This window comes from Vanacampus margaritifer, chromosome 15, assembly GCF_051991255.1.
Source record: "Vanacampus margaritifer isolate UIUO_Vmar chromosome 15, RoL_Vmar_1.0, whole genome shotgun sequence".
Lineage (NCBI taxonomy): Eukaryota > Metazoa > Chordata > Actinopteri > Syngnathiformes > Syngnathidae > Vanacampus > Vanacampus margaritifer.
Genome location: NC_135446.1, coordinates 8,029,109 through 8,172,923, shown reverse-complemented (window position 1 = coordinate 8,172,923; position 143,815 = coordinate 8,029,109). Strand labels below are relative to the sequence as shown.

At 42.6% G+C, this 143,815-nt stretch overlaps 6 protein-coding genes and 2 long non-coding RNA genes across 19 annotated transcripts in view; 3 read left to right on the top strand and 5 right to left on the bottom strand.

Moving 5' to 3' along the window:
* Nucleotides 1-22,808: 22,808 nt before the first annotated feature.
* Nucleotides 22,809-33,201, bottom strand: vax2 (ventral anterior homeobox 2). Of its 2 annotated transcripts, XM_077545214.1 has the most exons (4): nucleotides 33,068-33,201; nucleotides 32,432-32,760; nucleotides 30,056-30,243; nucleotides 22,809-24,133 (listed from the first exon to the last, which is right to left on the bottom strand). In XM_077545214.1, exons 2-4 carry the CDS (start codon nucleotides 32,652-32,654, stop codon nucleotides 23,663-23,665), a joined length of 882 nt encoding a protein of 293 aa, XP_077401340.1. In that variant the 5' UTR covers nucleotides 32,655-32,760; nucleotides 33,068-33,201; the 3' UTR covers nucleotides 22,809-23,662. The 2 variants fall into 2 exon arrangements, with proteins under 2 accessions (XP_077401340.1, XP_077401338.1); XM_077545212.1 differs by having other exon boundaries at nucleotides 32,432-33,139.
* LOC144035486 (uncharacterized) lies at nucleotides 32,547-34,456 on the top strand. Its single transcript, XR_013288449.1, has 3 exons — nucleotides 32,547-33,003; nucleotides 33,111-33,270; nucleotides 34,228-34,456. It is a non-coding gene; the product is annotated as an uncharacterized LOC144035486 (long non-coding RNA).
* Nucleotides 34,457-35,309: 853 nt separating this feature from the next.
* adisspb (adipose secreted signaling protein b) lies at nucleotides 35,310-45,458 on the bottom strand. 3 transcript variants are annotated; one of them, XM_077545648.1, is made up of 6 exons: nucleotides 45,312-45,458; nucleotides 42,155-42,268; nucleotides 39,961-40,103; nucleotides 39,608-39,746; nucleotides 37,445-37,570; nucleotides 35,310-36,385 (listed from the first exon to the last, which is right to left on the bottom strand). In XM_077545648.1, the coding sequence occupies exons 2-6, from the start codon at nucleotides 42,192-42,194 to the stop codon at nucleotides 36,285-36,287; spliced, it is 549 nt and encodes a 182-aa protein (XP_077401774.1). In that variant the 5' UTR covers nucleotides 42,195-42,268; nucleotides 45,312-45,458; the 3' UTR covers nucleotides 35,310-36,284. The 3 variants fall into 3 exon arrangements, with proteins under 3 accessions (XP_077401774.1, XP_077401773.1, XP_077401775.1); XM_077545647.1 differs by lacking the exon at nucleotides 45,312-45,458 and adding an exon at nucleotides 43,536-43,670; XM_077545649.1 differs by lacking the exon at nucleotides 45,312-45,458 and adding an exon at nucleotides 43,585-43,658.
* Nucleotides 45,459-45,693: 235 nt separating this feature from the next.
* rin1b (Ras and Rab interactor 1b) lies at nucleotides 45,694-64,546 on the bottom strand. Of its 2 annotated transcripts, none has more exons than XM_077545643.1 (12): nucleotides 64,277-64,546; nucleotides 56,823-56,966; nucleotides 56,168-56,282; nucleotides 56,023-56,095; nucleotides 55,398-55,489; nucleotides 55,139-55,305; nucleotides 54,650-54,934; nucleotides 53,491-54,031; nucleotides 51,849-52,157; nucleotides 50,962-51,096; nucleotides 50,722-50,891; nucleotides 45,694-48,633 (listed from the first exon to the last, which is right to left on the bottom strand). In XM_077545643.1, exons 2-12 carry the CDS (start codon nucleotides 56,964-56,966, stop codon nucleotides 48,310-48,312), a joined length of 2,355 nt encoding a protein of 784 aa, XP_077401769.1. In that variant the 5' UTR covers nucleotides 64,277-64,546; the 3' UTR covers nucleotides 45,694-48,309. The 2 variants fall into 2 exon arrangements, with proteins under 2 accessions (XP_077401769.1, XP_077401770.1); XM_077545644.1 differs by having other exon boundaries at nucleotides 50,962-51,093.
* A 3,094-nt stretch (nucleotides 64,547-67,640) lies between these two features.
* Nucleotides 67,641-94,301, bottom strand: sema3aa (sema domain, immunoglobulin domain (Ig), short basic domain, secreted, (semaphorin) 3Aa). 2 transcript variants are annotated; one of them, XM_077543914.1, is made up of 17 exons: nucleotides 93,750-94,301; nucleotides 81,168-81,328; nucleotides 80,252-80,314; nucleotides 76,167-76,286; nucleotides 75,960-76,050; nucleotides 75,768-75,887; nucleotides 74,600-74,742; nucleotides 74,323-74,437; nucleotides 74,172-74,241; nucleotides 72,730-72,874; nucleotides 72,354-72,573; nucleotides 72,194-72,285; nucleotides 71,481-71,522; nucleotides 70,703-70,860; nucleotides 69,951-70,018; nucleotides 69,716-69,879; nucleotides 67,641-69,631 (listed from the first exon to the last, which is right to left on the bottom strand). In XM_077543914.1, exons 1-17 carry the CDS (start codon nucleotides 93,853-93,855, stop codon nucleotides 68,993-68,995), a joined length of 2,517 nt encoding a protein of 838 aa, XP_077400040.1. In that variant the 5' UTR covers nucleotides 93,856-94,301; the 3' UTR covers nucleotides 67,641-68,992. The 2 variants fall into 2 exon arrangements, with proteins under 2 accessions (XP_077400040.1, XP_077400039.1); XM_077543913.1 differs by having other exon boundaries at nucleotides 74,172-74,437.
* A 39,234-nt stretch (nucleotides 94,302-133,535) lies between these two features.
* On the bottom strand, nucleotides 133,536-141,608 carry tspan11 (tetraspanin 11). Of its 6 annotated transcripts, none has more exons than XM_077543915.1 (10): nucleotides 141,487-141,591; nucleotides 140,204-140,322; nucleotides 140,016-140,129; nucleotides 139,458-139,649; nucleotides 137,822-137,896; nucleotides 137,630-137,734; nucleotides 136,968-137,126; nucleotides 136,799-136,885; nucleotides 136,183-136,265; nucleotides 133,536-135,335 (listed from the first exon to the last, which is right to left on the bottom strand). In XM_077543915.1, exons 3-9 carry the CDS (start codon nucleotides 140,100-140,102, stop codon nucleotides 136,188-136,190), a joined length of 783 nt encoding a protein of 260 aa, XP_077400041.1. In that variant the 5' UTR covers nucleotides 140,103-140,129; nucleotides 140,204-140,322; nucleotides 141,487-141,591; the 3' UTR covers nucleotides 133,536-135,335; nucleotides 136,183-136,187. The 6 variants fall into 6 exon arrangements, with proteins under 6 accessions (XP_077400041.1, XP_077400045.1, XP_077400043.1 ...); XM_077543919.1 differs by having other exon boundaries at nucleotides 140,016-140,126; XM_077543917.1 differs by lacking the exon at nucleotides 140,204-140,322 and having other exon boundaries at nucleotides 141,487-141,608.
* LOC144034838 (uncharacterized) lies at nucleotides 141,286-142,264 on the top strand. Its single transcript, XR_013288290.1, has 2 exons — nucleotides 141,286-141,466; nucleotides 141,790-142,264. It is a non-coding gene; the product is annotated as an uncharacterized LOC144034838 (long non-coding RNA).
* A 998-nt stretch (nucleotides 142,265-143,262) lies between these two features.
* prmt8b (protein arginine methyltransferase 8b) overlaps nucleotides 143,263-143,815 on the top strand; it is an 8,714-nt gene continuing 8,161 nt past the window's right edge. For both annotated transcript variants that reach the window (XM_077544280.1, XM_077544281.1), the window contains exon 1: nucleotides 143,263-143,610. In XM_077544280.1, the coding sequence (XP_077400406.1) occupies nucleotides 143,542-143,610 (69 nt within the window). In that variant the 5' untranslated portion in view covers nucleotides 143,263-143,541. The remainder of the gene's footprint in view (nucleotides 143,611-143,815) is intronic.

Here is a 143,815-nt window from a genome sequence, read left to right as displayed (position 1 = left end):
GCAGCGCCACCTGTCGCTGGAGGACAACAGCGCTCTTACGTGTCACGTCATAAACTGTTTTCACAACCTCGAAATTTTCTGATATTGTGTCTGTGTCACCTGTAATATCATACTGGAACTGCCGTGTAAAGAATTAATGTTGGGAAAAAAATTGGACCCTGCTTCAGAAATTCTTTTTAGTGAACAAGGTAAAGGAAGAGTCTTTCAAAATTATTCATCGTTGTTATCCTGTGAAATCCTTTTTTGTTAAATTTGGTTATGATATGGATCTGAACTGCTCCTTCTGTGACTCCCAATCAGAGACTCTTGTGCATCTTTTTTTGGAAATGTACATATGCTCGCAAGCTATGGCAAGACATTTGCAAATTAAAATTTGTACAATATCTTTTGTAAGTTTAAGCTTTCCTTACCAAATGTTTTTTTTGAAGGGGGGGGGGCTATGACAATTCATTTGAAAATGAATATTATTTTATTCATCTTTTAATTTATCTTGCATATTTTTTTTAATATTCATAAATCTAAATGTGTCGAAACCTATTTTTTTTTCTGTTTTTGAAAGAGATAGATCTATATTTACAGTCCATCTTTACTTCCAAAAATAAGAAGGCTATTAAGACCTTAATTTTGTGTTCTCATTTAGGTGTTTTTAATATTTCTTAGTTTAAGACCCCTGGCATTTTAATTGTTTCCTTTTTTCATTTTCCCCCTTTTACTTTACTGTTATTGTGGGTTTGTAGTGTACTGTGATGATGATTATTGTTTGCTTAATGTTTGCCATGTTTGGCTTTTGATTTCAATTTGTTAAATAAAGTAATACATTTTTTGGGGGGTAATTTGATTTGTGATGATTATTTTGATTTCAAAATGTGAATGAATGTCGTTTGACTACTGTAAAAAACAAAAAAACTCGAAATTTGTATTATTCGTTCAAATGTGGTATAGCACGTTTCTTAATGCCTTTGATTTCGCTTAAAATTGACAATCTATCTATCCATCCATCTATCTATCTATCTATCTATCTATCTATCTATCTATCTATCTATCTATCTATCTATCTATCTATCTATCTATCTATCTATCTATCTATCTAGCTAGCTAGCTAGCTATCTAGCTAGCTATCTATCTAATCTAATCTAATCTAATAATATTATTAAACACCAACAATTATTCTTCCATAAAGCAAACTTAAAGTGGGCAATTTTTATTTTATTTTATTTATTTATTCATTTATTTATTTTTGTGCTCAAGGTGGGTCACATTTTATTTTTTTTAAACAATCAAAATGGGCCAGAGGTCATTACGTATTAAAAATAAAATAAAACAAACGGTAACATTTTATTTGTATAATTGTTTGTCTTGTAAAAATAAGCAATCATTTGGCCAAGCAGTCCTGCAATTCTGCACAATACAGAACAGCTCGCTAGAAAACGCTCTTCTCTCTCTTAAAACAGTTTAGCTATGTATGATGTGTCAAAACTAAATTCTGTTCTCATAGTAAATGCATCATCCCTTTTGCATTGTGCAAAAGCTCGGATGTTTTGTCACTATGGCAGAGGTCTAGCTAACCGAAGGCAATGAACTGAGAAAACAAACGGAAAAAAAGACTTCATAGTTAGAGGTAAGAGCAGTCTCCTCGGTTTGACGTTACACGCTGAACTCATATTGCCAAGGAAATGTTTATTTTATTTTTATTCTCACACATAAAGTAACTTCCACACATTACTGTAGAGAACACTGGGGGAAAAAACATATACAGTATTTTGTACATGTATAACACAAAGTCACAAATAAAACAAAAAAGAAAAGAAAAATGATATCAAGCCTACAGTGCTGTGAATCAAGTTTCACATCTACAGCAAGACTTACACTGGTCGCTACCGTCACCCTACCTCTCCCGGCTGCCAGCCACCCCCATCCTCCTCGTGCTGGTCTCTGTTTGGTCAGGTCATACATTTTCATTCACACACAAGTTCCAATTTCATCTGACTGTAATGAAATGATCAAATCCACCAAGGAATTCATACATAGTGTTCTAGAGTTCATAGCATTAGGTTCTTGACTCATTTTGATAATTGAACAGAATATTGTACATAAATCATGCTGACTAGGTTTGGAGAGAACGAACAAACATTAGATTGAGAATCATCATCATATTTATTTGGAAAATGTGCTGAATATGGGCTCATTGTGCCAACTGTTTTTGCAAAGATGCACCGAGACACTCCAGACATTTGCAAATGGATGACATGAGTGAGAGATGAACTTTGGGTAAAATTCTGAAAACATTTTCAGAATGTCATTTCTCTTTCAAAAAAACAAATCAATGGAGGAAACCTCAAAGTTAATTTACCATTGATTTCAGTGAATAAAATTTTTTTAAACATAATTTTAGTTAACCAATTTGAGGAATGAAAACAGCTAAATAATGCAAATCTTGCAAAAGTAGTAGTACTGTAGTGCAAAACCGTGTCAGCAGAGTATAAAATACAGATGAGAGTAAAAAGTAAGGGATTTTTAAATAATGGACTAGGAAAGAACATTTTCTGCAAAATTTCATACCACAAGCTTAAAAAAGATCCCCTTATTAAAAACAAACAAACATAGCCTATATAGAGAGGAGTACACAGAAAAGGGCATGGGGTAAAAAAAAAAATCCACCAATAGAAACTCAAACACACAACTATCTTTTAAAATGAAACAAATTGCCATTTTTAGTGACATGTTTAAAAAAAAAACACTCTACACAATAGTGTACTATGATAAATAATAGAATGTAAATAATTAAACCGTTTATATACCAAGATTTTATGACATTGTGCTTCTACTTCTTCTGGTGTGTGCACATTAGCCAGCAGGGGGCAGTATAATGCTTAACGCAGAAAACACATGAAAAAGTCAGTCAGCAGCAGTAATATTTTCTTCACAGAGGATAAATAATATATATGCTTGTGAGTGGTACTATATTGTCTGTGTACATGTGTTGCTGCATCATGTGCGTTGAAATCCTAGTAGAGGATGTATGGTTGAAAAGTCCCCTCGTGTCAGCTGCAGCTCACCTGTCAATACTTTGTTTTGAGAATCATCAACAGTTGTATCCTCTGCCACAATAACCGGTCCGCAACAACAGCAAGCATTATTTTCTTTGGTGAAATAACTCTCAACACAATCAATCGACTTGCCACTGATGCCTGAAAATAAAGAGAATTGCTGAACAAAATCATGTTGATGTCGTGCAGGTTACCACAGGTTGAAGCTAAATTATATTTTAAATGCTAAAACATGTTTACCATTTTACCCCTAGAAAAACAAAACCTCAAAAACGATAGCAAAGCCCATGCTTAGTTCTTGATTAGGATGTTAAATTATTTAATTCAGTGATTCTCATATAATGTCCCCAAACAATTTAGGAACTACAAATGTATATTTGATCAAACATCTATGCCAGCTATGTAGCGACAGGCAGAATATGCCACCAGATGACACGAAACCCATGGATCCACTTTGTGTGACATTGTATTTCTAAAATGTAAAATATTTGCCTTGGCTCAACAAAATTATGTCCAGCGAGAGAGTGGGTGTAAACATACTTATAAAAAGGTGAACATTCTTCAAATGATCAATTGAAAGAGTCCACATTAAAGCACTGCAGTAGCAATTTTTCCCTTCTCATGAATTGAACAAAAGTGGAAAAGTCACTTAAATATTTGCTTGCCATAATTTTCAACGATTTGATTTCAAATTCAACTTTCTGTGGTGTTATCTTGTTTTTATTTTATTTTATTTTATTTTATGGCAAGTTGGCTTGTCTAATGAATGTGGGTCATTTCAAAATTGGAGTACCTTTTTTCTCTCTAAATCCTCTCTTCGGTTTTCAGCTGTAATAGTGTGTGTCACTTAAACCAACTCTATCCTACGCCTCATATTAATTTTCTCAAAACAAATTTGCCTTTTAGTATATAGCTAAGTTTGGTCTTGACCAGTTGGCATAGTGGTAAAGCTAACATAGCTATAAAAAAAACTCTCTAATGTTCACATTTATTAGCAACTCTCGTACTGTAAGTAGAGACAAATTAAATTAGTATTTAATTAAAAATTCCCACTTTTTTTTTCATTGTAAAGGAATTCTTAAGATATATTTTTGAAACTTTTTTGTAGGGTCACTCAAAACATCTCGTGTGAGTTGAGCTGCCATCCACCAGCAGAAGGATTTCATCCGTCTTGGTGATGTCAGCATCCATGAATCATATCTCGCTTCTGCGTGAGTCACGCACGCAAGCGCGCGCGCGCCCAGTGTGTGGACTCACAAGCCCAACAGAGCCATTACTCATTACTTGATTCCGAAAGCTGACACCTCGGTGGAAGAAAACAATAAAAAATGAATGCTAGAAAGTGGCAAGGCAGGGCCTTTCATAGATGGCGCTAAATAAAGTGAATATGTAATGTGAAACGGTGTGAAGACGCCAAAATGGCGTCTGAGTCAAAGGTGAGAATAATGCTTTTATACAATGGCGGGAAAGCAAGCGAGGATTTATTTATGCGCGCCTCAGCACACATGTACGGCATCTCTGTGGAGGTGCGAAAACAAAAGGCGACCTGCTGCATCTTCAAATACCTCCAGGATGAATTGTGTCAATCACGGGAGGGCTCTTCTTACCTCGGGTGAGAGCTAAAATGCGTCTTGGCCGCCGTCCTTCTGCTGGGCCGAGCTTTAACAGGCTGACACCTCCGGAGAGAAGAATGCTGTTTTTTTAATGGCCCCGTCCTTTAAGTCGCACTCAGATCCGCTTTAAAGGAGGATAACGATAGTGGACGTTAGCCACGTCCCATTGCCTTTCCTTTCTTTGCTCTTACATGCAACAAGTTGCTTCTGAATACGCTTCTCGGAGTGTGAATGCATTTCTCAGTTGCCACTGGGGCTGAACAATTAATCAAATTCGAATTACCATGACAGTGTGGTAGCACGTTTGTGTGTGTGGGTGTGTGGTGGGGGAAGGGGGGGGGGGGGGTACTAATTCAATTGTGCTTGGCCATAGGCTTTATTTTATATCTTATTTGTTTGTCTTGGTAAGTTCAGTGTTGAAGAATTGCAGTCCTCATGTTTTTACATCATTGCTTATTGAAACGTGAAAGGTTGAGGTGATAAAGCCACCTTTTTTGCATTATTCCTGAAGTCTGATTTATGACGTAATATTTTAAGGTATATGCCACTCTGTTTAGCATATTTTGTGACGTTTTCGTAGTGAATGGTTAAAGGACTGCAAGTCAAAGTGCTATGTACGTTAATTGACAAATTGAAGTAAATGAATGAAGATGAAGATGAATTCATGCATCGTTTGCCTTTATTGTTGCGTAAGCCTAATAACTACACTCATGTATAAATCTGATATTGTTGATTGTAATACAGATTAATTAATTGCTTGTGTATATTTAAAAAAATCATGGGAACAGAAACTTGAAAAATAATTGCATATGAAATCACTTTCATATTATTTTTTTCAAATTATTCAACCCACTTTTATTCTAATTGTTCTTTCTTTTGGTCAAGATTGAAAACAAGAGGTACAGAAGTACTCACTTACATATAAGATACTTGTGTAAAAAAGTACTCAGTACTGAAGTAAAAGTAAAAAAGCACAGACTGTGAAATGTACTTAAGTACAACATAAATAAATAATTTACTTTCAATTATATGTTACTCCTATTTTGACTGAGTTAGTGCAACAAGGAAGAAAAAGTCTTTGTGACAATGAGCAATGAAAATTGAAAGATTACACCTTAGTTAGTTTTTTTTCTTTTAATGAGGCAAAAAATGTTCCGTTTTTTAGGCTTTAGGCATTTGCCACAAAGTACACAGAGCTGAAATTTCTACATGAGTATCTGCCCTTTGTTGCTTTCCACCACTGCATTGTTGCTATTAGCCACCCAACCACTTCCTGATTTGAGAACATTTTGAAAGAATAACCCAGAATGGGAGAGCAAAAAAAGCCATCAGAAGGCACCAAAACAAACATAAACGTCTTCACTAGCATCCGAGATGATTCTGGCCGGCCAAGCATGGCACGGGCGGCAAATACAAACCTACAATACAAAAGGACAAATACGTGCCTGGCACACAAAAAGCTTCCCTGTTGAAGGCGTGGCACCATCACGCCGACGTGAATGGCCGCTGTTTTCTAAACACACCAAAACAGACAAATAGCAACGCACACAAGAGCCATTGAGTGCAGGGAAGGAGGGCCCTTCCACAATGACCTGAGAGGAAACGCTCTGAAAGGGGGGAGCGGTCGGGGGGCCCCTTTCACAGGTAAGGACCCCTGCAAGGCATCTTATTGTGCACACGGGGGCGAAATGGAAGACGGCGCGCACAAAGGCCGCAATTGACACGCAAAAGGTGTCGGGCAAAGACAGGTTGGCCATTCTCTCCTGATGGCCGCTAATTACCGCCAAAGGGAGGAAGGGACGGGAAGCTCCTTCATTAGAGCAGCAGCTGGGCCGTGTGACACTCTCATGTGGGGACGAGTGTGGCGCTTTTGTCCCGCGTGTGTGTGTGTGAACATCTTGGACGGATTTGGGTTTGGACAGCAGTGGACCGTCATATTCGATTTGGCGTATTTGGCGGAGCCGTATCCATCGAATCTGCCCAGGACCATCACACTGCTAAGTAGGATGAATTGTATTTCATAATTCCTAAATGAGAACTCAATTGCAAAATCCACCGCTATTATTTGTAACCCTGGCCCAGATGATGTCGAGTACGTGCAACACTTTTGTGCAGTTGTGATTTGTATGAAAATGGGTGGCGAGTGAAAACAGACAGGCAAGCTCTTCATCCTGTCTCACTGCATCATCTCGTCTGTCCCGCGCGTGCATCTCCTCCACCTTGCGTTTGGCCGCAAGCGACGCCGGCTTCCGGCGGCACGCCCTGTCACGCCGGGCCGTCCGTAGGTGCCAACATATGACAAAACACGAGGTGCCACGCCATCACACCTGGTCGGCCAAGACGTCTGTGGGCCCTCAACCGTCTCCAAACATGCACGCACACCCACAAGAGAGACAATGTTATCGTTTTGGTTTCCTGTGATTGGGTGGCGACTGGCCCAAAGTCAGCTGGCTCCAGATACTTGTTTGTCTTGATGTGCCCAGTGATTGGCTTTAATATTACTAGGACTACTTTGGGGGCAAACAAAAATTGGTCTAAATATTGGAGCCCTCCCTTCTTAAAGGGATACTTGACTCATTGAGCCATTTTCAACAGTAAGAAGATACTCTTTTGTCTATAATTAATGTGCTAACTTTTCATGAACAATACCTTTAATAACTAATTGAGCTACTTGCGGTCGACTGAAAATGACATAATGTGCTGAGGAAGCAGGTAACAACCGATCATGGCTCAGTTTGCTGACCAAACCCAGAAAACAGGTGAGCCATGATTGGTTGTTAGCTACTTCCTTATTACAGGTGATGTCATCTTCAGTCAACTGCAAGTGGAAAAATATGTATTTTTAAAGGTATTAATTGTACATGAAAAATAATGACGTTATCACATGAATTCTGGACAAAATATTAACATTTTATTGCTGAAAACGGCTCATTGAGTCAAGTATCCCTTTAAGCCTGACTAGTTAATGAGCTCAACCAGAGACCATGATCTTAATGTGTGTGGTCTTTGTGAGATTTGGTTTAAACCAAATGAGTTTTGAGCGCTAAATGAGGCATCTCCCTCACATTTTGTGAATAGGCATTGCACCTCGAGCGGGGTTCACACCCATCGCCTCCAGTGCGGCAGCTCAACATTTGCCACTCAGCTAAAGTTCTGGGCCACCGTCACAGCCAGTGCACAGGTTTGCCAGCCACGGTAAATGTTGCAGTGCACTCCGCCTCCACAACGACAAACGGACAATTTCAAACCCGCCCGGACGCCCAGAAAGAATGTAATATAAAGTGAATATCTCCCAGTAAAACAGCCTAATTCTTCTCAAAATCAAGCTAGCAATAGCAATGGCAAACACCATGTAAAGTGAAACAGCCAGTTAATCAAAGCACATTCACAAAGTTCTTTACCATTCTTTGTGAAAAGTACGAATAATTCTCTGTCCTTTACTTTGCTGAAGATGCGTGAACACACATCGCTTCGCGGACAGGGCTGGAAAAAGCACAGTAGCGGTGTGCCTTCAGGAGGAGAATTTTTGCAGCATTTTTGCCTGCAGGCCAGACGAAGTAATGAGTCATTTTTAATTGAGGTATGAAAATCACCAAATAATGTCACTTTTAAACCTATAGGTAGTTTGGCTTTCTGAAATGAAAGAAATAATTAAAATAAATAGAAAAGGCCAAACGGTTTCAACTTTCATTTCAGCCTGGGGCAGGCAGTGCCTACCTTGCCTATAATGACCGCATGTCACTTCTTAGCACCCTTCCTTTCTTGCTGACATAGTGCTACTGTATCTATATGTTCTATCTCAAAAGATATCTTCACAATACATGGGTCTTTTGGTGACTAAGAGCTGAAAAGGACCCCAGAGATTCTAGACTGTACTCCGGGAAGCCCTGCCCGCAAAAATGAGAAAGGCTACCATAATAAAAATGTCAGTCTTGACTGATGACTTATGTTCATACTCTAGCATTAGATCTGTCTTACTGCCACTTGTCCTCTCCCGCTTGGAGAGGGAGCTACGTAGCCATGACTTCATCTGAGGCTGCGGCTGTGAGGCTTCTGCACTGACCGACCGAGACACAAGATCTTTAGTGGACCGCTTTCCTGGAAATGTTGCCGCAGAGGATTCTGCACCAAGAACCACGTGCGGTGCTTCATCTCGGGTGCCATTGTCACTCTACTTTATCAAATGTAGGCCTATTAAGCCCTTTATGGCAGGGGTGAGCACACTCTGTCCTCGAGGGCCGGAGTCCTGCAGGTTTTGGATGTTTCCCTTCTCCAACACAGCTGATATATGATCAGCTCATCAGCAAGCTCTTAACGATCCTGTTGAGTGGAATCTGTTGAGTGGAATCAGCTTGTGTTGGAAGAGGGAAAGCTCCAAAACCTGCAGGATTCCGGCCCTCAAGGACCGAGTTTGCCCACCCCTGCTCTATGTGATTACGGGCTATTTCTGGGAGGCACCGGTGTCCCCAGGCACAGACAGAGGCACATGTGGCTAGTAACACAAGTGACACCACGATGCCGTCTGGTGTTAAAGCACGTGACCATCCAGATCTTTGAAGGCGTGAAAAAAACTCACCTGCTCCAGCTCAGCAATGGCTGTGTGATTGGATTAACTGGGCCTTAAACAGCTGACATGAAGGCTACCCCATCAAGGGTCATCGGGAGGCCACCGGGGTCGGCTAGATGATAGACGTCAATCGTGTCGTTTAGCTTGACGGCGGCGGACGGGATCCGTATTCTCAGGAAGTGGCGGAGGAGGATGCCGGAGAGAGACGAGAGATGCTTTTTGACAGCGCCGCCTCGCAGACACGGCTGGCCCCCCGTTGACTCCACTGTACCCGCCCGCCATTCACACACTCATACACTACTTGGGAATCCTCCTGGCCCCACACTATTCTTACATTATCCACTACTCCAGCAAATATTTGATCATTATTGTTCAACTCTCTTTATGTTACCTGTAGTTCCTTGAAAGTAAGTCTTATATAACTGTCAGCTTTCATTTATGTTGCACTATGTTTGCTGAAACTGACTGAATGGTGTGCGATATGCTAACCACAAGGTCAGTTCCGTTCTATTCTAAACTACTAAGATGAGGGTTACTTGGCTATTATAGTTGACAATGTTAAGTGAAATAGTTATTTTTAAATCAAGTTGACAGCTAACCGCATATTACACACAAAATGACGGAGCACAGTAGCAGATGACATTTCTGGGTTTGGCAGTTTTGTTACATAGAAACAATTTTTTGTGTTCTCTGAAATATTAAACACACTTTTTTTTTTAAATGCAAAGTATAAAAAAAATATATGAAAGTGTTATCCACACTTTAGATGTCAGAAGAGTTTCTGTGGGAGACGGACAAAATGGCTGAATATTTAACGTTGACGACCGCTGGTCTAGATGAATGGAGTTCTGGCTGGTTAGTTGGTTTTGTTTCTTTGTGCTCTATTCAATCTACATATGTTTTTACATTTCTCATTTGGATAGCCAAAGCTTGTTGGAGATATATATTTGAGAGTACATTCAGTATAAAGGATACGCATATTTTTTTCAAATATATGTAAAACAAGAATATTTCGACTGTCTTTATGTAAAAAAAAGAAAAGAAAATCCATTCTCACATTTATTGCTGGGTTTTGTACCTCAGTCAGCTCTGTAGGTGTCACTCTAACTCTGCCGCCTGCCACCTGTTGCCTCCATTCCGGACTGCAAAGACAGACCCAATCTAAGCAAATCATGTACACACAAAAAAGAAATCAATAAATAAAAAATAATGCATTTTGTCCTTGTTGGCTGGTTGGTTGGCTTGTCTGCGAGTAAAGATGGCACGCACACACACACACACACACACACACACACACACACACACACACACACACACACACACACACACACACACACACACACGGGTAAAGAGCTTCCTTCCTCTTGCAAGCTCACACAATAAGTCACCATTTGACATGCTAAGAAAGGCTTTACTTAATTTGCATGACATGACATGTCTAAAAGCGAAATTGTAGAGTATCTTCATTTCCAAGCATTTCTCTTGGCTCCACTACTTCCACTTGATGAATGTGGGTGTTAAAGTTTTCTGTCCAATCGGATTTCACCGTGTGTGTGTGTTGCCATGTCAAAATCATCAGAAATTTCAATGTATACGTAAAACAGACATCATTATATTGACTATATTCTGAATTGCTCCAGATGATGCACATTGTACCGTTGCATTCGGTTACACACGATTGCATTATATCAGTGGCAGTTTGAGCTTAAAAGGCGCCTTGTGCAACCCCCCCCAAACAGTGATGTTTCCTTCAAATACAGCATGCATGTAAATGAACATGCTGTTACAGGATGAATACAGGAATATGATCATGAAACAATCAGTAATACAGAGGGTTCATGTAAATGCACAGTTACTGTTAAACTTTCAGTACAGCTACACGCTACCACAAAAACTTTTTCCAAGAATTGACTTGGATATCATTTCACCGTATTTGAACTAAAAAAAAGTCGACAACATTGCGAATTGTAATTGCCAACAATGAAAGATGTCATACTTCCTTGACATCGTTAACCTCTCGCTTAATTAGCAAAATCCTCATATTGTATGTCTTTACAAGAGGTACAGTGTACACACATCAATGATTTACATGGAGGGTCGGAGTGGGACTCTTTTTTAGTCCTGGACTTTCATGACAGACCCACTTAAGGTTTTCATGAAAATAATACTTTTGCCCTAATCTACAGTACAATAGATTAGCATTCACTCCAACAGACACTCACATTGTTTGATCCAAAATCAAATGTGTTTACAAGTTCACCATCAGTGTTATTTGAACAAGTAGGAGATGACCAATAGTTGAAATGGACAAAAGGACCAATAGGCGATATAGAATAAGACACTTGACGCTCAACAAGGTAGATTTACATTTCAAATGATAAATCAGCAAAATTAAGGCAGCTTACTTGGCACTTCCTGTTACATTAGCACTGTTATTTCAAACTTATTCACACCAATTCAGACTGAAGCTAACTGAGATAGCACGGAGGCTTTCTCAACATGCTAACTTGGAGTTCCATGTGTTATTTTGTACAGATAGGTTGTATTTAAAATGGTCTTGGTATTAAATTATTGCTACTTTTGGTATTAAATTATTGGAAATGAATGACTCTTGACCACTCGGATCTCAAACATTCTTTTCTCTTCATTTTATGCACTTTTCATCTCGCTCCCTCCTCATCATCATCCTCCCTGTGCAGCTGCTGGGGCCCCGCCATTAGCCGTGACATGCGGAGGTGCTGATTCTGAAAAGGTGGTGACCCTCGCAGTGGGTTTCGCCAGGGCTTAGTCGCGCAACTCTCACATCTCGGTCCTTCCGAAGTGCCCGGCCGACACAAATTCATACTCCGCGATGGCAGCCCCTCCCTCGTTGCCACCGTGTGTGCGTTTATGAGCGTGCGTGCGTCTGATGTGCACACTGAGAATTACTGGTTAATTGGACTGCTGCGCAGCTGTGGGCTTGGGAAAGACCCTCTGCCTGCACGCCGGGTTCGCTCCGACCTCTTATCAGGGCTTTGGGAACGGGTACATGCCTGGAAGACTCGAAGCAGTTAACTGTGAGTTTACTGACAGTATCTAAGCAAGTCCAAGTAAGATCTGTGCTAATTTCCGTTAGCAGGCCTATAGTGCTTAGCATTATACGTTAGCTTTAAGTTAGAGGATGTTGTATGGTTTGGTTGAACATTTTGGTGTTTAATGCACAGGTAGTTGGAGTTTGAGTCAAGCTTGCTGCTAGTTGCATCACACCAGCTAGCTAGCAACAAACATTGACTGGCTAGCTAGTGCAGCTAAACATGTTTGCCGAGTCGCCCCAACAGTCAGTAATCATCACCTCCATGGCGGCGATTGGCGGCGAATAAGCTACACTTCTGAAAAGCATCGTCCTCATTAAGGGATGACAAAGTAATTAACAGAAGATGGAGAAGTCATGCTAGTTGCTAAGATAAGCTAAGAATTGACACGTAGCCTAATGGTTTGATGCTTGAGGGAGTGGTTAGGGGCTTGCAGATGAAAGCCTTTTCTGGTTAACATTTATCTGGTGTATTGTAAAAAACATTTTGCTGCCAACTGATATTTTTTGGATGGCCAAGGCCAAGGCAGATTTGTAAACTTAATGAGAAACGAGCCAGGTTGCATCGAGGCACCTTTCCCTACCCTCCAAGTACTTTTGGGTCATCAGGAAAAGAAAAGTCCAAAGCAGAAAGGAGAACTGGTGTGAGTCTGGAAATGCATCCTCCGTGCGTTGTAAACAGGGGTTGACTATATTTGTAAACAGCCTGCATCCACTTCTTTGGAGCGTTTCTTTTCATTCTCCTCGCTGACTTCCTCGCCTGTGCGCCCAACAGCCCCCCCACCTCCCTTCTCGCCGCTCGCTGTAGTTGGCAACTTTTCAGGGCTGGCCTTTGTTGCGCGGACAAAGGGGGCCGCTGCCCTCTCACAGGCTATGTTACAGGCTGTCACATGAGGCGGACACTCTGGGACAGCCCTGCGTTATCTACTGTGACAACTCCGATTACTTCCACAGCCTCCCATCTGATCAGCACATCCAATTCAATTAGTGCCAATTAGTCCTGGTCTGCCCCCCTCCGCCCCCTCCCCCCTCTCTGCGCCTGCTGCGCCTCCCCTGAAAAGAGTTTTGAAGCAACTCGCTGGTGCCTCTCCTGCCTCCCCCCTCCAATTACCCTCACACACACACACAATGAGTCATTCACACATTCTCTGGGACCGGATTCAAAGTGACACATCACACAAAATTCACAGTTTCTTGCACATGAGCCCTCCCAGGTCCGATCCGGCGACGACACACGGACGCACAATATGCTCGAGGGGAAACACGCAATAGCGACAGCTATCGATAGTCTACCGCAACCTTTATTGATACAGCCAATGTGATGAATTTACACTACAATAGTGATCGGAGCTGGCCAAGATGCACAACGCTAAAGTAAAGAGTCAAGATGTTTCTGACCAAGAGAGATAAATTGGATCTCCCACCTGCGACTTTTAACAAAATCCAACTATTCCCGCCCCCTTAGCCCGATCAGTGGCCTTGATGGTATTCTCTAAGGTTGATTGCACCACAGATGCCGAATGCTTACGGAGCGTCCCGACTCAAAACGCGAGCCCTGCGTCTTTGCCTCGGTCACCGACCTTTCATTTGCTCGCTGGCCAATCGGGAGTTGAGTTGACAAACAACCCAATGAAGACCTTGAGAAGCAGACCAGTGAATAGTGTGCACCGATGGCAGCTTTCTCAGTTCCCCTCCCGCGTCCACCCTCCCTCATGTTGTGGGTCTGCACACCTGGCCTTGGCAAATGAGGGCGAGCTGAAAGAAAAGGGGGGCAGGGGCGGGGAGGGGGGGGGGTGTTTGCCGCGGTGTTTCAGCATTCCGACGGAGCAAAAAGTTAATGATGGCTCTTTTGTGCCCTGAGAACGCCGGTGGCAGCACAAGTGTTACAGGGAATCACTGCCTGTGCCAGTGAGCAGCGACAAAAGGGGGCCAGCCACGAGCTGCGCCGAGTTTCCAGCATCTTGATATCGCTTACATCAGGGGTGTCAAAATTGTTTTCTTTTTGAAAGTTGAATGTCTCGTTACATCGGAGATAGATGTAACAAGAAAATCATACCAACAGTCAAATAGCGGTGTTAGTGTGATGGTCCGGGGCTGCTTTGTTACTTCACGACCTGGACAAATTGCTCTGATTGATGGAAGCAGAAAGTCCTGAAGGTGCAGCCATCAGCTTTTGATTTCAAACTGAAGCACATTTGGGTTATGCAGCAGGACAAGAAGCACACTAGCAAGAAATCTTCTGTCTTCAAAAAACAGAATGACAACTTGGGAGTAGCTTAGTCAGTCAGTCTTGAATCCAACTGAAATGTGCTTTAAAAAAAAACAATGTTGCTGATTTTGAATTGGAATAGTTAGGCTTTTTCTCACCACATCATTTTAACCCCCCCCCCATCATAAAAGCCACCCAAACACGCCCTCCTTCACTACAGGCCTTAATGCGTGCTGACAGCTTCCCTCCGTAATTGCTGATCACACCCAGATGGACGCTTGCTTCATTTGAGCCTGGCCAGCTCACAGGAAAAGGGGGCAGAGGGGGTGCCGGCGGGATGGTGGTGTGGGGGGTGGGGGGCGTCAATATGTGTGATTTGTTGGTTATAGATACAAGCGCAGTAAACACCCCGGCCCAGCTCGGCCCAGCTTTTGTTCACACGTCAGTTGAAAAACAGAGAGGCCTCCTTTTCGCGCCCCCTCCCCGAACCAGCATCCCCACTTCTGCACGGCACTCTGTAGCGCCCTCTGTGTGTGTGAGTGTGCGTGGGTGCATATGTGTGTGTGTGCGTGTGTGTGTGTGTGTGTGTGTGTGAGCGAGCCAAGGGCGGGACCAGGAAGTGATTGTGTGTTGTGGGCCTTTTTTCCTTTTTGAAGGCAAAGAAGAGCGTGAAGATGCTAAGGTTAGAGGTTAGCATCCCGTTTGTTTTGTGTGTGGTCGATTTTTTTTGGGTGACGGACTGACCCCCACCCCGCCAGCTACTAATGAGGCCAACCTACTGTGACCCTGAATGAAGGAGAAATGAAAAGCCTAGAAGTGCAACATTCTTTTTTTCTGATAGTTTTCATTTGCCTCCCTGTTTAATTTTTTTTGTCGCTTACGGTGGGTTTTGCTCCCGGATTTGACTTAAGCAAGTGACACCTTCTAAACACACTTGCCACTTGTAAAAATCGGCAATATGAAAAACTTGTTTCATAGCGTGTTAACCCATCTATAGCGTTTCCCATTTTATGTTAGCATCAAGCTAGCAGACTTATGTTAGGCCAATGCTAATTGCAGTAATGCAGTGTTGAAAGTACAGTTGAGCCCCGTGGATTATTAGCGTTTTATACAAATTATTCAGGGGTTTGAAAAAATAAAATCACATTTCCCCCAATAGATTTTAATGGGCATCAATCATATGTAAATGTTGGCTATTCTAGGCCAGCAGCTTGTTTTTTTTTTTCATGAGGTTGACCACATACGTCTGTTGCCATACCGGCAAATAAATGAAAATAAGTGGTCACGAAAAGAAAGATGTTTAGGCAATCTTTGCCTATTTCAGCCGATGCCATGGAAACATAGTCAGACATTTAAAAAATAATAATAAAAGGCTGTTGATAGTGTGACGGAGAAAAACAATCAGTGGGATGGAAATCTGCTTCGAAATTCATTCATGACTGATGAGTGTCTTCGATGCATTCCAGTGGAAGAAAACACAATCGTTTACCCGCACAAGGACATTATTGATGTTGGATACAATAGTTAAAGTATCTCTTTTTTTTTCTCCACTGTGAATGCTAATGTTCAGACAAAACTGCCAAAGGCACACTATCAATGTGTTATTTAAAAAGTTTGAGATGCCTGCGCTTCACGTTACATTTGAATATTTAAAAAAATCATTGGGACGTTGAGAAAACTGCAAATCAAGACTTTTGCAGACTTGCTGTATTATATCACAGCAGACGTGTGATGAGCTTCTACGGGGGAAAAAAAAGAGACCGGCCAGCCTTGAATCGGCTAAATTGGCAGCTCCGGGTCCTGAAAAGCAGGAGGCGAGGACCAGTTGCATTGTGCAGAAGGGCAAAAACACAATGTGCAATATTGTGTGCACGCGGAACATTCATTCGGCGCTTTGAAAGCTCAACAAATTGGAAAGTGCCACAAAAAGCGGCCGCCGTGGGTCAGGCCACAATTTTCACTCTAAATACCTGTTTGTGTCGACACGCGCCGGGCCTTGACAAACACGATTCTGCCGTGTGCACATTGGCCTGAAAGTGCATCTTTTCAAATATTTTCATCAAGCAGGAAAATGCAAGGTTGCCGCGGCGGCGCGACTCCACAAACCCTACAAAGGCCAACTGTTCAATAAAATGATGAAAGCTGCATTAGTAAATATTTGAATAGAAATGCTTTCTATTCACCGAGCCTCGTTTTTTCAAGCTGGAAGGCGCTTTGGGTCACAGGAATGCAGCCGGGAGTCTTTTTTTTTTCCAGCCGGCTCTTGTGAATGCTGTCAAAACAAACCGAAATCACCGCGATGGGCGGGGACGGCTCAAAGCCAATGCTGAGCTGACCACACCTACCGAGGTCACCTGGCAATTAACCTTTGACCTGGCCGCTTGAAATCCCTTGCGAATGTACAAATGCTCACAAAAAAGATCGAACCTGCCCAGATCAACTTTGCCAGCGAGTACCTGGACAACACTGAAACTTTTTGGAAGTCCCTTCTGTGGACAGATGAGTCCAAAATTGAACTGTTTGGTCACAACTAAAACAGTCATGTTTGGTGAAAAGTCAACACTGCATACCAGCAAAAGAACCTTCACCCTAGAGTGAAGCATGGGGGTGAGAATGTTAAATTCTGGGCTGGTTTTTCACCCTCACGACCTGGACAACACATAATCCAGGGAATCATGAATTCAGAGGAATATTGTGAAATCCTGGATCATAACCCGAAGCCGTGCTTTGTGAAGTTACAGCCTGGTAGAAGATGGATCATGCAACATGACAATAATCCAAAGCATTCCAGCAATGACTGAAGAACAACAAGATTTATGTTCTGGATGTACCCAGTTAAAATCCTGACTTAAATTCTTTCAAAATATTGTGGCGGGACCTGAAGCAGGCAGTTTATGCTAGACCCCCATCCAACCTCTCTCAACTGGCTGCATTTTGCAAGGAAGAGTGGCAAAAATTCCCCCAAAGCAGATATGAAAGACTGATAAGTCACTAAAGAAAGTGTTTGGATGAAGTTCTCATTGCAAAAGGAGGTGCAATGATTAAGTCAGAGGTTCACATACTTTTGCACCCATGAAATCTTGAGTTTTTCTTAAATCAACAACTTTTGTTCAATAATGAATGACAATATTATCATTATTTTTGTTCAAGTCAGCACTGTATATATACAGTATGTCTGATCAGGAACTTCAGCACTTTTCCAACAAGCCTCCCAAAAACATGTTCCTTAATTTGGAGTTTCCTGCCCTTTTCTCCGCCTTCGCAATCCAACTAATCCAAAGCCTTGACCCTTGCGCACCTCCTTGAATGTCACATGACCATGCAGGTGTGGAGGGGTCTCTGCCCCAGCTGACCCCCAATTAGTGACCCTAATTAGTAGAGGCCTTCAGCACCCACCCGCTGGGAGGCTGAGCTGCTTTGGAGAAAGGGAGAGGACAGAGGGAAGCAGGGAGGTTGTGGGGGTTGGCGGGGTGGTAGTTGCATTCCGAAAGGGTTGCTGGTATTTCGAGCTGACCTGAACGTTGCGCTCTAATGTGGGGAACACACTTACCGATTTTTAACATCTTGGGCCCGACCAATCCAGATTTTTTTTTTTAAAACGATGCTAATTCCAATATTTGGTAGAATAAAATTTCAATAACTGACGAACCAGATGATAAAAAAAACATGCATTTTCTGAACCGCTCATCCTCCATCCATTATGGAACCCATGTAAGAATGGGGAACTTTTGACCTGGGGCATTATGGGATGCCGTCAACTTGCCGATGTTACACTACATATGTTTTATTCTCCTTTCTCAGGGACAAGTCACATTTTGATTATGTGGACAACTCGCATGTTCTTATCAAACAGCCAACAATGGAAGAAGGAGAGCGATTTGCCTTTTCCTCACTATTTTTGAGTTGAGGTCAGTAACTTGTAATCAGGGTTGGGGAATCCAGAAAGTAAAAACCCTGCCACAGATTGGCTTTAGTGCTTCAACTCGTCTCCACATGTTGAGTAGAAGCACCTGTGGCTAAAGCCAAACTATTTCAGGGGTTTTACTTTCTGGACCTGGATTCCCCAACCTTGCTTGTAATCTAATTTAGCTACCTTTAAAATTGAGTAATCAATCAAGTAACTCAATTACTTTTTTAAGTTACGTTTTTTTCAAGCAGGAAAAATCACAGGATGATCGGTCAGCATAATCATGAGGCGACAGCTGAAAATCTGCCCTTTGCTGACGACTTTGCTCACACATTGAGCCCAAACAATAAAAATAATAATAATAATAAATCAGGTGTGTATACACAAATGCAACACCCCCCCACCAAAAAAAAAATCTAATAAATGTGTGCGTGTGTTCACCTTTACCCGCTTTTCTTCAAAACGCTGTTCTCGGCGCACCTGATGGGACTCGCCACTGTTGCCATGACAATGTTGTGATGCGTTTGACTGAGGCCAAGCTACACAACAGGCCACCCATCTGGTCCCCTTTCTGCTGGCCGTCCGTCCTCGCTCAAATAGACGTGCCAATCACCGTAATTGGCACCCTGCCGCTCAATTGTCCCACTCTGTGCGAGTGCCTCACGCTGACGTCTGGGCTCAGGATGTGCACGTTTGGGTCTTCAGGTGTGTGCGTGTTTCTCCTACAAACACTGTGTATCATCTGCTGAAGTTTAGACAAATATATATTTTACCATTTGGCCTCAAGAATAATGTGCTCACCTTAATAAGTGTGAGGGAGCTCTTTGCTAGTTGGTCCGAAGACTAAAAGTTTTCTCTGCTTGAGAGGCTGCGAAAAAAAAAATGCTGCTCTTTTTCTGACACTTCAACTCACAAAGACAAGTGACTTTATGCTTTGGAAACAAAAATACAAAACCAAAGTGAAATCTATTTGAAAGGACTGAAACGATAATAAAAAAGTGTGCGTGTGCGTGTGCGTGCGTGCGTGCGTGCGTGCGTGCGTGCGTGCGTGCGTGCGTGTGTGTGTGTGTGTGTGCGTGCGTGCGTGCGTGTGTGTGTGTGTGTATACAATATAATTGAAATTTGAATGTAAAAACTCAATGTGTCTGTCCAATTTCAAAAAGTAATTTCCATGTCATGTGTCACATGTGTTGCCTAACGGCCCAAATATGAAATATCTACACTCGTGTTTGATTGAGGGCGGAGGACGCATGACACCGTAGACAGGAGGCAAATGACGTAGACATATATTTATAGGAATAAAATTGTACAACATGAGGGCTGATTGCCAATAGAAAGGTCAGCCCAGAAAACACAAAAAATCCTCTTGAAATAAGTGCAAAATGTTAGAGACATACAACTGTAAAGCATATTTAGAAAGTTTTTTTTGTCTGTTTTCTTTTCTCTTCCAAGCACACAGAAAGACTGACTTATATATATATAATGATGTATATATATATGTATAGACATTTGTAGCTATGTACAAAAAGAAGTAAGTGGTGCCCAAACAAAAGAAGTGATGAGCGTGCAGGGCAGAGGGGAAGCCAACCGAGCAGAAGGAATCCAAAGCACTTGAAGAAGCGTCCCACAGTAAGTAGGAGGGGCCTTCAGGGACACCCGTCAACATTACACCACGCAAACGCTCTCATTCACACCACTGAAACCCTTTCACACATCAAACCACAACACGGACATATAATACATTTCAAATATGCATTTCCCTCTGTCATATGTAAGTCAGTATTTTACTACTGACAGAGAAAGACACTTCCGTATGCGCGTATGAGAGCATTTCAGTAGTGCTTGTGAGCTTTTGAGTAGTGTGTGAGAGTTTCATTTGTGTATAAGAGTGAACAAAATGCAGTTTTGTGAAATAAAAAAGAAAAGAAAAACAACACTTTTTGATGGCATTTCAGTCAAATGTGAGGGTTTCGCTTGGGTATATTAAAAACAGAAAGTTACTTTAAAAAAATTATGTGAGACCATTTCAATATTGTAGTGTGAGAGAGTTTCAGTACTGTGTGTGTGTGTGAGTGTGTGAGACAGAAATAAACCTAAAGTAGACATTTGTAACATGGAGAAATGGCATGTGAAGGCTGAGTGAAAAAAACATTGGAATGATGTGGAATGATTTGGAATGATAAAATGTTGAAGTTGGAAGGGTTTCAATCGTAAGTAATGTTGAGGGAGGAGTGAATAATGCAGAATACGGTTTGTCCTAATTTGAGATTTTTTTGGTGGTGAAAAATTGGGAATTTTTGGTATGTGTAAATTTTTTGACTGTTGAAAAGCGTTCCCAATGTGTGTGAATGGTTTCAATTTCAAAAGGTAAACATGTTGTGCCAAATGTGCCTTTGGGAATAAATGCTTTTTGGGTAAAATTGGGCTTAAATAGGAATGAACGGTCAATTGTTTGATAAAAAATGTAGAATTTTGGAAAAACTGTGAATGTTTGGAATGGGAAAACTACTGGCCCCCATTGCGTACGTTTTTCAAATATGTTGAATTTGGAATGATGTGAATCGGATGAATTATGTTGAAGGAGATGCATGTCAAACAAGTGGGAGGCATAAAAAATGAGAATAATTACACCCCTGACACCGCCTCCTATGCAACACACACACACAGACACACACCATTTTCTTCCAGCGCGAAGTGAGGGTGAATGTTGTCGCGTTGAGTGCATGAGGGCGCCTGAGCTTCCTGCGCTCCATCACTGCGCTCAATATTTGATGGCGCCACATGGGAATAATTATGGACAATATGACGGTGTTGAAACAGCGGCCCGATAAATCCTTTTTTTTTTTTTTTTTTTTAAACATCACCATATACAGAGGTCACCGTTTTCTTTTAGCCCTGCAGATGTTGCTTTGGAGAGAAAAAAAGTGCGTGTGAGGGGAGATATCCATGAAAGAGCGGAGGGTGCTGGATTAGATAAAGAAATAAGCAACTCAACTTGAGTTGCGCTCACTGAAGGCTTTCCCGGTGAAGCCAGTGGGCTCGGCATGAAAAAAAAACTGCATTTGACTGGAGACAACGAGGCTTTTGTAGGCAAGCCTGTCACTCCCACGGAGGTTCACCAAGTTGCAAACATAAAGTGCTTTTTGAAGGAGGGCAACAAGTTGGAAATGGTTTGACGGTCATTTGAACAGGAACTCACAAGAACAAAAACACCCATTGAAATATTTGTTTTTTTCCTTACTGTATGAAATGTCAGTGGGACATTTACAAATCGCAAATTAGAACCCGAAGTGTTCCATTTTGAGCGCGCCGAAATTTATGGATGCCATTAGTTGGCACTGCAGTCTACATGCTTTCAATATTACAAAGATAAAAAAATGTATCCAGTGAATACACACCAATTGGCAGGTTTTTTTTCTTCTGAAACCTATCCTCAGCTATTGAAAACGTACACATTTTCAAAGTTTCTGGGTATTTTTGTGTTGGGTTTGTAAGGCCCTGAGATGTCACAAGGCTGCAGGTGCCAAAAGGCCTGCTCATACCAAGCAAATACAGTGGAGCCCGGCAATTCGTGGGGCATGCTGACTAAACAAAATGTGGGGATTATTACATTTTAGCGTACACGCACAACCAATACATACTGTATATAGATCAGGGATGTTCTATACCACTTTTTTTTTTGGGGGGGGGGGGGGGGGGACCAGTACTGATACCAAATAAAGATACCAATAGTATATAAATCCCCCCCCCCAACCCCTAAAAAAAAAAGACAGATCATTTTCTATATAATCCAAAACAGCATTTTCCCTTCAAATTGCATGAAATTAATGGCAAATTGATATTCTTCTCATTTCTAATTTTTATTTTCTGATGTTAAAATGGCCACAAGAGGGTGGCTGGTATCGGCCACAGTCGCAAGTACCGATACTTTAAAATAAGGATGGTATCGTCACAGATACTTGGTATCAGTTCTCGCCCATCCCTAATATATATATACACACCCCAAAAAAAAAAAAAAAAAAGAAAGTAAACTGTATGAATAGGTGCCAAACGGCGATTATGCAGGGGTCCACTGTAGTTGGTGTCAAGGAAGTAAGTTGAAGAGATATATGTGGACTGTTGTAAGACCTTGCAAATCGGAGAGGAGCTAAGTTTAGCCTGGGCTGTTACACTTCTCGTGTCTTTTTAAGAAAACTATCAGAACTAGAGCTAGCACAGTATTAATTCACGCACAAAACAAGCAAATCAAGAACCACAAACAAATTTAAATAACATATTTAAATGCTACACTTGTTTTTTTTTTCCGAGCATAGGCCGTGTTTGGAAACCACGCACGCATTCCCTATTCACTATATAGGAATTTTTCAATTACAGACAGGTAACTTGACTCATCAGTGAAATGGAAATTAGTTTTATTTTGTCATCGCTGCTGCATAATTCCGACATAGCAGATCAAGCAACGTCAGTTTGTGGAACTCCTGTTATAAATATTCAATAAATAACATGCTATTGTTTGAAGTGGAGTGTACAAGTACAAGTATTTGGCAAAATGAATACAGTACAAAGCCCTATATGTCTCTGATGGGATGTGGCTCCCTCTAGTGGTCTGCAAAAGCATCTCTGAATTAAACGTTCACTTTTATGGAATCTAGTACATTTATTAATAAGTATGGTTCAGTTTTAGTTAACGTTTACATTTGCATTTCATCTTTCACAATAAAGTTACATTTTATGTGCGACATATTTAATTGAATCGTTATTTAAATACAGTTTTTATGTAATATTTTTGAGAAATTTTGTGGTTTAAAATAATAATTTTTTTGGACGGAAACTCACAAATTTTAATCTTGCTCATTTGTTTTGTTTTTCAGTTGCAAGTTATTAAACTGACGTAATTTCCCCTCATTTCAAAAGGGCAAGCGAAAGTTTGGCAAAGATTTTTGGATGGGTGCAGGGGGCCGCAGAACCCCCCCCCCCCCCCCAACCCCACTTGATCACGCCACTGCGCTTACTGCACATTTGAACCCTGCAAAATGGCAAAGTCACTATAGTGAATAGGGAGTCATTTCCAACACAGCCTCAGTATTTCTTCTAGATTTTCACAGCACCAAAACCACTTAATGCTGTTCTGGCTCTCATTCTACACTCACCTCTCACACACACACACACATTGGACAAAAGCATATAAAACCAGCAGGGAGAGTCTATGACATGAGTCACATTATAGCCTTCATCTCTCGGAAGTCATTTTAAGAAACCGTTTTCTTGCCTCCGAGATCCGACTCTTTCCGGTCCATCCTCATATACGGCTCGAAGGCCGAGGAGCCGCAGCCGTAGGCAGAGGTCAGCTCGTGATGCGCGCCGCCCAGCAGAGGCACGGAGAAGCAGAGGGAGCGCGGAATAGCCGGCCGAGGGGACGGCGGAGTGCCGGCCAACGTGTGCAGGGGCAGCCCGAAGGTGGCCGCGGGGTGGGAGCCGGGAGGGGAGGCGCAGGCCCCTCCGCCGGCCCCGGGGCTGCTCAGCAGAGAGCCGTTGGCGGGAGGAGCCAGGAGGGGTGTCGGGGTAGGCGGCGCAGGGCCCGACAAGAGGCGCCCCTGCTCCAGGAGACGCAGGATGTTGCAGGTGGCCAAAGACTCGGAAGAAGAGGATGCGCGCTTGTCCAAATCCTTGCTGGTGTCCTTCTTCTGTTTGGTCCGACGGTTTTGGAACCACACCTTCACCTGCAGTGGCCAGCACACAAACAAACGTCAACAATTTCATGCCGGTCCTTGTGACCCCTTCCTGGCATCTTCGATCACCAGCTCCTGTACAAGCTCTTGGTGAACCCTGCTTGGTGCACGCATGCAAACATCACGGAATGTCCATGGACATTTTCATGAACTAAAACATTTGTTGCTCATTCAGTCTTTCAGCGCCATGTTAAAGAACAGCAAAATGTGCACAAAGTGTGAAAACATCCAACAGTTGGACTTCAACAATCATAAGTGCATAAATATGGATATGTACTCTATGTACAGTATTTATGGTCGCATGCTTGCTAACCCATCCAGCATTCAGGATGTTTGCGCAAGGTGTACTATTTTGCAACAACAAAGTGTTGAGCGAGATTATACTGTTGGCCAAAATGCAAGGCGAGATTGTACTTCAGGCAAACCACTTGAAACTTTAAAGAACAACAATTTTATGTAGGACAATGTGGAAGTAATGCGTCTGCTAATTAGAAAAAGTCAAAGTACATTAGCCTAATACTAATAAATCATGCAATATATATATATATATATATATATATATATATATATATACATATATAATTTTAAAAATAATTAAAAAATAATAATAATTAGCAGCTTTGTAATTAATATTGATTAATCACGTTTTAATCATATAACATAAATAATGTTATGTGGTCCTAAAAAGACCAAGCTCAATTTGCATAATATGTTAGCATTACGCTAGTGGACTTTTGTTAGATGAATTGATATGATTGAGTTGATTTATTTGAATAACTGCGCTCTGAAATATCCATTGTTTAAATGTCTTTTGTTTTATGTGTCAGTTTTACAGTAAGCGCCTTGAAGCAAGCATGCTATTTGGAGAACTGATCTAGCATGAAAATGAGAACAGGCGCAAGGGAACATATAAAATAAAAGTAAAATACGTTGTATTGATATACACGTTTCAAAGCTAACTGTTTTTAAAAATGAAATTATTTGTCAATTTTAAACTTAAATACAACTGAACTGTACTCAGGTGGTGATTCTTTAGCGTACCACCAGATGGAGCATCCGCATCCATTTAGAAACTCACTGGGACAGATTGATGGTGAAATGTAATCGGCAAACTTTTCCCGCCATTCTAATACAGCGTGTAGTGCATCGTGCAGAGGGCACGGTGATGGCATGAAAAGAAAAGTGGATCCCGAGCGAATGGCACGCCGATCCCTGGCCCCAAGAAGACGTTTACGTGAGACGGTATCAGTGCGCAGTGAGGGCGGAGTCATCGCTCACTTGGGCAAGTGAGCTTATGAGTCAGCTGGCGGCCATGATGCCAATAATGGGATCGCGCAGTGGCTCGGAGAAAAAAAAACAAAGCCAGGGAAAAGTCTAACACCCAAGGTTCCATGAAAAGCTCTTACTACGCATCCGGGCGGGGCCTATGCTACTATCCATGGCGAGGGATTTGATTGGAGGGAAATTGATGAGAGGAGAAGAAAGCAAATCTGCCTTTGGTACATCTACACTATTGCACGTAAATCCTTTTTAATGGGATCCAGGGTTCAGCGCTGGGCCACAGATTACCGAGGGGATGTGGATCTGGCGTGACCTGCATTTTGCCCCGGGCAGGCCTCGCCCCATGCGCCCCGCCTCCCGATGCACTCGCAACTTTGCCTCTACAGCTGCAAAAAATCTGCATAGAAATCACTGGTGGGAAGTAACTAAGGAAACATATTTTGTTACTGTGCTTAAGGACATTTTTAAGGGGACTTCTATTTTATTAGAGTTTTGTTTTTTTGTGCTTGTGTGCAAAAATCTTAACGTTAGCATTATGCTAACCCCAAGCCTAAGCTAACCCTCACCTTCACAGATTCAAAAGCAGCATCTAAATTGTTTGAGCGGAGCGAAAGAAAAGGGAGCGACCTCACGGGGGTTAAAATCAAGGGCAGTGTTACACGAGCGGGTCAGTCGGGCAGAGGTCAACCAATCAGGTGTCACGGAAACGCACAGCTGCAAAAAAAAAAGAAAGAAAGTGTAAGCCAGATCAAGACAGCGAAATCCACGACGACAGCAATTGTGTCGACGGTTAGAAAGTCTAACAAGAAGATCTTTCTCACTATCTCTCCCGGAAGCCCCGATCCCAGTCAGGTGACGTTCCACTGTGCAGTGTGTATGTGAATAACAAACTCTCTCTGATTTCTCTAATTCTATATCTTTCGACATCACTCCATAACATTCCACATTTTTCATTCAGGTTTTCAGCCTTCACACTACAAATTTAGAGTTTTTCAATGATTTTGTACTTTTTTTTAATTATATATATATAACGGCACATTTTTCAGAATAAAATACATATTCTTACAAAAATATAGTTGTGTTTTTGAAATTGCTTTACTGGAATATGACCAATGTCCTAAATTATCATCAGAAATGATGACTTCAACTTCCAAGTAAATTGGAAGTTGATGACGTTGTATGCCGACAAAAGAGGTATTGTCTCGCTCTTGTCAAGATTTCAACTGAATTTAATAATTTAATAATTCTTATGGCATTTAGGAAAACACATGGTTGTTATGTTTGAATAGGTGCTAGTATAATGATTATGTAAAATTCTCGAATGGACTGAAAACGTTTTTCCTTTCTCCAAACTCAACACAACATTCCCTCTCACCGCCGCTGTCGGCATTTTCACACATAGAATGAAATTGTCCATATGTAAAATAGCTTGGACAGCTCACACGTGTAAAATACTGCATGCATACTCACAAATTGCTCAACTATACAGCTAGGTGTCACGCTTAGGGCATGGACAGCTAAAACTTAAAATAAAATTAATAAGAAATAATAAGATGAGGCCATTTTACATTTATAATGTTACACAGTCATGGCGGTCCTTTGAGGGAGAGCCTAAAAACAATGTGGCCCGAGACCAAAAAAAAAAAGAGTCTCCTGACAAACTAGCGACCTTTCAAGATGTCACCGGGAGCGGTCGCCATCAGGTTCAGCCGGGGGTTAACCCCGTCTTATAGAAGGGCTGATAGATATGGCTGCCCTAATCCGTCCTTAGCACAAAAGCACTTGGGACAGTTATGAGGCCCACCGCCCTTCCCCCTCACAATGCCACACACTGTCCATAGGGGGCGCACTCATCACATCACCCGCTCAGGTGATCTTCTTGCCACAGCTGGGACCTCGCTGATCACTTGAGAAGACAAAGAACCAGACCCAGCCGCAAGCTTTTACGATTGCAGGACACTTCGATTTTAAAGTGCAACAATTGGATTCGATTTGTTGTGATTACAATTCGATTCGATACGGGACGGCTCAAATGGAGAGAATACGATGCAATCAGTTCCTTGTTGTCACCCACCCTACATGCATATTGAATGAACTCCAAATTGAAGAAACATGATGGAAACATGATTTTTTTTTTTTTAAGATTGTGAACCGGATCAGATTGCAAATTGAATACATAAAATATACAGAGCCCCCTCGTTTTTCCGTCCTCTGATTGGTTTAGAGCTATTTGGGTGGGATTTCATTAGCGTAAATGAAGCAGGGAAGAGGACAACGAAGTGTACACTAGGGAAAATTCATTTTCAAAAAATTGACAATGTGAGGATTAGCTGGACAACATTTGGAGCTGGCTAACTTCTTTCAATCCGGTAAAGTTATTCGCAACTTTCACTGTGGCAACAACTACGTACTGTAGCTGTTTTTTTTTTTTATCATTATACATGCTATGAAAAAAATGACTGAACTGTTGTGACGAGATTTGGAGTTGACTGTTGTAATTGGGCCGAATGGACGGATGTTGTAACTTGTAATGGATGATAAACAATTGGTAATGATTTTATTGCTGTGACCAGCGGCTCTCCTGCTATAGCGTTATTTTGCCGTGAACAGCTCTGATTAGTCAATCGCCGTAGATGGGCACGTATTGCAAGCACTTAGCTTAGCGGTTAGCATCGCAAAGTTGCTGGTCGCGGCAAATTATTTTTCTGCTTATCATGTGTTAACCCCTTTTAGAGACTTTTTAAATATTTATCTTAGCCCTTTTTAGATTGTTTAATTATAATAGTATTGAGGTTTCGTCTTGGTATTTGAGTTTTTCAAGCTAATTATTCAACTTAAAATGTGTTCTTTGAAGTGTTTTTGTCAATTTTTTGGCAACTGTACTGGCACCAAACTCAAGACCACATTTTGTGGCCCACAAATGCAAATAAATAACTATCTGCTGCATGCTTCTTGCTAAATTGACGCTATTTTTTCATTTTAGAAAACAACGTGTATCAAAATTTGAGTTGCTTTTCAATTTTCACCAAATTTCCTTTTAACGTAAAGTGAAGTCCAAAGTTGCATTTGTCCCAACGCCAAACATAGTCACACCAAGCCAAGGCCTCTACCTCACTTCCTGTCGCCAATCTGGGGACAATGGCGCCACTATGCGTCATGGCGGCTGCTTCGTCTCGCCAGACGCTGTCCGCTTAGGACAATACACACACGGACCGCGTCGAGACACGCGACTGCCGTCATGTCGCGTCCAGGCTGGAACACAAGGCCACCACTTGACCAAACTGGCAACAAACATGCTCACACATGTGCCTTGAGGTCACTAACAAGTGACAAGCTGTCAGGCCACACCCCTGACTGGTCGCCAGCCAATAGCAGGACGGATAGCGTGGCTATAGAAGGCCACGTACCTCTGTTAAAATGTCAGAAAAAGTCCAGTACAACAACGGAACTTTATTGGGGTTAACTGCAGCTTCCTCCCAAAACACGTGGTACGTTCATTGAAGTTTAGTCGAAATTGTCTGTAAGTGTGAATTGAACCTCTTTTTAATAGACCCAAACTACATAAATAAAATGTCTGACTGAATAAATTAGGTTCGTCCAAGCCAAGTCAATTAAGTTCAATACTTGGTAATTGAGTTAAATTACGGTGACATTAAGAGAGACCAATAGAATTGCTTAATGCTTAAAGAACCAACATTCATCATTAAAAGATTTTATTTTTTTATTTTTTCGTAAGCAGAGGCACTTTTAACAGTGGCAGTGCTTGTTAGTTTGAATGTGATTGCTTCAATCTGATCACTTGTGCACCCACATGATGATCGCAGTTTTGTTTTTTTGACCTCCCCTAACTGGCTTTAAAGTTTGAGGTCACATTCATGGTGAGAAAAAAATATTGGTCACTTTTTTAATCACAAACGTTGTGCAAACTACATTTAAAAACATGGGGGGGGGGGGGGGGGCAAGTTAAGTCCTAATAATAAATAAAAATGTGTCTTTCTTTCCAGGAACGAGATCTTTAACACACACCCCCCAAAAAAATAAACCCTAAATAGTACTCCTTTAGTTTTTGTTTTTGTTGTTGTTGGTACGGAGATTACTCAGATTACTCACAATCATATCAGAGCTTTTAACTGGCCAAATACAAACAAAATGAAGGATAATATTTAGTCATTTTCGAGGAAAGGAGGAGGAAAATGAAGTGGATTTAGTTCGATGATAAAACAATATCAGGGAAAAAATTGATTTGAGGTCTTTAGTTAAATAAACGTATTGGCATTTAGAAGTGAACTAAACATGACAAAATATATGATATACATGTTTGTTTTTTTATTATTATTATTTATTGCTAGAGTCTCATTTGTGTGGAGAAAACGTTTGAGTTTGTTTAAAGTTCAACCAACAAGAGAAAAATGCAGAAATAAATATGTTTTCGCTATTTTTTTTTATACTGCAAAAAGTGATTTTAAAAAAAGCTGAAAAATAAAAGTGTGACGATAAAAACACGCTGGCTGTGTGAAGCGGGGGCCTTCGATTGGCCCACGAGTCAATTAGGCGGCCGGAGCGAGCCAACGAGGAGTCCGCCTGACAGCGGTGTCTTCGTGTAGTGGGCGTGTTAGGTGCTCTCTCTCTCACCTGGGTCTCTGACAGGTTGAGCTGGCGGGCCAGCTCGGTGCGCTCCCGGCCCACCACGTACTGACACCGCTGGAACTCCACCTCCAGCCGATACAGCTGCTCGGCCGTGAACGAGGTCCGGGTTCGCTTGGGCCGGTCCAGGTCCAGGCCCTTGGGCAGCACGATCTCCCGGATGGTGCCTTTGGCGTCTGCGTGCGCGCGCGGCAACAAGACGTCAATTAGAAGAGCATACTGACGTCATCATCATCATTGTTAGCAGTATAGAATCATTAAAATACTTCCAATCTATAAAAATATAACCATTACTACTTTTTAAATTAATAATATGATAGTGATGACATACTGTCTGTAAATGTAATACAGTATAATAAATACCATTTTGTCAATAACAGGAAAAACAATATTTTATAGTGGCAGTAAAAGAAAACCTGCACAAATAATTTAATTTATAATATTGTTACACATTTTTATTCATAACAATTACTTCATTACAGTAATTTTCATTAACTTAATTACTCATTACACAAACTATTAATACTAGGATAACTTACTGATAACATTATTTATGTTTCTGATACTACTACAACAACAAAAAATGTGTGTATTAGACAACAAATATTAGGTCAAGGTGAAAAATTCCTATTACATTAGTATTTTACTCATGTAAAAACAATACAATTTATAATAATAATAATAACAAAAATAATAATGATAATAATAATAATTATTATTAGTAGTAGTAGCAGCAGCAGCAGCATAAAAAACGTTTGAATGTAAAATATTGTTACTACTACAACTGCACCTAATAATAATAATAATAATAATAATAATAATAATAATAATAATAATATAGGAAGATACACACTAAATTCGTAGAGTACATTTTACTCTAAAAAAGTCTATATTTGGTCCCAGTCCAAACTGAAAAATGTACACTTTTTACATTACATTTATTTATTCTGAATATTTTACACTCTTCCAACATTAGTCAATAATTGTAATAGTATGATCATATGACAATGATAACAATAACATAATAATAATAATTATTATTATCATTATTATTATAGCAATTATAGTAGTAACAATATATCAATGTGACTACTAAAACTACCAATACTACTACTACTACTACTATAAAATAAAAAAATAAATAATAATTACAATAATAATGGACTCTTGAGTGAAGACAGTGAAATATGTGTAACTCTTTGTTAGCTGTTTTTATGACTCATTCATTATTAGACATTATAGTACAAATAAAAAAAATCCATATATACACATTATGTATGATGACGTTTTGTTTCTGTATCGAAAAAGAGATCATATCGATCTTTTTTTCCCCTTCCCATGCATGAATTTATGCTGTAAGAGGCAGACATTGATGTGTCTTTTTGTTGCTGTTGGTCAGACAGCGCTGCTCTTTGTCCACACGTTTCAACTCATGAAATATGGAAGCCGTGCAACTAAAAAAAATGAAGAGCCGTCCCTGAATAAAATATGATTGAAGCAAAATAGCTGAAATGAGACAATAACGCGTGTAGGATGTGTGTGTGTGTGTGTGTGTGGGGGGGCAAACGTGAACCTAATATTTATCTTCTTCATTGTTTTCTTTTTGCGCACTTTGACTGCAAAGTGAAGCGCACATTCAAACTAGCAGGAAAAAGAAAAACACAACCAAAGCGAGTGCGCTGAACTCTCCGTGACCCCTCGGCATTAAGGAAAAAAATACAAACAAATCCACGAAACCCAACAAACCATTCATCGGTGGAATACAACTAATCAGTAACAACCCATTTTCGATCCACAAATTGTATCGCAAATGATTTATTGACATTTTTTGACCTCACATTAAATTATTTCGCGTAAGGGCGTTTAAAAAATATTATTAAAAACACACACACACACCCTATACACACACTAAACGTTTGTATTCTATATAGTAGCTTGCACTTGGACCAATTGTATTTGTTTTGTTTTGTTTTGTTTCATTTCATTGGTTGTCCTTCTATCTGCTTTCGATTTATGGTCTTACACTGAATGTATTTATTATGATGATGATGAGGATGGTTATTATTTTTGCTCTGTGGTGGCCTCATGGAGGGCGTGGACAGCTGCATGTTAAATAAAATATGCACCCTAAAAAACAAGTTAACATAGGTTTAAAAAAAAAAAAAAGGGGGCTTGAAAAAATAAGTCAATATTATTTTGAAGCCAGTAAGATCTCGCTATCACACAAAGACCACCACAACCCTTTTTTCTTCTTCTTGCTTGTGTGTTATAAAATTAAACGGACTGTTGTCACATGTTGCATATGTTTGATCTGATTTGATTTTGTTTCGATCAACATTTCGTGAGAGCGGTCCATACACTCACCCCTGACCAGGATTCTCCGGCAGTACTCGGGGTCGACTCCCAAAAGTTTGTCGTGGCCGTCCTCGCTGGAGGACGTGGGCGTGGATGACGACGTCCCCGGGGTGTCGGACGAGCTGTGGACCGGCGAGCGGCACTTGGCGTTGGCGTCCAACCGCTCCGGACACAGCGGATTGGCTCCGCAGCGGTGGCGGCTCCCGTCGCCCATTGCGGCCTGATCGAACATCTTCCTTCCTTCCTTCTTCTACTTCTTCTCCTCCCGGAGGGGCGCGGGGGGCATGCCCTCCACTCCTCTCCCCCACGGAAAAAAAACCCTTTCAGAGTGGAAGCACCTGCCAGACAAACGGAGCAGATCTCAGGTGTGTCGCCGGCATGACGCGGAAGTCCGGTTAGGGGAGCCGACCCGGTGAGACTACGGAAGCCGGGAGGTGGCGAAGGAAGTCAAGCAAGGTGCTAAGGAGGGGTGAAGGGTGGTGGTGAGAGGGTCTGGCAGATCTTGGAGGGAGGGGAGGAGGCACCCCCTCACACACACGCGTGCACACACACACACACACACACAAATGGGAAGGACTCAAGTGAGTAGAAGAGGCAACTTTCTATAACGCCAAATGCTTGCAATGAAACCGAAAGGCACCCCACCAGCAATTTCTTATGTCGACGTCTTCCTTTTCGGTTCGTAAAGGCCACTTCGCCGGCTAAGTGACGTCACGTCCGGCTCTGCTCTGATTGGATTTCGTTTCGAAACGGAGCGTGAAGACGTGACACCTTGGTGGGCCGCAGCCGGAAATCTAAATACGGGCCGACGGGGAATCCCCGCCCCACCCCATCGCACTCCAAAAGACGTATGTTGATACCGTCGTAAATCGAGGAAACCCATGGCGCATTTGCGGCACAATAATTGGAGTTTTTAAAAAATCAACAGTGAATAGAATTTTTACCCCCCTATACGTAGGCTATAGGTTTTTAAATATATCATATTAAAGTAATACACAACCATACGCACATTATTGTATGTAATCTATATCAAATTCTATATTATTATAATAAAGTATAATAGAGTATAATATTATAATAAAGTGACGTCATTTATAATTCCATACAGTTGACTATAAATCGAATAATATTTTCTAAACAAAATATGTGTTATTATTTTGTATAAATAAATACAATGACTTTTTTTAAATAAAATGTTTATTATGATTAAATGTCATGTACAGTTAAAAAAATAAAGCCTCTAAAATACCACCTCATAATGTTTTACAATTTATGGCAATCTTAGTAAATTTATATCACACATCCTAAACTATCATTTAATCTATTACATTTCTATATTAAGCATCATGTGTGAGCAGTGTTATACAAATCGACCATATGTTAAAGTGTGTGTGTGTGTGAGAGAGAGTCATTTTAGGTTACTTTTTTTTATTTTTATTTTTTTTGCGTCGCTGTACCTTACTTGCAGGCGTTCAAATGCAGTTCGTCCTCATTTCTGATCATATATTTTATTTGCTATTGCACTAACAAATATCACTTGGTATAGAAAATATAAATACACATTTAAAGTGGCACATGACTTCAGACTCCAAAAAATGAGTTGATAGCAAGACTTTGTGAAGAAAATGGTGGTGCTTGCAGTAACGAGTGTGCACGGGCCTCCTGTAGGCTAATTGTGTTGTGATGATGTTAATGTTGTGTTGATGGTGCACCTGCAGCGTGTTGTTGTGACGCTTTCCAGCATGTAAACAGGCGTTCTTGAGCGGGATTATATAATGATAGTTTTGTTCTTGTTCTCTTCCAAGGTTGTAATTACGGCCCAGGCGGCGGCCAGTTCCGCCTTTCGTTCAGCCGCCCGCCATCAATAGGAGCTGTCAATCACACGTGCACTCAGCAGAGACAAGGGGAGGCTGATTGCTGCCAATTCACCGCTGCTACAATTTCACCACGTTTGACTTGAATGAAGATACGCGCCTGCATGTATAGTGCTCTTTCACTTATTTGTGTGTGTGTGTTTGTTTCGCCATGCGCCAGTGTTTTCGTGCCATAAATTGCTTCTATGTCGAAGCTTTGCAGGCCACAATGATGCCAAATTATTACGCATCAATTGCTGCAAATAAAAAAGCAAACTTATTCAACTTTTTTGTAGCCTTCTTTATTTCTGTTCACTTTTTTTTTTTTTTTTAATAAACTACCGTTTTATTTTATTTTTTTCTGGTCAGTCAGACGTCCATGCGCGCCATGTAGTTTTATTATCTCATTAAAATGTGCTTTCCATAGGCTAGGTAAGATTTGTAGAAATATTATTTTTTGCAATACTTTGATTCAACCAAATTTCAGATTCCCCTTCACGTGCGCACGTTTTGTTTGTTTTTGTTTTTTTGCATGTGAAACTCCCACCAGGCTTGATAATATTAAGCAGCAGCATTTGTGGCGTCTGCAAATCAAAAATGTTTGTGCAAAAGACAAAGAAAATTAAGACGTTAAGCAATAAGAAATGTTGAAATAACGTTTTTTTTTTTTGCTTTTGATGTTTACAAAAAATAAATAAAATGCTAAAATAAATAAATACTGCCTAACATTCATATTTGATCCCATTACATTACATTTTAGCAGTGTAAAAAAAAACATCTCCCATTCTCGATGTAGGCTATAACATTTTTTAATGGAATTTTGCGGGAGACGTTTTAATTAAAATTGTGTATTTTAGGGGAGGGGCGAATCATCTGTAATTGATATAATTCTTTAAAATAACAATCCGTTATTCGAGTATTATGGAGCCATGGAAAGCATCACAAGTCATTATTTGGTGGAGCGTCACAAATCCCTTCAGCAGCCTCAACTGCCACCTAGCGTACACCCGAGGAAGTGCGCGACAAGCCACAAGTTGCATGGAAACACCGATTTATTGGGGATCAATACAAATGACAACCTTAAGATGCATAGAACAACAACACAACAAAGAGGAAAGGAAACAACAAAATATTTGACAATGGCAACCCTGGCCCATGATTTGATCTCCTGCTACTCGCTCCCAGTCCAGTACAAACTGGCAGGAAGTATGAAGATACACAGGAAAGAGGAAGGCACTTGATGAGTAAAATGGGGAAGTGGACACAGGTGGGCCTTCTACAACAGTGTGAGCTTTTGTTTTAAAAGGAGCATCTTTTATTGCTTGCATAAAAAGATAAATAATAAATTGAGTGTCTGTTGATTCTGTTTTTACGTGTCTATGAGGGAACCTTTTTTGGTTAATTTACATAACGGCACCCAGTCACAGCTAGGCTGGGGGAAGATCCTGAGCAAAAGAGCCACTTTCAAGCGGCGGCCAAAGCCCTAGCCTGTCTGTTAGCCTTAGCTTGTAATAAATAGCACATGGAGTACCACAGTTGTCATGACCTGTTGGAGGACATGACAACAGTTCTTGGTGAAACTGTGGACATTGCGGCGTTGCGACTGGCAGGCCATTTGTGTTTGGCGGACAGGTACCACATACACATGGCGTTGCATCTAAAGTGCTGCCTTCCCTGGGCGAAAAATGATTCCTATGAACAATGATACTACACCTGGAACTGTTTTAATCTGTAAAAAAAAAAAAAAAAGAAGAAAAAAAGCGCAATGTCTAAATTAAATGATAAATTATGATAAACTGGCTGGTTTTACAATAACTTCCCAACAGAAAAAAAAATAACTGGTTAAACATTATACAGACTTCCTTGCAAATGCAATCCTATTCCATGATAGGCCAATGCTGCCCCCATGAGGCCAAGTGGACAAACTCAAGAGCGAGTTGGACAAAGGCAAAAACCGGCTGGTCAATGTTGTCTTGAGTGTGGTGTGCGTGTCAGCGCAATAAGGTGATTCAGTCGAATCCCTGCCAGTCGCTCTGCTCCGAGTCGTACTCCAGCTCCACGCCGATGCAGCGAACACCCTCCAGTAGCATGGGCGTGCCGTGATGGCGGTCTAGAAAGGGGCATAGGGGAGGGGCGGGGGAGCAATCCATCGTTAGTTACATAGCGCAATATCACATCTTGTTTTCGCTGCATGTACATTTGTCACTCTACTGCAAAGTTATCATAGTTCACCAAAACTAATGATAATTGTTTTTGTATTATTAAACATCTGTAGAAGATGTTTGAGAATTGTAGTTTACCTTATTACACAATACATAATGGCTTTTTTTTTTATCGTGCACTTGACAAATACTCCACATATTTATAAAAACTCATTCTAGAAAAAAAAAGAAACAAAAAGATACAAACAAATGAAAATTAACTAAACTGTGTTAAAAACTGAATTAAAATAAAACAAAAGTCAAAACAAAAGAAAAAAGAATTATAACCTGCTCTGCATTTACTGCTGGTGTTTATGGTTCATTTACTCCTCATAGCTGAATGTATATTTTGCTGCGGATTTGTTTTCATTTCTGCGTATGCCGACAAATCACCCCCCCCCCCTTCCCTTTCATTTCAGTGGACACTGTGCTGCTCCTTCTGGTGGCAGACATACATATGGATGTACATGAAGACGATTCGTCCTGTCAATTGCCAGTAAGCCGCGCCACAGGAATATTAGTTGCTCTTTGCAGAAGATAAATAATATGTGCCGATACATATTGTAGATACGATATATGATGTCTCACATTTAGTTTATATAGTGGAGCGATGTTTGCACCAGTTTTACCAGCTAACCTCTTGAAAAGGTTGATTTATTAGCACTTTTACTGGATAAATGCTCAACATACTTCAATGTTGCTCTGTTGTATTTCAGTCTTTGCACTTTACTGCGCTCTTGCTATTTCTTTGCACACAGGCGTTATCATCCTTTCTTGGTCTATGTCAAATATGTATTTTATAAATAAATGCAAAAAATAGTTGTTGTTTTTTAAATTTCATATTAATAATATGTGTATTAATAATATCATGTGTTAAAAAAAGAGCAATCAGACCTTATTGTGTTGTGTTGTATTGTAGGGATAGAAAGAAAGAGCTGGTAGGTGAAGAAGTGAACACAGACTCGTACCCATGACCCTGGCGTGAACTTTGACCGTGACGCACACGTCATCGTTGGCCTCGCTCAGCAGCTGCACCTGCTCACACAGCACCCCCTCCTGCTGAGCCATGTACTCGCACGTCACTTTCAGACCTCCTGCAAGGGTGGGCGAGCACAACACACACACACGCCATTACCTCTCATATTCGCCACTAAAACGTCATCACACACGCTTCATCTGCACAACTCAAACAATTTTCTGGGGAATTCTACGGCATTCGTTCGACCTGAGCACAAAGCTGCATAGAGTGGAAAACATCCGACTTGATTTTAGTAGCCAAGACTACCCCCACACCTTAAGGAGTCCAACAACTACAGGCTGTGGCGCTGACGCCACATCTGATGAAGACCCCAGAAAAATTGATCCTTGTCCAACTGCCCCCTCTAGTGGGCTTTGGATGTAAACGTATTTTTTCTCAGTTGCGCCAGAGTGACCTTTGTAGCTACTACCAGAGGTGTGGACTGAGTCATGTGACTTGGACTCTAGTCAGACACGAGTCATGAATTAGACGAATTTAGGCTCGACTTGAATTTTTAAAAAAAAATACTTGCAACGCGACTCGGACTTGACCAACAATGACTTGGGACTTCACTTGGATTTGAGCCCTTTGACTTGAAAAGACTAGCTTCTTCCACCAAAACAAAAATATTAAAATGTATGTTAACGAGTAAGTTCCTCTCGGTGTGTGCGCACGTGTGTGCGAGCTGGGCTGACAGCGCCATCATTCAGACATGTCAGGGAAGACGCAAAAGCGCAAACACACGCCGCCTACGCTAAAGCAAACTTCAAAATAAAGCTGACCAAATAATGCATTATCACCAATGTCTGCCTGCACGGTGGCGTAAACGCCGCTTGACTACTTCCCTTTGACATTTTGGCTTGCATTATCGACGTTTTTATTGAAGTGACATATTTTCTACCACCATTATCATAATTCCACCCCAAAAGTATATTAAATAGCGAATTTAGGACACGAAGAAACCGCAAGTTATTTACGCTTTCATTGCACGATACGGTACAAGTCTACGGCGTTCGTGGCTAGTAGCTAACTGTTAGCGTTAGCATCGAGTGCCTGGCGAGCAACAGTAGTTTGACAGCTGTTGCTTGGCTCGCTTGCTTTTCTTATTGTGGACCTATGCTACTTTGTAATCCACTCTCTCTGTTTTAACGGAGGGAATGTGCCTTAAATTGAACTTAGATGTATTTTTTATTATTAAAAATGAATAAATAGAACTTTGCCTTCATTTATAGTTATTTTATAAAGCACTAGCTTTAAAAAAAAAAAAAAAAGTCAAAATGTCCAATATGGTAATTTGGATTTTAGGAACACAACTTCAAGTGCATTACAAGTGCAATATAACATAAGGCAGGATACCTTTACCTTGTTATTTTCTACATGGACCATGTATAAAATAATTATGTATCTTGCCTTATATTGCATACGGCCATATTAGACTTTTTGAGTTTATATATATGTTTTTTTAATTTAATGGGCAAAAGCATTTTATAAAATAAATTAAGACCAAGTTCCAACTATCTGATTTAATTTTATTTAATTTTTTAAAAACAATCCGATCCGTGACTTTTGTGATCAACAGTTGCACCACTAATTGTTTGGGTACAAAAACTATGAGGTGGTCAACAAAAAATGAATTGCAGTATGTCCAAGATTAGATCACTGACGGAGAGGCAACAACTTCAAACTTCGTTCAACATCTGAAGTTGCACAAAGAACGGTAAGTAAGCTAATGTCAGTTGTTTATCAGCTAATTAATGTTGCTAGCTGCGTAGTTAATGAGACTGTCAACTCACTGGTAACACATTGCAAACACAGAAATCTGTTGCACCACTCTGAGTTTACTGAGTTGAGTCCCTGTCTCCAACTTTGATGCTCACCCCAAATAATATCATCTATGATGTTGTTAAAATGACTCGAAAGGACTTGAAACTCAAAGTGTAGGACTTGTGAATTGCTTGAGACTTGTCAGTCTTGACTCGGACTTGAGGGCAAAGACTTGAGACTTGTGACTTGCTAAGCAATGACTTAGCTGGCTACTATTACTACTTAAGAGCAAATTGTTGCTGTTACACTGAAGCTCGTCTCCGTGTGGGCGTGTGTCAACCTCGCTCACCTTCAGGAGCAGGCGAGACATCGATGACCCGTAGGCGGGGGCTTGGCAACGGCGCCAGACACACGTCCTTTCCGAGAGCTGGGACCTCAGGCAGGGTGAAGGCCATTTCGTAGCGGTGCTGCGCCTTCAGAAAGCCCAACTAGATGGAGAGGGAAGGAAACTGACATCAACGGGGATGGGAGTGCCAATTTCGATCATAAAACAAGGCTTGAGGGCGATTTTGTGTGCAAGTGATATTGTCCTGAGCTTTCCTGTCCTGCACAGGGGATTAACGCTGATCAAACTTTAATCTTCCCTGGCAAGCGTCACGCAAAGCGTCCCGACGACATCTGCCGTGGCAAGGTTAGCGTCACCTTCACCAGGAAGCTGCCGTCATCCTCCGTCGTGACCATGACCACCGAGTCGTGCAACTTGTCATCGAAGTGGACGTGAGACGGGACCCCGCCGGCCACCGGGGCTTTCTCTGAGAAGTGAACACCTCCCGCCTTGGCGGAGCCTTAAGAAGAGCAAGCACACGTTCATTAATTGATTCACTCAATTACAATTAAGTAACTAATATATCTGATTGGCAATGGGTACTTAATTGGAATTCAATACATTAGAAATGACATAAAATGAGATTTATTATTTTATCATGAAATAAAATATTTTACATAGACCATCCATTTTTTTTAACCGCTTGTCCTCACAAGGGTCGCTGGAGCCTATCCCAGCTGGCTTCGGGCAGTAGGCGGAGTACACTCTGAACTGGTTGCCAGCCAATCGCAGATTTTTTTTACATAGACATTTTACTTTTTCTTTTTTTTTTTAACCAGCACCAATGACCTGTCCGATCATCTGTATCAAATGCGGCTCCTAAGCATTTACGTTTGTCTACCACTGTGCTAATCCAACACAAAGAAAGTGCAACACACACATACACACAAACGCACACGTGCGGCCTACTGAACTGGTTTATTTCAGATGAATCCCTCTTGATAGCTGTCCCTAATCCAGGGGTTCTCTGAAAGCAGACTCTAGAGCTAGCAAGGTAGCGTTAGCGGCCAGAAGCGTTTGCGGCTAGCAGCGCTTGGCTGGCGACAGCCGTCTGATGACTTTTCAAAAGCAGTTTATTAATCCACGTAAAATGTCCGCCGTTCCTACTGATCACAATTCAACAAGCCAGGCTTATTCAAATGTGACTTTACTTTGTCTCATAGACCAAAATTTATGGGGAGATATTTAGGGGGAAGAAAAAAATCTCACCAATGTTTTTAGAGAGCAAGATTGTGTGTTGCTAAACACAGTTTAAATGCAAGTATATTTATGTAAAAAAAATATTTTTCATTGATTACCTAAAAATGAAAAACAGTTTGTCATTCATTAAGTGGAAATTTTTTTTTTTGTCTTCTGTATTTATAATTGTCCTTTAACCAAGAAAAGATATACCTGTTGTATTGTTATTCTAATACCCGATTATTTGATAGAATTTTTAGTAGTATATCAAAACATCAAAATATTCAATAGCTTCAGCCCTAATAATTACCCAGACTGGGGTAATTATTTAGTCATTTTCATAAAAAGGAATTAACCGACTGACGCGCATCATTGACGAGTTTCCGCCTTCTCTGCGACGGCAGACACGCTGCGTGACAGCCCTGTCTGACGCGGAACTTTCGCAGACGGCTATTGTTCGACACGTACCAGTGTCGGTACCAGATGTGATCGGGCTGCCAGATCGTATTGGGGTCGCCTAACAACTAAAAAAGAAACCAAAGTGAACACATCTGAATCGCGCATTTCGTTTAAGCGCTGCTATACTGACGTCATCGGCAAGCTCAAAGGCGCTTCAATCTTTTTTAATATTTATTCAATCTTAAAGTATCCTGCTTTTATATTCTTCGGTTTAGTTACGTGTTTACAATTTCAGTCCACACATTTTGTTATTTAAATGACATCTTTAATATTTTCTTTCCAATATTTTGACATCAACCGGATTTTTTTAATTTTATTTTCTTTATTGTAGTGTGACGTCATCGGTAGGCGACCCCGATACAATCTGGTACCAAAACCGGTATTCGGGAATTACTGTATCATGTCATGTTGCTAGCTAAAATTCACGATATGATACCATCATCGGTACTTGGTGCAGCACTAGATGAAACTTTGGACATGTGGATTTGAAAGATTTGAGAAGGTCAAATTCAGCTCATCTATAAAAGTTCTAGTCCATTTAGTGTCATTACATTTCACCCGAAAATGGAATAAACCCTGCGATTGGCTGGCGACTAGTACAGGGTGTTCCCCAGCTACCGCCCAATTACAGATGGGAGGGGTTCCAGCACGCCTAGAGAGGATAAGCGGTTCTGAATAAACCAAACTATTTGTGAGTTGTGAATAATAATGTCTGTTGTACATTATGAAGCCCAACTTGGGAAAAACATTAACAAGGCCCCCCTTCCCCGTTATGAACTGGAGTGCTGATAGAATGACGTGACGTGGCGTCAATTCCCAGTAGTGGCGGAGAAAGTTTGCCCGCAAGTGGGAGGCGATGTGGTCAACACTCACTTTTCTTGTTTGCAGGGGCGGCGGCGGCTGCATCAGCCATGATCCCAGGAGCAAGTGGCCACTCCAAATCACAGCCTGGCCATCACCACGACAGAGTCTCGCCTGGAAAGCACGCTGGAGGAGGACAAAAAATAAAAATAAAAGCAATGATGGAGTGGTGGAACGAGAAGTGAGTGAGTGTGTGCTCGACAAGCGGGAGCGTAGATGTGCAGCCAGTGGAGCAAAACAAGTCAATAAGAGGATTATCTGGATGGTGGCTACATCCCATATCATCATCGCAGCTATTGCGTTGGCTATCATTATCTCATCATCAGTGATTCCAGACCACAGCTGGAAATGATCAACTATCACTACTATGATAGTAACTGGATGTCACCGCTGAATTCGGACATAGGGGACAGACATCTATTACGCTATTCGACATTTCCCAGCCACTGTCGTGGTCTAGAAGGGCATCTGGCAGTAAAAACGGTGTCAAGATACTTGCTCTATCAAACAACTTAGTTTACATCAACTAAAACACGAATTGGGTACACGCCAATATTATGAAGCAACCAAGCACATGCACTAGTTTGGGGAAATGCGCTGAGAAAAGCATAATATCAACGTTACAGCTCCACCAATAGAGGGTGCTAATAGGCTGTGAAACAGTACAATGTGTGTTTACTTTTATGTTGACTGTCTCGTCAAACCAACACCAAATATTTTGTGGCGACATTTTTTTGTGGTCCATTTATCCGAGGTGGGAGGCTTATCCCCCCCCAACCCCAAAAAAGCCTTAAAAGTGTAATGTCAACTACGGTGGTGAGCCAGATAGTGTGCGATATCGGGGTCTTATAAGGTGGGGGGGAAAAAACAGTGATGGTCTAATTTGATATTTTTTTTGTCTTCAGAACACAAGCTTAAATTTAATAAAATAAAATAAAAAGTCGGAGTCAATGATAGCTTGCTCATTGTCGACAGTAAAAAATATTTTTTACTTTTATACTGAATGAACTAAAAAAAAAAATATATTATTATTTTTCTTTTATTTCTGTACTTGCGATATGCAAGTACAATACAGCAAGTGCACAACTGCTACTATAATCAAGTATTTTCTACTTACTTACAAACGTATAAACAAAACGTCCCTAGTATTAAACGGGCAAAGGGAACAAAACTCTTATTCAGATGACCCTGTATTTATTTGGTAACAGATCGTGCAGTGTTGCACACAACTATTGCAAACTAAAAATGAATGCAAAAAACCCGAAATAAAACATGCTGCGCACGAGAGTCAGTTAGTGTACATTGATTTGTAGAAGCTCAACAACGGGGCTACACAGTCAACCTACACAAACAGGCACGGGCGAACTGTCATATCCGAGATGTGTTTACTTACATAGGAAGCTCAAAGGCACGTTGAGTGTGTTGTTTACTTTAGTGCGCACCTGCCCTTGCAAGCTTGGAAGATCTTTTCAAGCGTTTTTCTGCACCGTGCGTCCTCTCCTCACGCCCATCACCACTCCATTTCCGCGTTGGGTCACGTGGCTTGTTTTGAATAGTTATGTGGCGCCACCCGCTGGCGTTTTTTGTCATTGACATGACTGGTGTTTTTTGACTTCCACACAGGTTCAAGTAGATTAAAAAAAAAAAAAAACTTAATTACAACAAAGATTTGACATATTATTCCGAGCAGTAATATACGTTTTTGTGTCGAATAGTTACAAAGAATGTTGCCCAGCTGTAATAAAATAGCAAGGCCAGCAAATCTAGCATTAGCACTGAAAACAAGCCATTGTTAGCCATGGCTGCATATAGCGTTGCTAGTACTAACACTACATATTATCGGTTTGAAGTTCTATTATTTGGAATGTACAAATACAATTTTAAAAAGAGGTAAAATAGATGTAGCTGTCAAGCAGAAATGTTATTAATCTGCTCAACCGACTACAGTACTGTTTGCTATCACAGGTTCGGGATTTTCTGCATTTCCAACAATGCATTGTGAAAGCTATGTTTATTTATTAATTGTTATTTACCATTTATCCAGTTATAATGCCGACTACGTGCGCCATTGCTACAATAGAAAAATGAAAGTTATAAAAAGAGATTTAATCGTGTTCCTAAGATTATTTCTGGCCAGGGGAAGCAACAGAACAGAAAAGTGAACAATGAAGACTTGCATGGCTTTTATTTTTTTGCAGAGGGTGGGAGGTTGCTGGGTCAAATTCTTAATTGAGACTTTGAATCAAACACATAAGGTACAAAATGTACTAAACGGAAACGGATTGCTCCAATCAATAGATCCGATTTGACGTCTTATGAACAACTTCGTGTTTGTGTAACCAGTGTAGTTTAAACCCTGCTGCTGAGCTTTTAGTAAATAGATTGTCAGAGAGGGGCTCCAAAGTGACAGCGGGCCATAAAATTGTATGTGGATATCAAATCATAAAGATTACTCTTATTCTGATATACTTCTGTTTGCCCTTACAGTAAAAGTCAATTATGTATTATTTATGAATTAATGTTACCAATTTTTTTTCCCTAATGACAGTCAGACACCAGGACATTTTCTTGATGCGCAGTTGCAAATCATTGACCACAGGCGTTTTTCCTGTGGTGTTCTTTAAACAGTTTCTTGATCTACTTAGTCAAAGTACCCCCAACGCTAATGCAAACTTCCATCTCTTTCACAAACAAGCAAACTTTTCATTTTCAAGTACTACACCTTGTTGATGTTGAAATTCTCGACAAAGTCTGGAGGCTATTATGCCCGTGATAATGAATCAGATCAGTCAGGATTCATAAATGAAAGGCATTCTTTAGCAATGTCAGCATGCTTCTTAACATTGACACCCCGTTTGTTTTTTTTCCTGTTGAACTTGAAACGGTAATATCGCTCAATGCCGAGAAGACCTTTGACAGGGTGTAACGGGCCTGTCCCTTCACCTTGCAATGGTTCAACTTTTGGGTTAAGTTTCTGTCATCCTCCCCCTGTTTGGTATTATTTTTGTGGATAGAAATTAAACATTTAAAAAAAGTATCTAAATTAAACAACTAGCCACAAAAATGTAGCCAGTAGCCACCATTTCAAATATCAAACATGGGTAAAAGTACCTTAGTGTAATCATTCCGCATAATGTAATATCTCTTGCCTTATCGCAAACAAACTCACCTTTCGGGTTGCAATTAAAGAAACCTGGTGCTCCTTGTCACGTGACTGTCATGCTTTGGTCTTGTTTTAAATTGGCAAAAGTTAATCCCTGATATTTTAGGCTTAAACATCAAACCATCCAAGCACTATTTCCGTTAGGTCTCCTGATATTCTTACCACCTCCACAACTTAGGACCACAGCTTTCATTCCTTTTGCATTTTGTGCTTCATTGTTTTGTATTCATTTTTTGATACCACTTTCAAAATTACTTTTATTTTGTGATATGTTTCTGGGGGGAAAGAGTAAATGTGTATTGCGATGTACGGTATATCTTGAACTTAAATAAGTATTAATATAATAAAAAAAATAGTTTCATTTTGGACAAAAAACATTACTCACAGCTGCACACCAATTTGTTTTTATTTTTATTACCCGGCACAGTTACAATGAAAAGAAATAGTGAGCTCACGCAGTAAACACATGCACACGTCACTTTGGCAGAGACTTGAAATAAAATATATATTTTTAAAAAAGCATGCAGTTATGTTCAAAACACATCATGGTCATTACTTGCCGGTTAACGTCTGCACAGCGCTGCACACATCCACACACATCCACCCTGCAAGCCCAACAATCAAAGGTAGTTTTAAATACACAACGTGGAGTTGAGCAGTCAGTGGAAGTTTGTCCTGGGCACATCGATCCAGTCACCGCCAAGAAATGCGGCCTCCAATAACTCGTACTAGTCCGGCCAGCCTGCTGACTTAAAAGATGACATGCCGGTAGCCGGTGTGATACGGAGGACCCACTCGATTTGCATTTCACCATTGGCAAATGATTGTGCAGAACCTAAATATGAATTTGCTGAAAACCTCACCTATGCACACCTATCCACGTAAGAGTTGCTAGCGTTGGCCTTCAGCTGAGCATCCACAGGCATGACAACAAACGGAAGCGCGACGGACCATTCCAGTATCCGTGTGAGCTTGACACTGGACAAGCAGAGGGCTAAACTTCTCAACGGGTAGCTGCTCAACATCAGGTAACAGCAGTGACCAAATAAGGATAGAGAGTTATTTGCCATACAATAATCCCCCTCTATAGCGCACTCTCTCTAGAACACAGATCCTTCTGTTGAGTATAGCTTTTCTTGGGCTGGAATACATAATATGTTTAAAAGTTTCAATGTGATTTTGCATATTTTAAGGTGTAAACTCCAAGAGATCATTTTTCTGCGGCCGACCCGCAAATAGCAAAAATCTGTGTGTGTTACTCATTATAACTGCATTTTAGAATGGCTTCACCTTTTAAAAATGTGTTACATGGCCTCGCTAAATCACTGATTTTCACCCATTCTTCATCTACGTCACTCAATTTTCAAAAACAATCTTTCAGCCATTCATTTTAAAGCATAAGCTTGTAAGATGAGTTTGTGTTTTGGAATTATACTTGAAAGTTTATTTCGGTTTAGACATTCACGATCAATTGTAAATATTTGAGTTGCAAGTTTTCACTCCTTGTGTTGAGGCGAATATATAGTGAGTGTGTGCTGTACTTTGAGATAGTGTCTCTATAATACAAAAGTGATCACACCGCGTCATGCTAAAATACACCTTAAAGGAGAAAAGCATTCAAAACAAAGGAAAAGATGGATGAGCCACATTTTCTGAGGGCACACTAGTAGAACGACTGTTTCGTAATTTTTTCTTTAGATGTGCATGTACTGATAGCAGGTATCAGGTATTGGGTACTCATGGAGACCACAGATACCAGCCACTGACACCCAAGTAAAAAAAAAACCTGCAGCAGGTTTGGCTCCTGATGCCTCTTTTGGCCTATTAGTAACTTACTAGTGAACTACTGTGCTGCACAAGTAACTCAACCAGTACTGTAGTAATGTGTCACACACTAGTAGCCTCTTGGACCTTGCTAGTAGCACCAAAAGCTCACTAGTAGTGTTGCCTCACTAGTAACATTAGTTGTCCTACGGGTGGGGCTGTTTCAGCATTTATTTGCAATTCTTAATACCCAACTTAAGGTTCATACACTATGACGCTCTTTGTCCACAACTCGTCATTAACGCATTAAATCATAAGACAAAGATAAGGAAATGCAAACATTCCCCTCCCCCAAAAACACCAAAGAACAAAGTATTGTAAAACAGTCCAATGTTTTGCCTGTAATTGAAATCTTTATTATTGTTGTTGTTGGATGAGGAATCCAGCAGGTCCAGAAAATCCAAATCCTGCCACAGATTGCTGCTTCTACTCAACTGGCAGGTTAACCAGCTCAACTCCGCCTGGTGAGTAGAAGTGCCTTTGGCGAAAGCCAAACTGTTTCACGTTTTTACTTTCTCAACCCGGATTCCCCATCACTGGCATTAAGCAACCAAAAAAGAATTCTACAGTATGCAGTAACGGTATATTTTTTTAATGAATCGGCCAATTAATTGATAATCGGAATTGAATGATTGAATTGAGCTATTATTTATCAAGCTATTGAAAAAATACTTAAATAGTTTTATGGAAGAAAAAACATCTCCTTAATATCCAACTTAAGGTCATACCGCAGCCAAAAGTGTTACTAGTAGTGGGAAAAAAACACCTTGGTTTAAGACATAATTGTTCTACTAGTGTGCGGAATTGTCCTATTAGTGCCTGGGAACGTCATTCATCCAGGTAATATCAGTAAGCAGCTGGACTGATGTTTGAGCAGGCATTATGCGGTGGCTCACCAGAGGTGGCGCCGTGGACCTACACACCAGTAAGCTGCATATCACAAAATATCGAAAACAGCTTTTCCTAAGCCACTTAACTTGGGACTTGTCCTTAGAAGTCAAAAGCCGGAAACTTTGGCATGGAGGTCTTTAAGCGGATGGCCGTTTCCCTCCATGATACAAACGGAACCCTCCTCCACACCAGGCGCAGCGCCGCTCCTGGTCTGTATCACGCCAAGTTCCGACCCACATCCCCCCGCGGGAATCAGTCTCTTCCTTACTCCCGCCTCCTCCGCTCCCACTCACTCCTCGCACACCGACTCACTCAGGTCCACAGCGCCACCTCTGGTGAGCCGCCGCATCTTACTGAAGTCGTGGTCGGTCCTCAGGTAGGAGAGGGAAGGGCCTCCCTCGCTGTGGCCCGCCAGGTCCTGGGGCTGGGCTTGGGGCGGCAGGGCGCGCATCTCGCCACCACTGCGCCAGTACAGCGTGTACTGCTGCGGGTCGGATACACCGAAGGTGGCGGCGCACACCTGCGCCAGCGCCTGGCTGCTCTCTCCCACTCGCCACTGCAAGGTCCGCACGGCGCTCCTCTCCCCGTCCTGGAACAGTATCCGAACGCACCTCTGGGAGGGGGCAGAAGCACAAATAAGGTCACGAACCAAACAGATCCTCGAAGCCGGCTCCGTTTTAATCATCTGTGACTGCACGGAGCTGTGCAGCTGCATGTCAGTTAGAGCACAGAGGAGGAAATCAGCGCAAGGTGAGACAACTATCTGGACACATTTCATCTTGATTGACAACACAAATACAGAATGACGAGTCTACAAGGAAATCATATTCTGTGATATGAATGAAAGTGCCAGTAATGCTCTTCATTGCTGGATGGAGACTGATGTCGGCCCCTCCTGAGAGAGAGAATCTTCTCCAAAACAGGGTCGGTAATTTGCGACGGAAGAAATCGGATCAGCTCCTCGTAGCAGAGGCACTTAGTTTTTCTCATTGACAATCTTAAGTTGACAAAAGTCATCTGGACGTTGTCTTCTCTGCCTCTTCTTTAAGCTCTTAATTATGCTGCATGCTTGCGGCACCACCTGGTACTACAACTCCAAATTCAGACTTGCCTGTATATTGCAAAAACTGATACAAAACCATCAATTTCAAAATCTGCGCAATTTCAAAGTACAAAAGAACCACATTAATAGCGGGGGCTCACGCTTTAAAAGTGTACACAGCCATACTTACTTATCCATTTTGGAACCACAGACACCCCCCCCCCTCCCCCCCCCCCCCCACACACACACACACACACACACACACACAGCAATAAGAGCCAATTGTCAACAGGTCCAACTTACATAGTCACCAAGCTCGTCGCTGTCCGTGTGCATATTGTGTTTGCCTGCTTGGATGCGTAGATACAGCTCAATAAATTTCATGTTATCTGACCGCCCACTTCCTCATGGCACTCGCTTCACAGATCGCCCGCCTGTGTCGGAGCACAATCTGGCTGCCGGCTCACTTGGATGGGCTATTTGAAGCCCAGAGAGGCACCACGTGACCGCACGCAAACAACGTGCTCGACAATGCCTCTTTTTTTTTTTCTTCTCTCTCTCCTGCATCTGCTCGGACCAATCTGATAACAGGTGAAAGTGTGTGTGTGTGTTCATGCATGGCCCACATCAGAAGATTACCTTTGAAAAGTAATCCCTGCAAATTCATTTCGAGCATGTTTACGAAAGCTGGAGGGGGACCACCCAGGCTTCTGCAAAATGCAAATTATTTTGCACCCAAAGAACGCCTCGCCGACTCCAGTTTAAGGACCTTCTTGTTTAAGGAACTGATTTCTCAGAAAGTTATTTACTCTTCTTGAATGGTCCCAACCTAACCCTGCACTGGGTCCTTATTTACAGCCAGCGCATCGGTTGAGGATTTGATCGAGCACTTTGAACCCTGATCCCTGTGTCTACAGTCCAGTCCAATCCAGCCACCACCAACATTGCTACATGAAAAAGAACCTAAAATGACCACTCTCTTCAGCCCGCCCAAATCCCATCTGCTGGCTCAAAATAATTAATCCAACCTTCTTAAAATCCACAGCTACCTGGCCAGTGGGTTAGGAAAACAACCCAGCATTTTTTTCGTAATCGCACCAAATATCCGCCTTCATTGTTCGTTTTGACATTAGCCACTGAATGGCCGAATCAACTCGCATGGCTTACTCAATGACTGCCGAAAAACACGTCACAGTTCCAAAATAAAAAAGTGCATTGATTATAAAGTCATATTCACTTATCTCATTCAAATGTGTCGGTGTGTAGCCGACACTGGCACATCAACACACAGGAAGTTGAACCTTTCCAGTTTCCAGGATGTTTATTTCTCTTTGGGCCCATTTTAAATCCAGCTACTAGCCAGGCAAATATACCCGTTGCAAGGTCTGCATTGGCCGGGCAAATATTCCCATAACTACTTCTGCGTACGTAGCTTACATGCATGTGTTCTCCCCCACGTGCCATCCAAACATTCCTCTCTGACGACGATACGCTAAGACGCGTACTGACTCGAATGGGAAAATTCTACTTCACTGTTTGTTTGCAATTTGCTAATTAATTTGGCCGATTCGTGCACAGCCCGAGTATTCAGTTTAGATTCTGATTCAAGTGTTCACACCATCAACAACCAACACCGTGGACTTATGCGGCCAACGCTACCTGGCTCTGGATGGTCTCCTTTTGCCTCAGAGCCTCGCCGCCCCGCCGACACCGCCACTGCTTCAGCGCCTCCTGGGCCTCGGATGTAAGGCAGCCTGAGATCGGCTGGTCCCGGTCCAGACTCTGTATCAGATGCAGGCTGGCAAACACGCTGGTCAAGTAGGAGCCACCTGCAAGTCCAAGAGCAGCAAAATGGAATCCAGACAAGCTGCCCACGCCAATGTTTCACTGGACGCTAACCTTCACCACCAAGCCAGGATGGCTCCAGGAGCTCCATCATGTACTCCACCTCGATCAGGGTGTGAGGCCTGTTGGACTCAACGATCACGTAGGACAGTGACGGCAGGAAGTCCTCCCAGCTCACTTCCTGCCCTGCTGAGAACCAAACACTCCAGATGTTAAGAGTTCTGACAAGGAGTGCAAAATTCTGAAACGTTTGAAACTTTCCATGGCAATTGAAAGAGGAATAAAATTATTTGTCCTCTTTGCGTGTTCCAAAATTTGAAGACAGATTTAATGTAAGAAAAAACACCTTTGCAAAAACAGAGATCTCTGGACATTTAACAGCCTCTAATTCATCACTTAAACAGGTGGGATTCAGAGCGTCGAATGTGTCTCTTCCGCGTGTAAAATGACTTCTTATAGTTAAAACCGACCGCCTCTCTTTCATTTGTAGACAAAACATACTCTCTGGGTACTTTTCCATGAGCGATGGCGAAAACAGAGTCAGGAGTGCGTGTTCGAAACAGATTCTGTTCTCAAGGACCAAATGTGTTTTCGCACAAGGAACTTTTTAGACTAAATAGTATGTCCCAGTTTAAGGTCAGATTATACCGAAATCAACACCATCTGCTCTGCACAGGACACAAAACATTTCGACAAGGTTAATATAAAGAATTAAAATGTTAATAATGTGTAACAATGGTTAAAATATGAAATGAAGAATTAAAAATGTTATAATATCTATCACAATTCATAGAAATACACGATTTAAAAATACATAACAACCTGTCATTTCTCATGGATTCATTCTAACATTCGTCAGATTAACTTGCCATGGAACTTGATCAAACTTTGCACCGAAAATTTTCAACCCCTTGCCATGCTTTGACAACCTGGCATCTCACCATGCGCCGTGCCCGGTGTGTTCTGCACGCACTTGCAGATCTGCAGCAACAGCAGCACTTTGTCGACAGGCGAGTGTGCGCGTCGCATCAGCGCCAACTTCCGCTTCACCTTGTCCACCTGCCGACTGTCAGGCGCGCCAGTGCGCAAGCCCAGGCGTTCCGCAGCCCCTTTGCCTTTCAGATGTAAGAGATTCCGCTGGAACCGCTGGCTGGATGCATCCCGTTGATGTAGCGCCACGAGGGCTTTGTCCAGGTGAGACTTCAGGGGCCGCAGCACGCAGGAGAACATGGCACGCTCGAGGGCAAGATCTGCCAAACCAGGAGAACTATTGGAATTCTACCTGTCAATTCCACAGAGCTGGCATAAGTACTTACATTTGGTACTTGTGTACAAGTACCGATACGGTACTTATGTCAAATAATAATAATAAAAAAGACTCCTGTGCTACATAGAGAACCCAATAATTTCTTTACGACATTTTGTATGTGCCCCCACTAGTCTAAACACGTCATTCTGATGAAGGTTACATTTGTGGAATATGAATGAAGCAGCCAAATCCGCCTGCTTTTAATCATCTCTGGGGGCAGCCATTTTGAAAATGACATCACAGTTGCTCAGGGCAAGGTGACGACCAATCACGGCTCAGCTTATATTTACCTGATGGTAAAATGGGTGGATTTTGCTGCTTTCTTCATATTCAGCAAATGCAATATTGATCAGAATACCATCTTTAGACGAGTCGGCATGCAGAGAACATATTGGCAAGATAATTTCTGGGTTGACTTCCCCTTTAAATCAAAGTAAATTATAGACTCTGAAATGTACTTAGCTACAAGTACATCAACTGAAACTCAATTTTTACTCATTTACATACAATTCCCGTTTTGACAACCTGACATGAGAAAAAAACAGTTCTTCAAAAATAATTTTTTGCTATCGCAACACTATGTGCTCCCATAACTTTGCTAAGATCATAAACAGGCTAATCTAGCGTCATCTGCCAAGGCTGAAAAAAGTAGCAAGCCTATTTTGACATCATAAGGCGTAGAAAGTACAGCTATCGGGGTTCAAATGTAGGGAGTAGAAGGTCTCAGAAATTAAATTGAAGTTAAAGTACCAAATGCATCTCGTTGAAGTACTATAGCCAAGTATTTGTACTTGGTTACTTCACACCACTGCCGTTCCCAGCATGCTTCTCATCTCTCTCTCACCTGTGCTGAAGTAGATTTCATATGTCCATCTTGCTCGCTTACAAGTATGTTAAGTGACTCCATGTTTTTACTGTAAAACTACCCCTCCCTTAGCCATCTCTCCCCCCGCACCCCCCCTTTGAATCGTGCGCTCTCCAAGCGTGCGTGGGCCCCGTGAGATCTTTTTATGATAAACGAGAGTGAGGGAAAAAAATGCAAATGGCTCCCACCAACGCAAAAGCAGATAAATCAGAGTGAAGGAAGGAAGGCGAGCGGCCCAGCAATCCCCCCCCAGAAGTCCGTGCAGTGCCAGGCAACACACGTGCACGCACATACACACAAGCCTACGCACAGAGCTGCGTGACTTTTATAGTTTTTATTTATGCGTGTGCACAACCAAACAATATTTGTCTTATTGGTTTTGATTTGGATTCTGCTTGGATGTGTTTACCTTTCTCATTCTCTGGCACCAAAGTTTCAATGGGAGGTTCCAGCTCGCCGCTTTCTAGTAAACAGGACTTGGCCTGGGACAGGAAGAGGCGCACACCCTGCAGGAGTTGCACGGATGTCACACACGGTGAAGAGGATGAGGCGGCGGCGGCCACCGATTTGAGCAACCTTGTCTGAGCCAGGAGGAAGTCCTGGACCGTCGCTCCAAAAATAGAGCGCCTGTCCCGGGACAGCTCCTGCACCAGTCGCGCCAGACGCTTGTCCGGAGCGAAGAAACACACAAATGCCTCACTCATGCGGTGCAGCCCGCCACGGCCTCGTGACCGCATCAGCGGTGGCCGCCGGGAATCCTGAGTTTGGGTTTGGAGCCCACTCTCAAAATCGGAATCCGAATCATTTTCCTCATCCAGACTGCTGAAGGAGCTGTTGCTGTCCAGCTCAGACAGAGATGGAGCCGGCCGGCGCTCCGGCGCCAGTAGAGCCACGTCGATGGCAGGCACATCTGCTGGGACCGTCTGCCGAACGTCAGGAGGACGGTCCACCTGAAGCAGAGTACAAACATACTGATCATCAGCCTGACATTGACTATTTTTCCCTTCCTTGCGATTTAAATCGGAAAAGGCCAAATTATCGGATGTCTTGAAAAGATTATCCTGAGCAGTTACCCTGGGTATGAAAAAAAAACGGTTACTCCGACGAGTATAAGCCCCTTTCAAAATTTACGGTGGCAAGTCCTTACGAGTGTCGTATGGACAACAATGAGTTCAGTCGAGCCACATTGGAACAAAATGATCGCCAATCTGGAAGTGACCTGAAGTTTGCGCTATTGCCAAATGCAAATTGAGGAGCAACTGGTCATGTTCAGTGTTTGTATGACATGGCTCAAATTTTTTTTCTTTTGTATTCACATTTTCTCGCAGTCCTTTAAAAGTGGGGAAGGAGCCGTTGTGTTTCACGTCTTTATTGAAGAATTGAAAATGTACACAATTTCCATGCTCCTTGTGATGAATCTGCAGTCAAGAAATACACATTTACTGGACTAACATTGGCCTAACTGGAAACGGGAGCTAGTTCATCTGGAAGCCAGTTGACGAATGGGAACCGAGATTTAGCACAACCAGATTGACTAGTGAGTCTTTTTTTTCTTTTGAGAATCTTACTTGAGGCGCTCGGGCGACCATCATGTCCTCTTCCTCAGACCCTGCAGACCCTGGTAACACGGCAGGGGTTCTCCTCAGGACCCCTGCTCCGGCATGAACTCTTCTCTGGGAATTGGAGTCGTGCAGCCTCTTGGAGCCACTGGGCATCTCCATGGACGGGGGCGGGGAGTAGGAGCCCACCCCCTCAAGCGACAGATTCATGGAGGACTCTGAGAGGCGCAGCCGCATGCTACGCTTGAAGCGGTGTCGCTTGTTGGAGGCACTGTGGCTCTGGAGTTCTGATTGCTATGAGAATGGAAAAGATGGCTGCATCAGCTCATCGTCCTTGCTTCTGATTCACAACATTGATAGTCATGTGCTATTATCCATTAGGGCCGGATAAGAACAAACTGGACTGAGAACGCCTGCGGCTGACTGGGGCCAGTCTAGGGTGAACCGTGCCTCTCACCCAAAGTCATCAGGAATCAATTCCAGCCTGACACAACCTACCTTCCAGACTTCCAGTTGCAGGAAGAGAGGGTTTATAAAGCACAGTTTGCTTTGACTGCCCTGAACACGCCATCGGTCCAAGGCCGCCTCCACCTGTATCAGGCTGCTGCTCACTGACGCCAGAGGTCCATTTTGAAGTTCTGATGCGCTGGGAGAGTTCCAAAAGTCTGTGTGGAGACCAGATGGAAAGGTTAGGCTTTTGGTTTCAACAGTAACACTGTCGTCTCAACGAGAAATAATGACGATGCGGTGGATGCACCTTGGCCCATGTGCGAGATGCTCTCCAGCTGCCTGTGTGTCATGGCGTTAGCAATGGCATCTGGCAACTGAAGAGGCAAAGGCAAGACGTCCCTGCAGAGAAAATAATCCAACAATTGTTTCAAATGATGATCATCTTAAATTTTGTTGTGAAAGCTAAGTAATCAGGTTGCCAAGAAATGGAAGATTTGGGTAGATTTCTGGAAAGTTTCCGGTAAATGAAACTGGGAAATTTAAGCAATCAAGAAAGATTGTGTTGATCCAATTCCAATGAATTCCCATTCAATGTTCTCAACTTTGAAAATTCCCAGAAATTTGCAACCTTTCATACTAACGAACAATTTCAATGAAAGTTCAGTTTCGTAACAGCTGAACGCGATTGGATACATCTACAGCTACCATTTCATCTGTGTTGTGTGTTGCTATTTACATATATACACATTTATTTTATATTTTTTAAGAAAAACGGGGACCCTATAACTCCAAAACTTGAAGCGATAGAGAAAAACTGAGATCAGTTTTAGATTCCGCACCCAAAAATTTAAAAAACAGCGGTCAGACCTAACTCAACAAAAGTTGTGTTCCTTAGTGTTATTGTTGTTCAGTAGAAACACAATTAACTGGACCTGCTGACACAGTAGAAAGCCACCAGGCGACACAAGTCCGGGAAGCTGAGCGCCGAGCTCTCCAAGGCGAATGCTGGCGGAAGAGGAAGCAGAGTTTGAGTGACAGGCTCCCCCCTCGCCGTCAGCTAGGTGAAGCTGCACTCACTGTAGTCTTCCTCACAGATGAAGCACTCCTTCACAGAGGACGAACTCCTGTCGGCCGTGACCCTCACGCATAAAACCTTCCTCTTGCTCAAGCTGCACTTGCGCACCAAGAATGTCTGCAAGTAGACCAACATCATCATCAGCTTCATTTTAAAGACTCTCTGAAAGGAAATTCACAAATGTGTTTCTAAATACATTAAACATTCATTCATGAAAACTTGGGCTAAGAGCGAGAACTATATGTGGTGTTGAAGTGTGGAGATATAGCGTTAATTCAGTTTTGAGTACCCCCCTCCCCCCACTATGTAAGAACTGAGCCATTTATTCATTCATTTAATCATAACATCAATGCTAATTTGCATTAGCTTATTAATGGCTTTTTTGCGTTATAGTTTAGCATTAAGATAGCTGACTTTCATTAGACGGTATACAGTACTATTAAACATTTTAGTGTTTTAATATTTCAGTTTTCAATTCTCTTTTGTTGTATGCTCGGTTTGTATGTGTTGTTCCGTGTGTGTTAAAAGTAGCAATTGTTTGAAAGTGTATAATCTCTGTAAGATTCATTCATTCACATTTGGTAGGGTTGTCCACGAGTTGGAAAACATTGACTGTATTTTCACTTTGTGTGGTCGTCTCTGTGCTGGTGTGCTCACCCCGACAGGCTCTCTAAGGAGAATGTAGAGGACAGATTCTTGCTTGAGTGACAGCTGAAGCCACACCGAGTGTGTTAACAGCAAACGATCTAAGACGCTAAAGGCCCTCTGGGCACCTGGCTGAGTGGCGCCCGCCTCCTGCATCTGAAACAAACAACACGGATCACCTCACATCTATGCAGTCCTCTTTGTTTTTGTGGCTCAAATCAATCATGAGTCGTCGCCAGTGGTGGAAATGTACAAAGTCCAAATACTTCGGTACAGTTCTTCAGTAGATTTTTCAAGTTTCTGACGATTCGAAGATTAGTGCTTTTACCCCTTACACTTGAAACCGATATCTGAAATTTCTATTTCTTTCTATAGTGACTCAGATCTTGAGGACTTTTACAAGGTGGAAAACACAGAGACGGCAGTGACGTGAACCAGGAAGCATTAACAACTATGAAACAACAGATAAAACAGGGATTGTATATAATCAGGCTTGGGGAGTAACGGAATACATGTACCGCCGTAATAGCTTTACAGGTACATTTATTAAAAATGGGGATTACAATTTCTACGATGAGAAAGAGGGTGAGAGAGAGAGAAGGACAGAGCGAGAGAGAGCGCGAGTGGGACCGTTGCTCCATGTCAGGGAGGTGGGAACGAACGACCTGACTAGTCGCGTCCTCAACACGCGGGCAGTTTGAAAAAGCTTCACGGACGGGAGGAGGGAATGGCGACCGGTATTCACTGGAACTTACTCGGAGCGAAAGTTTGAGCTGAGAGTCCAGCGGCATGCTACACGCTGTAGCTTCTTGCGAGCTATCCCGCTAGCCTACAACCATAATGTGAGTTACACCTTCCAAACAAATCTTCCTCACACCAATTCACTATTTAAACATCATACGCAACATATACACGGCTATACTTGTGGCTGGGATAAAAGTTCATTTTGCAATTGATGTCGCGCATCGTCATCCTCATTGGATGACTATCTATCTATCTATCTATGAGGTGTGGTTGCTTTTAGTTCAGTTCGAAAACAGCATATGGCCTTCAATCAATCAATCAATCAATCAATAGCCTACATGCTTTTTAACTCTTTGACTGCCAGACGTTTTCAGAAACGGGATGTTGCCAGTGCCAGCCGATTTAAGCCTTTTGACTGATCTTTCAAGGTCCACAGAAAATGTTGTGTTTGGACTATGGAAACACACATACTATGAAATGAAAGATTGAACTCTCATCTTTCATCAGAAAAAAAAGTTTGTTTCTACCTTATTCCGTTCTTCAGTAATCAACAATAGAAAATGGTTAGTTTCACCGAAATGCTCTGTTTTGAAACAAAAAGCGGAGAAAAAGAGCTTTTTGTGAAATGATGTTATTTCATGCACTCTAGTGAATTGTACACTTCTTTTTGTCCATGAATGATGCCACAAAAACCTAAATAGTGCTTTACTTCTGTAAAACGCTATCACCAACAATGAAAAAGTGTTTTTAGATTGCAAAATACGTTTATTTCCATTCAACAGTGTAACAATTTGACAAAACAATTTCGCAAACTATTTACAAATGTGTGCAACTGTGGTACTATTTACAATTATGTGGATGTTTCAAATACAGTTTTTCTTTTTGTAACACTCCCTTGCGTGCAAGGAGAGGGAGCAGGATTTGCACAACAGATACGTTTCACTGCGATTGTCCCTTTCACGTGTAGACGTTACACTTTCTTGACGGCCTTTTTTTCGGGGGAATAGCAAGTAGCAGACTGTACCCACTACTCCGATGAATATGCATTGGACTCGGGGTACTCTTCGTCGTTCAATTGAATGTCCGCCTGTGCAGAAGTGCTCGGTTGTGCTCCGCATTTTCCGGTGTTAGCATCGCTAGCTGCGTCAACGCTTCCAACTTCGGCGTCAACTTCGGAGTCACCATCATCATCATCGATGATGATCATCGTCGTCATCAATGTGCTCTTTAGCGTTGGTCGATGCCTTTCGTCTTTGAAAAAAATTCCCAAGTGTGAGCTGCTTGCAACCGGTCGCCATTGTTCGCTTCCTCAGCCATCGAGCTCCGCCTCACGTCTTCTACTGCCGCGTCAATGCTTCCAACCTCGGAGTCACCATCATCATCATTGATGATGATCATCGTCATCATCAATGTGCTCTTTAGCGTTGGTCGATGCTTTTCGTCTTTGAAAAAAAACTGCTCGAGCGTGAGCTGCTTGCAACCGGTCGCCATGTTCTCTTCCCTTCCCCAGCCATTGTCCCCTCTAGCTCCGCCTCACGTCTTCTACTGACGCCTACCCAATCTTGTCAAAAGAGAGTCATTGCTGCCATCTAGGGGCCAAAAATAGTCATTAGGCTAACTAGATCTGCTTGAAACTTTCACCACAGCTGGCCAAGGCTTTCCTCCACCCATTTCAAAAAAAAAATTGGATGACGTCTTTTAACGTCATTGGCGACCCTCCGTAGGTTTTTACTTGATGTCTTTTAACGTCCATGGCAGTCAAAGAGTTAATTACACCAGGATTTTTGCTATCACCCGCAAATAGCAGGGGCACATTGTATAGAATATATATATTGTGGTGATATTTATTTTTATTTTGTCTTCATGAGCATACCCAATATTAGAGTAATCCAAAATTAATCCAGTTACATTACTTTAATATTATGGTACTTGGATTACGTTACTAACTACATTTTTTTAGCAGGTAACTTGTAACTGTAATGGATTACATTTTAAAAGTAACCCTCCCAACCCTGTAAATAATTGACAGTAAAAATTGCTTTTTACTTTTTACTTGAGTACATGTCAGACCAGACGAAAAACATGCTGTGGAGTAGCGTGACAGCTCGAAGGACTTGAGATGAGCCTTAAACACCTCATACTTTTAAACTGGGCTGTAGGTGTTCTGATGAAACCCATTACTCTTGCCGCAACAGCGCTACCTAGTGGCGGAATGACGTAGTTAGTAGCACGTGTCATCATCCCGCGCAGGGCGAATAGAGCATCCGTCTGTGCAAACCAGGCTGCCGCGGTCTCCCAAAACTCCGGCATCTTGAGAATAACAATATTCGATATGTTCAATACAGTCACTGACACTTGAAAAGTGACAACATGGTCACCGGTGTGGTACCCAAATAAAGGAGATGTGGCGCAAAAGACAAATCATTTTGGACGGTTTAGATCTTCTTCCGCATCTGTGTGGTTAAATTCCAAATTTTCTTGGTATTAAATGTGTTAGACTTGGACTTGCAGCCTGCTCATTCATAGCATAGCGAGCATTAAAGACAAAAGAACTGTCAGAAGTTCAGACGGAGCTTAAAATGGTTTTAGACTGGTTACCCAAGCTGCAAGGCTAATGCTAACGATAGCTTTATGGTAGCAGTCCATTTTCAGTGTCTGGCCCTCGAAATTGTGGCGCTCGCTCGACTTGGTGTGCTGCTGGATGTCACATTGTGTGGGCTGCCGGCAAGCGTTCGCCAGCGTAACAGCAGATGGTTGCCATGGCAACCCTGGCCTACACATTCTACCAGGCATTCCCACTCAGTGAAACACCTTTTCCCTGATAAGCCGAGGCTACGCGCGCACACGCACGCTGACACGCACGCACACACCAACGCGGTTGTTAAAGTGGCAAGGGGACTACGGCTTTATTTCCACAAAGATTCGGACGAAAATAAATAAATAAATAAAAGTGACGCCTTGTGTACGCGTGTATTTCTTTTCTCTCTCTCCCCCCCCCCCACCCCTCTTTTTTGTTGCCTCCCTTGCGCTTCAGCATCATGCAAGGAATATACAGCTACATACTTTGTTTCCATTCATTTGCACATCAACACTCACCTCCTGACACCTGTTATGTAACTCCTCCCCCTCTGGCAGCGTGCGCGCGCGCCGCTTCGCCACAAGTTGGCAAATAATAGCCCGAGAGGACTCATTTGTCATATCCGGGATAATTGTTTTCATCAATTCATTCGTCTCCTCCACAGCACCATCGTTGGCTAAAACTTGTGCGTGCGTGTTAGACGTTCAGGGAGCACGACCTCAGCAGAATTTCCTTACGTAAAATGCAACTGCGCCCACACACACTCACCCGAGGTGGGAAGTACAAATACATTATTAGTGTACTTAAGTACATTTTTCAGGCAACTGTACTTTACTTTAATATTGTGTATTTATTTTTCTGAACACATTTTGCTTGGACACCAAAATAAAATTGTGTATGTGTGTGTGTGAGTCAGAGTTATAGCGCATCCGGATTGATTGATTGACTCATTGGGGGGAAAAAACATTGTTTCTAGAGTTCAAAAACATTTTGTCTAGTGTGAAAAACATATAGGCTACAGGTGTATTTTGACTTTTTGTTATGAGCATTTTTTTTCTCAATCATTTTCCAAGTAGTCCATTTTTCTTCTCAGTACAAGCACTATGAAAGTTGCAAGAAGAAATGAGGAGAAGAAGGAAACCATTTTGTGTGCCAAGATGGCTTTTATGTGCCCAGTTAGGGAGAGTGCCTGTTTTCATAACTAACAGTAAAAAATAACATTTTGTTATTGTACATCTCAGAGAAGGGGCAATAGAACCATGGGGGGCGGGGACACTCGGGGCACAGTCCGTCACTTTTTGTCTTTGCCTTTGCTCCTTTTCTCATGTATGATTTTACACTCCTGAAGGTCTGCACATCCCAAGCCAGCGGGCTAATGGCTGACCGCCACCACGGTGTGGGACTGTGGGCAGTAGTTCAGAGACACTTTGACTACGCTGCCATCTCCTGGTACAATAGCCTCTCACACATTTTGAACAGAAAATTACAGACAGCTCAAAACAAACAAATTAGTGTGATCCCAAAAGTTCATCCACATACACACCTGAACTTAAAAACACAAAAATGACTAGCAGTTGAGAAACACGTCATATACATATACATATATATATATATATATATATATATATATATATATATATATATATACACACACACATATATATATATATATATATATATAAATGCTGCTCACCTTTAAAATCTGAATCGAATTCATAGGTTAAAAAAAACCTCATAACATAGATAGCACTTATTGACCATACAACAGATCACTAGACATTGAGGACGGGGGGTTGTTGGGGGAGATGGGGAGAGAGAGAGGGGAGAGAGAGAGAGGGGTGGGGGGGGGGGGGCTCAGACAGGATATAGGAGAAGATAGCAAGCTTGGAATTGAGATGGGACTAATCAGAGCAAAAAAACGTCTGAGATAAATAATAATAATAATCTCAAACTAAGTGCCAAAATAACTGATAAATTACTTTTCATTTGTAAGTAAAACTCACTTTTATCCCATTTCAGGAAATTATATCAAATGATCTTGAATGGTATTGGTGAAAAATGTGCAATATGTTGGCGATATTGAATTATATAGCATTATAAAGATTTTTTTTTTTAAAGCAATATGTTGGCACATGGAATTTTTCAACCAGTTTTTTCTGATGGCCTAAGCATTTTTCGTAACTACTGTACTGTCTTTTTTTGTGTGTGTCAAACTCTTCACACAAATAAGAAAACCTTTCACAAAATTAGCAAAACATTATAGTAGTTTTCTTGCAAAAGCAATAAAGTGTCGCTTAACTCTTCACAACTTTGTAAAAAAAAAAAAAACACATTAGCAAGCACACAATGCACCACCTCCACAATGATGGGAAGAATCAAAAACACATCTGGCATCTGTGGACAAGGTAGCCTTTGTTTGAGTTCTCATCAAAACAAACACAAAACTTTTTTTTTCATGTCAAAACACAACCACCAAAACTAAAAGTAATATGAGGGATGGAGAGAGAAAGTTGACATTAGAATGGTGAGAATTGGTTGGGAAATGCCGTGCGCATTCACACAATGAAGACAAGCGATTTCTTGATTACTTTCAATGCTGTCATCATCACATCACTATGCGTTTGCACGCCTCCTGCACCCCAAACAAAAACACGGAAGTGTTGCGTGCATATGGTGTGTGAGCGTATATTTCCTGCGTCTGTGGCTTTCATATTAACGGATGAAGTTAGACGACTGTTGCCGCACTTGCTTATTAACAAAATGAGGTAAACTGGCGAGGAAAAAAAAAAAACAGGTTGACGGCCGCCCGCAACGCATCTGTGTGAACATGATGATGGCTAAATTTAGCCTGATGACTAACGGGAAAGCTACAAGTGTCTACATAGGGGGCGGGTTGGTGGGGTCCGACTGCCTGCTATGATGGCAGGTGTCCATTTTAGGGTGACAAAGCCATTCGTGAGTCAGCTGTAACACAACACTGTAGGGGAGAACCGTTAGCATAACTATGAATATTCATTAGTTTGCAAGTGGATCACTTCGGGAGTTTGTGTGTGGGGGGTGTTTTGTGTGTGTGCGGCGCGTAACAATGGCGTGTTGATGACCAGTCATGCACTGTTTGCAGAACATTTGTGGACTGCAGTCATGACTTTTGTGGCCACCAGATGGCGTCAATGACACCCACGTAAGCGAACTGAAACACCAATGCATCCGACATTAATGTATTTCAAGAGAAAAAAACAGGACATCAATGAATTCAACCTAACACTCCACCATATGTTACTGTTAAAGTCAAACTTTTCAAGTGTAAATGCATTTAAAACCAGCAGGTTCAAAACTATGCGTACACTTCATTGTACTTTTCTTTATTTGTCTTGAATTATTCAATTTGTTTTTCCTTCTTTGCTTTTAAATGTTATATATAAGCTTTATTTCAACTTCACTAATTGTCCAAAATGGTGACCATGCAGCTTCAGCTCTTTAACTTGCTCAAAACCGATCTTCAATCAAATAACCTGCTTCAAATCCACAGCTACCCGACGAGTGCTCTGGGAAAATAACCCAGTACATCTCATTTTAATTTGTTACTCCGTTCTTCGATCAGGGAAAGCGCTACCGGGGCTTGAGGTATAGGAATCACATGATTTTCTATCGGTCAAGCCTCCTTGAACCAATGGAGAGAACAAACCCTGTCTTTTATTTATTTTTTTAAAGGAGAAGAAAAAAAGAAAAAGACTATACTGCAGGACTGTTAATTGCTCTTGGGGGTGCATAATGGGTCGGGGAGGGGGCACATCTCTGCTTCCATGCCACACACGCGCATGCAAGAAGAGGCGAGGAAAGCGGCGCGAAACATCACGTCCACTCCCACGCCGACAGGATGGCGCTTTTCACTCTTGACGATTATGTAACGTCCCGACTCCCGAGAGTGAGTTGCCGCCCACTTGGGCTTACTTTCACCTGATCTCGTTGCGCGACCTCTCCGTCCGTCAAGCGCCCCAACTCACCAACACCGACTTTGTTGCTCTTCATTAAAATAACGTCATCGTTGAAGTTGACGCGTTTTGGCAAAGTTGACATGCAGCAACGTGCATGGGCGGCGCACGTTGCGGGATGTTACAAACGAGCCCGCGATCAGGTGACTTACCTTGGGCTTCCTCCCCGGACGGGTGTGGGTCCTGGTGGCGCCTGGAGGAGAGCGAAGTCGTCAGCGAGGAAGAGCGCGCTCTTCCATTGACCGCGACAAGGCGCAGGAGGAGACTGAGCGCATCTCCAGCAGTCCCGTTGGTCGCCAGCCTGTGCGTGCGCGCGCGCGCGTGAAACTTGCACTGAGTCGAGGCGACTCCTGATAGCCCGACTCCATCTCAGGCGTGGCCAGGAACGCCGTCATTCCACCGGAACTGGACTTTGACGCACGTCAGGCGCTATTTGTGTCCCAAAGCTTGCAGGTGCTGGGGGGGTTGTGATTCCTCTACTTGTCCACAGGGGGGCGCCGCCCTTCTTGTTTGTGCGCTCAGTAGTTCAGCCTGTGAGTGAAACTTTGGTGCCAATCAGCCGCCAAATGGGAGTCACACAGACACATCCATCAGTGCTGCAGCGACGATTTAGAAAACTACTATAATAACCCCCCGATTATACCAGTAGTAGTAGTTTTTATTTTTTTTGTTACGACCAGGAAGAAGAAAATATCCCGAGTTCATCCTTCCAGTAAGTTAGTGGGATTCGCTATTTAAAAAAAGGCAACATGACTAGTAGATTGTTGATACAAAAGTCTATATCCTTATAGGTAATCAGAATTGAACTTTTACAAATGGTAAGTCATGATAAATGCATACACTACATAAACAATCACGTCAAAATCGCGAATATGTTTGTAGATCTCAAAAACAATAGAAAATCACGAATTTATAATGGGAGAGTCGACGTTGGTTCAGTAGCAATTGGGTTCAAAAGTTGAGATCAAAAGTCCTCCACATATAGAAATGATTGGGATGGCTGCCATCCCTCATATCCCCAGCAAGTGGCGCACTCCTTGGATGTTGAGGTTGGTATTAAGTTGGGTTATTCTCAATTTGTAATTTTCGGTGTTTAAAATGGTGTTAAAACGATAAGTGTGCCGTCATAAGACGGTGCATCATGAAAGCCGCGAATGAAATATTTAAAATAATAATAATACATGTTGAAGTCTAAATCCCACATTGATCCACCTCAGGTCACGAGGTACAGATCCCGGCTTGCGCATGTACTTTTTTTTGTCTTCTATTTTTATTTGTTTAGTTAGTTTTTAGTCGCACAGTTTTTTTTTCTTTCGTTGTCAAGACAATACCCGATCACACACCTTCGCCTAAATTGTTTTTGAACGTTCTCGCTTACCGTACGCAATACGCATCTGGTTCAGCAAGAAAGCATTCCCTTCAATGATGTACATACACGACCGAGAAGGATCTTTATAAGACTCGAGTTAGTTTATTGTTACTCACGATGTCAAGCTCGATTGCTAATGTGCCAACAAAATTCAATTTCAATCAAAAGTCAATCAAGGAAAGCGCTTGACTAATTGAATGTTGTTTGGCGTTTTTCTCCCCCACCAGAAACTGATGTCCGCAATGAAAGAGTGATGTCTACATCATGCACATCTCGTTACCAACATCTACAAGGTAGCACAAAACATACTTTAGACTCCGGAAGTTGTCACCGACAGCATTTCTCATACTGGCCAGGAGATGGGGACAGCGTGGCGTCCAGACAAAATTCCACAAACGGTAACTACACATGGAAAAAATAGTTGGCACCGGTCTTATAATGCGAATTAATTTTGCCTATTTTCTGACATGCTGCAAACTTGAGAGGCATGCAGTTATCATTACCAAATATATGTATAGTGTATAGTGGTGATTATATGCCAGAAAATGTACAACTGACCACTTACAAGTTTAGAAACGGAACTAAACTAACTAAACTGAACTAAGATGCATTAATGAGGTTTTCTTTCTTTTCATTTTTGGTATTATATTTAATCCATCACTCAATCAATCAATCAATCAATCAATCAATCAATCAATCAATCAATCAATCAATCAATCAATCAATCAATCAATCAGTCACTCAATCCAATTTCAAATTGTCCAAAGGCTCAAAATTTCAGCTTCTCAACAGTAAATATCATCCGATTTCTGAAAGCGGGCTGACTATCTTTTTCCTGTATAATATCGCCCCTCGATTTGGAATCGTTTTTTTTTTTCCTCCCCAAAAAGTTTTTTTTAAATATTTTTTAAAAAGTGTTAATTACAATCACAAATAATTTATTTTGTGAACTGTCATTTTGAAATGTCTTGTAAATTATTATTTTTCAATCCGGTTTATCGCCAAAATAATCAACAGCTCAATCAATTATTATAATATTCGTTAGTTGCAGCCCTATTTAAGATTTTTATGTTTGGTGTGTAATTTTTTTTTATTGCAAGATAAAATCTATCTAAATATTTAAATGAGACACTTTCTGAGCTTTAAAGCTTGTTTAAGCCATTCCTTATAGAAGGGAAGGTTTTACCTTACGCGCGAAAAAAAGAAAAGCATGGTCAAAAGACCTAACGTCTGATCAATTAGTGGATAAAACTAAAAAAAAAAAAATAAAAAACATTTATCAAGATAAATATAAACACTTTTCAAATGATTCTGAAAATAAAAAGTGAAGTCTACCATAATTAAATATTATAGTTTGATAGAAATAAATACATGTTAATATATGAGAGTATTAGTGCCACAGTGAAAAAGAAAAAGAAAACACTGGTATAATCTTGCATTTTTGAGAAAAAAGAATCAAGTGGTATTATTATTATTATTTTTACAAGGGAAGGTGAAGGGATGATCGATGTGCAGTTTGACTTTCACATATAGTTTGAACTAGTCCGTATTTTGGCATTTTTTACATGTCAAATATAAAACAATGTGAAATCATTGTAACTGTAAAAGCACACTATTTATTTTCTTTTACAAAAAAAATATTAGAAATACATATTGATTGTTCATAAATGTATTGTAATTTCACAAATATTTGTTGTTATTTAAAAGGAATAAATTCAACTTTAAAACCATTTAAAAAAAAGAAAAGAAAAAAAACACATTTATATTCACTGAGAAATTAAGAGTTTTGGAATTGCTAACATGAGTTACTTTATGACTGAAGGAAAGAGGCCGTGTAGTTTGTTACTTGTGCCAAGTTGGCCCTGGGGAACAAATGTGGAGAAACTTGGGGTTGGGATGGCTGGCAGAATCGTCATCTGGTGGGTCTTCAAGTTTTGAAGTCAGTTGACAGCCACATGGATGCAGTTGCGTCATCTAGCCACACGAGGGGGCCATTGCATCGCAAATCTTGTGTTGAGCGCCTGTGCTAAAACGTCCTAATTTCACGAGAATTTAAAGAATTTAAACAATAAAAATAAAAAGAAGGTAATGAACATATATCATGTTAATGTATTGCAGAAGTATGAGAACAAAAACAGACATTTTTTTGGGTAACAGAGATGTTTATTTAGACAACCGAATGCATGCCATAAAGAATTGCGTCACAGCAGCTGCAGTCACTTTCAGTGTGTTCAACTGAAAACTCAATTAGGGATACATTAAAAGTCCTTGATTTTGGGTGGGGGAGCTCATTGTGTTGTTATTAACAACATTACTTACTGTTGTTGGCATTTAAAGGGAAGTGTCACACAAAACACTTGAGACAGTTAAAAAAAAAAAAGAGAAAGAAAATAAGATGCACGTACTGTAGGTAGCATTCACATGCAATCTAAAATGTCCTCTCCTCAAGTTAACTGGACATTTGTCGGCACTATTTCTTACAGAGATTCACAGCTAGAACTGTTTTTCTTAGTGGGGCGAAGGGGGTATCTTACATGTAAATAGAATGATGCACATGGATATGAAAGGGGTTTTCTGTACTGAATATCAAACTTAATTGTGCTTATCGTCTCTAGGCCTTATTATTCATACTTATCTATATTTCTGTATTGATCCCAAAATCAATCCTTGACATCATTCCAGCCAGTTAGTCCAAATGTTTTTTTTAAATTGCTGTTTTCCCCCCCAATATATTGATGAGCCTCACCCCAAAATAGCATAATAAAAAAATAAATGCAACCCTTTCACAAAACGAGCAATAAATAAAGATCACATAGTGTTTCCTGTACTGTATATACACACAGAGAGAAGGTTGTTGTATATATGTACACTAAACAAGTGTATGTAATAAGTTACACGGTGGGTGGGGAGGGGCACCGCAGTCATGTTATGTGGCTGACAGAAAACTTGTTTCGGGTAGGCTGTCAAAAAATAAAATCCTGTAAAATAAGTAGCTTATGGAAGCCATGGATGGACAACAACATGCACGATGCGTCCCACTGCATGTGATGTGTTCATGGCCACATGAAAGGTTCTTTGCTCCTTTTCAGCAAACGAGAGTTTGTTCCATTCGGCGGGGATCGCATGCTCCAGTCCTGCGGAGAATGTGCTGCTTTTTCCTTCTGGAATTGTCCGCCATCTTCCCGTCTTTGAACCGCATTTAAATGTGGACTAGCTTATGTATGTACAAGGAGGTGCAAGTGTCCGCCGGGCTGTATCCATGGCGACCGGCCATGTCCTCGCACATTTTTACACGTCGCTTTTCCGCTGCTAATATTCACAGCTCGTGTGCATTTCTTGATGTGTGTGTGTGCGTGTGTGTGTGTGTGTGTGTGTGTGTGTGTGAGGTCACTGAATCCTACACTGGAGATACAATCTACAGAATGTGTGTGTGTGTGTGTGTATGTATGTGCTCGTCTTTGTGCTTTTTTTGGTGTGTTTTATCCCACCACCACCCCGCTCAGACGCTCCTTGGGGGTCTTTGCAGCTCGTGGGTTCTCCTGTTGCGACCCTTCTTGTTGTCCTGCATGCGTCGCCACTTGGTGGCGTGCTGGGCCCCCGCTCGGGCCGCCGCCTGTCCCTTCGGCCCGCTCTGCGTCTTGGCTTGGTTCTTGGGTGTCTGGACGCTTAGCGTGCCCAAGTTGGCTGGATTTTTTGGGTTCTCTGCTCCGGTGTGGAGCCAAGCTTTCCCTTGCGGCGGCCCGGCCTGCAGCTTCTGCGCGTTGGGAGCCAACGCTTTGGGCCGAAGCGGCGGGCCCGCCTGGCCGTTAGGCGCCTTCACCTTTTTGGGCTTTCGCTCCTTCTTCCAAACGCGTTCGCAGAACTCCTCCACGCTGTTGAGGTCCGGGTGATCCAGCAGGGACAGGAAATCGCGGTACCACACGCGTTGCTTGCCGGCGGGCGGCGCCCCGGGCCCGGCCGTCCCCGGTAGGATGTCGCCCAGCCTGTGGGCGGGGATGACCTGCAGGCTGAGGCGCAGCAGAGGCTGGATGAAGCCGTGCTCCACCGCCTGGCAGTGGTACACGCCCGTGTCCGACTGGGCCAGACTGCGGATGAGCAGGCCCTGATCCGTGCGCACAACCCGCTCGTCCATCTTGATCTGAGGACGACGCCACAGGGACAGTGAGACAACAAAAGACTCCAAAAGCACAAATGACTGCAAATAATGGCCAGCGGCGCACACCTCGTGTTTGCGTTCGCCAACGGGCGTCTGCAGCTGCCAGTAGATGAGCGCCCGCTGAGACTTGGGGCTGCACTCCAGGAACATGCTGCTGTTCTCCACGCCGTAGACCGTGCGGTCCTCCACGCCAATGCTGCCTATGCCGCCACCCAGGCCATCAACGTCATCTGAAGGGAACTCAACATCAGACCAAACATCTGTGTGTGCGCGTGTTTTTCTTTTCTTTTTTATCACAAACCATGATGTTGAAGATCTGAGCACTGTGAAAGTGGGTCTCCATTCCTGATGTCCTGCCGTCGAGTGCGCCTGAAAACAAAAAGCCAGGTTAGTTGAATCCTGTACTGCTGTCTTTCAGCCTGTAGGGGGCAATGTTACTCAAAGCAAGATCTCAACGAGAACGTGTCATCCATACCCCCACCCCCCTCCCCCCTTCTGTTGCTTAACTACTCGTGTGAAATGGGGGCTGTATGCAATCACTGTAAACCCTCAGTGGCCTCTGATGAGCCATTTCCATGAAAGTCGCCTTTCTTTTTTCTTTTAACGACAATAGCGAGAAATGTCATCGTCAAGGTTTTACCGCACTGTTCCTGTTCCTCTCGTAAAAATAAAAATGGAAAGGAGGGGTGAGCCAAAGGTGAGGGAAATAAAGCGATAGCTGCTCAGAAATCGTGTGAGGACTGAATCTCCCCCATTGGGGACATTATTGGACTTCAGAGCCAAAAAGGTCCATGTAGAGTAAGTAGAACATTTGAGGGGGGGGGGGGGGGGGGGTACCCCTAGAATTGCACACTTTGTGCCTTCCTTGGCCCCATCTGCTTCTCATTGTGAAATATTTGCAGAGCAGGAGAATGTCAGGATGCTCCTGTGCAATGTCCCAACACCTAATTACATGTACCGAGATGTTCTGGCCGTGTTTTGTGTTTGTAGCACTTTTTCCCCGCTGCGCTGATAACTCCCAGGTGTGGTGTCGAAAGTGAGGTGATCCGGTACCTCTTGGCGGTGGGGAAGTATCTGGAGCACTCCGTGCCGTCCCAGGCGCAGTACGGGTCCCGGGCCAGGCAGCACTCGGCGCACGCCTTCCCGTACACCTCACAGCGGTGCAAGGACATCTGGGACACACCCAGCGACGAGCCCAAATACAACTGTTGCTGTGGAGGTAAAATGGTGGGTGAGAGTCAAGAATGGAGTATTTAAAAAGTTCTGAGCAGATTTCTGCTAATTATTTGAACACAACGATCAGGAAAAACTGATTAGTAGGAATTTATCAAAGCCTGGGAACTGGCCTCAAATGGCTGCTTGTGATCAAAATGGTCCACGTCTGTTTAATTTTGTGCCTCTTGCTATGATTGACATGTCTACCCAATTTTGTGTCGATCAGTCAAACTAGTGAAAGGGGGGCAGATTTTTTTTTTCATGGAAATTTTCCTGCAGAATGGCTGCCTGAAACCTAGACGGCCAACTTCTAGTTTGGGCATGGGTCCTTGAGACGTTTTAATGCACCTTGTTATGATTGACATGTCAACCAAATTTCATGTTGATCTGTGAAACTAGTGACGGGGGCTGATTTTTTTTTTTCCCTCTCACTTTCTATGGTACATTGTCATGGAATTTGACCCCAGAATGTTTACTTCAAACCAAGATGGACAACTTCCTGTTTATATTTGGGTATAGGTCCGTTAGACTTTTTGTGAATATTAGATAATCAATTCAGAAGGATTTTTGCCTTTTATTTACGCAACAGGCAATTCAATCTGACTGTGTAATTTACCTGCTTGGTTGACAGCTCCATTGCGGTGATGGTGGTTGGCTCCTGAGATAAAACAAGACACATCATCATTCAACATACACAGCTCCACAACAATTATTATTATTTATTGGGCGTGTCAAAATTAGTGCGTTCATTTTGAGTTAATTTAAAGTTTCTATAACACCACAATTTTTTTAACGCACGATTAATGACTGCCCCTTACTTGGCAAGCCTGCACTGGGGGAGCCCACAAGCGTGCCCATCCACGTCAAAGTTTAGCAGTAAATTTAATAATAATGCATATATTTGTGGAGACTGGGGTCAAGTTGTATTTTACAATTTTAAAAATGTGCAGAATTTCACAATATTAGATAGCTCTTAATATGAAAAGAAAAATGCAGAGCTGTCACCAATGTCTTACAAATGATATTATGCCATCCAGTGGCAGAAAAATGACCGCAACACAAGTCAATATCACACTCGTTGTACAGTACAGTACAGTACAGTACATCTTTTTAATTTTAACTCAATTTGATGAATTATGAAATGACTATCAATGACTTAAACATGCATCCATATTTCTATTTAACATTTCCCCCCACTTTTATGTTAACGAGTATGAAAAACAGATGTAAAATTTGCAATTAATTGTTAAGTTAACTATTGAAGTCATGCGATTTATTACAATTAAAAAAATTGAATTGCCTGACACCCCTATTATGTATAAATCCTACCCTGAAAACGGTCATTTCCTCCAACACGACCTCTTCCAGGTCATGCCAACTCTCCCTGGGGATGGTCACCACCTTCAGCACGGTGCCCACATCTGCAAGGAAATCATCATTGAATTTGAAGCAATTTGTTGACATATGGCAGCTCCGAGCTTGCTCGTACCCGTGCCGATGAACATGACGTCGTACTGGCCGTCCTCGGCCTCCACGCGGTCCACCACCAGCTGCGAGAACTGGTAGTCCACGTCGGTGCGCACCATGATGGGGCGTCCACCGATCGGGTGCACCGGGTTGTACATGGCCGGGTGGCCCCGGGCAAATGTGATCACGTCGTCCGGGAGGTCTTTGGTGGAGTCGAAGCCACCGAACGTTTTGCTCGGGCACTGAGGGCGAGACACAGGAAGACATTTTTCAATAATTTTGGTGTTTTAGGGGTCAGGTTATGGATTTTTGTGATTTTGCCTTTTTTCTAGCTTCTGATTGGCTAAAATGCTTTGTCTTGTACAAAATCTATGTTGAGTTCTGGACATGACACTCACAGTTCCAGGCCGGGGGTAGGGCACCCTGCCTTGGAAGGGTACCCACTGGTAGGTGGGTCCGTCCCTGTGGGCGTAGGGGCCCAGGAAGACCCGCCGGATGTCGGCCATGTTGTACATGCACACAGCCGAGCCTTTGAAGATGTTGCTGCAGGGGGAAAAGCGCCAGTGAGTACATAGGAGACAAAACAGTGACGGATTGGAACGTCTCTGATTGTTTCCAGGTTTTTTGCAACAGGAATTTTGGCCTGGAACTTTCCAGAGCATCCCTGGAAGTCGCGGCTGTGGCTTCCACTTGCTCCAGAGAAGCCGTGAGATCGATCAAGCTTATAAAAAACAAAGTGGAAGCGCTCCTTGCGAATTTACGATCCGTCCCAGGTTATCCAAGAGGCAGCGCTCGATGGAATGGGAATATTCCAAATGTGGCTTATTAGCCGTGAACGGCGTGCGACTGCGTCGCGTTCATCCATCAAATTTGATGTCAGATGGCAGGAACGCAAACGTTCCAGCGTCCTTCTTTTGTTTCCATATAGCGTCCGAGTACGCGTCGAGTCAGCAAAGCGCGGAAGACGAATGAACGGGCGCCCGGAGGTGCTAATTCAACAGAAATTCAATTAACCAAAAGGACGCTGCAACGCTTTTGCTTGAGAGGAACATCTGTTTGTGCAGAAATTTCCTCACACACAATCGCACTCTGCACACACACGCGCACACTCAATCAAACATTGATCTGTCAATGGCGGCGCCCCATTAAGCAGCCATATTAAAAGAAGCTGCGCTCTATTCATCTCGGGAAACTGGCCGCTTAGAAAACCAATTAAGTCTCTTGTACTCCCCAATGCCCTTTAATTGAATTTACTGAGCGCTTGTGTGTGTTTGTGTGGCTTGACCGCTCATCTTGAATACAAGCCAAAAAACTGACAAAAGCCATCCACCGCCGCCCCATTGAGACGCATCGTATCATTAATGATGACTGAGCGTAAGTGTTTGGACTCCTGTTTGCAACATATGCAAATGAGTTATGATGATAAGTGCAACCAGCTGGGCTATAAACATTTTTGGTTTCTTATCTGATGTGGGGGGGGGGGGATCTCCCGCTTGTGAGTGTATTAGAGGACGGGTTGAGGATGGCCATCTTAAAACGACAACAAAAGAATGTGCAATGCTGACAAAACGGGAGAATCCTTCAGGAAATATTTTTTGTTAAAAAATGTCCATTCCTACTGGTTGACTAGCAACACATCAACAAAACAAATAAGTCTTAGTATGAAATAAGTAAAATTTTACAGGGGTTTCGACTGGGATCATGACATGTAAATCATTGAAGTGCGTATGGGGAGGTTGCGCCCCCTTGTGGAGATTGTAAGTGTATCGTCAAGGATTTTGCTAAGGGAAACATTCCGCATTCCCGACAACACATAGAGACGAAGATGTAGAATGCATACCTGGACGTGGTGAAAACGGCGTAGATGAGCGGGTTCTTGGGGTCCTTGGAGCTCATTAAGAAAACGTCCTCTGAAAGTGGCAAAACAAAGTTGTGAAAACGTTTTCTTGAAAAGCTTTTCCCAGCATTTTGCCGCGGGGAAGGAAACTCACGCAGCTCATCGAAGTGCGTGTCGATGCCATTGACGCCCGGCACGGAACACATGAGCCGAGCCTTGAGGAAGGTGGTCCACTTGTTGACCAAGCTGCGGTGGCCTCCCATGTCGTTCTGCACACAAACATGTACATGCTCAATTCACTTTTTTCAAATTTGATCACCAAAATACACAAAAATGAAAACATTTCAAGAATTGTTTTATTTTTTTTTGTACAGAAACTACAAAGTTTGTGTGTCCTTGAAGCAGTTGCCGTGTTGGCTCCGTTTTGTTACCTTACACAGTTGTCCTATCCGGGCAATGGTGGCCTTGCCCGTATGTTCTCCATCCATGGCGTTCTCTTTGAAGAACAGGAAGATCTTGTCGTCTTCGGGGTTGTCGCTCTCCGGGACCAAGTGCATGCCGACGAATCTCGGGTCTAAACGTGGAAAAAGTGAACAAAGCGGCCATTAAAGGAGTCGAACAAAGCCAGCTCTGTTCCAGGGACGCAGTTCACCTCCATTTTACACCTCTGAAAGTGATCCCCCATTCCAAATCCTTGCTCAAGCCCCCATCCAAACCACATCCACTCAAAGACACATGGTTGTGATTGTGCCCTGTAGCTTCGATTTTAAGAGTGGTAGGAAATCAAAGTCCAGGGCCGGAGATTTCCGCTCGTAAGCGGCCGGCGTGGCGCGCTGGAGTGAAACAAGCGGTGCCATGTTACGCTTCTCAGAGGATTCAGAGGAGCTGTGAAAAAAGACGGACGGGGAGGGCGAGCGCCGGACTCTTCAAGTGGGACGTGGATTTATAAGCCCCCGCTGGAGGCAGGTGCGAGACCTCTGCGATGAATCAACGCCTCGCAAGCCCCCGTAGCGAGTACGCGCCATTAAATCGACACTTTCATGAATTACAGGCCGAGGTCGCGCAGTTCGCTGCGTGGAATTACAAACTAGAAGGCCGCGGCATGCACGGAGGGAAATTGCACAATGAAAGATGACTTTCTCATATGAAAAGATTTGACCGTACAATAAAATGCAATATGACTTTAACACGGGGTCCATAAAGCGGACCTATTTTATTTGTATTTTCAGCACCTGGACCCTCTTGTGACATGTGAGCCTTCCGTTGATAAATAGCAAATTTAATATCCTCCTCTTTTGTAATCCCCACCATTACGAGGTGAAAGATAGATGGAGGATTAACGTCAGGGCAACATGTCATCGGCGGTGCAGAGGCTTCTGGAGTGTATGATCGTTGAAGGCAGTGAAGGAGAAGAAGTGCAATTTGACTCCACAACAGGAAAACAGCTGAGAGTGGATTAGCAGTGTGGGAAAGCAAAAGGATGGAAGTGAGTGGGGGGCGGGAGGGGGGTCTGCCATGGCTCGAGGAAAAGGTTCGTGATGCTGAGAGATAGCGGCCAATAATCCTCCTGATGCCGGCTTCTGTTTCCGCTTGACTTACCGTTGAGCCACCTGGAGTCGTGCTGCTCTGTCCTGACGGGATGGTGATCCCCCAGCGTTCGGAAAATGGCAAAGTCCCGTCCCATGAAGTCGGCCGACGTGCCTGAGTACAGCTCCCCGTCTGGCGGGGCAAAAGAGCGATGGTTAGGGGCTTCCAGGTTTGCCATCGTCCCAGCCCAAAAACCCGACTCACCGATCAGGAGCGACGCCGAGAGCATTTTAGGGTCGTAGGGGCTTTTACCGCGACCGTTCTCGAAATGCGAGGCCAGCCGGAAGATGTTGTCCTGTGGAAGGAAAGAGTCAATAAGTCAATTGATGAAATATCAGGAAACGATTAATTGGTCATTGGCACGTACAATGCTGCTTGCACAATATCTGTCTGTGTATTGTAATGCATTACCTCAGCTTTCTTGCCCATTTCCAGGTAAGAGCAGATGGGATGGAAGGCTCCAGTGCCGCAGACAAACAAGTGGGTCTGGTTGTAGGGTTGGAGCACGCGGATGAAGTTGGAGCACTCTTTCTGCAAAAGGTGCAACAGGGAACATTGTGAAATTTTTAAGTCCTCTCTGAAAACAACATGGAGGCTAATTGAAACAAGTGTGACGTTAGAAAATGGAGCCTAATATAGAATAGGAAGAGGCCTGGAACACTCTCAGGTGGGATTCCGCTCAAAAGTGTGGGGAGGGGGGGAATTTCCAAGAAAGAAAAAATAATAGCCCTGAAATTTCCGCTCCCTTTTAAGCAAATCCCACCTGTGAGAGAAATCAGGCAAATCCACTTCAGATGGGGAATATTCCACATGTTGGGGGTATTTGGCTTGGCGCGAGAGCACACAGACACATTCCCAACAGCGCAAGGCTGTTTAGCGCCATGCTAATCAGCGGGACTGTCGTTCGAGAAAAATTATTAATGGAGACCATTTGGGCACATGTGTGCAAGACATTTAGGTTGTACTTATTTGCCCTCGTTTATGAAAATATAACATCTGTAATGTAAATATAGACAGACAGCCGCCTTAGCTTTGTATGAATGCTAGCAACAGTCTCCTGAACTGTAACACAATCCGACCACAGGACCGTTTGTTTAAAGTGCACAAGGAAGCCTTCAGGGTCTACGTGTGGAGACAGAACACTTTCAACCACAACCGTTTTATGTTAGCGTTGGACAGAATTAGGCTAGCTTTGCATGTCAACCCCCCCCCCCCTTTTTTTTTAGCAGTAACGCTAACAGAGTGCTAGCCACGTTGCAGTAGTGTTCGCTTAACTTTGTACATTACACCAATTCTTGTAAACTGGAACTGTTAGATGGACAGGATGTTTGAACATTGTACAGAAATAGGTTCAACCGTTCGCTGCTTTATCATTTTTGAGGGACACAACACAGTTAACCGGGTGCTAGCCACAAGCTGCTAATGGTCATTTGTCATTTATTTATGTTTTTTTTTTTTGTCATTCATCAGAATTCCTGTAAAGAAAGAGTGAATATTTGACAAGCTGCTTGGAAACGCAATTTAGTTAATTTTGAAAAGAAAAAATAGATTTGCCTGATTGCTTGCGTGTGTGTTTTTTTTATTAAAAAAACTAAATGATAATAGCCCAATATTACTAACGTTCGTTCAGTTTTGTGTGTGTATCATTTAGATACTTGTGTGCTACCCAGAGATTCCTAAAGGTCATTTGAACTTTGTAGGTCATCAGTTATGTAAAAAAAAAAAAGTGTGAACATTAGAAAAGCTTTTGATGGACCGACAGAATACTTTAGCATTTGAAAAAAATATGGCTCTGTTTAGCTAAGTGGGTGCTAGCCACAGGTCAAAGCACACATGTAGAAATGAAACAAAAATAAAACGTTTTTTTTTTTTTTTACTAGCGGCACTAAAACGTTTGGCCAGTTCACCCAGATGATCACTGCTGAGATCTTACTTGGTGAATTGTGGCTGACCTCATCCGTACTTATAGTATGGTACATACAGCCTACACCTTAATGATTTCCCCCTCTGTGTTTCCTAACTGCACACGACATCATTCCCACGCCGTCGTTTAAACGTCAAACCTCCCCTTGGCCGCTCAGAATCGACCCCTCTAAAAATGTGACATGGCTGTCTTCAGGTTGGACTCATTAGCAACGTGGGAGGCAGTCCAGTCATCGGTCAACACCATAAACGAGTCAATCCATCTTTGAGGTGGATATAATGTACAGACAGACCTGCTGAGACATTTGAGCTATTCATGAAAACAGATTTGGTCAAATGGAAATTTGTCAGAATAAAATATTTTAAATGGAAAAAAAATCATAGAAAACGTCACGGCATTCGTAGATTTTTTTGGCGGGAAACTATTCCACTTTGTTTGCGTCCAAAGTTTGATTAATGCCTTATCTTTACACCAGTTGAACTTTCCCCCCCCACTCAACTAGGCTAAGTTGTTGCTTCAAACATGATGTGGACACAATTGAAAAGTACTACAATGATGGAAATTTCCATTATTTTGATTTTGAATCTCAAATCCTCATGGAATGACTCAACGGTCTACTGTATGAAAATATCCCATTAAAGGGAATCATTTTGTATATATTGGGATGAGCAGACTCAATTTTCCGCTGCTGCTCTGCGCCAACCAAGCTGCTGTAAATTTGCGCTGGTGGAGGATTGTTTTTGGATAAGTGTGAAACATCGGGAGTATTGTCAATGGACGCCTGGCTGGTGCGTTCCGCTCCATCTGCTCCCGCTGGCCGCCTCTCAAGGGTAAACATTTCGTGGCAGCGGCGGCACGCAAACGCCTCATCGCTTCGCTAACAGACGACCGCAGAGGTGCCGGCATTTTTTTCTCCGACGCGAGCCAACGTAACGGCGGATGACGCACCATCCAGACGTGAAATTAAGATCACGTTGGCGCAAAGGGAGACGAGCTATCCAAACACACGACCCAAACAAAGCAAGCGCCTGTAAATGTGTTGGTCAAACTTGTGAGTGGAATCACACACTCCCACTTGAAACGAGCACATGCAAACAAAAGCAAGAAATAACCTCTGTGGGTGTGCATGCGTGCAATGTCCTCTTGTCATTTAAATACTGACAAACAACATCTGTTATGCCACGCTAGCTTTAACTATACCACATCACTTGTGACACTTGGATGAATTATACACACATGCACGATACACTAAGTAGGGAGATGTAATTATTTTCAGATAAAATATGTGCAAAAAATACTTTGGGCTTGGTAAGTACATGCTTTGACTTACTGTGGCCATGCATGGAAACAGGGATTTGTTCCACACAATAAAAGTGAAAATATCGTTAAACTAATAGCATAATTGTCTAAGTGGTTTTTATCTTGCTATCACAATAGCAGCAAAAAATAGCAATGTACTTGTTAAAAATGTTGTTTTTTGGTCTGTTTGTTTTTTAAACCTGTGTAGACTGTCAGTCATCCTTGTTGAATTTCTTTAGTTTTTTCTTGTTTTCCGAAAAGAAAAAGAAAAATGCGACTTGGGCAATTATGTTACCAGGCTAACAATAATATATATATGAAACAACTTCAAAATGAAAACAAAACCACCGAATTGCATCAATTGTTTTTTGGGGATATTTATATGAGGGGTGATTTTTTTTCACCAAAGTACAATGACTTTTTCCTTGTTAAATAAAGACTTACTGCCCCCTCCCTTTTCATTATTATTATTTTTTTTAAATAACTTAATATTTTTCATTGAAATAACAAAACATACTTTATACAACGTGTGGCTTTATTTATTTGTATTATTTGTTTGGAATCTTTAATTACATTTCTTTTTTCCAAAATGTGCACTCATTGGTAAAGTCATTATTTGTATTTTAATACGGTTTTGAACACAAAAACACACAATGGGCCCCCTTTTATATGATGACTATTTTAAAATAAAATAAAAAGACACTTATTTCAATTGTTATTTTAAATTTGTCAACATTTACATGATAATCCATTTTCCAAAACATACATTTACTGACCACATAACTATTAGGTATGTTCTTTTAATTAAAACAAATATTTCCCCCACAAAAATACTCACCCATTTATAATTTGTACAATTATGATTATTGTTTCCAGATTGACATGAAAAATACTACATTTCCAAAACAAGATAAAATGCAAGAAAAATAATATAAAATTTAAAAATTTAAAAACTATTTATATATATTTTTTTATTTTTATTTTTTTTTGCTGACTGTGAGCAACACAATAAGTGTCTGATCTCATTAGCAGTGAATGCTTGCTCTGATTATTATTTGTGACCAATAATTACAAAAAGCTCCGTCTTAACCCACCACAAACGTAACAATGATGAACTGTGAACACCTTTGTCCTTCCAATGTGCTTGTGTACCTAATGTTGTGTCCCGCAAGTGGACTTGAAAGTCCAAATCAAAGCGAGCGGATGAGAAGGCTACACATGGAGCAGACGTTTCATTGCGGTGGGCAAAAGAAGCCAAAAAAACCCGACTTACCCCGAGGTCTTTCCCCGCCCACTTGCACTCGTCCCGCTTGGAGGGGGTGGCGGGCCACGCGATCTGAGCAAATGACAAAGTGCACAAAGTCATTCGGCGCCCAAAGTGGAGCAAAAAAATAGAGAAAGACAAAAAGACAAGACAGGGAGGGAAGGAAGAACGGACGGAATGAGGGAGCGCTTGAATGTTTCATGAAACTGGAACGCCGTGAGTCACCTTTGTATAATTCAAGAAAAATTTTGGAGTGCAATCATCTGAGCTTGTTTGCTTTCTGTTAGACCTCCAAAATCTCTCCTCACACACGCAAGACGCGTACGTACAGTATGTATGCTTGTTATTAAAGTTTCTATACCCAAGTGTAACATATGGGCGCACTTTGCTGCAGTCTGGCGTCTGACGTGAGAAGAAAGTGAGCGAGCGAGCGCCTTGGAAGAGACAATACACAAAGTATGAATAATGCATTCAAATTGTCCTCTTGGCAAATCCATATGTGTGCACATGAATTATAAACACACAGATTATAAACAGGCAGCGAGTGAGACGTTAGACGACTCTTTATGTACTTAGAGATACGTAAAATTGTTTGCACATGGCCTAGCATATTAGCATAGCATAGCTATGTGTGTCGATAGGGTGGATGCTGAGAGACTTACTGTATATAAAAATAAAAGCGTTATACAATTTCTTATTTGTATATTAAATATCAACAAATATAAAATAATAATAATAATAATTATTGTCAGCAAACATACACTCCAAGACACAAGTCTTCCCAAAACCACTATTGATGATTTTCATTAGCCCTGTCTATGTTTCCCATAATGTGCTAGCATTAAGCTAGCAGACTTGAAGGCAGTCGTTTTTATGTAATCATCCTATGTTGAGGCACCTGCGTGTACAACAGTACGTCAGGTACCTGTTTGCGGTCTCTGTTGATGTTGACGAGGTCGAAGGAGAAAATGTGGTCCTCGGCGCCGACCAGCAGCCTGCCTCGCTCCTCGTCCAGCAGGAAGGTGTCGTAGCCGGAGCTGTTGGCCAGCCCCGCAAAGCTCACCAGGTTGCTGGACTCTAACATCTCTGCAAACACCAAGCATGTAGAAACACGTTTAAGATTCAAACATGGAAAGTCAGCTTTTCTATCTTTCAAGCGGCTAATGGGCGAATATTGACGTTTTCAAGATTAGCCTTCAAATCACCAGTGGCGACACACAGCAGTCAGGTACGGCGTGCCACATCCGGCGTAAGCGTCCCAGCACGGCCCAATCACGGTTCAGTGTGTTCATCTGTGTGATTGCTTGAATAATTCATACACAATCGTTCTGTGTGTTTGTGTGTGTAAAGGCGGTATTATGCAAATGAAGACAAAGCAGAGCGTGACTGAATGCTCGGCGTGACACGACATTATTACGTAGCATTCGATTAACATTTAAAAGACGAGGCTGGCCGAGCGTGGAGAGGATTTGATGAACAAAAGAAACCTTCAGACAACACAAGAAATGAATGGAGTGCATGCAAATGTTGGCAATAGGACATTATGATTCAGTGTTTTTAATCTACTTCATAACTAATCGTATATAGTCGATTCATGTCAAGCGTGGATGTTCATACCGTCTTAATACTACACTCATTTCAAGACAAAGATTCTAAATAATAATCAAGGATATTGTAATATTTATTGAATTATATTTGGATATGTTTCATAATAAATTTGCTACTATGTTCACTAAGTTTGTCTACTTCAGGTATCCGTAGCAAAAAGAAGGTAGCGAAAGATGTCAGCCTTCAGTAAGGTGAGGCACGACAATATATAATTCGCGCTTACTACACTTAGCATTATGTATTAAAAAAAAAGTATGTTGATGTGATTACAACATTTTTTGGCATAGTATTGACAATAAATGTGTTAGATCATTCTATTTCATTAAAATCACTCATTGTGGCTGTCCATTGAAAAACATGGGGGGTACTAACATAATCTTACTTGGATAACATGTTTTTGGAGTTACATGTTTTTCACAGTACACTAACCATATAAAAAATATAATGTTAAGGGTCTTTGTAAATACAGAAGATTTATTATATTCATTTCAAAATAACCCTTGTTTTTTTTTTTTTAGGATTGGGAAAAAAAAGAAAAAATTACCCCCCCCCAGGACATCAACCATTAAAAATAATAATAAAAATAATTAAATAAATAAATAAGACAAAAAAACAAACAAAAAAACGTTTTTTTTTTTTAACTCTTTGCAAGTTGCTTGGGTGTTAACCAAATGTGGTTCCTCATTGTGCTCTTTGGCGGAATAAATCAAATATCGTAGTGGCTTGCGCCTGCTTTTGATTCTGCGGCGAAACATCATCCATCATCGTCAGCGTCACGTATGGAAGAACGGCACACATACGCACGCATTTCCAAACGCGCACGGCCACGTGATTGACGGGCCGTTGTAGTTCCCATCTGCACCCACTTGGACATCTGCGTCCACATTACACCAGATGACCACCAAGCGCACGCTAAAGGACGATGGAGGAGGTGGATCACCCCGGAAAGGTGCTTGTAGATCATACGTGTGTGTGTGTGTGTGTGTGTGAGGGCTTGTACTCCACCGCAGATGGTTTGAGCGTATGTGTGTGGGCTTGTGTGTGTGTTTGTGGCTTTTTCTCCCACAATGGACATTCCATGCGCACCGACACTCGGCTGAAGGACGCTGTGGTCATTGATGTACACACACACACGTACACACAGGAAATGAGTCGGAGGGAGGAAGTGTAAGGAAATGCCATTTCCAGTTAACGGAACCCGAGGAGGTCGTTTTAGGTTTCACGATGGGAAAGATGCGGCAGGAAGTGGGAGTGGCACATGTTATCGCCATCTAATAAAAGAAAACAATTAAGTCCAAAATATTTTGTGATGAAAAAAAGAAGAAGAAAGAATTGCAAGCACACATTTGTTTGGCAGATAGTGAACAATTCTTTAAGCTCTTTAGTTGACGACACAATAAAAATAATTACCCTATGTAAAAAACAACAACTTTGTAAAGTCCACTAGCTTAATGCTAAAACGCAATACAAAATACCATATACAGGCTAAGAATAGCATCAATGCCACAGTATCAATATCCCTTTAGGCCACAAACATTTCAAAATAAACAGTACACATAGATCAACACTCACAGGCATATATTCTTGATCTTCCGTAAAAAATGAGTAATATAACTGCAGATTACTGAGCAGTTGTGATCGTCGTCCACATTTATTCATTGAAAGGGGAAAAAAATAATAAATCCAAAGCATACCAGCAAAAGCGCCCTTCCATCGTGATAGCTGCCGATGCTAATGCTAACGTCACTGTGGTGCACTATCAATTGCGATTGTGTTTGGAGAAAGTCAAAATAGTACAAAGCACTCTCAGTTGCATTCACTGCAAACAAAAACACACATGACTGTGATCTAGCGTGTGTGTGCGTGCGCTGGGGGAAATGGGGCGACCCCCAACTTAAACACGGACACGCTCGCTTGGACGCCGCACACTCCACTCAACGTTCGCACACCAGAAGACGACGACTCTTACGTGCTCTTGTGCATGTTTACAAAACTACGAACACACACACTTGGTCCCAGTCGAATCCAATCGCCGTTTTTGCTTACGCAGCGCAAACTTTTGGAGCAGCAAGTGCAAACTCAGTCGCTTTGAAGTCACACACTCACCTATGAACTGTATATAAATAAATATGTCACACTTTTTTTTTTAACCATCTGACGTACTTACTGGTGTGTGTGCAAAAAACAACAGTAGCAAAACACGCACATGGTTGACATTGAGTGTGAACCACAATGTTGTAGTTCCATTGTTTTATTCTCAAATCACACACACGCGCACTTGACTGAAGAGCAAACAATGAATTGGAGGACGGTCGTCCATTTGCCAAACAGGCGTCGACACCCGCACGCCGCTCCGTAATCAAAGTCAAACCTTGGGCGGGATTTCACATTTATTTATTTTTATGACGTCACAGGAGTTCAGTTGTGTCAGTGTGTGATCGTGTGGATTCAACAGACGGGTACATTTAAAGCATCAACTGTGTATATATATATATATATATATATATATTTATATATATATATATTTATTTTTCAATGACAGCACTAAGTCTTTTAGGCATTGAATGAACAAGCTGGCAACATTTTGTTGCACCAATCTTTTTCCATTCTTCAAGAATGGCCTCTTTGTGATGCTCAACTTTTCTCTTCAGAATTCCCCATAGGTGTTCAATTGGGTTCAGATCAGGAGACATACTTGGCCACTGAATCACTTTCACCTGGTTCTCCTTCAGAAATCCAACAGTGGCCTTAGATGTGTGCTACAAACTGCCTGCTACAGTGAATTCCCCCCCCCCCCCCTCTACAACACAAGGATCAACCACACAGGAGAAAATAATGGACTTTCTTGACTCGTGCAATTTGCCACTGACTTCTGAGGGTTTGTGTTTTCTTTGTATTTGTTAAGTAAATGTGCTTTATGTGCTTTAAGCAGTTATGTTAGACAATTAGACCTCGCAGGGTAAACACTACCTGGCCTGGTTTTATTTCCATTTCATTCCATTACAGTTGCTATATTTGCACTTTGTTTACTTTTCAATTGTGGAAAAAAAAGGTGGCTTAAATATTGTGCTGCAATAAAAGTGCTATTATTCCAAAACATCAATCACAAATCTAATGTTCAGAAATTATTACCAATATTGTCTAAAATATTGTCACCGCAAATTTCTTTGATATATTATGATATACTTTTTAGGCCGTATCACCCACCCCTAATAAATAAATAAATAAATAAATAATTGTATTTATCAAGGAAGTAAAAACACAAGAATTGAGTACATTTTTTCTATGAATTTTAGCTTTTTTGTTTGTGTCTTGTTTTCTCCTATAATAATACTTGAAATTACCATTTTATTTTTGTAATATTTCAAAATGTTCCAAAACTGGAAAATTGTAAAATATTCATGTTCATTATTTTTTGCTATACGACAGCTTTGACTGTTATAACCATTTTTTTAGACTTAAAATTACAATTTATTATTTGCAGCGTATTATTATTAAGCCTTTACACTCTACTTATACAACTTTATATATGTTTACATAACAGCATTATTCATGTAAAAACTTTTTTTCCTCGTAATTTTCAATTCTTGAAATAGAAACTTTATTGTAATCAGTTTAAATTTTCTCAATCTTATTATCAGATAAGATTTTTCAAAAATTTTCTACATATTTTAGAAATAATGCCCAATATTTTGTAATGCTGCTTTTTTTAAACTTACATACATACATAATATTTTCAGAATCTTATGAGAGTAATTTCTGGACTATTAGGCGCACCTGACTTTAAGCCGCGCTGGCTAAATTTGGGGAATACTCGAGTTTGTTACACATATAAGCCGCACCCAACTGTAAACCGCAGGTGTTTTAATGTTACCGCACCGGGTTTCCGCTACTTTCTTTTCCATAATGAGGGCGCAAATTGTCTCGCTCTTGTTCTGTCTCTACTACTGTATTTGGGCTCACTTGGTTTGTTTTGCTCTGCCTGACGTTCTTGCGCTTCCTTTATAGTGCGCCCCCTTATGATCTGATGGATAAGCCGCACCGTTGTATTAGCCGCAGGGTCGAATGCAAGTGAAAAAAGTAGCGGCTTGTAGTCCAGAAATTACTGTATATGCTTGTAGATTATTAGTATTTTTTGAATGTTTATATTATGTTCGTATTTTTTGTTTATTCAATGTTTTCCATTTCAGTGTGATCCACTTGGTCCTTTTTTCAGACACAGCAACACGCCACACAGACATATTGTTAAAACTGCCCAAGTCATTTCTAACTTGTCCGTCATAAGAATGTAAAATCCAAATGTGGATCACCAGGTCATGCAAACTACTGGACTCTTCTTGTGTGTGGAATTTCGGAAAACAAAAAAAAACCTAATCCGACTAAGGATACTGCATCAGATCCCATAAAGGTCCTCACACCGAACATTTGTGACATTTTGAGTTGTACGACTCGATCACGTGAAAGGAGTGTCTTGATGAGGATGGAAAAAAGGGAGTTGCCGTCCTTCAAGTGTGATTTGATCTTTATACAAGCAAAGATGTGTCGTTTTTGTACGTTTTGTTTGGCGTGTTCCAACCTCCACTTCAAATCTCCGCCCTTTCCTTTTCTTCTTGGTGTGTGTTCGCAGAAACTTGGGCCCCAAAACGCAGGTGCGGGGAGGCGGCAAAAGGGAACAAAAAAAAAGAGGCATGGAAAATGAGCACGGCGCTCCACAATGTGTTCAAATATTATCTTAAGCTCAAGGATATCCACACAAAGTTCTCCTCCCTCGCTGGCTTTTCTTCACAGTAGCAGGTGTGGGACTGTTGCCGTGGCGACGCAGGGAACAACACAACCAGGTGCCAGGTACAAAGATGACAGTTTGCACACAACTCTCATCTCTGCTGCCACATTTAAAATGGTTCTCATATTTTTTTGTGTTGGACTTTCCAAGAGCAGCTCAAGCGTGTGTCGAATGTCAGCGTGCCGAAATGCCGAGCTCTCTCATCAGCCCTCGAGGGGTTGGACGAGTGAAGAGCGGAACAAAAGAAGGAGCGTTAAGTCAAACGTTCGCCCCTCAGCGTCACATTTGCACACACAGAAACAAGTGCACTTACAATGCATTGGCTACGACACACTGTCTGATTGGCAACAAAATAATAATAAAAAATAATAATATTAATATAGAGTAGATGGATTTTCTTTCACGCCCGCTGCCAAATTACTGTATGTTATATTTTTTTAATGATCATATTCATTTGTTTGATGCAAAATAAATACAAAATCAGTTTCCGGTCATGATAAAACAAATTTTTAAATCATCTTTTCCCATCTTTTTTTATTTTTATTCTAAACTACATTTACTTTATTTTGTGTAGATTTTACTTTACTTTGATTCACATGTTTTTTACCTTTTAAAAACTTGTTTGTTTTTCACTATTATTTTTTAGATTTTATTTTCCTTTTTATTTTTATTACTGTATTTTATTTTACTTATATACTTACTTATTTTCTATGCTTTCACTCTATCACTTATATCTTTATCTTTATATCTATTTGTAGTTACTTTTTTATCATTTAACATATTTTTACTTTTAAAATAACTATTTGACTTTAACTTTTTATTTTCACGGAATATTTTTTATTATTCCCGTCAATGTACTATCACAGAATTCCATAAAAAAAAAAAATATATATATATATATATAATTTAATGATATTAATGCATAAATAAAAATAATTCTGTAGGTTTTCTTGAGTTTTTGTTTCATAAAGTTGAGTGGTGTTCCTAATATTTGGTTCACTGCCATACATGAATGGGATGGCCACAACATAAGGAACACCACTTTCAGTATAGTGTAAAATGTTTTACACTGCATTTCATACTGTATCTACACTACAAGTATTCATTGGTGTGGCAAATACGGGCAAAGGAGGCAAAGCGAGAGACAACCCAACACGAGAGGAGTTGAAAAATGCAGGCAAGCACGCACCCAGACACACACACGTTGTAAATAGTGGTTGAATATGGAAGCATTTGATTAGTGCGTCTCCTCCTGTCACTGCGCGGCGGGACCACAGCGAGCGCGCCGACCACAGACAGGCTGGAGGCCCGAAGGCACCCACCGCAGCGAGCCTGCACGCGCACGCCGCTAAATGTTCATGCGACATGCACGCTCTCTGCTTCTCATTTAACACACACACACAAACACACACACAGATGGGGTTTGTATGCAAATGCCGGCGTGGCATGGAGCTGCTCTGCAGATGAATCAAACGCGGAGGCCGTGGTTACAAGCGCGGTCACGTGTGTCTGCTTCGTGTCGCCACTGACATTTTATTCCAGACTAATGAGGCGAGGCTGCAGAAAGCGAGAGGGCAAAGTGTGGATAGTGAACACAATGACGGTCGGCGTCCCAGTGAGACAAAACACGCACTAATTAATTCAAAAGGCAAACAAGAAAACCTAGAAAGTTCAAAAGTAGCCATCGACACCAGTTTTGGCAAATTACACAATTCAGTGGACATGCAAACTAGCATAACGGGACGCATGAAAAAGTCTCAAGGACTCATGGCCAAAATTGCACAGGAAGTCAGCAGTTTTGGTTTGAAACAGCAATTTTGCAGGGCTTGTACCTTGCTAGGGACTTCAATTGGAAGTCAACCTTAAATATTTTTTGACATTAATATGTTATATGACCTCACGAGTTCAAACATGACATTCTGATTAATATTACATTTGTGAAATATAAAGTTATGAAGCAAAATCCATCCGTTTTTTATCCATCTTATGGGGCGGCCAATTTGCCACTTGCTATCGACTGAAGATGACATCACAGTTGCTCAGGCACCGGTGAATCACAGCTCACCTGTTTTCTGAAGCTGCGCTTGTTACCTGAGAGCTAAGCAACATTGACGTCATCTTCAGTCAGCAGCAAGTGACAAAATGGCCGCTTCCTGAGATAGATAAATACGGCTGGATTTAGCTGCTTAACTCATATTCCACTAACACAATATTAACCAGAATACCATAATTAGACTAGTGGGGCTGCATAAAACATAAAATTGTCAAAACATTTTTTGGGGTTGACTTCCCCTTTAAGAAAGGAAATAAATAAATAAATAAATCAGCCTGTGCCACAAGTTTCACTGAGCAACATTGCATTTGGTGGATCCATCTATCATGACAGGATGCCTCAAAAGGTCTCAAGGACCCATGCCAAAATTCACCAAGAAGTCAGCCATTTTGGTTTGAAACACCCATTTTGGGAGCACCTTTCAGAGCTCATAATTCTTCTAGGAAGTTTGTACAAATGAGGTAACCAATTAGAAACAGGTATGGACACTAAATTGCGAATGCTATCTTTGCCTACGCCATGGAACTTAGTCGAGCATGGAATCAAAGCTTGACAAAGAAGTCAAGTATTCGCCACGAAAAACATTTTCCTCCCATCACGCATGTGTCCGCGTGTTGTCCATCAGTCCGTCGTCCACTAATTTGTAATCCGATTCTGCTGGGATCGAGCGGCGCGCCCTCCTCTGCGACTGACGAGCCTTAGCAGGTGGCAGCACCCGTTCATACCCGCGGTTCAGCAAATCTGCGCCTCAGCTGTAATCCGAGCCCGTCACGGCAGATGCAAAGACAGCGGCGAGGTGGATGGTTTCCCCGTTGCCTTCTCCGAGCGACCCGTCGGGCGGTGTCTGCGCGAGATTGTCGCAGCAACCGGCTGGCCCACATCTTGGTTGTTGATGCAAATCAGCACCATTCAAGCAGTCCAGACAAACTGGATTGTTTGTGAGGCACCAAAACAGTACAAGCAGACTATATGCAACACAATGCTACTTTTATATATTGTATGCAGAACTTTACTACAATATTTGAAGTGTGTAACAGTTGACATATTGCAATTAATAGAACGATTGACCATTAAATGAGTAATTCTATCTTCTGCAGTATGTAGTAGGACTTAAATGTATCTATGGTAATAAGTAGAAAAAAATACTTTTAGTAGCAAATTATATTTTTGTACAAGTATTTTATTATATTTTACTCAACTCAACTTTACTACTTTTGTGGATTCAAGCTTCTTTTTTTAATGAATGAGTGCAAGTCATTGTTAGTTTACAAACTACATGAAAAGTAATTATTTTATTAATTCTGTGAATACCAACCCATGAACCAGTAGCAGGGTTTAATGCAGTTCATTTTGAGTAGAAAACAGACATACACTATTTTCAGGTGATCTAAAACCTGACTTTGACCTAAATTCTAAATTCTGGGAAAATAGATTTTCAGACTCCCAAAAAATTGTTTGGCACCGTTAATGAATTAAGACATGCAAGCCATTCCCTGTGGACCCAAATAAACCACTTTGTACACTTCCAAATAATGCGCTTCCACTGGGCTTCACATTGTTTCTCTTAGTCATCGCGAGTAGATTCTTGTAGAATGTGTGGCACACGCTCGCCAAACACACACACACACACACACACACGAATGAATCAGAGTGGGACTGTGATATACTTGGGTTCAAGACATGCGCATGTTTTAAAAAAAATACAACAAAGTCGCGGCAAAACATGGGTTTGGTGTCGTGGAATGTGTAAAAATCTGGGTCGCTCAAGATGACAGTCAAGCATATCAAGGATACAGAATCCAAAACATGCTTGAAGATTGTACTTAAAGTCGGCGGGATTGTGGTTTGAGCAGAGGAGGAGGTCCGCCGAGCGGAATGACACGGAGGCCGGCGTCTCCAAAGCTGGTGAGTATGGAGAACACCTTGTAATTATCCACATCCTGCACGGTAGGGTGGACGGACGAGACTGACAGAAGATGCTCGCTGATTAGCAGACAGCCCAAAACGTACGCGAGACTCTTTTGGGGCCGACAAGGACAAAATCACAGAGACCGGCTTATTATGGAGTCCAGACTGCAGTGAATGTGGTTCCACACCAAGAGTCTATTTGAAGAGCTGCAAGTCTGATCCAGATTCCCAGCCTTCTTCACTTCACAGTGGACTCCATAATTACCCAAGCTGACAGAAATTATCAGTTTCCCAAAGTGTTTTAGTCTTGGGATCAGTAGGGGGTCACTCTGCTTTTCAATTATACATATACACTGCTTGACCAATAGGGGGCAGTGTTCCTCCTGGTGGCTGCTCGGCGTGTAAGAGGCTTGTGCAGGCATTGTGTTGAGGAATGCACGAGTGCGTCGAACCGTGGGGGCAAAGAGTGTGCTTGTACAAGCATCCGTGTGCAACCAAAAGTCACCAACAGAAAGTAATGATCCACTTTTCCAAAGAGGAAGAAAACGAGAAGATTTCAAGCCTAAATTTTGTTGTATATAGAGCAATGCTGTCCACATCTGCAGCAAAGCGGATGGGGTGACTGAGCGACTCAATTTTGTTTTCACTGGGTTGACATGCTTCACATTTTTCTTAACAAGAATTAGTATTTTCAGTTGGCTTGTGTACTGAACGAGAAAGGGTTAAGCTCGGAGTCGCCTTTCCATTCCACCCTCCATTCTCACCTACCCATCACTAATTACAGCAGGAAGCCCATGATTATCTTTACTATCCCTAAGACCAACTTAGGACGCTTGGAGTTGGCTTTCTCCAGTAGAGGTAAAAGTCTTTATTCCATGAATAGAGAAAATCATTAACTCCTGCGATCTTCCTCTCTGAGAAGCGGGGCCATTTTTTTTTTTGCCCAGCGTCCCAACTGGCCCCCTCTGGGAAATCATTCACTCTGCACTTGCTGCGCCAGCTGTCCCGCGAGGGCTCATTTTATCTGCCGGCCAACTGCCCGCTCCTCGCCGCGTCCTTTCCACATGAGCTAAATCAGAGACGCCGTCCGACTCTCTGAAAGGGTGTTGTCGGCCGTTCTCTGCTTCGTGTGCTGGCTTGTTTATTTGACAGTCCCAAAATCACAGGCCCGCTTATTTCATCCACCGTGCCGAGGCATCACTCTGCACCCGTGTGGTCGTCTCGCTCGAGAGGATTCCGCCTTGTCGTTTATTTGACTTAATTACTATGCAGGAAGAAGGGATGAGTGACACCTCACTCCGCGGCCAGCCTCGCTTCCGTCTGTGACCGTCTTGCTGCCAATTCGTGCCAGCAACCCTTCCTCCAGTCCTGTGACAGGCATCAAGAGCGCCTTGAGACACCTGTGGGGCTCCAGACAATGCGAGCGCCGATGCACACAATCAACGACAGATTTGTTGGCAGATGCACACGCACACAACCAGGTGTCTAATTATAAGACCAGACAATATTTTTTCACAAAAAGTCACCAGGGGGAGTGTCAAGTCCCATCGCACAAACAAAGAGGTTGTGCTCTCTAATTCATCACTCATGCACTTAATACAGATACTGGATGACAGAGTATTTCTCTTGAGTAACTGTCAGGGAACCATTCTAGCATTCTTCACACAGATGGCTGAGGGAGGGATGACATTTTTCCCCATCACGCCTGCAGGCCAGCCTCCACTATGGCACCCAGGGGAGGTCTGACTCGGATCAGGTGAGTCCTGGCAGATTTATTTGCGTCCTCCGAGATGCACGCTTGAAGCCCTTCATTCTTCAGCTTTCCAGGCTTTGGTTGCCCAGGTAACGCTTCATGTGCATCTCTACAGTGCGCCACTGTCAGGGTCCTTCTCTTCCAATCAAGCCGCACAAATTTCACCTTGGGCGACCGCCCACTTTGTACCACCCGCGATTATTTTGACTCAATAAAAGTCGTTGTATCGTCTCTGCCTACTTAGAATTGGGGCCCAAGCACAGGGTGAGAGTGGACTCAAACTGCGATAATGGGAAATATATCACACCAAAATTACAACCTGCGTTTCGTCGGAAGGATGAAACATGTCATATAGCCGGCCGCTAAACATAAGTTACAGCAAACAAGTCGGCCAAAGATAGAACATCAATTAGAGTGGCAAACATCACATTCAGCCCCTTCACAAGATTTCTAAATATATTTCTCAACTGGAGCAAAATTATCCCAGGGACCAAACTTTGGTCTGCAAAGTCGAGCACACAAGGGAACCTTGCACCACAAAGTCCTGTTGTCACTTGCAAATTGACGGCGATTGATCATAAATTTTCCCGGGCAACGTTTTACGAGAGAGACGAAAATAAAGAGACCACACTCTCTGGAGCATGTTTTTAGGGCGAGAACCACAACAGCCTCCCTCCTATCCTCCCAAAAGTATGCCGAAAATGTTATTATTCCAAGCGAAGAGGAAAAGTTTGCTATTAGAAAAAGTGGGATTCAGCGGGAGGGAGGAGGCACGAGAGTCGGAAGAAACAGCCCTCAGCAGTCGCCCCTCAAAATAACGCAGCAGGAGGCACTGGCATTTTTTGCCATCCACGTCCAAAAATGTACACATGCACCACTCAACATTCAAAATAAAACTTTGGTAAACATATTTAGTCAAACTCTACTTCCATTTTGGGCACAGCTTTGATTTAAAGAATGGCTCTGTGTTAAAACTGAAACAACCTTGTTTAACGGTGGATTTTGGGACAGAAGCCATTAAAACGGAGGCTCTACTGGTTGTCCAGGGCACTTAACAGGGCGGCACAGTGGGGAGAGGGTCCAATATATACATTTAACTTCAGCCAAGAGCTCTACCACGGCATATGGAACCAATCTGGATATATGTAACGTGAATAGAAAATTCAAAGCATAACAGAGAGGGAAAGTAACAGAGAAGTTAATGGGAGATGCTTTTGGAGGTAACCAGCGACTTAAATACACACACAAAATTAGAGGAGAAAAAAAATCCTTGAGCAAAAAATAGATGAAAAGAAAAGAATGAAAGAGTGCCCGTGGGCAAAAAAAGAGACTAGACAAGTCTTGCTCTGCCAAGGTCCCACATTAGCCAGGAGATTGGAGGGTGAAACGGGAATGGGCTTACCCTTGTATGACAGCTTTAGCCTGGGCACATTGTGCTTGGGCTCGAGTCCACTTCCCGGCTGCATAGCCGCGCACAGCAGCACCACAAAGCCAAACAGGTAATCCATGGTGCTGGAGTGCTGCCGGCTGGCCTCCAGACCAGGGGGGCACTCACAGCCCTACCAGCACCCCAAGATGAGTGATTCCAGGAGGCAGAGCGACGAGCCCGTAGAATCCCTCTGGGCACGTACGCAAAGTGAATGATCCAGGGAAGGGCAAGAATCCAAGGTGTGCTCCCTTTAGCTAAGGTAGCTAAAGAGTGTTGGACAGTTTGAGGAGGTGTGCAGCTCACATGGCTCTCCGTATGGATGTCCAGAAGGTAGTCCCTGTGGTCATCAATCTACGTCCCAAGTAATGTCTTCGCAATAAGATGCCGGAGACTTGGGAATGAGTTGAACTGCCACAATGTGCCAAATGAAGGCTGTCTTATATTCCGGATATTTTTTCTTTCAGTCTTCTCTCCTTTTTCCTATGAGCAGACACTGGCGGCAATCTTCTAATCCTGGCGTGGAACTACAGCAGACTGCTGGAGAGAGAGAGAGAGAGAGAGAGAGAGAGAGGACGAGAGAGAGAGCACTAGGGAGGGGAGGGGAGTGAGAGATGGGAGAGAGAGCGACGGGGGCGGGATAACTTGAGAGCGACGATGAAACACTAACATGAATCGCGTTGTCTCATCTGCCCACATTTCCTTTTTTTTTTTCTTCCAGTCATGACATGCTCAGCATTTTCTGCTTTCTTTTAAAGGGTTTATTTTTAGAGATGCACGTGGACATCTGGCAAAGGCAGGGAAGCAAGCGGACAAACATTGTGACAAGTAATATAAAATTACTCAGCATAAGCATTGGAAATGTTATCCCATTTGATTGATTATTCATTTTTCCATAGGCATTCAACCAATGTAGTCTGCGACAGATCCCGTCTCTGGGAAAGTCATTCACATGAGGGATTGGGGGTCACCGAAACCAACACCCACCGACGTCCCTGCAGGTGGCTGGTATGCTTGTGTGTGTGTGGGGGGGGGCACCTCCTGCTTCCTTCCCTTGCGGTGGGGGTGGATGCTTGGGTTGCAGTGTTGAGGTGATAAAAGCTTTGATAAACACGGGTGCTGATGTGTCAACTGGCACACCTCAAGACGGTCTAAAGAAAACAACGGCAGAGGACCGAGACCCCTGATAAGGGTATCATCATGTTTTGGTAGCCCAAATCAAAGTATTAGAAAACTAGAATTTTGCCAGAATGAACAAACTATTTTTGTTAAGGCTGTCAAAGTCTTTCAGTATTTTCCTTTGCAACATTGGTGGTTGTGTCCATCACCCCTCATATCTCATCACCCTTTCCGTCCAAAGAGCCTTTTTGGCTGTTTACCCAAAACAAGGTGATGTGCAGACAGACATATGAAAGTGTCCTCTCCATCCATCGACCTCTGCCTCCCTTTTATCTGTCTGCATTAGCCCGGCTAATGGTTGCCCGGCTACCTGCATCGATCTGCTGCAACACGCCTTTAGCGAGCTTGCCCTTTAGGGAGCGCGGCAACAGGCCGACCTATTCTCACCCGCCCATTTCAGACACCCTCCGGCGGTTCGAGGCGGGCCTGAGTAATGACGACTTAATAAATGGTGACACAGCGCTGGCGGGGGGAACGAGATGGGCATTGACGAGGGGCTTCCAGAGACTTTCAGCACCCGATAGTAAAAATAGGAGAGGATACCAGACACCCTGTTTATGTGGATGTGGTGGACAGGGTGGGATTACGCGTGTCAAAATCTGTATGTGCTCAATATGTCTTCATTTGGTGGCAATTCAGAAAAAAATGATTACGCAACAAGACACTACATAACAAAGAATCGGAAACGTCGCACCCAAGCTGTCCTTCTACCTTTCACCTCTCCGGCCGGAAACCCACCCATCTTAAATCATACCCCACGTAACAACTTTTGAAGTTCAAGGTACGAGCAGTCTTCCACTTCCTTTACGCCACATCCTGCTCACTCATCCTGGCCAAACCTCTAAATTTGGGTTACAGCAGGTCAGTCTCTTAATCAGCAAATGACACATCCAGGAAAAAGGTGGAATGACACCAGAGGAAGACCAGCAGCATGTAGGCAAGAATACAGTTAAAGTTATGATCAAATCAGGCCATGAGGCAGCTTTCTGTGTCAAGAGGTGCGGAAAAGAAGTGAGTGATTGGCTCGGACACCGGTATGCGCACCAGGAAGTATCCGGCTCCGATTACGCCATCGGCAACAAGGGAGGGGGCAGAATGGGATAACAAAAATGAGTGACTATGACTGACAAGGGAGGGCGGGAGGCACCGGGAGATAATTTTGTTAGTCTGGATTTTTTTTTTTTTTTTTCATCACGCATCCCATGTGTCTGGTGACGGGTGGGCGTATCACCCAATACATCAGCGACCGAACCGGCGGCATGCAAACATTTACCTGCACTTGTAGACAAGGGGAGGGAATATGTGGTTGAGCAATTATCCTGATAACTAAAAAAAGTAAATGCCTCAACCAGTTACACCCACACATTCAGTGTAGAAACATGTGAAAGCTTAACTTTGGGTCGCTAATTTATGCCCTTATTCCCATTAACGCCTAGGTAGAATTCCACTTGCACACACAAACATAATTAAAGAAAGAAGGCTGTTAATTGTATGTCAGAGCAAAAGGTGCTACTGCTAAAACCCTTTGCTGGAAGACAATTTTAGCTAATCAGAGGCTTGCACAAAGTCAGTTTTGGAAAAGGTGCATATTGACAAAATTAAAATAACTTAATATCTTGAAAAGTATGCATTTGAGTCTTGTGACATTTGTTCTGTACGATACAAGAACTAACAGAGGGAAATGGGAGGTTTCGTTTCCCGAGAGTTCAAAGGTCAGCCTCTGGGTTTACAATGGGGTCACATAACCTCGTCATGCACATGATAATCTCCTTTACCACTGAATTTGGCACGTCCCGTGTCCGCATCCACTCAGAAGCATTACAACAATGCTAAATCAAAGTGGAAACACATTGCTCGTGCAGTGAACCATCTAGAGCAGTGACTCAATAGATGAGGAAGTTGCTGAGGTGAATTTATTCACTGCATTTTCATCTGACTTCTGGGCCTGACTGGACGTCCCCCGTGGGGATCTCTGGCTCATGCGCACGTGTCCGAGATGACGGTGGTAATCGGGAAGCATTTACAGGATGTGAGGGAAATATGATGGTAACACACACACACACACACCGTTTCACAAAGCTGGATGACTTCCAGCTGTGACTTGTTGCTGACGTTGGTAGAGGTGAAGGGTCACAATAAGTGACATAAACAACAGAGATGACTGTATCACAGGCTAAAGGTATTGTTTTTAATTATGTATTAATATTGAGTAGTGATTCAATAGAGATATCATTATGTCTCATAATTTCATTAGGACAATTTTTTTTCATTGGGTTAGGGGTCAGATGAGCTCTTTGAACTCTGCCTAGCAACCAGTGACCAGTAAAAAGAATCCAAGCAATTGTCTTGACATGTCCTTGGTTGTGTCAGACTAGATAGTTTATTTTTTTACATTGGCAAAGACATTTAAATAAAAAGCCTATTTTTCTGGCTGTTAGGTAACCCACATGTTTTTCATGGGGATATTTTAATGAGAGCAACTAACAAGCCAAAACAATGCACTGAGTGACTGAGCAACTTCAAACTACAAGATAAAAGACTCCCGAAATGTGGGAGTCCAAAGGAGGCTCATCAACTGATGCGGAAAGGACCAACTGAAACTTACAAGGAGCGGGGGTGCGGACTAATCCGAGAGTCCTTTAAAAGCCAACGTATGTGTCAATGCAGGACATACTGGCTGTGAATGGAGGCTTAGAGAGGTAGAGACAACAGCAGAGAAGCTCATTATTCCCTCTTCAGAGTCAAATTTAAGAGCTTATGGGCCCTCAGAGGAATCGGCAAAGCCTCACCCATTGCCTCCCATCTCCACCCACCCAGCGTTTGATTGAAAAGGACCTCTGAGAGGTCTCGAAAGAGCTTTAAAAACCAAAGTGCTAAAGAATTTCAATGGCAGACATTTGATGGCATGGTGGAGAAGCGATAGAACTAATGCTGTTGACGTTCTTGCCACTATATTTTCCCTCCCTGGGAAGTTATTTTTTTATCTGCATCGCCACGTGCGTGCACATTCCACCTGGTGCGTCTGAACTACATTAAAAGTGTCTGTTTGACGGTCGCCTCCTGTACGAGGTCCATTCAGTTTGAAAGGCGATAATGCGGATGTATGGAAATCCTATCATTTCTCATCACGGCCGAGCGCCTCTTGACTCGAGTTTGCAGGCCCATGCGTCGGATTGAATTGCTCCAACTGAGGAAGCGAGCGCCGCATGCGTCGGTATTGCATTGCAATACAAAAATTACAAGCAACACCAGTCACCTGCAAATAATAAAAGATGAAGTGACCTTGAAGAAATTTACATCCATCCCTGCCATGTCACAGTAAGCCTTGGAAAGATTAGATTATGTATTCCATCTTACAGTTTCTGGACGTCATCTCCTTTTGAAAATAATAGATGCGTTTTGGCGAGGAAGCTTCCATGCGTGATTTGCAGCTGCAGACACTTCCAAGGGAAAATACTTGCATCGGACCGTTTGTCACCACCTATCTTTAAAAAGACATCGCTCATCAACGGTGTCATCACGCTCATTTTTAATAGTGTGATTACGTCCTTTTATTTGTTATCCAAGGGGTGCTCATTAACACATTATCACCTCTGCCTGGCTTTTGTCTGTCACTTTTAAGACCTCCAGTCGTGTAACCGAAAGAGAGAAAAAGAAAAAACAGTCACATGCTCTTCTTTTCCAGTCTGTTAAAGCCTTCATGCGGGGCCCAAAGGTGGATGCAAACCATCTGTGTCAACACAAACTTCATGAGCAATGAGTCCCGCCTGTACTGAAGCAGAATATAGTCGAAAAATCTGTGCCGCAATGCACGACTCGGACTCCATACCTGAGAGAGCTTCTGATAAGACTAATGACCCGGATGACTCACTCTTCAATTCGACGCGGGATAATTGAAGGACATTCTGCCGTATTAATGAATGATAAATCCCGCCATCTCCCCTCACTCCGGCGCAATCAGCCGCGGCACAAATTGATGCTTCACATTGGCTGTACCTCGGACGCCTTGTAAATCAAGTCTAATTGACAGACGGGGAATGATGAAATGCAAAGTGGTGCGAGCAAATGACTCCATCAGAGCAGCTCCATTAAAAGCTCCGAGGTGGCCAATTATCTTTCACACTTGGCTGGCGAGCATCGTTGTCGGTCAGATACTAAAAAGTCTTCCTCACATGAGGGGGAAAAAAAAGAGAAGAGTTCAGGACTGTGGGGGAGTTTTGGAAATCAAGCAACAAGCTAAGTTGCAAGATCATTCAACAGAGCGAAAACCTTTGCCAAAGCTTTTACATTCGTCACAGACCAAACCAAACACTGAAATTTTGACAGTTTTCTCTTTTGGATAGAAACGAAATGCATTTACCTCCTTCACAATACTTTATGATAAAGTTTGAACATGCAGGTTTTTGACACCATTAATTTGACATCATGTAATGAGATCGTACCTACTTAGAATTTAAAATACACACCGACATATGGATAAACCAGACAGCGAATTACACATTTTTTTTCCATTACAATTGGCTGTACAAAGAAACTAATAGGTTGTAAACTACACAGAACATCAAGAGTAGCAACTTGTTATAATTCGGGTTAGCCCCATCCTCTCAATCCAGGACAATTTTGCGGTTGCCCTCATGAAATAAACTGGCCTGACTCAAAAGTTTCTTACAAATTAACCAGGCACCAAATTAGAAGTCAATTGCGTGTGGAAACTGTAGCGCGCTTGCTTGTATGCCCTCCTTTTACTTGAGGAGAAAGCGGTTGCCGTCGGTTAAGACGCGGCGCACGTCGTAAATGGCACCTCCTTGCCACTACTGAGCTTGCTGGCAGACTAGAATTCCAGAGTTAAGGCTAAATACAAACTCAGACGCCATTGTTCTCACGGCTACTGCATTGACACTAACGCTGAAAATATTTGTGCGCTTGGTGCCTTGATGCCACTACGGCATATGAAACACTCCATTGCTCTTTACAGTCTTGTAAAGTAGATGGAAGTGCGCCTTGGCCAGAAATGGAATTTTCACACCATCATAAACTTTTTTTTTTACATGTGATTTCAACAGGTGGTTTTATCTTCATTTATATCATTGTCTAGAATAATGTGAACATTCTCTGGAACAACAATGTTCCCCCTTGCTGAGACTGCTTGGCAAAGGATCAGTCTCATTCCTAACCGGTCGGAGGCTCCTTTTCTTCAGCCCGTCAATGTTGGAATCTGAGGGAGTTGATGCAAGTTGAGCGGCTTTAAAGATAAATGAAAAGCCTCAGGTCCTGCTGGTGAGAAACTGGGCAAAGTTAGCTGCACACTTATTCAATCATATGATGTGACATACTCCACATACAGTACAGAGCGGCAACGAGATGTAGACAACTTGTTGGAAATGAACTGAGCCCATGTAGAACTTGCGAACCGTGTGAACCGAACCGTGAATTCAATTTCTAATGGTGTGACCTATTGTTGGCTGCAATACCAACACCGTTTTTATCCAAACTAATGGGACTGTTACTCCCCAGTCACCTCAGGCATCACATCCTGTTTTTCCTGTGTTGCCGAGGTGGGACAATGGTGACGCATCTCTACATGAAGCAGTGTCCGCCTGTTCCCCTCTGATGTTTGGGCTCTGGATTATCCCTGGGCTCAGCCTTGTTGTTTTTGGCGGGATTCCGCTTTAATCTGGTGTGCTTGTGTCACATGGTGATGAAAGAAAAGGTGGCCTGTTGCTATTGGCTGGAGGCGGATACACAGGTGTACCATGGGAGAGGTCAGGTCACAACATACAAGCCTTATGGTCCAATTTTTAAGCCTGAATAATAGTTGAAGTGCTGGTCCAATAAACAAGAGACACCTCAAGAAGCAGCATTGCAAGGAAGTTGTGCAAGGACGACCTTAGAAGTCGGTGGAATTGTGCTGTTTTTGCTCCCTAATCCTTTTAAAAGGGTGTAGCCTTTTAAAACAAACAACAAAGTGCGTTCTTTTGTGGTGGAACATTGCACACTTGACAAGTTCTGCCTCGGTGGCTCAGCTATTTGTGATCAACTCATCTTTCCTCTTCTGTACGGAGGATTACCTGAAATAACAATTTGTCGGGGCAAAAATTACGACGTGACAAAACACGAAGGAATGCCTTTGTTTTGGCTCATCTACAGTAGACACACAACATCTACATGCTCTTTTATGACCTACCGACTCGGGAATTTTTTATTTTAAAATTCATGTTGTCTTTTTTTACATGAACAAACAGCGAATAAAAACCCAAGAAGCCGGTGGTCTGGGTGGTGGTCGCAAGCTGCAGTTAAATCCTTCTGTCGTTTAAGCTTAGCCAAGAACAGCATGTTTTGATTAGGGTGAGTGGAATTGATCCGTCCAACACACATCATTCCATGTCGGGGGCAAGGGGGGTCCCCCACTTTAGTCCTCTACCTGCTGTTTTGTGATGAGTAAACTGTAGTTGGTGGTCTGCAGCATTCTGTGGTTTACTGTTGGTTGCAGTGGGGCGGGTGGGTTTCATCCTCCCGAAGAGGTGGGGGATTACCTCAATTCTCTGCGCTTGGCCCCATCCAACTCAACACTTCAGACTCAAACAAAGAATCAGGAGCTGAGGGCCATGGGCCCCTGGCGCGCTGCTAATCCTATTCCAGCTGGACAACAATCCGTCTGGCCAGTGGTCCCCTTGGGGATGTAAGCCCCGGACCGGGTAAGGCGCTTGCCCGAGAAGTCAGACAGTTCGTCAAGGATGAGGACTTAATTAGCCATGCAAAGTCAACCTGTTTGATTGAAAGAATTCAACTAAAGGAGTGCAAGGAGTCCTGCTCTTCGTCCTCAAGGTGTTCTGTTGTCAGGCAAAGAGGAATTCAGTAGGGAAGACGTAGTAGCCTTGCTGCCTCAGAGATGCAAGCTTGAAAAGTCTCTGCTTGTAAGGTTAATTGGGCTGGACTCAGTGCCAGGATGAAGTAGTGGGGAACAAGTGTTGAAGTGTTTTGCTGGGTTTGAGCTTAATCTTTCACGGCGGGCTTTATTGGCAGGGTCACAGTCCACCAATCAGCGGCTTCTATTGGAGATCTCGAGAAAAAAAATACAAGTTCCTGCCTACGTGCATGTACAGTATGTGTGCCATTGAGACGCAACCCCGTGGTAAGCTTGTATATGCATGTCAAAACTCTGTCAGCACTCAGAGGGTCGACAAAGCCCACACTCCTCACTGAAATTAAACAGGAGCTCTCTTGACCCCACCACAGACTCCATCCCTGCCCCCCCCATCAACACAATTTAAGTACGCCCTCGTTCCTCCACCATAATGTGTTTAAAAACGCTGAACTCCTGCGTCCTCGTCAACTCTTTAATGCATTTAGCGACGCCGAACCCCCATCCCTCATATCCATAATGTGTTTGAATACGCCACCTCCGCCTTAACATGGCCGGTATAAAGAATGCCACACGTTGCCTCTCACGCGCAATCAGTATGAGCGCAGGCGACGGCTCTCGGGTCATTTGTTTGACCACGCTCGCCTCCCTGACGCCCCTAATGCTTCATGTGTTTCGCTCGAGACAAATGGATCCCCCATGGAAATGAATGCAGGAATAAACTACAGCTGAGACACGCTGACAAAAGACAACATGTTGATAAAATTCATCTTTCTTTACTGATGTGCTGTAAACACACAACACCCAGAAAAACACTACAGCATTGAAAAAGTGCTAACGTGTGCTATCCCAAAGACATATGGGGGGGAAACAAGGCCAAGTAAAGACTTTGAAGGTCGTTTTAATGATTGAATTTGACATCGGAGGCAAGTTGGCGTCCATCTGACAAGACTCCAGCAGGCGGAATATTGTGCTGCCTCTCATTGCTCCAGACGCAGCTGCTGCGCATTTACGCAGGCTTGCTTCACATTTGATAGATACAGCTTGGCAGTCACTCGTGGTTTTCAGCAAAATAATGTGGCTTTTAATGTCCTGCCGAGGACGAATTTGTTCCTAAAAAAGACAAATACTTGTAATTCTGTGGCTGTCTCACAAAGACTTCACAGGTAAACCCTCTCTGTTTTGGACCTGTGAGCTTCCCCCAAACCTCCTCCTGCTCTTGTTGCTGCTAAGTAAAGCCACAATCAATCCGGATCTGAGCTGCAGCTATGGCGCTAATGGCCTTCATGGGGTGACAATACTCTGGGCAGTTTGGTCATTTGGGATTAGTGCAGGTTTCTGCACATGCTCCCGTCACTCATGTGAAGGGAAAAGCAGGTCCAATTGCACAGCACTCCCGAATAGTGTACCCATTATGTCCTGTGTACAAAACATCAAGGACATGTCATTTATTTGCATTAAAGTCAGCCAGGTCAGTAACAAATGTGGGCCCTCCTGGAATCAGCTGAAATAACACTGCAGGTCTTTCAAGCAATTAACCTTTCCCACTGTTTAAATGGCTCGGGGGGAGAAAGAGGAACTCATTTGGGAGAATACGAGGGGGCCTCAAACTTGCAAGAGCCTTGTATAGTAAGATGGAAGACAAATGCTCAACTAATCCAAAGGGGTCTTCCAAAGGGAATGAGGTGAAGGAGCCGTGAAGTGAGGTGGGACACGAATAAAATACTAAATTAGTCAGGTAGACATAAACACCCCTTTGTTCTTTGATATGGCGACAGCGGCCACGTGATACATAGTGCACAGTGTGCTCCAGACCTGCTGACATTCCCACTCCATTGCACGTAGACCACATATACTCAAGAGCTTTCGACCTGGCTACACACTTGCAGGCTTAATACCTCCCACACGCTGGCCTTGGTAATGGGGTACTGTGTCTGATACCTGTCTGCAGGAAAGCAGCCATGAAATTACCTTCCTAGAAATCAAGACACCTTTTGTGGAGAGCTTTTTAAGAAACTTGCCAATCCTACTTTAAAAAAAAAAAAAAAAAGTATGATAAGACTCAACAGCCTTAAAGAGTCGCAAATCCAGGTCAAGCTCCACCCGTGTCTTTAATATCTGGAAAGAGAACTCGCGTGTATGATTATACATCAACCTCCAAGTGGAGGATAGGATGGGGGCCTCGCACTCAGTGATGTTGAAAAACTGTTTTCCACTTGGGGCGGGGCTGATCTAGCTATTGTCCTGTTTTGTGGAAGTTGAGGCTATTGGTGAGTGCGAACTGCCATTCCGTTCTTTTTAAACGCCACGGTGACATGTTGCATTGAAACAGTGGCGTCCGATGACCCTCGGAGCAGCAGGTAAAAAGGGTCATCGTCTATTTCCCCTCCGTTTTCTTAGCTTGAAAGGTTTCTAATGGCCTGGAGGTCAGCGTGTCATGTTTGTCCTGCCTGGAATGAATAACAATAGAATGCAGTGGTGATGGACGGAGGCAGGTAGGTAGATAGACAATTAGATGGATGGCTTGATAGAGAACTGAATCTTATCAGCAAGGAACAACAGGCCGACACACAATGTTGCTACAGAGGGAAGGATTTTGAGGCAGATAATGAACATTTTGGTTGCTGCTACAGCTTTGATGCCAGGAGAACAAAATGAGATGTTCATGGAAATGCCTTGGTGATTATTTGATTGTCAGAAAGTCAATAAAATGACAGTCTATCATTTACTCAATTTGAGAGGCGCTTAAGATTGAGGCGACACTTGGAATCTAAAACAGAATTGTGAGACGGATGTCTTGGTGTATAGAGGCCTTAACGCCCATGACGGATCGATGGCTAACCGAAACAAACATTGTCCCAGTTACCCCCAGCCCGGACCCGAGTCCATCACCACCACTATCAATAGTCAAGACCTTGGAGGCAAAATCGATCACAGGGCGCACGTGCAGAGTAGCACGTCCCGAGGCACTGGACCTCGTCAAAAACCCACATCCATTACAACTCGTGTCTATTCTCCATTACAGTTCATTTAAAAATCAGTGGCTTCATGGTCACGTGGTCGATATCATTGTAGTCACAGTGGACTTATAGAAATGACAATGGAAAATACTTTTTAGTAGAATGGTGCCAAGATTAAGTTGTACTGTAAATGTTGGGATGAACACCTGGTTTCCTGAATGAAGCTCATGGCTATCATTTTTCCCACAGTGTCTGCTCTTGCTGTAAAACATTTTCTCATGGCAGCTACACCATGACTAAGTTTTTTTTATGATGATATTTAAGCCATCAGTGCTTGGTTACGTTTGGAGAAAAAATTATGATCTTATGGTATGGACTGCTCTATTAAGATGGAGATAAATAATAGTCTAAAGCAACCCATAAGTTTTTGTTTCATTAAACCCCTTTAACCAAGCAATAAATTTCTTGTCATAGAAGAACATATTGCTGCCTTCGCCGCTGACCATAATGCAGGCAAGCCTGTCAAAATAAAACTGTAGCGTCTAAGCCAAGAGCTTTATCAACTGTTCTGCGAGGCCGCTTGTCACACCTACTCACAGAGTACGTCGACTGAAGAGCATAGAATAAACACTTTTAGGAGCCTATCTCATGGTTTATGATAATACCAGTAGATATGCACCTTCTGGCCTAGCATTAAGTGCAGTGTGAAGTGTACGTGGGGATGGTGCTGACAACTGACAAGAGCTAATAAACAGCCTGATAACGCTGATAAAGAGGCGTCCATTTTATCACTAAATGGAAAAAAATATCACCAGAAATGGTTGCCTTATGATCGCGTCAGGTTTGGTTATCGCATCAGTCAATCTTATTCATGAGACAATCCTCTTACTTTCTCCCAGGAAGACCCCACCAAAACCCCCCTCCCCTCTCAGCACCCTCCCACAAGCCCACTTTCCTCCCACTCAAAGGAAGCACTCCAACAGACAGCACCAATTTTCTGCTAATTGGGCCTCAGGAAATTGCTCCTTTTTTTCATTTACTGTTGGACAGCCATGGAGACGTGATCTACGGTCGCGCTTCTTCCTCGCAGAGGTGTGAAAATTAGGTATAGGTATTGAGTGTTACCTCAGAAAGTCTGAAGTAAAACATGACACAATGCATGTTCATGGTTCTTTTCATCAAAAATGAATTCACAGTGATTAATGAAAGCTAAGGATCGAGTAACCGAGTGTCGACCAGAGCAGCTACTTTAACAAACACCGGCTGTCACAATATTGCCAAACGGTTGCAGCTTGCTGTATGTCTATTGGGCCGAGCCAAAGAGGAACTGTATTCACTGGAAAGTCTATTAACCTTTCCTCTCCGGCGACGACAGGCCAGACTGTGAGCTCACCAGGATCAAATGACGAGCGCCTGCGGGGCAGTGCGGCCTGGAGGATTGCCGAGATAAGATTAATTGCAGCGCGGCGACAAAACATACAGAAAAAAAAGTGACATTAGTGTTGAGGATATTAGTAATTACAGAATGACTATCAAGGGGAAATGGACACCGTGAAGATTTGCGGACCTAGATAGCGAGAGGCAGTCAAGGCAGGTGTCTTATGCAAGACAGCTTAAAAAGTTAGCCATGGGTGTTACAAAGCTGTTGTTTTAGGTGTGTTTTTGCATAGCTCATAGCCGCAAAAAACAGGCTTATTAAATGTTGGCCAATAGAAGGTAGGGGGCAGGGCGCATGAATCAGCTGACACATCAAGGAGGTGTCCACAAAATTCTCAGTCTAAACTGTATTTCATGAAAAATTCCTCGCAGGTCCTGGTTATCATTCGTTATTGAGCACAGGCCTTCATTAGCTAAGTCAGAGACGATGACTTTAGACGTTTTCACGTGACACACAAAGACATGACTCGATGCAACCTTGGTTGACTGACATTCATTCCGATACATCAGCAGACCCTTGAGGGCCCAGTCTGACCCTCACACTTCATCTGCATTGACTAATCAATATGTGGGCATGTTTGAGCACGGAATCCCTCGATGCTGCCTATCAATACTGACATGCTACCCAAGCCCAGCATCCATCAGGCCGGCTGACATGTTTTGGAGCCAAACACCACGATCCATCAAGGGTTGACCCCTATAAACCCGACCACATCTTATGAATCGATGCGTTTTCAAACAAGCCGTGACCTACATTCAAGGTCCTTGGAAAAAAAAACGCAACACACACTCTAAAAACAGTTGGGTTAAATGTAACCCAATTATAGTTAAAAAATGGACCGATCCAATTTATGGGTCAATTTGACCCAACTTTCTGGGTTGTTTTATACAAAATAACCCAATTTTTGGACCCAAGTAAAGGATCTGACCAATATTTAGTTAGTTTAGTTGTTTTACAATAAAAGACCCATTTCTTGACTTAACGTTGGGTCAAGTTGACCCAAGTAGAAGATCGATCCATTTTTGAACCATAGTTGGGTTCTTTTTGACCCAACCTGTACTACATTCATGTGGAAAACTGATTTGCAAAATATGTCCCCCCACAGTCGATTGCCAAACATTAACCTAACACTAGCCCCAGCAGTACAGCTAATTTAACCCTGAGAAAGCAATTCTTTGCTTCAAGCGTTTAGCAAAAATGTTCTCCCCCCCGTCGAACCCAACAAACAGTAAAAAAAGGGGCCCACATACACACACAGAGCTCATTACATCTACCCTGCTGCCTGATGGCTGCTTGACAACTTAGCACCTTCCACTTACTTTCACACTTTCCAAACTTCTTAAGTGGCCGGCCTCCGAGCAAAGCGAAGAACAGACAGGAGGAAACAGTTGCAACTACTCACTGTAAAATGCAAGCATGCTGGCCAAATAGCACAGTTAAAAACTTTTTTTTGTTCACCCCCAAAGTGAACACTGGTGCCGTTGTGAGTCAAGTCTCCATCCATCATGCAGATAGGTATGTGTCCCTCAAGGGGACTTGAGCACTCAGTGGCCGCGGCAATAAAGTGGACCTATCAGTCAGGATTGGAGCGAGCAAATTACTGTCTGTGTGGCCCTTGTGATGCTTCATGCACTCTGTAAACCTCCTGCTGGCTCTGCTTACTGTGTAAAGCGCAGATGCTTAACACATGGATTTAGGAACAGCGGGAGGCAAACCCCCAGATTGGCGGTTGTGCCTGGCAAATGGCCTGTGCCAAAATCTTGCAAGAGACAAACATTTTCTAGAAAATTGCCGTCCGTGTTGGGCATAGCATGGTCATAAATAACATTTGAGGTGATGCACATTGAACTGGTGCCATAAAGGTTAAAGACACAAGCATGTGGCTGAAGGGTGATCAGTTCACTCCTTGCGGCGGGTTGGAAAAATGAAAAGCTCTTGTTTGTTGTTGCAAGCTGCTCAGGTGGATGCAAGACGTGAAAACAACCAATTTTGGAATGTATATCTTAGGTATGTTTATGTAACACCTTTGACAATTGTGCTGCAAAATGGATCTACAAGAGTACCAAATATGGAAACCGGATCTGAGTTTTCACTTCCAGGGGATAGCATCGTGACCATGCCTTCATACAACATCAAGCCATCTCTCCTCCCCACTTCTGAGTGCACATTTCCCACATGACTCAATGGTTGACAAATGTCTGTGTTACCTTCATGGTACAAGCCATAGCCGCCTTGGCTACAAGCTCCAGGCCGGAGGTAGAATAAATCATAAGGCGTGCGTTCATGTCCTGCACCTGAATTAGGGTTTAACCACGTGGCAGGTCGTCTGCATGTTCAAACAACGCAGCAGGGGCAAAGAGTTCACTTGATCCGAGACCTTCAATATATCGCGCCTGGCTGGCAACTTTGCTGGAATGTGAATTATATATGTGTTGTAGGTACAGGTAGCAGTTGATAAAAACAAGGTTTGTGAGCCTAAGCTTGTTCTGAAAGCTATCATTTATCCATCACAATGACATTCTAATGAGATGTTGCTACATATAATTGAAGCCAGTGGTCAATGTCAGCAGTTAATTAACAAACCAAGGCCGTTGCAAGGCCACCTCTGAAGCTAATCGAAGCTCACAGAGATGGCCCAGTAAAACTCAATTATCTGTAAGTGTATCGAGGCATGCATTGCTGCAGGGACTTCATACACAAAAGTTTCTGGAAGACGATTAGGTTGTGGTAAGCAGCTCTTATCTCTTTGCTCCCCTGAGCCACCACAGTCCAAAAGCAACTTAATGCAATTTGCCCAAAGTGGCCAGAATTGAAACTCAGAACATTTTTGAAGTACTCTGTATACTGGAACTGTAATTTCCTTTGAACATTTTTGGGGGTGAGGAGATCGTCAGAAAAGTCCTTGATAATATCCATCTTGATATTAATCACCTGTCATTAGATGACCCAGGCGGTGCTTTTATGAAGGTCCTCTGCTGGGCCCTTGGGAGTATTTCTCTGCTTTAAGTATCTAAAATAAAATCTCCTTAAAATATCACCGGGCTCCCCTGAGGGTGGATGCACCAATGACCCATGGCCCCAAAGGTCACAAAGCTAATTAGCCAGCACCTATGAGGTGTTGTGGAATGCTACATGCCGAGGAAGCGGAGCGAAGAAGGATCTGACAATTCCCTGGACTGGAACTGTAAACACTCACAAGAAGAAACTTGGAAACAGGTGATTGAGATGTGCACTTCTTGTGAGTACACTAAAGGGGGAAAATGAAAGAATGTTTGAGTCCCCTTATCAATATCAAAAGTTAATCCAGGCAGGCTGCTTCACAACATCTGCAGATGGAAGCTATGAGCAAAATTCTAATGCCACGAAATGGTCCGTGTTGGAGCAAGCAGTTCATCGGCTCTTCAAGGGCATAATGACAGACAATGACCATGCATTACACTTGGGAACACAACACCCATTAGGTCCAATGGGATCTTTCATCTTGTAAATTCCAGCTCACGGGCCAGGGCAAGGTTCTATGTCACTGTCAAAGCACTCCCAAGTACAGGAATCAATTCCAGGCCGCCGGACAAAGCATCTTGCGTGATTGATGGTAATTGCCTTGACTGAAACGTCACGACCGCTCAGGACTTTTTACTTCCTGTCAAGACTTTCATATAGAGCAACTAAAACGCTTCGAGTGGAGCAGGCCAGGCCATGCTGAATGCATAATCTATTCGGTTCTAAACTCACTAAATAAGCTTATTTATGGTATGACATGCAGTTCATCAGGCTAGTGATGGTCATGGTGGAGTGGGAGCAGATTTTAGACAGAAAAAAAACACTATTGTGCATGTGTGTGATGATGAACAAGAAGCACTATACATAAAAGGAAGGAGTTTGAAACTGAAACCAGATGTGTGCCCAACGTGTGCACAAATGCGTAGCGTAGCGGTATTCCAAGATACATTTTCTACAGTTAATCGAACGACACTCATGGTGGGACAGGAAAAAGTAGTTTGAGAACAATCACAAATCAAAAAACACCGACGGTACTCAAGAAAACAGGCCACATTTGAGAGGTGAATGTGTCAAGACATGACATCCTGAATGCATGTCAGCGTTAACAAATGACGCGGCTCAAATCTCATGGATGGCCCGCAGCTTTACATTTACCATTGTGCTGGGAACAGCCCAGCCTGACAATGTAACATGTAACCATATGGAGTCATCGAAATTAGTCGCTTTTGAGGGTCGTAATAGAAGTTATCTGCCATTGCTCAGAATAGCGTTTGGCCAAGAGACTTATTTCACCAGAGTTCCACAAATGTCCCCTTCACTTTGCGGCACCAACATATCCAGCAGCGCCAAGTAAAACCGTTCCAGGTGCACCAATGAGAAGGAAAGGATGCTTTTCCTAACCGTGGGGTCCAAGAGCTGTTAAATCAGAGAATAAACAATAACCAAATCTGCATGGGTCTGCTCAGCATAATAACACTTGAGATCGTATTGTGCGGACAATTAGCAATTGTCCTGAGTCAACTGAGTAATGCTGTCTCTTCTTTTTATGCTATTTTTTTTTTTTACAGGTCAGAGAGAGAGAGAGGAGCTTTCTATCCGAGGTTCATCAGTGCCGTTAAGCCGAAACCTGAGCTGCAGGGAAAAAAAGGGCACCTTCACGTATGGAAAGGTTTAGGTGAGCGGTAAACTCCTGATGAGAAACACCTGGGTGTCGAAGGGGCAACATCAGGCAGATGAATCAAAGTCAGAATCAATGATTAAGAACGCGCTGATCAAACAGGACTCGGGCTCAGAACGGGCAGACAAACTGGCAGAAAAGCGGGCTTACCCCACAGTGATGGAATGAAGGCACGGGCGACCAACTGAATCTTAAATAATACAATGTGTCTTTATGCTTTCTGATTGGGCCTAAAAGTGCCCATTCTGAAGTTGAAATCGGATAAACCTTAAGATCCTACCCCCTTGCTTTAATTTCCTCCTTGCAGCAAAGTGGCATCCCATCAAAAAGCCTTCGTGAAGGGAAATGAAACACACAGTTAGGATTTGTTTAAGCTGGCACCACATGAAGAATGCCCTTCTTGTGGGAGTATGGGTGCATGCGAATTGCATATTTTTGCAACTGTGAGACAAGAAGTCAAATTTTCCCCACACTTAAATCCAACTCTGCGTGCTGGTCTTGTGCATTGGTACTAAACATTCTGTCACTGGATGTCTTGACAGCAGTTGTCATAGGCCAAATTGACAGATTTCCCCCATGAAAAAAAGCTTGCCAAGAGCGAGGCACAAAGTTAAAATTAGTGACAGTTTTTTGGTATCACTATTAGTCATCCATCTGGCTTGAAGCATTTTTTTTCCGTAGAAAATGTCAAAACAACAATGAGGCTTCCTACAAAGGGTTAGGCTTGGTACTACAGCAACTCTGTTGTTTCTCCCCGCACATGCAAATTGTGAATGTCACCTGGAATCTCAGTGATGCACACATAGCTTCCAAAAACCTCCAACTGTGCTCCCAGATGAGGCTTGTACACAATGGAGCCGGCGGACTCGAGATTTAACAGGAAAACAGCATGGCAGCATTTTTGGACCGCCAGCAGAGATCTCACAAAGAAAACAAGAGCAGTATTATTCAAACCAGGGGAGCTGACTTTGGCCCTTTTTGCCTGTTCAGTTTGGTTGGCATGTTTCAGCTTCCAATTTACAGCAACTACTACTGTCCACAAAAACAACGCCACCCCTGCTTTCATTGGACAGGAATGAAAGTTGTGACCTCACCCTACTTGAAGGGACCACAATAAAGAAAGTGCTAGGATAAAAATGTGAGATTCAAGAATAGTCAGGTTCCAGAAGAGAAACGCGTGCGCCAATGTAGTGAGGTTTAAGGTCCTTTAAACATGCAAACAGGCCAGTGTTCACAAACTGCAAAATCCAAATGGTATCAACATGCAAAGATCTCAGGGTTATTTTTTTTTTATAATGGAGACGTTATTTCCATTCCTACTGAAGCCCTTTAGCCCTGAAACAAAATGGCATTGAAATCAAAATGGAGCTCATCCATCTCTGTCTCAGGGGCTCTTATTAATAAATACAGGCTGGGCACAGGCTGAGAGCAACTAAGAGGAAAGCGCATGTGCTTGCCAGAGATAAACTTTGGGAGGAATCCTGCGATGCGTGAAGCTTTGTTGCCTTTGCAGGCGGGTGTTTAGTCGAAGGCGTTGGGTTCCAAATGACACTCTTTCTGCTGGCTCAGCTGCTTTTTTTAGTCCGCTTCATTTGGCTGCCTTGATTGCATCGGCCTTCTGTCCTCCCCACAATCGATTCCCAGCCCAGCGCTTTTTTTCTGTTTGCTTCGCTTCCCTCTCAATACCAGCAACTGAGGCTTCCTCAATACTGGCACCGCCACCTGAATTTGCGGAGAGGTCAGCGGGTTTGTGAGTGGACAGTTTATCTTTACCAGAAGATGCATGGGGGCCATGTTTGACATTATGGCTTAGAAGTTCTGCTGCAAGAGTAAAACAGAGCTGCCCGAAGGTCAGGAAGAGGCGCTTAATCATTCCATCTTGAGTCCAATTAATGGTACTTTAAGTCCACTGAGGGAACATTTTGCAAGAGGTTACTGGGGTTAGAGGTAAAGTGCACAAATGCTCTGATCATCTAATCCCAGGTGAAACTTTAGATTGTAAAATATCTGTTTTAATACTAAATGACCAGCGACTGCCCCTTCAAGCGCTGAACAAGCAGTGATCTAGCTATGAAACTGATAGTGCTTGAAAAGCCAGAGAAAAGTGCACGACACATCTTTATCTTACAAGCACGTCTTTGACAATGATCCAGCCAACAATACAATGAGGACATGTCAAGGTGGTAATAAATACCGTCTACGAAAGAGGATCATCTGATTTGGAGTCTGGAGTAGCCTTCCTCGTTCCTCACTCTGTCTTTCACGTTCATATTACGAGGTTTCACAATGGACAAAAACATGCAACCTGATGCAGAAGTTGCAAGTCCACAGACACAAAATAGTGTCTGAATACATTCAGGAATGTACATCCAAGTCAAGCCTTCGGCACTGTAGAACCTAATCGCTCAGCACTTTCCAACAGCCACGTTTTATTTTTGTTCTACAGCTTCTTGTGTCTCTTTGGCTTGGAACGTTAGCAACATGAATGTAGATTTGACGAGGAGGGGGAAAGTGCAAACAGCTCTCAGCAATGTATAATGAATTCACTCATACAAGTGGCAACGCACATTAATGAAAATCAATAGTGCAATTCTCTTCTTAGATACCCCTTGATACATGCTGATCCTCTATAATTTCCTTTAGGTGCATCTCTGATAATTCAATCAAGGAGCACACCCCGGCAGCGACTCGTATGGAGATGATAGTTTTCAGTCACCTCCAGTCTCCGAGGTCAACCTTCAGAAACATTTACGGCTATTTAACCTTCCCACTTTCAAGGCTCAAATTCTTAAGCCATTTTGCTGTATAATTCCTTTTGCTAAGATGCGGCTTTGAGTTATGACTTGATCGATGCAGACCCTTTAGACGTGCAGGTCAAATCAATATGATTACAAGGCTTTTTGAAAAATCTGTAAAGACTTGCCAAGACAAAGATGGAATTCAATCGTGCTGACCAGGCATGCTTGAGAAGGTGCCAATAGTTTTTCAAGGTTGAAGACGTTTTTGGTGCAAACTATTAACTAAAAATATATGATACACATATTTGTTTATATTACAGTACATTCAAAGTCCCTTGGATCCCTTAAAAGGTCACCGTTCTTGCTGTATCAGTGCTTTTTCCTTCTATATTCCAGATAAAGCAGACTTGACAACATTGATGTGTAGTTTTACTGTGGCTGTACCCCTGCTGCGCCTAGAGAAATAAATATAGTAAACAATTTTAACCTGAAATCAACCCCTGTTCATTCTTGCTACATGTACCTGCCAGAGTTTATAAATCCACTTTTATCATGTGCTAGAATGTCATAAATCTCAATATGTACATGAAAGGGGGTCTCTGCTGACATTGAGCCAAAAGCCATTCAGGATTGCATGACAGCAAGGCAGCGTCCATATGAAGCGCGAGCTGATAGCCACTAACAGCTGCTATGTGCTCATTTCCATTTTCTGGATCATCCTTTTCTCTTGGACAAACAGACAAGCGGTGCTTCGTGTGGATTTCCGCGATGGATGTGATGTCGAGGCAAATGGCTAACCAGGGGAGGGTGCATATTTATGAGGGGCGAAACAAACAGACGAACGGAAAGACGGGCAGACAAGGCATATGGTTACCTGATCAAACAAGCTGACAACACATATCTGGAGCAGATGTGCTGGAAACTAGCCGCCTCACTCTCCCACATTCTCTTGACGTATGGTAATGAAATGGGAAAGCAAATTTGATATCGCTGCAGTCATACTTAATAAAAATAAATACGCGTCAACAATACGACTTACTGCATTTTACATCTCAGAAGACTCTTAATGGCCAGTGAGTTCTTGGCCCTCGTATTCTCGTTTGCTCTTGGCAGTCTTTGTTTTTAGGAACCGACCCTTTAATCCTGTACCAATCAAGCGGGCACTGGAGTCCACACCAGAGAGTTCAAGGCGCAGCACGAACGGAGCCCTGATCGAGGTAAAGGTCTTGAACCCTGAAGGATCAGAATGAGTCCATTTCCTTCAGGGCGTGCAGATGACACGTGTGAGGGTGGATAAGCACCAACCATATGTGACTTGAGACGGCTTTCTGGGCAATACTTTTGGCATGCTGACACGCCGCATCGGATATTACTTTCATATTGTAATAATAAACTGGCTTGTATCTCGGAAAAAGGGATGATAGAAGGCTCTGGAAGGCGCCGCCCTACCTGAAATTCAATACCAGGTGCCCAGGGCATGTGTTCAGCTATCAAAATATTAGGGCAACGCCTTGTGGTTTAGTGAGGGTAAATAAACACATGGGTTAGCAGCACACCAGAAAATCAATAAAATAATAAATGTTATCGCAAGTTGGATACATTAATAAAGACACACTTTCCAACGAGTGGAGGTGACATAACCATGTGCGTGTGTGACCACTGAGTGAGAGTTGCAGGCTGTTTTTGCCCAGGCTGCCCTCTCTGCATCTGTTCCATATAGCGCCTCATTAGTGGAATTCCTGCGGGAGCTGACGGACAGGTCAGGAAGAGGGTCTCAGACCGCCGACGTCTGTACATCTGACAGGGCCCATAATGCTCAGATGGGTAAACGACACAAAACGGGGGGTGCTAATCCTGAGGCCCTGACCTCGCGGCCCATGATCCGATGAGGAGGTGAGGCCAAAGAGGCCTGTCGATCCTTGTGGTTACTGTGGGGAAGTATGGAAGAATCATGAAAGGGACGGGTCCATGCTCGTGATAATGATACTTTGAAGGGATATCAGCACAGTACAAACTTGTCAGTGGGCCTCACGGCTTTTAAAACTTCATTTGAACTTAATAGCATCCACACAAAAAAAGCCGTGGAGATCTTGCAAACCGCAGAGCGGTTTTCGTTGGATGAAATAAATCCTTTGAGTACCACAAACAAAATTCCATGTATTGATCATTTGCAACTCCCTCTTGCTCATATTTCACAAATCTTGTGATCCCGATCCTCTTCAGCTCTTCTAGAATGTTTGTTTCTTCAATGTTTACCGTCAGATGCTCACTGACTCATTATCTATCAGCAACTGACCACAGCTTGACAGTCCTTGTGTAATCAGCGTGACACACAGATAAATATCGATAAACAGTTTGTGACAACGCCCAGCTGCTTTTGATTTTTTCGCTGTCTCTGCGGGTCATGCGGGTGCCCAGGAAAGCGAACGCGATACCTTGAGAATCCCGGTGGGTTTACACGACTCCTGGTCCTGAATCAAACACTGCGTGACCCTATGCGAATGCAAATGGAAGGCACGTTCAAATGTCTGGCCGAAAACGAAAGTGAGACATTTGTACACCAAGAAACAACAGCCCTTCCAGAGGGTGTTCAAAAAGATTCATTCCTATTTGAGTTGGCTCTTCACCTTAAATTAACCTTAACGTTCTTCAACTCTACGAGTAGACAGCCCATCAATGCAAATGAACAGCTTTCACTTTCAATTATACTCAACCAATGGGGCTGTGGAACCCCACTGAAGAAGGGGCTTTCTGTTCAAGATTGCCAGAGTATTTTGGCATTGATCTTATTTTGACCAAATGGAATTAAAGGGATAATGCCAAATAAATCAGAACCAGTGTCAAACTGTGTGAGAACAAACATCCCGAGCAATTGTATCACGTAGTCGGAATGTGACCAAAGACAAACCATTATAATAGGATTTGTAAGATTTCTTATACAACATGGATACTTTTCAAATAACCAGTAAAAAACAAAACACGAGTCATTTTAACTAGATTGTTAATTCGAAAGGCATTCGCAAGGGAGTATATTGCTTTCATAGGACAAATTGAATACTATTATTTGCAACTTCTGGAAAAATATAATGACGAACTGCATGCAGTGCATCATGGTGAATGAACAGAATGTGACGCTAACAGTGGTGGTTGCCCTCGGCCTTCACCATTGACAACACACTGCTTTTATTTTAGCCGAGACAAGACCACATTGAGTCCTTTGACTTGTGGGCTATGAAATTTTGTGCCATGCGTTGCCCATCCTCGATGCAGTCTTACCAAACTGCTGCTTATTATTGGCAGATAGTCCAAAGCTTTCTCTGGATGTAATTAAACGTGACACCTTATTTGAAAGGCCTCAAATGCAAAACTGTGCTTCCTCCGCCTAATCCCACCAGGCTACAAATAGTCATATAAACATGTCACATTTTTCTATATTAACAGATTTGACAGGCCGCAGTGCAACCAGTAGCATAAGGCGGGCAGACGCTATGGTGTACTCCAGATGAAAAGAAAATAGAGTCATCCTATTATAAAATGTAATCCTTCCTCCATTTTTTGGTCCCAGATTCCCCAAACTTTTCGAAGATATTCAACAGAAACTATATCCAGATGTGGCCTGAGCCTGGCTTACGGTCAGTCAGTTAGTGTTGGGGATGGGGACTGGGGAGGCACCACGTGGTTCTCGGCACACGCCTAGTCGCAATGAATAAACATGACCCTGCGCTGACCCGGACTAGTCAGCCTCTATTCCAGGCAGCCGCGGCTGTTGCGGGTCCATTAGATCAGTTCGGATACCTCTTGGCTTGACCTGCCCCGTTTAAGACTCAATCAGGATCCTACAAGATGGCTTACATAGTGATGGCATGGCTACGACAATGCAACAAGGACCTCCACAACCTAAAGCAAACAGTTCAAGCACAAAATCGTGTTTTTCCGAACAATATCCTTCACACACTTGATGTCGACCAAATGGAGGATGGTTCCTTTGGGTCGCACGCGAGAATTATACGCCATGTTTGGAGCTGACCTTCTCTGTAATGGCTTCTTGCGGCTAAGCTTGTTCGTTCCGCTCAAGTCGGCAGACCGCATCGTGAAAACACACTGCAAACTTGAACGTGCAAGTGGTGACGTCCTTTTGTTCCGTCAAGTGTAAAACAAAACAGATGAGGCACGGTGTTGACGTTGAACAGCCAAATAATGACGGCAGAATATTACAGCATGTCTTTAAACCACACACCAGTTATTATAAATATAACAGAGGTAACGCAGGGTGGAAGCCCGTTCATCCATCTTAAATGCATAATTGTGTCAAAACAATGCACACTTAGTTGAGAATAGTGAAGTTGACACGAGGGGAGCAGCATAAGCTCTTTGAGCGCCAATACGGTGCAGAGAAGTATTTACATTCCCTGTGGCTCATCCCTGACTGTGAGTGGTTAAACACATCAGGGCCGTGAAATCAACAACTGCACATCCCCGGCGTCTTCAATATGGAATTCGCCCAGTGTGGCACCCACAAGAGTATCTGGATGCATGTCAGGGCTTTTAAAATTGAAAACCGCACGGATCTGGAAGGCTTAGCCCTAACCCTTAACTAATCAGACTGGAGACTCGGGAGTACCACATGCGGTTTTCACACAGGTAGTGGAGCAGAAAGGAGCCCTCCCAAAGTGCGCTTGGGCTTACTCGAAGCGGTATCAGGGCATCTGCCAGAAAGTATTCCGGTCGCTGCGCTTGACATGTTTCCCATTGCAATCTGCGGTGGAAATTAAGCCTTCATGCTCACTGAGAGTTCATCCCAACCACCTTGTAAATTTTTTCACTATAAGATGAGAGCTATAAAACAAGAAAGGCCTGGCTTTTTAAGACCACCTATGATCACCAATAAAATATCTACAGTATGTAATTATGCAGGTGAGGTTCATAATGGCAAAAAATAGAACAATGAAAGTTGAGGACAGCATGGCAAGTGCCACGTACACTCAAAGATAAGGAAGCAAGTCCACTAACTAATCAGCCTTAACCACTAATTGGCCTTACACACAAAGTCGTATTACATTCAAAGTGCTTACAATTGTATAAACCTTCAAGTGCCCTTGCGCCAAACCCAGATTACAGCTAACAATGTGTAGTTAACGTTGCACGTCATTGAAATGATCTGTATACAAACTGCTTTGCCGACTTCTAGTAATGCACGGCCCCAAATGGAGGAGGGGGCCCACAGCGGCAAATTAAAGTCTAGTGGGTAATGCCGAGTTGGTCAAGGCCCAGGAAGACGTCATCGTTGTGCAAATGATCTCGCCGCGATCCGAACTGCTGACATCAAGGAAAGACACGGCGCTGCGAAACACCAGATACGCCGCCGTGGCTCTGCTTTCAGATTCCGTATGGATGGTTTGTGTTTTTGAAGCGTTGCCAGATGTCAACAATGCAGCCGGACGCCAACAATGTTTTGTCTTCGCAAGTCAATCAAACTTTACATTACAGCCATGTCTGGAAAATATGCAGTTGGCAGTTGGCACAGAGATATATTTCTTTGGCTAATTCTTTTGGAACCAAAACGAAAACACATAAAAATAATTAATCCCGAGAACTAAATGTCGGCCCAGGAATTGTGGGTGTGTTTTGTTACAAGTTCTCATATATCCAGTGTGATTAGGAGACGAGAAAGGTTCACTTTGGCCCAACATAGAACCAGGGCCCATGAATCCAAAACCACCTGCTGCCTGGGATAATAATATTATTAGTTTCTCATGCTCCATTGGTAACATTTAAATGCTTTAATCTTCCCATAGGAGTATCATTTCTATTCCCTCAGCTTTCAGATTCACAGCAGTGGTAAATGCTTTACCGGTACAACTTTATACTACCAATATTACACAAAACTAAATTGGCTTAACACAGTCCTCTACATAATGTGAATTTTCAGGCTTACTGGCTTTTAGTACACTGTGTTCACTGACATGTCAACACCTGTGTCTTCTGCAGGTCAGCAGGTGTTTGCTCCGTATGCTACTCCCCCCCCCCCCCCCCACACCCAAAAAAAGGACCAGTGCTTTCCTCCAATGAAGGACGGCAACCTATAGTAAAAGTAGCGCCCTTTGCACCCCTCAAAGCACTTGAGGTCGTAGGAGAAGCGCACAGGTGGCAAAGCAATCACTATCAAGGCAGAACAGAGTCAAAAGATGAGCCGGTTTCCCCAAGACCAACAGGGTCATTAGCACTTTCAGAGAGAGTCCCGGCAGGGGATCCGGACTCTGGGGGTTTGATCTTGGTGAGAGTGTGTGAAGCCATGAAATGTGGGGGCAAACCCTCGACCATGGGGAAGGCCACAAATGGTAGAGCGATCACAGGGCTTAAAGAGGTCAGGTTGCTTTTTCATCTCTGTAGAAGGCGCTTAGCAAAACCCAAGCGACACACAAAGGACAGGCACTGTGTTGATTGACAGACATTAGAGGACTAGGCTAATGCTATTCCGATTACGTCCATGGAGCCGAAAGTACAGGACAACAAAGCAGAAATAATAAGGGGGAAATAAAGCGGACTTACTCTTTTCCAAGTTGCTGCCGAGGATGAAAAATTGGACACTAAGTGGTGGATGCTTAACTGTCAGCTCTAATAGGCAGCAAGGCGCTAGCACTGCACTGCTGCTTCAGTCTAAGAAAGACCAGTCCAATGATCAGCACAAGGGAGCCAATTAAAACAAAAACTTTGGCAGCCAACTACAATGCTTAGACCCCTCCAGTGACACTGGAATTGCATCAGATCCATGAAAAGCTTGTTTGTTTTTTCCTTCTGCAGAAACCTAGCCGTATCGATTGGTGGTCCCCTGCTAAATCACATAGCCTCCGCTTTAATTATTTCTCAGCTCGGGGAGAGTGTGGTTTTGTTGTGCCGAGAGGGGAGGAGTGCTGACATCGCTGCCTCTTCTGATAAGATGGAGAGCCTAATGACAAGGTCAGCCAGGTGGAGACAGGGAGGCTGCGCTCAATTGTAAAGACAGCACATCTCGCCGAAGGTTTCTTTATGCCGTCACCTGCCGAGATCAAAAACAGATGCTGCGTTTCCGTTGATGTTTGAATTTGTTGTTTTTCCCTCTCTAATTGGAGACTCAGACGAACGCAGAAGGTCACGGATGTGAACTTTCCTCTTTGGATTCTTTGAAAAGCTTTGAAAGAAGCTTGAAATGTGCCTGCCATGTTTGTTGTTTTTCTTTTGCCTGGAGACAGCAGTGTGTTTTTTCAACTGAGATCATCTGCCAGGTGACCAAATGCAAGTGACAAAACATGTTGACAACAAAATGTCTTTTAAATACAGCAGTTATTTCTGTAAGACTGTATTAAGACTGGTTGCTAATTAAATGTTATGCAATCAATCTTCATTCAATCACAAAAAGCACTAAGCATTCTATCAACATTTTAGAAAATCTTAAAGGTCTCATATTATTCAACTTTTCAACATACTAAAATTGTTCTCAAATGTGTAAAAGACATGTCTGTGACATGCATTTGTCAAAATTGACTTTGGATCTAATATTTTTGCTGTCTCTAAAGCAGCCAAAAAACAATCTGTTTTAGGGGTGTGTCACTTTTATGTAAATAGCTGCACCAGGCCACGCCTAGGCCTTACCCATCTCTCTTGAAGGGGCAGTGATTTCGGTCATGGTAGCCATGTGCTAATGTTGTGAATGGAAACGATTGACCATGGAAGCAAAAGAAAAGAACAATACAGACATATGCACATTTGAGAACTATGTGGAAAAGTGGCATAACGTTTTTACCATAAGAAAAAGTAGCATAACGTTACTACCTACCTATGTTGTAGCGTTAGTTTGTGATTGTTTAGGCAATGGTTATTTTGCCGTAACCGGCATATCTACCACGAAAGTTATTTTGCCGTGAATGTCTCCGATTTGCCGTGAATGCTTGTAGACATTTACAAGCGGTTATGAATAACACAAATGTGCACATTTAGTCCACTGCGCGGTCGCAACGTGCAAGCCGTCTCGTCCACTTAGCGGCTGGTTAGCATCACAAAGTCATGTCAACTAGGTGGCGAGTTGCCAGTCACGGCAAATGAACCACCGCGGATTGTATCTTGACAAAACAATACGCAACCGCTTCTTCTCTTGTAACCAAACAACCTCTACACAACAAATGTAGCTTCTACTTTAGGCACTAAAAATAAACCAGTAATGTGGTAGAAGGTGCACATCTCTTATTAGAAAGGAGAGGAAGGAAGGCTAAATCAAAAATGTTAAACTTACATCTTTCCCGTTTGCAGTCGTGTCACACTGTTGGGACCGATCCATTATGTTTAAACGTGTTGCAAATTCAGCCCTGAACAGGCTTACACAAACGAAACAGTCCTTTGAGAAATGATGCTGGTACACGTCCTTCAAAAATAAAATTAATCCACTGTATTCTTAAAGACTTGGGACAAAGGAAGCAACCACTTTTTCCTTATCATTGTTTCCCTACTCCACAGAGCATTTGCGAGCAGGGGAAGAAGAAGAAAGGAGCTGCCAGCTTCTCAAATTTCAGTGGGCGTGACAAACCTTCACCAGAGGTGGTGCCACTAACCCGAGGGGGCTGGGTTGAGTGCACTTCTGTGTCTTTTTGACGTCACTAAGTCACAGAAGTTTAATCTGCCCGTTTGAAGCACACATTTTAGAAAGGAGAAGAAAGCTAAAGAAGTCGCGGACGGACTTTTTTCATACCTGATTGGATTGTAGACAGGCCGGAGATGCATATTTTTGATAGAAAACCCCACTAAAGTGCATTTTCATACAACGGGACCTTTAACAACTATTCAACTGTTCTCCAAACATGCTGCATCCTTTTAGATGTAAAACTAATGCATATAATAAAACGAGGAGTACAATTTTGTGCCTCCATTGTCAAAATGAATGAAAGGTACCAAAATAACCCACCTGAACAGCACCACTTGTCAAATGTCTTTAATGGCCCCCTACTGATCCTGCATAGCAACTTCCAGGGAGGTGGTCTGAAAATAGATCTTTCCCGACAACAATTTCTCACTTTACAAACAACAACAGACGAATTGAGTGATGGTCACAGCAGTGTTGTTTTCCCGAATTGCATAAAAGCACAGTGAGCAATCATGGCGGGAGGTTTGGTTTGGTTTAACCATTAAATGCCACAGGCAAAAGGTGGTTGCTTCCATTGTTGCTCTTTGTCAAGCAGCTGCTCCATCTATCAGCGGTACCCCCCAACGGACTTCCACTGTATTGCTCTAACATCTGTCTAGCATGCCAAACATCTTAAACAATGATAGATGGAGTGCCTGAATCATGTGGGCACCACACACATCTGTTTCATGATTCACACATGAAGCACACGTATACGCTTCGTCAAGGCGGCGTGTTGAGTGAAAATATTCTGTCAATGAACATCCCTAAGAAAAAGTGTGTCATTAAACAAGAATGGGATCACAGGTTAGTGTTCCGCGTCTGTCAAGAAATATTTGACATCTTCATCTTCTGTCGTGATTTATGAGTGTATTATCCACGAGATAGGAAGCACAAACAAGGCTTGCAAACACCTCGCTGGAATCCAAAGGATGCTGAAAGAGGCGTGCCATCAAAAGGAGCCTTTCCATCAGCAGCAGCTTGGAAGGGGGGACACGGTTCATATTTAGTGAGCGGCTGCTGACGTATTGCAATGACAGGGTCAGGTTATTTGGTGAGAAAACAAACCCCTATCCTGATTCAAGTCTTCTTTGCTGTGGGTTACGACAACATTAGCTGGTGGTAATGAATGAAAATCTGGTCATGTTTGGGAATAAATGTGCAATGGATGGTGGAGAAACTTCTCACCCGCACTATTTTGGGACAGCTCTGAGGCTGCCATGCTGACAGAGTCATCTTTCCAGTTGTGGGGATTTCAGGCGGCCCGGGTGAATTCCTTTCACCTCGTTTGGGGGTTGACCCCGTGCCCTTTAGCCCACAAATGCTCGGGTCTACAGGTCATTTACTGTAGCAGTCCAGGATGGCTATGCACGGGCCAATAGTCCGTCGCAGTCTACTGGAAGGAGGCCCGTGCGATTCTTTAAACAATAACCTGTTGTACTGGTTCTTGACCACCACCCTACATGCTGAACATCTTCTAGCAAGCCTGGAGTGGAACAACCCGTCCCCTGATGCTTCCCTTTCACGCAGATGTATTCAAAGATCCCATGGCCAATGCAGTCAAGAGAGCAAAACAACTCGCCGTGAACTAGCAGCAGGGAACTTGTCGCTGGCATCGGGAAAAGGCCGTAATTAAACAACTCACGCGCTGGTAATTACCCTACAGCGCCCATAATTACCCCATTCTCGGGGTGATTACAACCCACACAGGGAGGGGACCCACTGCAGTGTCGAGAAAGATGGCAGCATACAAAGAAAAGCTCGTCTAATTCTAATACCTGTATGATCTATAACATTGGAACAGAAGGATCAGAATGCTACAACGCGGATGAAGCTCACACCTTGAAACTTGGCCAAACTATTATGGACTACTGCCACTATTGTTGCGGGATCTGTCAGACACAGATCAGTGTGTCTCCTCTCTGTCTCAGCATCTTTGGGAACAAGATGGATGATGCTACCATAAGCACAGTGCTCAATTTGTGTTGTCCGGCATCCCGAGGGCGTGCATGGATCGATGTTCCACGTCCATTCAGCAAAGAGTCAAGTCACATTCTCAAAGAGTGCTTAAGAAATCAAGCAAGTCTTTTTTTGGGGTTGGGACCGAGACTCCATCGAACAAATAACATCCAACAAAAGTACTTGAATGGTGACACAGCTACAGTTTAAAGCCTCAGGAGTTTCATTTTGGCTAAGAGGAAGTGAAAGCTTCTTGCACCTTGCGGCCGTTTGCAGGCGTGATGGAGGATTTGTGTCCCCCGAATGACAGAACAGCATCATTAGCATGCGCTTTGTATTATTTATACGTGCACACTGCCGGATCAGAGCATGACATCTGCTTTGTGTTGAGTGAGCGAGGAAGGCCATTTGAGCCAGGGTGTTGAGCGCGGCTGATTGATATCGCGCACGGCCCAGCGTCCCGGCGGTCCCATTAGCGCCCGCGCGCGCTCCACCATGCAGTCGCACCTGTCGGCTTTGATGGAGGACACTCTCACCAATGGAAGTGAGGGACAAACTGAACACGCCAAAGTCTTGTGTGCGCTTGGCTTTGGTCAAAATTCAGATTGCCTTCCGTTCTCATTGTTGGCTTAATAACATAGCAACAGAGTTGGACTGCTTGCAAGTATTTACATGTTTCCACAGCATGATATCATATCCAGCATGTTGGGCAGGCATTGTTTTGTTGGAATGGCTCAGAGGCCAAATTTTATTGCTCCCTTTTCTCTGTCGGATGAGTAACATGATATGGGCTTGATTTCCAGACGCAATACAAATAAGATCACCACATAAGTTGTGCTCCTCAGGCCACACTCGTATAGGGTGCATACTGTACGTCTCCAGCAAAACCACAGTGGAAGCAGATTTACGATGGCGTCGAACATGCTTTTTGGCTGCTGGCAAGTCTCTCTCTGAATCAATTAGCTTCAAATATGACACACTAATGTGTTTGTTGAGACATAATTGGCATTGTCAATCTAATGAGCCCCCCTAAAGGGTTTCCACACACAATGAAGCAAACAGGGAAGCTGAGCGGGGAATTTCATTAACATGACAGTGATGAATATGTAAAACGGCCGAGCAAAGCCCGTACTAGACAAGAAGCAACAACTCAACGTGACTCGTTCTTTGAATGTATGTACGGTGAACCTTCGATTATCGAAGGGGTTGCATTTCTCACTGTCCTGCAATTGGTAAAAATATGTGATAGGGACACCACAAGTTTGACCTTTTCGACTCACTTTCACATTTAATCTATTTAGTACTCAAATACTAAAGATATTAATATACACTTTTTAAACACCTTGCAAATATTTGAATACAGAGAGTACTCTAGTTACAACGTAAGCGACCTACGGCGTTTCGACTTTACCATGCCAATCCGTAGCACCTTCTTTTTCGTTAATCTCCCACTGTAATCACGCCATGTTAAAGTTATTTAAAGTTGTGTTGTTGTTACCTCCAGCAACGGTTGTCCATCGAGCAGGTCGGCTCGCCATCAGGTGTGGCACATTTTCGTGTTTAAGTTTCCATTAGCTCTGCTTTGCCATCCGTCAGCAATTAATGTCTGTGCGAAAACACAAAATATTGGTTACGGCATCTTCCGGGTGGCACAAATATGTTTTTTAAAATTACTGTACAAAGTATTTTGATGTAAATATCGACTTTAACAGTGTAATCCGTAATCAAATTCGTCCATAACTCGAGGACTCCCTGTACACAGAAAAAGTCTTCATGTGAGTGTGATAGTCATTATGTGTTTTACTTTGAAAAGTGTATCGGCGACTGTGGCACTCACACACGCAAAGTCATTACAATAAGTATACCATGACCAAAAATGCATAAAATAATATCACTTAAAAAAAAGGGTCATGAAAGATAAACGGTCTCGGATTTGTGACGTTACATTTGTTTTATTATTATCTGAATTTGAGGCACAAACTGTAGGAGTTGGGACACGTCGCGTTTCGTTTGAGTATCTCCATTTATAATTTGGATATTGAACAGAACATGCATAGGAGATTTGATGTTTTCAAGAGAAGTAATCCGCAACCTTTTACCTCCTATACCATCAAAGACTAAAAAGGAATGTTTGTTCCAGAGGTCGCTGAACTCCACAGGAACAAGCCGCTAACGCAATTCCAGACATGTTGCTTGCATGTTTGATATTATGACGAACATGCCGGGTCTGAGCTAAGTCTTATCAGCAGATGCAGTCTCGTCACGGTTCACTTGAGGCAATAACGCCACTATTGTGTAACGCCTTCATTTGTCTGTTGCGGCCTCTTGGGCTACAGCGGCGGCAGAGGAGCTTGAGGTTATTTGTCAACAAAAAAGCACAGAGGTTTGGCCGCACCGCCTCGGCCGCAATTGATCGGCAGGCTGGCCACAGAAAAAAGCGATTGGCCTCGGAGAACACTCTGATCCATTCTCATTTGGCTCCATTATTGATAACCAGCATTCCGAGCGATAGTTATTGTGCGGTTGTGTTCCAGAGCAGCGTCGATACTTGCGTTCATTAACAATCACGTTAATGAAGTTGGTTTAACAGGCGGCTGACTCGGGGGTTTGCCCCCCCATGGATGACAAAGAATGATTCTGAGGTAGATTTTAAATAATTGGCACATTTCTTGTCGAAAAACCACAAATGTGAAAACGTTTGACTTCAGTCCGCGCCTCATAAAAGTCACCCCAGAGCGTCTGGGCACGAATCCGTAAAGCTGCGGCTCTCCAAAACAAACCCTTCTTGTCGAAACGCTCCCGGGGAGAACGAGGAGAAGCTTGGCAGAAGAAACACAAGTACGATGGCCAGAGAAAAAAATAAATACTGAGGAGGGATGTCAGTACTTTTTTTTTTTTTTTGTGAGGAGAGGGGCAGCAACAGTGGGGGTCTCCAGTGGGAAAAATATCAGCAGCATTATGGAGTGTGGCTCAGCCTGCCATCGCTATTAATGAGAGGAAGAGCCTGTCAGTGTGTACAAAAAGACAACGGGAAGAGCGAGAGACAGCGAGAGAGAAAGGAGGGAGAGGCCAAACGACGGATTGAAATGCTGAATATTTTTCTTGAATTTATTGTCCACTGTAGAGATTTTTATGTGAACACACACTCACGTCACTGCATTATTTGGAACAGGATCACTTTTTGTGAGGTTCCGATGGCTTTTTTTGACAAATCTACTAGGGATGCACCATAACTGTCTTTACTTTCACTAATACATATAACGGATTACTTCCTGCTTCTCCAAACTTTTACCAATATTTTTTGTATACAGTAATACACACTATTCATATTTAAATCAGACCTTCTCAAATAAGGGGGTGGGCCTCTTTGTGGGCGCGGTGCGATGCTAGGGGGGACACATGTGACCCCAGGGAATATGTTTTGTTGGGCGGGAGGCTACTTAGTACAATTAAGTGTAGTTGCACATTCACTACAGTAGGTGGCAGTGGTGCTCCCATTAGTTTGGAAAGACATTAGACATGACTGAAGATGATTACAGAAAACATGCAAAAGACGAAGAACTACTTATGTCAGTTCTAAAGATATGTTGAAATGTTTTCCACTATTTCAGTTTTCCAATTTTTTTTTCGGGGTGTGGCAAACAATACTTTTCTCTGTGGCCTATCAAATCTAGAAGATGTTTATTTTCACTTTACGGAGACTTTAAAGACCAAAAAAATGAAAGCTTAAACATGCAATTGTGATCCGGTGTAATAATTTCCCATTGAACATGTTTTCATAGCTAATCCAAAAAGGACAGGAAAATCAATGTTGTTGTTTTGTGTGCCTAGCTTGTGGAATCAATAAAGTTATCTTTCATGTAGTGGTTCACTTCAGTTCTCATTGGCAAGTGCATTGTTGCATTGTCCTGATTCAATTGGAATCATTCATTGGCTATTAAATGAGCTTTGTTTTGCCTCTCTCGGAATGTTTAAAGAAAGTTTGGCTCCTCAAATTGTGCTTTCATCTCACTTTTCCCAACATAGTGTTCGTGACCAACTATGAGGAGGTGACAGTGCAGAAATTAATTAAAGTGCTGCTGATGAAGCAACTGTAAGGCAATTGACAGAACAAGAGACCTGAGGAGGAAGAAGACAAAGAACATGCAAGAAAGCAGAAAATGTCCCCGAGATAAATCGATGAATGACTTTGGCAAGAACAATGGGAGGAAAGACACAAAAGGAGGCAAATTAGATGAAAATGCCGGAGAGAGAGAGGCGACTCTCCGTTCGGGTTCTGGTGAGGCCACAACGGAGGTGAAGGTTCTTGCGACAGTGTGACAAAGTTGAGCGGGACTTTTAAGAAGCCGATCACTTTCATGACCCCAACCCTGAACTCCCGCTATGAGTCAGTCCTTCCATCTAAAACGGCCGTCAACAGCTGCGTGTGGGCTTTTGACGTGGCCTGGCGGGACACCCAGCGGGGCGGCGACCGCTTGCCGGCTGGGGATGATTGACATGTGACAAAAGGGGGAGGGTGGCGCAAGTCTGCACAAGCGGGATGACTGACAAGTTGGGATCATTGTCCTGGAAATTACATAAAACCAAGAACATCAAGTGTGCCACTTCATTTGGAAAACTGATGTAATTCAATACAAGGATCTGCATAGAAAATTGTGCAATGAGGGGGATATTACACGTTACAACACATTAAGTAATATACAAGGTTGCTGTGCAAACAAACACAGAGGAGATCAGCCTCTGGCTACAAGACCCTCAATGTAATTAATTTAGAGAGACAAACACTTTTCTTTCTTTTTTTTAACAATGCCTAGATTGTATTTGTGAAATTGCTCAATGTTATCTTCATTGAAAGAAGTAGGACATTTCTACTTAGGAGCAGTGTAATGCTGTCATGGAGCCACAACAGAAGAAGAGTTTCACTACTACTGTGACCCTACCCTGCAGTAATGTTTCATGCAATAAGCTTGTAACCGATTTTGTTTAAATATCGTTTAAAACACCATGACGATCAATGCTATTTGTTAACCTGTCTATGGAGTTTTGCATTGTTTGTTAGCATTAAGCTAAGCAGCTACTAGTTTTAAATACATAATAAATAGAATTCGTCTTTTTCTTACTTTTCTTTTTTTGTGTGTTTAGCTGACAATCTAATGGTACGGTTACACTCTTACTGTATAATAATTAGTGACCCAGAGAATTATGAGAGGCTCAAACTACTGTACTTTTTTTTTTGCCACTCACCTGGGATACTCTCAAGTTCTTGGAGGGGAAAGAACGCGAGTGGCCTCCTCATCCAAAAGCCATTCGCGCCTCACTTCCTCCTCCTCCTCCGCTGCTGACTCCCCTCGCTAATAAAGTCTCACATATGGTCTCTTTCTTATCTCCCTGCTCTTTCTTCTCTCTCTCTCGTCTTCCTGTCAGCAGGTAAAGAGACAGAAAAAAATGGCTATGAATTAGCGAGGAAGGAACAATTAGCGGTGACGCAGGCGGCCATGTGCTTTGAATTAAACGGTTTGGAACTGGAGGAATGATCAAAACGCCGTGGGTTGCATAATGAGACTTAGTGAATTTGTGTGGCGGTTTGTGAATCACACAAATGTTCATTCTGATGCAAGGCTGCCATCAATCATTTGATTGCGTTTCTCCTCCTCACACAACAGCAGTTGGCCACAGACACAACGTGGACCATCTCGCTCGCCAAATGGAGGCGTGTATGAGCGAGACAAACACACACGCGCGCGCGCTGGAATCCTCCCCGGTCTCCATGGTGATTGTTTTAGTGCTTCATCAAATGAACTTGCCCCCTCACATCTGCTTCGGTGCGAGTCGGCAATCGTCATCATCTAAACAACAATAGAGAGCCAAATACAGTCACAATACGAGGAAACACCTTGCCGCAGATCAAACAAATGTGCGGTTATTTGTAGGAAGCTGCCTGAAAATGTTAACGGACAATCACAGGCCAGCTGAGAAGAGACGTCAAGGGAAACATTTGGACGACCGATGCCATCTAGGGGCTTGTAAAGGTATTGCATGTCTTAAATTCATGACCAGGGAAGGAAGTCTGGCTTTCATTTTGGTAGGATAATGCCGCCCGCAGAATTGATCATGTTGGCGTTTGAACCCTGAAGACAACTCAAACGAGTGAGCCAGATTTGGAGCTCGGAAGCTTTTTGGATGAGTCGTATTTCCGTAATTTTTGCAACCAAGTCACACTGGAGCTCAATTCAGACATTTTGGCCAACTGTATGCTTTCAACTTCAAGTGAACAGTTTGGGGAAACAATCCCATATTTTGCTTTCTGGATTGTATTTTTCTATTTACAAACTGACCTATTAAGGTTTCTTTCTGTGGAACCTATCTCCAGCTTTTTCACTTGGATTTTTCTGAAAATGTGAGATGCCATAAAAGCCCTGCCTAAAACAAGCACTGCAAGGAGCCGAGTTTAGCCTGGGAACTTACCAGTAGAAGTTACAGAGAGTCTTCGCCGCGTGTGCATGTGCACTTTCCGGTGCATTTTTTTTTTAGTCCCTTCATCTTGAGAAGGAGAGAAACAAAAATTACACAGCCAGGTGTGATGAATAGGGAGGTTTCACCAAAAGGACGATGGTCTTCTTGGCCAGCAAGTGTCAGATGCTCAGTCAGGACACTGAGCAAATGCGGACGTGCTGGTTGATTGTCTGGCCCAAACTGAAGGGGAAAACTAACAACAGCAAAGGAGCCAAAGCCCCAATAAACATCATCCCTGTTTTTATTGTGTAATAAAAGAAGACAATTTGCACTTTCTTAAATACTGTTATATAGTATTAAATACGTACCCTAAAATCATTTTTTACTTTAATTCCTCGTGATGTTTTGTCACAGTGCTTGGTGACAAGCCCTAAAAGAGACGTCAACAAGCATTGACATCGGCAAACATACGCAGCTCGCTATGCAAGAACGACGCCAGAAGTAATGCTAAGCATGCAGGGGACATTCTCCACCATCATGTGACCGCCACGGATCTTTTAACTGTTATCAACAGTCATTTTGTGTCCTGTTGTTTTCTTTTCCAGTCACATCTTATCTGGTCTTTTTTCGCAACATTTAAAACGGACATGCAAGTCTAACAAAGTTTTACAATCTGGACTTTGATGGAATCTGACCTGGCGACTGCAAGGCACATATGGCGAGCAGCCGTCAACTGAGACATCAGAACTCGTGTTTACTGGATGAATCCCGAATAGCCCGGACACACTTTGAGCGATCGCCAGTGTGGAAAAGGGGCTCCAGATGTAAGGAGCGTGAAAAAGCCCCCACAGCTGCGCACCTTACGGCCTGCCACGCATTCATGCCGAAAACTCCGCTGCATGCACACACACACGCACAGCCCTGTGATACATAATACTATGTTTATATGAAATGCAAAGCTGCATTAAAGCTTCATAAATTCTCAGATATGCTTTGATAACGTCCTGACGGTGCTGTAAAAATGTCAATTAGAAATATTCCCTTTCCACAAACACATCATACGGTATGCGGACGACCACGGGCTTGCTTTGCACGCCGGAGCCATCGGGACGTTCTGAAGATTTCACTTCAGGAAAGGAATGCTGGAATCTTCAACAATGACACATGTTGACACTCAAGAGAAAATCATGTTTCAGGGAGGGCGAAAATTCATGTTTTAATCAGTCTAGTAAGCTAGAATGTATGTCACATTAAATTCAATCATAACACTGCTGGGTTAAAAGTAACCCATATTGGGTGAAATAGCTAACCCAGGGCACGGATCCAAAAGGGACAGAGCCAATCCTGGGTTATTTAAAGCCAACGTATTGGGTTGAGGAACTGACCCAACACATTGGGTGAAGATTTTGATCCAGCAAGTGGTAAAAAACTACCCATACTGATGAGTTATCAGTTTATCAGTATGGCTGTGATTAAAAATAAAACATTTAAGGGTTATTACAGTTAAAGAAAAATAACCAACTTAAATTAAAATTGAAAAAAAAAAAAAACTTCTGTGCTTTTAACAATATTTCCATCTATTTGCTATTTGTTAGCCCGACGGCACAACAACTGGAAGTAAAGTGTTTACGCCTTACCTAAACCCCGCCTTTTCCCTGTTTCTTTCTACATGGTAACACCACCTTCAAGTTCGAGGCCAGGTCATTCCACGGCTATCAATCTCAATGCTTCCCTTCGCGTCATCTTGCCCTGCTTTTGATTCCACTCTGTGACACCCACTTTGAACATTTTTAGCCCTTTTGACAAATGAATCCAGCATGTAAAAGTTGACAAGCTTCAAACCGCAAGACAGGGGAAATATCGTTTCCATATCCGTGTAAATTACACCAGTAACGACACCCAAACTCGGTGCTCTTGACGAGACATTTGGCGTCTCGGCCCCTACATGAAAGACAAACGCAACATCCATCACTTATGTGAAAAGAGCGCCTTACAAAAGCTGATGCCAGCGATGATGAGAAGACATTCATCATTGGGTCTGGCTGTGAATAGCAGCCTGTGCGCTACCTGCACGATCAAGAATGGCTTCACCATCCGAGCGCCCGCTACATCTGTTTGGTATTAATCACTGCCCCGTCACACTTTGCGACATTTTGTTCCCGTCTCCTACGCCATACCTCCTGAACCGCAAGATCCTCGACTCCGTGGGAATCCAGCGGGCACCCGTTGGTCCCTTTTCCACTTCAATGCTGGACATTATGTGGCAGGGTTTCACATGAAGTGGATTGGGTGAGAAGCCAAGATGAAGGGCGTCTTGCGACTCCGTCTAGTGGCTCTCAGGCGACCCTCACTTTTGACACTTCTGAGCTCCACTGCTCCACTAATGAGGCTTTCTTTCGTTAAGAAGACACTGAAGAAATTCTTACTTTCCTTGCACATAATGAGCACTTTTGGAAGCAGAGGCCATCTTAGGGCATGTGCTGGTAGAATTTCAATCAGAGACAGAAATGTGTCAATGATGCATTTTTTATTCACTTAAACAGTTCCCAGGCGTTTTTGAACTGTGGCGTTCTTTCATGATCCTTTGCTCCTCAAAGTACTGCTATTGCTATGCAGGTCATTCTAGAGCTATGTGAAAGAATCACCGAATGAAATGTAATCATTTAGAAATGTATTTGATCTTGAATTTAGTGAAGTAATTGTACATAGATTGTACGTGCAACACATTTTGCAATACTGTACATGTGGGGCAGGATAATGCAAATTAGCCAGACGATTACATCGCTGTCCATTCAAATTTACAAAGGCGTGCTTGTGAAGACATTTTTGAAAAAAGGCAGCGCACTAAAGATTTATTTGCTTGTTTAATTTCACACTTGATGGATAGGCAGGCACTCTGGAGAGCCAACTATTTCTATACACACAACTAAGGTCAATTATCTGTAACATGTCCCATTTCAGATATCTGAGACAAATCACAGCTAAAGGGGAAAAACTTCCTTTCAAACACAAACTTTCTTCGACTCCGTCTAGCTGACACATGACAAATAACAGCCAGTGTAACGGCTTACTCACTTGAAAATCCCCGTGAAGTGTTTACATCATGTTACGCGGCTTCATGCACGGCTAATCAACTGTGCCCAAACAAACCTTGGACCCCCGCGCGCAGATGTGCACGTCTGAAAAGTGTTCCCACACACATCCAATGCTTAAGGCGGCGGGTTATTGCTCGCAGGTGCACACGGCCAGACAATAGTTGCACTGACACAGGAAAAGCAAGTGAGTGTTTACAAGGCACAGAGACCAACACTCGCGTCCATTTGCTTCTTTCATGTTGAATCAACCAATGTTTATAAACACTAAAGGATATTCTTCTGAACAATTTTTGGACACCTTCACGAAGAGGAACTGGCAACCCCGGGACAAAACGTTGGACATCATCCAGACCTTTGTGGGGCACTTTTTGTCCTTTAAATGGTTGACAGCATACCAAGCAACGATGTAGGAAATCCTAAACTAAGGGACGGGAAGGAAAGAATAACAGACGAGTCATCATATGCTAACAATACAGCACTAACAATAGGACGCGACCAATAGACGAGTGAGGCAGAGATGTATACAGAGTTTCATTTAGCCACGACCCCAAGAACCACATCAGTGCTTTATGGGGACTAAATGTGGTTTCAACGAGACACCGCGGCAAAGATCGGAGAAATTACAGGGGAAGCCCTCAGCTAGGAATAGAATTACATGACAATAAAGCAGGGGTCAAGTTCAGATTCTGGCAGAAATGCTCACTGGGAATCGAATATCACAAGGCCAAGAAAAGAGCATTACTACTGTTTTCTAAATCTAAGCTTTGTCTCCCTCTAGTGGCTTAAACGGCACATCTCAACTGGATTTGGATCTGTAGTGACGCTCGCGTTTTTAATATTTGTGGAGTAGTACAGAAAATATTGGGAACATTTGAATCCCATTCATTAGCACCAGTCATGTTTTTTTCTCCCAACTGCCTGTAAAGATTCACTGGACACTTTATTAGGTACATTGGTGTGAAAATCGATGTACAGCACTTCGTATGAGTGACAATAATGTGTTTCGATTGTCAGATAGCTGAATGGTTGTTGTTTGTACTGCAAAAACAATACGATAGGTTTCTCGTATTTTAGCAACTTTTGAATACTGAAGTGTACCTAATGTTGTGGCCAGTGAGAGTAAAATACTTGGAATTCAAGGTATTAAGGCTACTTTGGTTTCTCCCCGTATAAACAGGCTCCATGACACTCAAAGCACACTTTTTGGTTATGATATCAGGCACAAAGTTACACAATATGTATACAGTGTCTGCTCCACTTTTTGCTAGATTTCAGACACAATCCTAATCCACTAGCACAAACTCTGGCAGAAAACCACTGAAACATTGAATACAGCCTCTTTCGATGGTCTAATAATAAAGCTTAAAGGCAAGACATGCTCCAGGAGGCCTCCATTGTTCAACACACACAAGAGGATGCAAGGGACCGGACAAGAAAATGAAACAAAAGAAAAAAGAAAAAAAGAGCCGGAATATGGGAGCAGGCGTCAGTCAGTAAGGCTCCATCTTGATCCTCCTGTACAAGCAGCAGGTGAGCACCATCCCACAGATCTGAAAACAGGAAGTGGCGGGTCAAAGGCAGCCGATGACGACGACGACGCCACGCTGGGAAAGAGCGCATGCGGTCGGTTATATGAAGATGATAGCATCAATGGGAGTGGTCAAGAAGCCATGAAGCGACGGGGATGCAGATGGATTTGGTCCAGGTGATGACACATGAGGAACTTTGCCAATAAAAAATGATTGACACAAGACCACAGAAGAAGCAGAGCAGGGAGTGTTATTGAGTGAAGCGACTGACAAGACTTGACAAACAGCCTCTTGAAGCCGTCCATTGACTCATCACAATCTCCAGTCGCGACAAAGCACACAATGCGTGGAAAACACATACAGCCAATTGGGAGACTATAACCATTCCAACTATCAAGATAGTCATTCATCTGAGACCTGATTTGGTACTTCTGTTTTGGTTAGCAACAAACTTCAAATGAGCAGTTAACTCTGTAATATCTGAAAATAGCATCTTGTTTTTTTTTCCCCTTTATGGAGTTTGAAATAGAAAGAACAGATCGTCGCAGTCGGGGCGAAAGCTTGCATGTGCAAATATGATCAATTTCACATTTCACACTATTGGTCTGTCCTCGCAATTCACATCGTTTCTTAATTTAAAGCATCACTAACCAGTTTTAAGTGTGAACAAACAGGCCACAATAATCTACAAAATGGCCTCAAATCCTTTCAGAGGCTGCAAAGTAAAACAAGATGGACAGCCAGGCTCTGTAAATAAATACAAAGCAGGCAGTTGCATTTGTCACATGACACAAACACACACGCACGCATGCATGCAAATGTCATCCATACTGCAGACGAACACGGGAGCGAAAAGTGAGGCGCTAACCACATTCACAATGTAGCCAAGTCTTCCTCTTCTTCTTTATAGAGAAGATAGATAAAGTAGGCGGTGAAGATTGCCCCAGCCAGCTAAACACAAATACACACGCACGCGCGCACGGGTTAGTGCGTCACACAAAACGAGCTAGGAAATCTACGAGTGAAACTACAACCAGGGGGTAAAAACCTGCATTAGGTGTTGAATGTAAGCATGTCAAAAAATATTAGGACAGACAGGAAGGAACATAACATAGACATACTCAACGTCATACAATTTGTTTGGGAAGATGTAATACTTTTTTTTTTTTGTTCTCAACATAAATGATCCAACCTAACACTTACCTCTGTCACATAAGACACTTTTTGCTCTAAACATAAACGATTCGACTGAACACGTGCATTTGTCACATTTGTTCCACTATTATTTATTCCTGGCTGGCAGATACAAGTGAAAGTTTTATTTGGGCTCGGGTGTCTCTAAAACTCAACACCAGCGAGGTGGCGGACAAATCAATTCAAATGAATGGACAATATTCAAATTGATTTTACAACCATTTCACTAACATGCTTGGCTAATTGGATCCGCTGATATATATATTTTTTTTAAATCTTCCTCCACATACCTGCAGACATGCCACCCCGATGCCCACGGCCCCGATGATCAACAGGTGGTCGGCCAGGAAGTGCTCCAGCTTGGTGATGCAGCCCCCCTGCGCACAATGAGCAGCCATGAAGCGTGACGCTCGCCCATCATGTCAGACCGAATTCGGGGGGGGGGGACACCCTGCTCACCTCCACCTTGTAGATGTTTGACGGGTGGTCGCGGACACCGCAGTCTGGCGTGAGCGACTTGCAGCAGCTGTCGGGCACCAGCCGGCCGTCGGCGCGCTCCGACGAGATGTAAACGCTGCCCGTCCAGTCTTGGAAGCTGTCGCTGCCGCAGCACTTGAACTGCAGAGGACAGAATGGTGGCGTCGTTGCTGCCTTGAGACGCATTTCTTATTTAGCTTCAAAATGCTCCTATCTTAAATAAAAAATCCTGTTAAAAAATAAATGGAAACCATTCAAGCCCCCCCCAAAAAAATGCATTTTTGAATGAGAAGAATAGCATGAATTTTTTTTTGCTTCAATTCAATGGACACTTTGCTGCGCCTTCTGGTGTGCACAACTTGACCACCGGGGGGCAGTAACAGAGATATACTGTACAGTAAGGTACAGTAATATGAGTCCTTCTTTGCAGAGGATAAAGACTATATGCTATGAGTTTTATTATATTATCTGTAGTACATACATATATAAACAATGTACAGTAAATATTTACCCATAATAATCCAAATTAGTGTTAGCATTTTACTATCAACAAATTAAAGGTGAAGAATATCAAATCTTGTTGTTTTTTCTGCATGTGTCTCGTGGAAGAAAGTTTGGACATCCACGTTTGAAACTAAACGTACGTCTTGTTGTAGTTTATCCACCGCTAACGTGATGGCCTCCTTCCCCGGTTGGGCGTAGTTGTCCGTCATGGTCTGCTTGAGATGCTGCTTCAGCTCCTCACTCAGCTGAAAACAAACAACACAAGCTCTCAAATGCTTCTCGTACCTATCTTAGTATTTGTTTTGGTTCATGTTTTAATATTGGCAAGTTACCCTCTGATAATAGACGTAAGCCAGAACTCCAGCTACCAATTCAATGAGGAAGATCAACAGCAGGCAGAAGAAATACTGTGTGAGGGGAAACGAGTGACAAATGCAAATGTTTAGTTCCCGGTAGGGAAGTGACTTGACAAAGTGAGTCCATTAAAATCTTCCAGTGGCTGTCAGACGCGCGGCATCTGTCTCCCGTCTGTGACGCGAGACGTTTTGACAGGCGAGGCGGAACGCGATTTCCTCCGGGGGATTTCCATTGTGTCGTGATTAGCTTGAAAAATTCAAATCATCGCCCCGGCATTATTTCAAAACTAAAGTCATGATCCGAGCTGGGAGGTACTCAACGCAAACAAACGCTAATGACTCTAATTGCGTTCAGTAAAGACTTGAAAATCCCGGGCGATGTTATGCAAGCTGCAAAGTGAACAAACGCGCCCACTCGTTTTCATTCTCGCACGCGTTCAAATACGAGCGTGGGCGGAATCTTCGTGGAGAAAAAATATGGAGTCAAATAAACGACTGCAGTGAAGCGGGTAGTTTCTATTTACTATGCAGTGTGGATGTGATGGAAAATGTGGATGCGACTTGCACAGCCTGCTGTGTATGTACTGGTTACACACACACATCTCTTTATGCTTCCCGCCCACACACGCGCACTTTGACTACCTCCTTTCTGCACAAACCACACATGTAAAAAATAACACAGAGGGATCGAACGCAACACAAGGCTGTAAAAATCCGAAACATACTGGATGCAAGCACCTCTTTATCGCATTCATCTATCCACGGTAGATAGAAAGGAGCCTATAAATAGTCCCGCAGTAGCCAAGGTTTCCCTCCTGCCTGCCTGTGTAAAATAATGAGGACAGCAAGGGCCTTGTCACAGTCATTTGTCACTTTCTCCTAACAAGTCGCGAGGAGAAAGCGCCTCTTGTTGCAGACATGACAGCCCCAGTCGCTCGCATGATGCTTTTAAAGCACCGCAACAGCCCGGAAAACAGGATTTAATGTCACAGCAGGGTGACTTGACTGACTCAGGCAGTGCAATGGGCACCTAATAAACCGGAGATTCATGGTTTGGCACCGAGTCCGACTCTCACTTTGGGAAAAAAAAATTGACATTTTTGCTGGTGAATCACCAGTGTGTCAATGAACGCTTAACTAGTTGATGTAAAAAAAGTGCAATGACTGTCTATTATTATAGTTTTGTTTTCTTTTTTAATGATTCTATTCATTATCCAAGTAAAAGCAACTTAGTGACTGAAAGACTTTATGTATAAATGTAAGAATATTAAAAAAAAGATAACATTAAAATGCCAAACATATATATTATATATATATATATATATATATATATAATATATATATATATATATACACACCAATGAACAAAATAGAAAAAGAAACAAAATATACAAAAAGTAAACTTAAAACAAATGAGTTTTTTTTATTTATTTAAAAAATATGGGCATCTTGCCCTTTAAAAGTGCAACTTGGCTACAAAATATTCCATTCCTGAAAATAATAGTGTGGCTGCTTTCCTGCAATTTACAACATTAAATTCATTAAAATGACGTTTACTACCCAGCCTAACCAATGAAGTGACAAGGAATCATTCCCGTTTTTCCAAACTGACCGTGGACAGACAGCTCCTCTGTTCGCGGATGACGGCGCAGCAGCCCAGGAAGCCCGTGAGCACGACCAGGGCGCCGGCCAGGATGAGGATGTAGGCGGAGACGGCGAAGGTGCTGGATGCCAGCAGGCTCAGGAACTCGCTCTTCTCCACCAGCGTCCACACGCCCACGCCCAGTACGGCGGCACCTCCCACCTCAAAGTGCAGTTATCACACGCTAAGTTGGATGTCACACAAGGCTGAGGCATAATGTGCACTTCCTGATAAACAAGAAAAGGGCGCTTTCTAAATTTGTTCCTCTGGAGGAAATTCCTGCAATGCCCTAAAGTTTTGGAGCAGAAAAGACAAACTTTTGCAAAATGTCTTCAAGTGACCCCGAGAGTGTCGAGTTGGCAAAACCTGTCAAGCTCTTAAAGCATTTTATGAGTCATTACGTGCCAAGTCCATAAACTCCTACATGGCTCTCCCAGCACTTTGAAGTTAGCACTAAAGCTTTTAAAAATTGAGCATCGTTAGCGGGCCGGTACATTTTTGTGGACGAATGTATCGCTTGTGATTTACCCAAAAGAGCGAGTTGAAGACAAACAGCAGGTACTTGAGACACACGGTCAGCCAGTCTTCCTCGCCATCTTTGTAAGCGGACGACATCGTCCTCCTCCCTCCACTTAAGTGCTGCTGAAAGAACACAAGACAGCATAAACAATAGTTTATTTCCTGTATTTGTAAATAACCTTAAGCTTCAAAAATACCTTTATCTATTTGCAGCTGGATGCAGCCTCCACATTATCAACCTCAAACCACACACATTCAATTAATTATTCACTCCCCTCAGCAACTCTCCATCAGCTGGTGTACAGAGTTTTCAGTTCTGTAAACAAACACCCTTCTTATTGCGTGGAAATCACCTTGATCTGCCCAGCATCATTTCATGCAGATATACAGTACAGGTCAAAAGTTTGGACACAGCTTCTCTTGCAATGCATTTTCTTTATTTTCAGGACTATTTACATTGTAGATTCTCACTGAAGGCATCAAAACTATGAATGAACACGAGGAGTTATGTACTAAAAAAAAGGTGAATTAATTAAAAACACATTTTACATTCTAGTTTCTTCAAAATAGTCACTCTTTGCGCAGATTATTTATTTAATTTTTTGCACTCTCTTGGCAGTAGTCACCTGAAATGTTTTTCTAACAGTATTGAAGGAGTTCCAAGAGGTGATAAGTATGCAAAACAGTAGTAATCAAAGCAAAGGGTGGCTATTTCAAAGAAACTAGAATCCAAAACATGTTTTCAGTTATTTCGCCTTTTTTTGTTAGTGCATAACTCCACGTGTTCATTCTTTTTTATGCATTCAGTGAAAATCTACAATATAATAGTAATGAGAATAAAGCAAACACATTGAATGATATGTGTGTCCAAACTTTTGACCTGTACTGTACAATGTAAATGTATTTTAACTGTCTAATGTCACCGTAAAACTGTTGATTTTAATTGTCACAAATAAATAACGACTTTGACATGAACTAGTAAACTTGTATAAGACAATACTTTTCTTGTATGTGCTAATACAGTTACGTGAACTAACAAATGTATTAAATTAGTAAAGTGACAGGACGTTGATGTAAACAACGTACTAAAATTAAATAAATTCCGACGTGTTGCAATTTAGCGTTAGCGTAAATGACGTCAGATGCTAAAATGGCGTAAAAAGACCTTGACATCAACTAGTATTTGAACGTAAGATAGTACGTAAGCGTAGGTAACCGTTTTCTTTTCCCTTTATGATATCAACAAGTCCGAGACTTGAAACGCCGCATCGTACGTCAATCGACCCCTAACGTAAACATAAACATGTCGCATTTGGTGCCATATTGATACCAGACAGACGTTTGTTTTTCGTCCTCCTCTGCAGAGCGCCCAAACAACAACATCGTTTGTGTTTCCTGACCACCTGCGTCACTGATGGGCAGCACAAAAGTTGACATTCGACAAAACGACGTTTCACGGCGTAAGTGACACCATACTCACCGACTCAAAGTCAAGAAGGGGTAATGCCCCTTGTAAGTTGATTTAAAAGCAAACGTGAGTAAAGGAAAACAGCGCAGCAATCAAGTGGGCTTGTTGCTGACAGGCTGTCCCATGGAGACTCGTGATGCATTTAGGGAACCTCGTTTTTTAAATCTTCGCAGCCCCCTACCATGCTTTTCAACTAATCAACAAAATATGTAACCACACAAACGAACTATCATTTGACTAAAGTGCTACTTTTACTACGTACGATGCTGTTTGTAAAAAGCTCATCTTCATTGGAGGTTGTTCAATTTCCGACAGGCATTGAAAGCCTCGTGGGAAGGGTCAACATAGGGTGAGAGAAAGAAACAAAGCTGCTTGACAGACTGAATTCCACTCAACAACACAGCCTCGGCTACAAGGAAACCACAGATACAAACCGCCTTTAGCAATTCACCAGCAGGAATGCAAGATACACAAAAGAGAAGAAAAGGCTCCAAATTTGAGCACTGCAAATGCAAAACTTATTTACCATTCACTTCTTTCTCATATTTGCATACTTAGTAGTGAGAAAAGAGATTCCAGCTTAGTTGTTTGCTCATTCTGCTGTCATGACTTGAGTCAAAATAGAAGAAGAAGAAAAAGTAATTAAAATTCACAATACGACAGCCAAGTTACAACATCTGCTTGTTTGGATGAGGGCCTGTCTCGCCTGTGAGACATTGGGTGGGCGAAAAGGGGTAAATCCAAGTAATGAATGAATAGCAAATAATAAAATGATGAAAAATTGCTCAGACATTGATTGTGAAATATGGCTTTGTTTTGTCAGCTACTTTTTTTTAGATGAGAGGACCACCTGCCTCATTTTAGTTCTTATGACTGATGCAGAAATTCACTGTCAGGTCGTACCACTTGCACAAGCACACCTACATACATAAGCAATAAGATGCCAGTTTTTTTATTTTATAATTTATTGTAGAATATGTATTCAAGTATAGACCATACTACAAATGAATGCATATTATCATCATATCAGGTTATATTTTGTTTTGTTACAGTGTAATAATTTAGTAGCATTTTGTAAAAAATAAATAAAAATAAAATAAGATAAAAGTTTAAAAATGCATGTAATGTTTTGTAGTTTAAATCTAAGGAAGTCGTGCTGGAATCATTTTGTATTTTTATTCATTTATTTTAGTTTTAGTATGAATGGACATGAATTGAATAACAATAAATAATAGATAAATACATAATTATAATTATAAAATAATTTTACATTTAAAGACAAAATAACAGAGTAAGAAAAACTGCATCTATTTAATAAGATTTAGGACATTCTAATAAAATAAAATAAATTAAATAATTTCATTTAAATATATTTAATAGTAATTTAAATGTAAGAATAAAAATGATATTAATTGGTATGACTTGTCTAAATTTGTGTTATTTAAATGTAAAAAATAATTACATTTAATGTAATAATGGAATGCCATTAATTCAGTAGCATTTATTATTAATATTAACTATTGATGTATATATTTTTACGTAATTTATCTAAGTTTAGTTTTAGTTTTTTTGTGGCTCCATAGATTTGTATTGCAGGTGTACCTAATGAGGTGGCTGTTGAAATTGCCTTTTTCCCGCAAATATGAACGCCCCTCAGCTACAGAGAGAGAGAGAGAGAGAGAGAGAGAGAGAGAGAGAGAGAGAGAGAGAGAGAGAGAGAGAGAGAGAGAGAGAGAGAAAGAGAGAGAGAGAGGGGGGTGTTGAAGAGAGAGAGGGTTGGTACATGTGCAAACTTCGTGGGAGCCTCCACTCCACCGTCACGCACGCGAATGCACATGTTAACTTGAAAATGCTGGCATGCACAAGGTGGAGGGTCTCGAACCCGGAACCTCCTGCAGCCGTGCTCGCGCACTGAGTGAAAACATGGATTAATGCACGTACTGTCGTGCAACTTTTTCCCCCGCCTTATTATTGATAAGCGTGTTACACTGATTTCATTTGCACGCAAATCCAACCTTGTGGCCGATCGGGACAATCAAATCTCGTGCGCAAGTCTCGCCGGCTGTCATGGGACTCGCTCACTCGTCGCGTTGTTTGCTGCTACGTCGGAAGATGGCGGAGGCGGACGGCTGCGAGGTAAGTGGAGGGGGGTCCGGGGGATCCTGCACGAGATCCACGCATGCTCTCACGCCCACGATACTTTGCCGTAATGCCGAGATAGTCATCGTTGCATCAATGACAGTCAATGCAATGCTCTCAGCGTCATTTTGAAGAAGGTGAAAATGTCGCGTCCTCGTGGGAGACAGCCGCGAGTTCGCTGTCCTCGGTGCTGAAATCACGC

Excerpts from the sequence above, each read along its gene's own strand:
- vax2 (XM_077545214.1), bottom strand. The coding sequence starts at position 32,654 with ATGTTCGATCAGGCCGCAATGGGCGACGGGAGCCGCCACCGCTGCGGA. Across the intron at positions 30,244-32,431 it reads CCGGAGAATCCTGGTCAGGG|ACGCCAAAGGCACCATCCGG; the intron begins GTGAGTGTATGG and ends GCGCGCACGCAG. Across the intron at positions 24,134-30,055 it reads TCAACCTGTCAGAGACCCAG|GTGAAGGTGTGGTTCCAAAA; the intron begins GTGAGAGAGAGA and ends TGGCCACTGCAG.
- adisspb (XM_077545648.1), bottom strand. The coding sequence starts at position 42,194 with ATGGCTGATGCAGCCGCCGCCGCCCCTGCAAACAAGAAAA. Across the intron at positions 40,104-42,154 it reads CGCCCCTGCAAACAAGAAAA|GCTCCGCCAAGGCGGGAGGT; the intron begins GTGAGTGTTGAC and ends GCTCTTCTTAAG. Across the intron at positions 36,386-37,444 it reads AGTTCACGCCAGGGTCATGG|ACCGCCATCACGGCACGCCC; the intron begins GTACGAGTCTGT and ends GCCCCTTTCTAG.
- rin1b (XM_077545643.1), bottom strand. The coding sequence starts at position 56,966 with ATGCAGGAGGCGGGCGCCACTCAGCCAGGTGCCCAGAGGGCCTTTAGC. Across the intron at positions 52,158-53,490 it reads GGTGCCAGAGAATGAGAAAG|ATCTTGCCCTCGAGCGTGCC; the intron begins GTAAACACATCC and ends CTGGTTTGGCAG. Across the intron at positions 48,634-50,721 it reads AGGAGACCATCCAGAGCCAG|AGGTGCGTTCGGATACTGTT; the intron begins GTAGCGTTGGCC and ends GCCCCCTCCCAG.
- sema3aa (XM_077543913.1), bottom strand. The coding sequence starts at position 93,855 with ATGGATTACCTGTTTGGCTTTGTGGTGCTGCTGTGCGCGGCTATGCAG. Across the intron at positions 71,523-72,193 it reads AGGAAATGACCGTTTTCAGG|GAGCCAACCACCATCACCGC; the intron begins GTAGGATTTATA and ends GTTTTATCTCAG. Across the intron at positions 70,861-71,480 it reads TGGAGCTGTCAACCAAGCAG|CAACAGTTGTATTTGGGCTC; the intron begins GTAAATTACACA and ends TTACCTCCACAG.
- tspan11 (XM_077543917.1), bottom strand. The coding sequence starts at position 140,102 with ATGTCGTCCGCTTACAAAGATGGCGAGGAAGACTGGCTGACCGTGTGT. Across the intron at positions 139,650-140,015 it reads TCTTCAACTCGCTCTTTTGG|GTGGGAGGTGCCGCCGTACT; the intron begins GTAAATCACAAG and ends CTGCACTTTGAG. Across the intron at positions 136,266-136,798 it reads TCGGGGTGGCATGTCTGCAG|CTGGCTGGGGCAATCTTCAC; the intron begins GTATGTGGAGGA and ends ATTTGTGTTTAG.